The sequence below is a fragment of the Papaver somniferum genome, chromosome 9, assembly GCF_003573695.1.
Source record: "Papaver somniferum cultivar HN1 chromosome 9, ASM357369v1, whole genome shotgun sequence".
Classification (NCBI taxonomy): domain Eukaryota; kingdom Viridiplantae; phylum Streptophyta; class Magnoliopsida; order Ranunculales; family Papaveraceae; genus Papaver; species Papaver somniferum.
The window spans coordinates 71,004,022-71,148,200 of record NC_039366.1 but is presented as its reverse complement, the minus strand read 5'-3'; the positions used below and the strand labels follow the sequence as shown (position 1 = coordinate 71,148,200).

Here is a 144,179-nt window from a genome sequence, read left to right as displayed (position 1 = left end):
TGTGTTTGTTTCTGTTAAGTATGCTTGATTTTGTGAGTCATGAGTATTTTGATACCTGACTCTAGAGCGTCCTAGTTAAAGGTGCAAATGGAATGATATCTGACTTGGACCAACAAACAATGTCTTAGCATTTTTTTATTGTTTTTACTCAATGATTCAACATTAAAATTTGGGACATAAATGTGATACATTCATGAGGTCATTCATGACAGGAAACATATCACACAATAATTAAGGAATTACCAAACTTCACAATTCAATCAGGATTCTCTCTTACAAGTATTGCCATCGGAGATAAATAAAGCTCCTATAACCTAAAAAATTCACCAACAGAAAGTGATAGAAGAGAAAATGGTTTTGGGAGGATCCTTTTTCTCAGCATTGCTTCAATTTGTATTGATAATTGCATTAACAACATTCTTCGTTTATTTCGGTAAGATTAATTTACTTTCAATTTTTCATTTTTCTATGTTTCTGTTGTTTGTTCTATTTTTATTTTTTTTTTCCTTTGAAGGTTGTTTTATTCTTTCTATGTAAGATTTCCCTTGAAAAAAAAACGCATACAATTTTCTAGATTGTTAGCTTAAGCATCAAACATCATCTGATTTGCTTTTATAGTTAAAAATAAGCAATATAATGGTTTCAGGACCAAGAAACTTGAAATGCACAATTTTTTAATGTGCCAAAGAAGACCATATTATAGAGTAGTTGGATTTATATTTGCACGGATAAATAAACTCTCTAGCAGAAGAAGTATGTGTAGTGTATGTTGTTGATGACAATTTCGATTAAGATTAAATCGTTATAGATGAATTTATTATGATTTTCGAAAAATTTCATTATGGTTATGGTTTAATTTCTATCTTCAAAACATACAATGGTTGTTTGTTGAACCGAATTTATTTGCCAAGGAGATGTTTTGGTATGATAACTGAAAAAAATCCACTAAATTGCAGATAATTTATTGACAAAATTCTCTGAAGCAATGGCTGGTCTACCGGATTGAAAAAGTTGATCCAGGCAGGTCAAACATCGATGAAAGAGAATTTACTTGACAACCCTTAGCAGCACTTGAGTAAATCTTAATAGAGGAAACATTACTCGATAATTTACGCAGCTATATGCACAGTATTACAAACCGGAAGAAGCCATAGTACAACTTTTTTTTTTTTTTTGTAACTTCTGTTGTATCAAGATATTTTCATCTAGTGCAATTCATTTTGGTTCTCTTTATTTTTGTTCTCTTTCTGAACATTACTACAAATTCAAATCATGTTTGGGGTTTGAAGTAGTTGTGAGGACCATGGGTACCCATGTACTTACTGGCAATGCAAACGCTACCGCGCCTTTTATAACAGCACCAAACTCTATGCCTTGCCATCACAATGGTGCTGTGTTACTATTGCGATCGACATCGTCTCTAACATCCAGGAATAGATTCTCCCATTTGATCAACATCGTCGCTGTTGCTAGAGACAGTTCACCGTATTCAGTGTTCCCTCAAGTAAAGAGGACGTACTATCCAAAGTGTGTGTGTTTAGCAAATAGCAAGTCCTAGCTATCTGGGCCACAGGTTTGGGCTCTTATGAAGTATGTCACGTCGTTCTCTAGTTGTTTCACCTGAAGTAGCAGTTATCCAATCGCCTTGTATGGAACGAACAAACATGGCATATTTCTGATTTATTATCTTGGATGGCAGATCTCTTTACTATTTAAGCTTACAATATGTAAGGAAAGAAATAAAATCCTTAATAGTGATTAAGAGACCGCATTTATTTCTTTACTTATATAAGCACAAGAGAGGCTTATAACTCTATCTGCCGGGAAGAGGTTGAAAAACCTTGAGAAAAACATGGGTTGCTCTCCTTCTAAAGTGTCAAAGGTTCGAGGTATGTTGAACTATATTTTCAGTCGTTCTTTAAGTTCCTTCTCTATATGACAGTTACTTTGATCCATTCGTCGGTATATTTGTTTGTTTGTTTACAATCAGATCCTGCACCGGCGATTAAAAGCAAAAGTAGAACATCCACGAATACCTTGAGCGTTATTGATGAAGAGAGTGAGAACGAAGAGCTAGAGCAAGAATTATCAGCTCTAATAGAAACTAGTTCTGCATCAAGCATATCTGATTCACACGTTCTTACAGATGACGATGATGATATTTCCTTCTCTGAGTTTGTTGATGATGATACCACTTCAACAAAAGAAGACACTGGTACAGGCATCAATGGGGAAAACGAACAAAGGAAAGAATCTCCCAAACATGTGAAGTATACTGAGGGAAAAAAGAAGAGCAAAGCTGATGAAAAGATATCCAAAACAGCTACAAAACAGGTGCGATTTACTCTTCCGAACGAAGGTTTGAGCAGTTCTGATGGAGATTGGAAAATAAAGTCGGGAACAGTTCTACAACCCAAAAGGCAAACATATATTACCTTGGATGATCCCAGTGAGTTTATTGCAAATTACCCTGAAGTATTACATGAAAGGCAGATAAACTGGTACAACAATGGTTGTTATTTCGACTTGGATAGAGACATTCAAGGTTATAACTTGAACAAAGTTCTGTATATGTTCAGGGATGAAAATACAGAATCACCATGTTCCATAATGTAACACCGACAGAAATCCAGTCGAAAGGAAGAGTAATACTATTCAATTGTAATTTCAATCCATTATGCTGTATACCATCTTAAAGCTTTCAGATTTCTGAATACAGAATGTACCAGTTCAAGAATACCATGACATATCCAAAACATTCCAAAAGGCATACAAAGACACCCAGAAATATTTTCTTATGATAACTACAGAAGTTAAGCCAGGAATAAATGTTGTATTAAAGCATGTTTACAAGGCAGGCGCAGAACTTCCATAATAATCATCCAATAACCTCTACCTTTAGTAGCGTCCATATAAATGTCACCTGATCTACTTTTAGAGAGATGTGGAACATTAGTTGCAAATGCTTTAATTATCTGCTACTAATGCGTTATGGGTTTGAAGAATCACAATTCCATCAAAAGAGTTTTCGGGCAAGGAAATAACAGCTATGATGATATAAAAATTCCAAACAGCATATAAAGACACCCCAAAAAGATTTTCTGACGAGAATCATTAAACCATGTTTAACTGTGCACTTTTACCAGGCTTGAAACTTCATAATAATTAGATAACTCTATCATCCATTACAAAAATCTAATAACCTGAATAAAGCAACTATTGTAGATAGTGAAAATCGCTCCTACTATGTTCTAATATTTTATTGAATTATATATAACTATTTACGAGAGATACCAAGATCCCGACCAGGAGTTTAGGATGTTGGGTGCCAACTCCTAATCCAGTCACACAATGTGGTGACGTTCTTACTTATGTCATCGACACAATTGCTCGCCAATGGTACAACAATGTCCTCTGGGTAACTGGATCTTGCCTCTTCCAGTAACACTTGAAAGATTTCACATTCAATGTTGTTTGTAAGCTTTGATCCATCGTAACCTCTGCAGTATAAATCCATTTATAAACAACGATAGAGTAAGGCAAGCAGTAGAATATGTGCGTCCATGCCTTATCAGCACGAAAAAATCTCAAAACAAACAAACAAGGTTAAGCTAAGCTAAAGAACACTTAAAAACGATTGGTGAGCAGAAAGGTTCTTTACAGATATCTGTAAGGAGATACTCTGAGAGAGGTTCTTTAGAGGTATCTAATAATTACTGTGGCTTTAAAATTTTTAAGCAGAAACACAACACTACGATTTTGAGAAGAAAAGCCCCATGTCTTGCCTCCTTCCAGCTGAGAAGAAGTGAAGAACGATAACAATGGCAGGGAATCACCAAGACATACTTGGTTGATGATTCTCAGTCTTTCGCAAATATGACGCACAGGAGGATGCTTAAATGTTTTATTGAATACTGAAATCATCTGATCCACAAAATACTTTATTATACAATGTCATGTATCAAACACACAATGACATTGATATGTTACTTATTAGCAACATGTCTTTAATAGACGGATGTGATTTTGTGTTTGATACACGGGGGTTCTAAAGGTTTTGAAATGTCATTTTCTAAACTTTAGAATACTTTTTTCTTTTTCAAATTAATCTTGTGATTGCCTCAAGGCACCACACCACCTTGTCAAACTAAAGTTACTAAACCACGTCTCACCGCATAACAGCACAATTCAAAACCTTTAGTAAAATCTTGAACAGTGTCAATTAATCTACTTTAAGCAAAATGTGGCAAATTATTTTTTACAGAAGATCTAATCTACCTTCTCCTCAAGTTGGCATACAACACAAACGTTAAACCCAAAGCAAAAGGGGCCTTGACTAAGCAGTTGTACTACTTCCATTCACTTGTCAGCTATAAGATTCATAGAGACATTCAATTTTTTGATATTCTAAAAGGATATTATTACCCAAGTTACATTAAGGTGTAGATTCACACAAGAAACGTGTAAAAAACGCAGATTAACTGCCATGCACAGTGTCACCAACGAGCGGGTAAAAAAAAAACATCCAGAGAACATTTCCACCAGCAAGAGCTACCAAATAAGAAGTACTAGTTATTAGGAACGGCAAATATACCGTAATTGCATAGCCAGTTTGATCAAAACTTCTCACAACTTATAAAGACTTGTGCGAGGCTGCAAAAGTTTATCTAAAGCATGTTTGCTGGATCAAAGTGTGTGACTGATAAATTTATTTTCAGCTATAACTAACATAACAGGTAGCTAGTTTTTACCTTTTCTTATTTACTTGGTGGCAGTCTTTCTTTCGCTCGTTGATGGTAACTGTTTGTGGCCATTTATCTACATTTCGTGCACGCATATTGCGTGAATCTATGCCTAAATGTAACATGAGCAACAAAATCCTTTTAAAATCATCCTAATTAAACCTTCAAAGTCCAAGAACCTACATTGGTATTCACATATAGAACCTGAGTTGATATTTACATATTTACTCTTATTCCAAAATAGGTTTTTACATATATTTGCTGCTTCATGTTACCTAGGTAAGCTTGAAATTGCCAAACCTTTGTTAGTACTAATACGGTAGTTTACTAATTCGCCTCGACATTACTACAACAGGACATGCAAACACTTGTCTATGCTTTCCTGAAGCTATCGTTAACCTTGACAAAATAAAAATGAAAAAACTAATTTTTGTAGTTCAGCAAACCAGGAAAACCCTGGATTTTGTAGTTCAGTAAGCTGAACAGCTACTCTACCTTCTGCTTTCCTTCAGGAAAACGAATTTACTTTACAAAGGAAAATCAAAACATGCCAATCGAGAGATAAGACACATGGAAATTGGAACACATGGAAAGTTGGCGTCAATTTGTGAAAAATACCACTGAGAATGACTTCCAGCTAGAGACTGCAAGCATATCTCCCTAACTAAACATCAGCCTCGGAATACATCCATGAATTCTAGAACTAACATCAGAAATTAAGGCAGGTATGGTAATTTATTACTGACTAAAATTGGTGTAAATACCTGCTGCTCAAGCGGTCATACAAGACAGAATTATCAGTTTGAAGAACCACAACTCGATCAAACCAACGCTCAGGGAAAAAATCACAACCATGATAATCAACAATGTTTCCACCTTGTTCCATTATATCCTCAAGTTCATCACACACCTACAACATATTAATAAGCTTAAAATCAAAATCAATCAATTTAAAAAGAGAACTAATCCATAGAGAGATAAAAGGTTTTTATACCAAGTCTTCATTGATGATGTGACATTCTAATTCATCATCCCAACCATCATGTAAATTCTTCTCCTTAACAAGATCTCCAATGTTAATATGACGAAATTCAGTAGCTTCACTTAGTTGAGATGATGTTGTTGTTTTCCCAGTTCCTGGTGTTCCTGTTACTAAAATATTAGGTTTCCTTCTGCTGCTTTTAGCCATCTTTTTTTTCTTTTGCAGCAACTCTTCTATTCCTTTCTTGTGAATTTTTTTTCTTAATATATCCATCCTTTTTCAAAAACCAAAAAAAAAAACTCTTATCTTCCTTCTCTGTGATTGTAAGTTGAACCCTAAAAAGAAAAAACAACTCTTATATTCCTTCTCTGTGATTGTAAGCTAAACCCTAAAAATTGGGGGTTTTCAAAAGAAGAATCTGGGTCTTTTCCTCTTAAGCACATCCGTTAAGAATAACTACTTGAAGCACCCAGTTTTTCTATTAGAGCAACCACTGATTTTCTTACTGACATTACACTGAGGGAAAAATCCTCTAATAGTGCCAATGACCTTACTGGAGGAGTGCAAAGCACCTAAAGAACAGATTCCTTTAGATGATGTTTTTGGTGGTATAAAAAAGAAGGGTAGAATCCCCTTGAATTTTTAGATAGAATAATATTGCAACTAACTGTCCACGCCAAGAATTCAAAGACTTTTGGAAAGACGGACCAAGAGATGCATAAACAGCTTTCTGGTGCAAGAGACTATCAAAGAAAAGTACAATGGTGCTGAGTTTACATAGCCTAACAACAATTTTAGTTGCCATCTTTGTTGTCACTGCTGTTTATATGATAAGCGGAAGGAGACAGCATTTCTTTGAAGGTGTCAGTACAATGTCCAGAACCACAGTGAAGAGTACTAACAATGAAACGATCATGAAGGGTTACAATGAAACGACATTGAACGGCAATAGCGAATTGACACCGTTGCCAAGTTGTGATCTGTTTTCAGGTAAGTGGGTTTATGATAATTCGACGATTCCTTTGTATTCTTCGAAGCAGTGCTCATTCTTGATTGGTGAGTTTGCCTGTGAGAAGTTTGGAAGAAAGGATTTAAGCTATCAGAAATGGAGATGGCAACCCAACCAGTGCGACTTACCAAGGTTATTATCACAATTCTTTCTTTCTTACAATTTGAGTTTTGATTCCAGCAAATTTGGTTTGCAGAATTCATTTTTGAACAGATGTGCAAACCAAAACATGTTTAAATTAGATAATCTTATGTTGGTTTAACGTAAAATAAGCTAGGTTCAATGCCAAAGCATTACTAGAGAGATTGAGAGGGAAAAGGATGGTCTTTGTTGGAGATTCAATAAACACAAATCAGTGGGTTTCCATGATTTGTATGGTGGAATCTGTAATCCCATCAGCACTCAAATCAGTGCACGTCAATGGCTCTCTCACCACCTTTAAAGCCATTGTAAGTTCTATTGCTCTAACCTCTTAACGCACAAATGCATGGTTTTTTAAGTCCAGCCTAGATTGTACCCAAGGGAACATATATGTACTATGGCTTCAATTGATCTATGGTTGACAACAAATATGTGCAGGAATTCAATGCAACCATTGAGTTTTACTGGGCACCATTGATGGTTGAATCAAATTCGGATAATCCGGTTTACCATCGAGTACCGCATCGAATAGTCAGAGCTGGAGCTATTGAAAAACATACAATCCATTGGTCTGATGCTGACATACTTATCTTTGATTCCTACCTTTGGTGGAGAGTAGCAGAACTGCAAGTCCTGTAAGTTTCACAAACCAATTATCAGCTAAATGAAACATGAATTGGATTTCTTAAGCAATCTGCAACAATGTATTATCAGCTAAATGAACCATGAATCGGATTTCTTAAGCAATCTGCAGCAATGTATTAATGAAGATCATGTTTGTGAACAGATATGGATCCTTTGAAAAACCTAATGAAGGAATCTACAAAGATTTAGGAATGGTGGGTAACTTTGAAGTGGCACTGAAAACATGGTCAGATTGGCTCGAAAATCATATAAACCGTACAAAGACACAATTGTTTTTCAATAGCATATCTCCAACACATCACTGGTATCATCTCTATCTTTCTGCAGTGCCCTCTATTCATCTCTTAAATTGAAACACAATTTACAGTTTCTCAATCATCAAAAATGTTACAGGGCAGGTGAATGGGGAAAGAAAAAAGAAGGAAATTGCTACAGCGAAACAGAACCGATATTACAAGAACATTACTGGGGTCAACAAACAAATCCAGACATTATGAAGGCAGTGGAGAGTACAGTCAATAAATTGAAAGTTAGAGGTGTTGATGTGAAAATACTGAATATCACACAACTGTCAGAATACAGAAAAGAAGGCCATCCTTCTATATATAGAAAACAATGGGATACTTTAACTCCAAAACAACTATCAAACCCTGCTAGTTATTCAGATTGCACGCATTGGTGCCTACCTGGAGTCCCTGATACTTGGAATCAACTCCTTTATGCTTACCTACTGCCCTGATAGGTAATTTTCGAGACATACATTGCAAATTTGAGATGTTTTTATCAAATAAGAAGAAAAGAACACATTGACAAGTTAGGAAACCTGTACATAAAATCTAGACCTTGGCTATGTTTTTTTTCCAGGATCCCTACTGGGTCTCAGAGATATATGCACTGTTCATAAAGATTGAAAAAGACGTTCATTTCCATACATCAGGATCCCTGGGCAAGCACCAGCGATTACAATAAAGTATTATCACAGCTATCTGAACTACTTACCCCTCCAATCACAGCAATTTCCTAGTGTTTCTGCCACTAAAACTTCTAGTAGATGCATGTTGTAAAAAAAAAAACAACGCACTAGTAAGCTTACAAATTTTAGTTATCTGGAATACTTAAAGAGCGCCACAATTCCACAGGCATCCCAGGTCGCCAACCTGATGGAATAGTAAGGTGTGGGGGGAGTAAACCTTGAACCGCTGCTAAATCACCAAGCTTATTATTCTCTGTGGCTAATCCAGGAGCCTTCACCAATGTCTCAATTGTCTTCTCATTATTTTCAATCTTAGGCAATCCAATATCAAGATCAACGAAATTATACAACTGCTATGCACGCATTTGTTCTTCTTGTGGGGCAGGAGGAAGAGCTCCACGAAGTGGAGGTTGCCCCGCCCCAAATTCAGGTGGTGCAAATGTTGTGTAACTAATTCTATGAGCATAAGACAATATATCATTCATTTTCAATAAAGTTGCAATACTAGTAGTAGTAGTTAAAGTCATTTCAGTATCATCAGAATTACCTTCCAATTTCGTTCGTTTAGGTCGACGGTACTCAGAGTAATCATCAACTAAAAGACCAAGACATGCTCAGCTTCTTCAAGTTTACGCAAACGCAAGAATCACCGCATCTTTTGCTTTAATCTCTCGAGCAACTTTCTGTTTAGCATCTTGAAGATCAGCAACTGATTCAAAGAGTTGAGTTTGAAGAGAAATGAATAGCCAGATGAACAGTATAAGCCAGTACTCTGTTGGACTACGAAACAACGAATAGTAAACTTGAACTAGTGAGTGAGATACAAGGGGGTCGCCACATCTTTGGAGTGCAGCAGAAGCTCTAAAGCATCAGCTTTTGAAGCTCACATGAAGAAAAATCATGAAAAAGACTGAGAAACGGTTAACTTTTATTCCTTTGTGAATAATTTCTCTGTTTATCAGATAGTGTATAATAATATTGGTGGGAATTGTTTCTTAATGCATCCACAACAAATTCTGTGTTGGTACTTTTCATAATTACAGAGGACCTTCGTTCTCGATCATTTCACGAACTTCGTTAACCACTAAGTAAGCTTTGTGGCCTCCTATCACTTCTGCTTGCTTCTTGCCGTCCTTCCATAACTGTGTCATAAAGGTTGTCATCATAAGAAAATATCACAAGGAAAACTTGGATTTGATAAAAAAAAATCAAAGTGAAAGTAGAAATTTCTTACCTGTATTGTTGGCATCTTCTGCACAGGTTTTCAAGGTTGACAAACATGAACAAAGAAAAATAATTTGGTCAGTTTAATTCTGCAAAGTCATAGCTGCATATTTCGCAGCAAAACCCAAATTTTAAATACAAACTTGTTGAGATATTAGTAAGAAATCTGAAACCTAACGAATAAATTTCAGAATAATCAGAACCAAAGCACTTTTTAATCATATTTTACAGAATTGTACGGAGCTTATCGTCTCTTTAAAAAGCCGCCCTCATAGACACAGAAACGGGAATCAAAAAACCAAATAAGATTTTCAGTGAACTGCATGTGAGGTAAAGACAGGTTTGGGGTAAATATACTCATCCAAAATAAATCCTTAAGACATATTCCTCATAGCAAACTATCCTTTCTTAAAAATCATATCCTCATAACAGCTCAACTAATCGAGATTGAGTGTCAGCACAAGCACAACTGGTTATTCATAAGTTTACTTCGACTTCAAATCTTACTTCTACGAGGATGGTGATCTGGGGCTGGAGTGCTAATGCTCACATGTTCCACATTAGACCCATACTCATATGCTCCAGAAACAAGCATCACATAGTATCGAGCAAATCTCACTTCTCTTAATCTTGACATTTCTATCCGTAATCATATTTTCTTACTAAGTGCTTTATGCGGCCAAGTTAATGTAGGAAATACAGTTTGAGATCCAGACCTAGGTTATTTATCTGGACCCTGAGAGACAATCGACATATGAACTAAAGCTACTTTAAGATTCAACATTGGACAATGAAATAAAAGGCATCATTCTCATAATATAGAATCCCAGTTCTGGTGAGTGTGGGGGTTGTACGGCATAATGGATATCTCAAGGTTATCTTAAAACAATACTTCCACACAGTTATATAAAAAAGTTAACATACACGATACATGGGGAAATAAAATGCCAAGGAGAAGCTAAAACAGATGCCTAGGAGAAGGGCTCAAATAGAATACTGACACTGCAGTTTAAACAAGTATAAGCTAAGCAAATCTCATGCAATTATAATATGTTCCTTGAAACATAAGTTGCACTTACTGTATATAGTAAAGCAAACACATTCTAGTGTTCTCTTCTATGACTCTTTTTGCTGGAACCAACAGTTTTTAACGCCAAATTGAGGGGAAAGACATAACGATGAGATATATTTAACGAAAAATGGTGGCAACAAGTTATCTATCCCTATTACTTATTACTAGCTACAAAAGCTGATAGTGTGATCCAGATATGATAATATCAATAAGAAGACGCTTAGCAACTACAAGAAACTTACAGTAACTCCTGCACGATTAACTAGCTTGTAAGGAACAGTGTTGACATCAATGCAGAAGAATCCAACTCTGCATCAGTAAACAGAACAGAATATGATAAATCATTTGTTCACCAATCCATGTAAGACTGATACCTGTTACCCATTATATAATCTTAAAAACATTAACATTATTACAGCACTTTGTCACCATTTGCAGTCGCAGGGGAAAATGAGAGATAGTAGATCATCCATTTACAAAGTTCTCAAGAAACTCATTGCAGTAATCAAATAATTTTAGTAAACGCTATAAGCTAAGCAGATTCATCAAAGTGCCAACTGGAACAAGTCAAATGGCCTATAAGAACATTCACAGTTCAAGTACCTAAATGATTTTCCCATTGTTATATCAACCTAGATGTAGCGCTCAACCCCTATAACAAAGACTATTCTATTGACTGCTTAGGGCGACAAATTACAATTACTAAAAAAAAAAAATCAATTCAAATAACCAAACTGTTTAAGTTCACACACTAACCTTGGATAATAATCAGCTGCCATTTTTTCGATTTTGGGTTTCAAGTAAATACATTTTCTGCACCAAGTTGCCATCCTACACATCCAACATAAAAATCACAACTTTAAGAATCCAATAAAATGTAATTAGCTTCAATAAAAAATTCATTTACATCCTAATATTCAATCAGTTAAGAACTAATTTTCTGATTAAGCAAATGGATGAATTAATTAATTGGTAATAATAATCAAATTAAGTAAGTAAAAAAAAAAATCCCCTGACCAGACAATAATCAATGCTTGATCAAGTTGTTGAGCATCACCCATAATCCTATCAAACTGTTCTTCACTACCAATTGATTTAAGCTCTACAGAAACTGGTTTCGAATCAATATTCGATGATGATGAAGAAGAAGAATCTATGCTAAAAGTATCATTTGAAGCAGTAATCCTCGATCGTATTCCATCAAAATTAATGGAGGAAATTCTAACCAAAGAAGTCGATAGCGAGAAAATCTGATGAATTGGAAGGAACCCATATCCGGTTGAATTACAAGAACGTGGTTTTGCTTCGAGGTGCAGAGATTTGATGCTTGGACTGATGATTTTAATGGAGTCTGTCATTGTGGAAGAAGAAAGAGTAGAAGAGAAGACTGAAGAAACTGGGGGAAAAATATGCACCTACGGCGTAAATTAGAAATAGCACCTCAATTTGTGGGATCCATAGTCCATTTACACCATAGTTAATTTAGTGGGACCCACATTAGCGGATATCTTTCGAAAATAAAATGAAGTAAATACAGGGGCATGATTGTCATTCCAGAAACATATATTTTCAATTGTTTTTCTTACACCATGTTTATACCTGAGTCTACCATTACCTTCTGTACCAAAGTCCAGAGAGGTTACACAAAATGGCAAGAGTCAGGTATATGACATAAAACCATCAAAAGCAAAATGTAAGACCAGCGTATATTATAGACATGAATGTATTGGTTTCTGCGAGACTTCGACACCAACTCCATCTCTTCGTCTCATTATCTCAATGAATTTCTTCATAACGAACTTCTTGATTCCGACAGTTAAGTTCCCAAATTGAAATCAGAATAACTTTCGACTTGTTTTATAGGAATGGTCTTACCAGCATCATGTAAGGTACATTGTTTTGCAGTCTGGTTGTTGGCAGAAATGTCAACTGCTTCTTGAAGTAGTAGAAAAATTGGTTCCATCTTTGAGATGTCCAACTGATGTCGGCCATAGCCATTTGAACACGTTTGAACCTAATGTCTATAAAAAAAATACAATAGTGATTCATCCATCAGTTTCACAAACGTTGGGAAAAAAATTACAAGAGGCGGTATATAGTATGTTCTGTAAATGAAAAGTTAAAGAGATAAAACTGACCGATGTAATGTTTTTGTACACTCCAAGGTTATAAGGATGGCGATAGTTCTGTCCAGATTTCTTTGCTAACCAGCTTGCTCTTATTCCTTCATGATACTGATGAAAATACCATCAGAAACACGAATGGCAACATAAAAATGAGAAGAAAGAATCTACTTTGTACAGTCAGGTGTTGATATAAAATAAACTCACCTCTATTGTTGTCATGTTTTGAGCAAGGAGGTAGACGTGCCAACCTGAGAGAGTGGTCAAGGTCACACTCAAGGCAATTAAAACTGTCCCGCAAATAATCTGATAAGCAGGAAAGCTGTTAACAGTGATTCAAAAAATTCGAATCAGACTATTTAGAGTAAACTACATACATAAAAGGAGATGAAATGCATGTAGTAATTTGGGCCACTGATGAAGATTGTTTAGTTGGTTAGGGGATTATGGGAAAGACTCTCCCATGGTTTAAAAAGCGGACGAAGTGTAAGCCTTGAGGTGAGGGGGTTCAGTTTCGCCTTGCCTCATAGTAATTGGGGTCACCAAATATGGTGAAATGAAGATAGTTTTGTCAGCTAGGGGAAAGGCACCACCCCCAACCCCAAGACTGCGACAACTGACAAGTGCATTCAACTAAGATCATATTTAGGAATTCTGCACTCCAGGTCTGAGACTCTGAACGGAGAACATGGCTTTCATAGGAAATTGTCTAGGAAAAAATAAACTTAAAACAAAGGTGCATTTCAAAGTTGAGAGAAAGTAAATTTAGCCGTTTACAAGACAAGAAAAACGCATCACCCATAAAAAAAGATTATTATTGTTATGAGATTTAAGAAACAAAAAGAAGACAGCACTGAAACAAATCTAACCGTTAAGTCACTTACATAAAATAGCTTGAGATGTTGCCCTCTGATAGAATCCCAATCCTTTTGAAATATATCCAGAACAAGCATAACCTAAATGAAAATAAAGTTTTCTTAAGTTTATTACTTTTGGTTGTTCTTGTATCCAGTAAAGCAAGTATAACCAGAAGCAGACTGGAAATTACCGTAGAGTATAAACTTGCTGTGGTTGCATATAAGATGAGGATAAAGAACGGCTTATAGTTCACAAAACCAACACAGTTGTTTATCCACACACAATGGTGATCCTGCATGCAACATTTGAACTGAAATTCAATAACCTCACAAATCAAAGAATACCATTTTAACACTAGCGCTTTAAGGACCTACCATCTTCAACACACACCTTCTGCATACCCGGCAATGATGAGTTCGTGGTGGCTTATGTGTTGAACATTTATCACAGAATCTTGGATTTCCACCCTATTAGGAAATCATTCAAATGATTGAGTCATCAACAACTTTGTAATTGATCATAACTAAAACGCAAGATACACAAGCAAACATGAAACCCAAAATCTAAGCTATTTTTCTTTTCGCTTTTGTTTTGGTTTTGGCCCCATCTGGTGATCAGACATAACAATATGGTGACATCGACTGCACATATCCTCCACATCCTGAAAGTTGATGAAGTGAACACATCTATGTTGTTCACTTCTTTACTGTACACTATTCACCTTAATCACTGAATTCTACTGAATTAATCACAGAATCTTACGAGACAAGGTTTGTCTAAATTAAATGATGGAAACCAGACTATGCAAGAGACAAGGTTCGATGAAACCACCCGAATACATAGTTTTTACCATTTGTGACTAAACAACACTATAATTTCTTAACTGACTATTGCAAGTCGAGGGGAACACATACACCACTGCTATCACATGTTCTCTTTAGTGATATAAGACAATCCAACAGTACCTAAGGCGTACATGACACCCCGAACTCAACTACAGGACGAGCTAGCTGAGTCAAGAAAATAATATGCATTTATCTATACATCAACCACACTCGACATTTTGTTAGCAAGTTCATCACAGCGACTAATGCAACAAGGAGGACCAGACAATAAACAAATTTTACACTAGGTTTTGAATCCTATAAGTATGTTACTTAGGTGTAGAAGTGAAAGTTCATTCCTATCTGTCACTTAAGACCAACTACACTTTACAATAATCAGTTAACTGGAGGACTTAATGTTCTTGATAAGCTTATAGGTAATTCAAATAGTAAAAATCAAAAAAAAAAAAAAAAACTAGCATATACAAGGTACAAAAATAGAGTCAATGATGGAGGTTTGCCAATATATCCATCGCCACAACTATAGCAAGGCTCCATTGAACCATATGGACTAACATGCCTACCTCCGTTGAATTAATTCTGCAGTTGTTCTCTTTTTACAGACAGATCAAACATACCTACGTTTTACGATCACTAAAAACAAATTCAATTCCACTTTCAACCACAAGATGACCCATATCCAAGCAACAAAGTAAACCAACTCCTGGGCCAATGTGCTACATTTAGATCCTAAACCCCAAAATTGGTATTCATGACCATTTAACTTGTAAGACGACCAATCCAGCAGGAAAAAAAACCCTAAAATTTGTTAAAGATTACACATATTGTCCATGAATTAAGGGCAAATTCATCTAGCATGACTAAATATACAGAACAAAATCACAGATTTATGAAAGCAAGGAGAAAAGGCTTACATTTTTATTGCTTCCTTGATCCAAAACTTCGCCACCATTTTCAATCTCAAGAACAAAATTAGAAGGAACATGACCTGGTTCCATGACAATACAAGTGATGAAGGAGATGAATGACATTAATCCGAAAAAGGAGAAGATCAAAGTATTCAATAATCCATTTGAGCTGTTCAAACTCATACTATCTTCAATAAAGATGAATACTGTTGTGTAATAAATGAAACCCATTGCTAAGAAAACAGCAAAAATTGGTAAAGATAGAAATCTTTGTTTCTTCATTGCTGAAATAAACCCTAACTCAGTGGGAGAGAATTTGACGGTTTAGAACTGTTTCTGGATATTGAATTTGGTGGATTGAAGAGTTTTCAAACCAAATTTTCATCTCGTGGAAACGGAGATAAAACTGTTTATCAAGAGCACCCCCTAAAAGAAAGATCTGGGTTGGTACATAAAAAACTGTTGCGGTGTTTCATATGAAATTCCACACCCGGTTCCGATTGACCATTGGACCATGGCAAAAGAAAGGAGTAAAAAAAGCCAACTGCCACCCCAGGTGGCATGACAAATCAACCGCATCATTATGGAAAAAATGTTAAGCGATGGAGATAGTATGGAGCGATATTATATCACCAGGAATGGAATTTTTGTTGGTTTGGCAGATCGCTCATGGAAATTCTAGCACCAATAGTAGTTAGTTTTTTGTCGCCTATAAATTTATAATTTTCCAAATAAAATTTACACCAAAGTTTTTATTCAAAAGTTTTCTATATAGGGCTGTCAATATATTTACGAAGTCCAAGATCCGTTTTCGAAAATTCTACATCCTGTAGTATTTAATCTGATTTATCGGAATTCGGATTTCATAATCGGACACTATCGAACTTTACCTACTTAGCCTATTAATGCATATCTATTTGGTTTAAATCCGACATCTGATAGTGTAGGGACATACTGGTAATTTCTAATCCCCAGGTGTTAAATGTTGTCGACTTTAGCCTAGGGATATCTAATGTTTTCTCTGTAACATTTATTTAGAGAGAAAAAAAGAGACCGAGATAGAAAGACAAAGGGATCGAGAGAGAAAAAGATAGAGATCGATATTGGAGAGGGTTAGAGACCTAGAGATAAGAGAGTAAAGATCAGTTTTGATTAGTTGTTCATTCAGAAAACAAGTGAGATGGTGATGTTTTGATTGTGGTCAGAGAAGATTAGTCTTTTCATTCAGAAAACAAGAAAGTAATTTAAACTCTTTTTTTATTTTTGTTAAAATCAACTCATGCATGATGTTTTGTTGATTATAAGTGAAGTTGAGATGATTGATGTTTTGGAAATTAGGGCATATGGTTGAGATTTGGAATTTCGAAATTAGGTTGATTGTGTTGGTTTGATTGATTGTGTTGAACTGTACTCAAAACTGAATTAAACTCTCATTACAGAACTGTGTTGAACTGTATTCTGTTTTTTTTTTTTTTTTAGTTTTTTTCCCTTCCCAGAAATCGGATTTTATCGGAATAAAATTTGATATCTGATAGCTTATTCTAACGGAATCAGATTGGGATTTTTGGATTCCGTCGGATGTTATCAGATATCAGATTTCCGATAAAACTTAACCTTATCGGTTTGGTCAAAACCGGACGGATTTTTGTCCGCTGACACCCATATTTATATATTTCTCTCTTTCTAAGTTTGTACACTTTTCTCAAAAAAATTTCAAATGGCAGATTTCAAACCCAATTGATCCAGGAATCCAGCTTGATTTTTCTGGAGTAGTACTTGAAGTTGTTGTTAAGAAGATATGTGATAGTTATAAAGAAATGGGTAAAAAAAAAAGAGGTCTGCAAGTTCTGGATATTAACCAACTCAAACCTGCATGGGCATTTGAAAAGCGGGGTCTAACAACCACACCCAATATTTCGCTTAGCAATCTGTATGGACAAACTCTAATATACTTTCTAAAGAATCAACTAGACAGTCAGACTCAATCTAGATAAAAATATATCAAAGAGTTTATATCTCAATCTCTCGATTTGATCTTTACTCAAGCAAATAGAAATCTGCGAGTCTTTATCAAAGAGAGATAACTTGGATGGTACCAAAGACCAATATCCAAGTGTCAATCAATTTAAATCAACAACCTAAAGGTCGGATATTCTAATTGATTGAACAACGCACAACCTGTATTATTTCAATTATATAAACAAATATAATGCGGAATAGAAATAACACAGACACCAGAATTTTGTCAACGAGGAAACCGCAAATGCAGAAAAACCCCGGGACCTAATCCAGATTGAACACACACTGTATTAAGCCGCTACAGACACTAGCCTACTCCAAACTAACTTCGGTCTGGACTGTAGTTGAACCCCAATCAATCTCACACTGATCTAAGGTACAGTTATGCTCCTACGTCTCTGATCCCAGCAGGATACTGCGCACTTGATTCCCTTAGCTGATCTCACCCACAACTAAGAGTTGCTACGACCCAAAGTCGAAGACTTTAATAAATAAATCTGTATCACACATAAAAGTCTAGGATAATAGATAAATCCGTCTCCCACGAATATACCTACGAGTTTTGTTCTGTCTTTTGATAAATCAAGGTGAACATGAACCAATCAATAATACCAGACTTATTTGCCCCGAAGAACGGCTCAGTATTATCAATCACCTCACAATAATCTTAATTTACGCAGCGAAAAAAGATATTGTGGAATCACAAACGATGAGACGAAGTTTGTTTGTGATGACTTTTCTATCTTGCCTATCGGAGATATCACTCTCAAGCCAATTATTACAATTGTACTCGTATGATAGAAACAACAAGATCAGATCACATAACTACGATAAAAGTAGTATCGGCCTGGCTTCACAATCCCAATGAAGTCTTTAAGTCGTTAACCTAGTTTAGAAGAAGAAACCAAAGGTTAAAGGAGAATCGACTCTAGCTTAGCACAACTAGTATCACACAGAATGTGTGGGGATTAGGTTTCCCAGTTGCTAGAGTTCTCCCTTATATACACTTTCAAATCAGGGTTTGCAATCAATGGTAGCTTAGTAACAAAGCATTCAATATTCACCGTTAGATGAAAACCTGATTAGATTCAAGCTAATATTTCTCAACCGTTAGATCGAAAACTTAGCTTGTCACAAACAAATGAAATGTCCAATTTTGGGTTTATGAACCGTAGCCCACTAGTACAAATCTTCACATTGGCCACACTTAATCACCGTGTCCATAAACTTTTGGTGATGGATTTTTTTCACTCCAAAAATGTGGCATCAGGTGCCGTGACAAAGAGGTATCTTTATGGCTACATAAACTTTGAGTGGCTATAAAATATGATTTAGCATGGCCATAACTCTAAAACCATGTCTATATAGTACTCGTTATTTTTTATTGTAGTTAAGCATTTTCACTATCACCATGGCCATAGGATCCTTATAGACACACGATTTGATTATATGTGACTAAAGTTTACCTTAAAGTTACGTAAACTTTATCTTAGCCGTGGCCTTTGTTACCATTAGACACGTAAAATACGTTTTATCGTGGTCAATCCAATGCTTACAACTACGTTAGACTTATAGCACCATGGAAATAAACTTTTTAAGGCCACAAAGAACTTTTTTAACGTGGCTAATGTATTACCTTTGGGACACAGAGATTCAGTAAAACCAAACCATGGCGATAAATTTTTTATGGACACACGATAATGTGTACTTTAAGGACACATGGATTCATTTCAACGGACAAGGGTAGCGGAATATACGCTAACGTGGCCTATTGACAACCAATAGTTACGGGTGATATTTGAACTGCCATGGCTTAAACCTTAAGATGACGCAACAGACATGTAAATCTAAGGAACAGCCGAACAGCTATTTCTGTCCCCACAAAATGAACGATTATAAGAGAAAATATTGAAAACATCAAAACGTTATTTATTTATTTACTTTATAAGAAAGGATAGTTACATCACTGACCACGACCTTTTAACATAAGGAAATGCCATAACGAGGAACATTCATCCAGGACCTAGAGACTTAGCATAAAATTGCAAGTATATCGACCATAAAGTTTCAAGACCTGTTAACAAGCTTATAAGCATAGAAAATATCAAGACTTGGATAAAATTATCAATCTAATATTACAAGAGTGGTCCACTTAGAACTATACTGAGAACCATTGATAGAGTTGATAATAGCTTCAGTCTCTTCAAAGTAAACTTGGATCAGCTCCTGGTCTGCAAGCCCATACGACTGTTGCAAGAATAAGTTTTGGCATCCTATAAGTACCCTGCATTATAATCAGAAAACCATCAAAGTAAGATTAATCTGTAATAAAAATGAGGTGAACAGATACAACTCATTCAGAACTAAAACATTTGAAATAGAACACTGCAAGAAGATGAATGAGACTAAACTTATAAAACATATTTATCATGAGTTCCCGAAGAGCAGAATTGTGAACACGTACAAGCCACAACAATGGCAACCGGTCTAAGTGAAGTATTTGGCTATTGAAATATCTTGAATTAACAAGCATAGCTACTTGGATATATTCAAAAATGTAGATGAATACACAATGAGCACAAACCAAAGTTAAATCCACTCACGCATTTGTATTATTGATGGATCTGCTTAGTTCTGTTCGCAACTACTAAATGGTAACAAATCAAGCAAAATTATAAAGCAAATTGTGATACCATTGAAGCCCGACAAAAATGTAGCATCAGATTAGGAGAATTAGAATCCTACCCGTTTGAACCAATTTCGAACTGCTCTGCAAGCCGACACCGAGTTCAAAACCAGAATTCATAGGTGAACAAGAGACGGTACTGACATTTTTGTCATCCACATGGATTATTGGAGATACCTTTGATAAAGTTCAGGAGTAATTTGGTCATAATCAATGGATCCTTCCATTACATGGGCTCTGCATCCTTTAACACCATCAAAACCCAAATTAGGCAAAACCAGAAAAACAAAATTTCTGTAAACATGCATTGAAAAGAAAATATAAGAAATCATGGTACCAAAATCTCCAAATTTGTCTAAGAAGTGACAATAAAAATAGAAATCGGAGTATTTATCAGGAACTTTTTTCCCCATCTATACTAAAACAAAATATCAATTAAGTGGGAATTCAATAAAAAAATTCTCTTTCTCAGACAATGAGAAGAATAAGGCTCTGAAAGAATTTATGTGAAATTAGACTAGGGCTTGTCAAAAAAAAGGTTTAAAAAAAAACTAACCTTATATTCAAGTATCAACAGAATCCAAAGAGGACCAGTTTAGGGCTTCTTCTTATTTAGTTGATGAGACTTTCAAACAGCCTTATAAATCTACACAGAGAAAACAGCAATTAATGAAATATAAATCTATTGGAATTTGTAAGTTAATGTGAAGAACAATAAGCGAGATGGACTAACTAACCCTAATATCATTTTCTTGTTTGAGTTGCAGTAGATGAAGAACACCATCTTCTCTACTTCAATAGGCCCTTCTTTGTCGATGAACTTTCCTCTCGGACTCAGTAATTAACATTGTTTTCAGATTTGAAGGGAAAAGAGAATTTTTCAGTTGAGAGAGAAAACACAGGGGAAAAGTTAGAGATGGATCTTGCGCCGCTGCATACAGTTTTCTTTTTCTAGGGTTTGCGGAGGAGGAGAAAACGAAGTAACGAGAACATAATAAAAATGAGAACTTAAAAGTACGAAAATGCTGGGGTATTTTTCATCACAATTGAGTTAGTTGGCACAAATACAAAAGGGTATTAAAGTATAATGTAAATACATTTTGTATACGAACAGTTGAAGATTAACGGTTCAAATTAAAATTTATGGAGATTGAAATTTTGTATTTTGGAATACTTTTATCTTTTGTAGAAATGTAGAGATTTATAAGAAAAACATGTCACCAGTTGGTTGAGTTTGGTAGAAAAATGGTGAGAAAAATGTCAGGTATGTGATTATAACCATGTCACTAGATCCTTCCTCTTTTTTAGAAGTTGGATCTTTTTAGTTTCAATTTAACCTGGGCCATTATCTAGGTGAAGTTTGAGGGACCGATGTTATATCTTATCAAAAAAATTAAAAAAAACAATATGAAAGATCAAGGACAAGGGCGATGACAAAAAATAACCAAAAGGCCGGTATATCTCAGGTGTAGTCAGAAATTAAAAACCATATACGACGAATCACATCAAACACTAAACCAAACGACTACCGAAAGGAACCAAACGACATATAGATTATGAAACCAAACCAGCCAGGGTCATTCTTGACTATAATATGAAACCACGTTGTCCCATTTTTCTTGAACCAAATTGTATTATATAGCAGACTCCTTAGGCGCAACGTGCTCGCGTATGATTTCTTTCCTAGTCTAATAAAGTTATTCTATGCTTCAATAAAAGTCAAAGATTATTCATATGATTTCGGACTTCATTCAATCCCTTAGGATCGCAATGGACGCTAGATATCTTAGTATAAATTAACCTGGATTACAAACTTCGAGTTAACCTTCATCGTGTAATGGGTGCACTTTTGTTGATTTTTTCAACATGAGTCATTATTCAGTTGTTCATAATTTTACGAATAATTTTTGTTGAGAATGGCAATTTTTCTCGCTGCATATATTCATGTTCAAGTTTCGCAATAATTTTTACGATTAGCATTCAGATTTTTCTTTAAGTTTTATGGTTAGCCTTCAAATTTTGCTTTAGTGGTTTATTGTTGTATCCTACCCAATTATACTCAACTTTTTCAACAATCAATTGATAACACTTACTTTTATTGATTAGCTACATATTTTATCTAATCTTAGTTACCTTTCTTCCATAATCACCAGATAACGTTTACTTTTTGATTATTCACTATCTAATCCAATGTTACTCAACTTTAGTCCATTCCATCAAATTATACTCGAAATTACTAGGTCGTACTCAGTATAACCGGTTATCCAACTATTTTCATCTAATTAAATCTAATTATACTCAACTTTCTTCGACAATCACCGGATAACGCTTAGTTTGACTGGCTATCCACAAATTTAATTCAGTTATACTTAAATTTTCCGAATTCCACCAAATCATACTTAAAATTGCTTGATCATATTCAATATGACAGATTATCCTATTCCATTTAATTAAATCCAATTATACTCAACCTTCTTTCACAATCACCGAATGATGCTTACTTTGACTGATTATCCACAAATTTAATACTTTATTCTATCAAATCATAATCAAAGTCGCTAGATGATATTCAATATGACCAATTATCCATCGAATCCAGTTAAATTGTACTCACTTTCATCTCATAATCACTAGATAACGCTTATTAGTTTCGGAATATTGCTTAATTTAAATATATTTTTCTTTTGGCATAAAAAAAATAAAAAACCAAGAAATCCAAGTTATGTTGGAATTAGATTGCATCCAAATGAATCTAATTGTACTCAATTTTTCCGGATCGTATCCACTTCAACCTCATTCAATTGCACACGTTATCATCAACTTTGGACTTTCAATTTTGTTCGAACACGTCCAATCTCATTTGATGCTTAAATATTTACATTTTCATTCAAGTACAGACTTCGTTACGAGTTTCATTCGATCTGATCCAATCTTATTGGCTGCTAAACGATTTAATAGAATTCATTGACAAACTTCGTTTGATCTCACAGGTATCATGTCATACATCGACCTGTAAAAAATCACAACCTTAGATTACACAATTATTAATTTGGTCTCCTATGGGGAAAAAAAGTCAATCAGCCATAGAAAAATTTACTCCCTCCGTTTCACATATATAAGCGGAGGGACCAATTCTCTTAGATTAAAAAACTTTATTGATTTTATACATTTATATGTTTTTTCATGTTTTACCCTTACTTATATTCCCAATGTTAGAGACATATACTCAATTGTGATGATTCCAAGCAAATAAATAGGGGTAATACAAGTAAAAAACCGTCTTGAAATTTGGACTCCGCTTATATAGTGGTACAAGGAAAAACGGAAATTCCGCCCATATAATAGGTACGAAGGGAGCACAAAATTTAAAGCTATAAATGGATGAATAAATTTTAATGTGGGTAACTGGGTATATGGTACCAATTACAATTTGACACGTGGTACAAAGTATAATCTGTATGGTGTTTATTCAACCAATAGAAAATTAGAATCTTTAATCGAACGAAGATAAATGCAAACACAAAAACTCACATGGATTACCATCTTAATACAAAGGAGGGAAAATTGCGATCTCAGTGGGCGGGAACAACGAAGTTTTGACGCACTATTTCCCCCTAGAATTTCAGAATTTTTCTTTTCCCTCAAAACCCTAACTAACCTTACCATACTGCTTCCTCTTTGTTTACTCTTCTTCTCTTTCCAAGCTCGAACCGTCCGAGAAAATCCATGAACACAACTTCACCACTTCCATCGTTCACCACTGAAAATTCAATAAACAATAAACTTGTCTGGTGATTTGGGATTTTCTCTTATTGATTTTTCAGAGATTTTGAAGATGGAGAAAAAGATGATATATCGATTTATCTTTTTTCCTATATTCGTAGACTGATTTCCGGGGTATGGAGATCTGTGTTTCTTTATTAATTCTGTGAATTATTTTTTGATTGGATTCATGTGAATCGGTTCAAAATCAATAAAATCTACGCCTCTTTATTATTCTTATATTGTTCATGATTTGATGATTGGAATTTTCAGATTTTGGGAATGATTTGATTTAAAATTTGATGTGTTGTTCAAAAATTTCATTATAATTGGATATGTTGTGCAATTAGGGAGAAAGCAGGATAGGTTCAATAACATGAGGAGAGGGAAACAAGAAGCAGACAGCTGTCCCCAGTCGAGTTCGCCAGGGTTTATGAAATTCCTAAACAGATTATCCCAGAATGAAGGTACATCAAACTTTCAGTGGTTCATAATTAAGATTAGATGGATTATGAAGTTGTGATTGTTATTCGTATATTTGTGGCTTTGAGTTAAGATATTATTTCTTGCAGGAAACAGGAAAGGGACCACCTTCTTCGGAAGAAGAGGACCTGAAGTCGTTAGTGCTCCGTGACAAGGATGATAAATTGACTTCCGAGTTCGGTGATGATGATGAAGTTGTTTCTTTTATCAAAGCGTTGTTTGATGCTGGTAATGCAATATGCAATGGATTTACAGAAGTTATAAATAATAAATTTACCTTGAGTTTCTTAGTTTAGTTTTCGCATAATCCTTTGGATGAGCTTGAAATTTCGTTTTATTGTCTGCAAGATACTCGTGGTCCAATTATCTGGATACCCGTGAGCTGGATGTTTCAGTTTGGAGTTTTGTTTTTGTCTTCATGAGTTTTAAGCGGTTTTGATTGAATAGTTATCTAATTTGATTTAGTTAGTGCCTTGCTTCAGGAGTTCACCGTGATGGATGCAACTGCACAAGTTGCTCTAATAATGTTGAGAACCATCCGTATTTTGAAACCCATGGACTTCAATAATTGATGTTTGTGTATTTGTTTGAATAGGGTATGTTTTAACATCTTTCTACTCTTTCACTTTCGAGGCAAAAACTCTCAATATTTCTTTCATTGTTCACTTTTTTGTTTTTTCGTCGGTACATCTAAACTGAGTTTTGCCGGATGTTGTTGAAAATTTTATAGGTTACTTTCTTGTTGAATAATTCAGTTTCTCAATTTAGATCGAAGAAAAAAGTGAAAGTGTGATTGGTTGTTACTCTCCAATTGAAAATTCAACAAAATCATCATTCATTTGAGATTTAATTAGTTGACAATGACTACTGATCCATTGAATAAACTCATCTGAAATATAATTGCTTTACTTTTGATTGTAAATCCTTAAGCAATGTCCTTACTATAAATTCAATCAGTTTGCTCTGTGGTTTTTGAAAGCCTTTCTAGACAATCTTCATTTTTGCATGAGAATATTGTCGGCGGTGGTTAAGAACTGTCTATCATGGCTCTGTGTTATTTTGTTTGAAAGACGGCACGACACCACTCTGTTATGTATCCATTTTCCCCACAGTTTATGTTGAGTTGGCGTGATCCAAGAACTACAACTCTGTTTGTCACCTTTTCCTGATTGTTGTCATTGTGCTTGTTCTTTCTTCCTTGTTTTGGATGAACTTTGTTTTCCTATTGTAGGTTTTTTATGGCTATTCAATATTTTATGGTGGTGTAACAGTATTCTTTGGCTAGGGATTTGTATGTTTTAACTTGAATATCGAGAGGAAGGAGAGATCATGGAATTGTTCAGTTCGTGTGAGTGCATTGAAAACCACTGTTAGAAACTTCATGGTATGTACATTTTATCTTAGACATGGAAACCTTGTAAAGATTAGTTATTGGCTCAATTTATGAATCTTAATTGGAACACCAAATTCAAATGAAAAATCATAAAATGTTAGTTGCATTTAGCATTTCTGGCATCATTGATTTGTAAATTAATGTTGTTGTTAATCGAGGAGTTCTTTGCAGGACATTTTTATGAGAACGCCGGAAGTGGTAGTTACAGATCCAATTGTTAGAAAGAAGGTTCAGAAGGAAACATAAGGAGACCGAGTAAGTAAGCAGTTAATGGAGTTGGAACGACAATAGGTAATGTATTGCATTCTTTATTTGCATTGCTCTATTGTCCATTACTGGTCTTCTTTAAATTCTTGTAATTCTCTTGCCATGGATATAACTGCCTTCGTTTCCAAAACCCTGACTTTCTACTACATAAAGCATTTTGCTATATATTTGTATGCTTTACTCTTATTCTTATGTTTTGATTACTCAAATAGTTAGTAATAAAATAACTTAATTTTTACGCAAGATTATGTTCATCTCTTCATCATTTTAGCCCTTTGTTTGTGGTCTTTTTGCTTCTAAGTTTGTCGATACAACAACAGCAACCCCTTAGGATCAACAACAACAAGAACCAGAATAACCCCCCATCAATGATCAATCTTTTGTCAGGTAAGTAACTTTGTCAATCTATTCGTACGACTTACCTATTTTGGATGTGCATTTCTTTTATGTTTCATATAATTTTTGAATTAAGGGGTATTGAGAACTTAGGATGTTAGGTGCATCTCAATGTTTGATTGATCTAAACATGATTCGGAATCCGATTCTTATGAAATCGTTAATTATGAAGTGTGAAACTATTAATTTTCAGTTTGAGTATCATAAATGAGGAATGTGAGTCAGTTAATCTGTATCTAGGTTGAGCATTATGATAGTGAGGATTGGTATTTAATGGTATACAAAATGATGAATTTGGGGTTTTACATCGATGTCTTATATGGATCACATTTTTTTTTTCGTAAATTGGTACTTAGTGTGTATTACATGTATCATTTCAGGTTTGAGAGTCTGTCACTTTTAGAAGAACAAAGGAAGCTACTGAAAAGCAAACCCCAATGCAACAAAATACTGGATTGGTATAAGCTGTCTTATTTGAGGTCAAAGATAGGGATAGCAGTGGTTCTTTTGCCGGTTCTGATGCATTGTGGTGTACTCCTAAACTCGCTAAACACGGAAATTGTAAGGTTGGAGAAGTTATTATTCACGGTCAAGAGAATGGTGAATGGACGTATCCATACATTCTTCGAAGGACAAGAGGAAGAAGCTAAGATGAAACATCTATCTGTTGAAGTGGGTAGCACTGGAATGTGTTATCTAAGGATTTTGGATACGGAAGTACTTTGTCCAATTGTTGGATGGACTTGCTGCCCCCACTTTAATTAGTGATTTAAAGGTATGGATATGTCTATGCTGACGAACACAAGGATCTGACATCTTACATTCTGGGAAGTAGCTTACCCAGTTTTGATTTACGTAATAGGGCTGGTACATACGCATGTTCTGGTACACCGACACCCGCTTGTGTCTTAGTAAGTATAGGTTTTGTACTTTGTTTTGGATAGTACTTGCGCCTTTTTTGGTTTTTATGTTGAAGTAGGATACTTTGCAATTTGTGCATTGTAAGGGACCTCATTTTATTTATAAAATCCGAATTTATTTGAATCTATAAATTAGTATCATCGACTTTGGTTACGAGGTAAACACTTATCTCTTGTGTGAGTACTATGCTTATTTACTGTATGATAGGTCTAGCATAGTATGCCTTGACTCGTTTCCCATCTATCTATACTTTAACACACTAAAGCTTTTGCGTGCATATGATGTTTTCTAAAATGTGGCAGTTTATCCCCTTTTTGCCTTGTTGGAAAACCGTGTCTAATGAACTTGTATTTTGGACACACAAAACGATCATGGTGACTATAAGAATTAGATTTATGCCACGGAAAATTGGCGAGTCTAATACTACCCTACACTTGGACACGCAAAACAGTTACCTCGTGTGGCAATATATTAGCCCATCGCCATGGACAGTCACCACTTCTAAATAACCATGGCAAATGCTGCTCTTTGGCTACATCCTTTGACACGTGGCTTTTGATGGACACTAATAGACATGGTTATTGAGTTAAAATGTGGCCATAACAACACTCTGGTCATATAGCCACGCCAATAATCCAAAACGTGGCTACGCTATAAAACCAAAAATGTGGCCTATGTGACAGTTTGTACTAGTGGCCAAACATTAACATTTGTTGGTTCAACAAGTCAACCAAAAGGTTAGACATATGATTACTCTCATACCAACCTTATTCTTCTTCACCATAACTAGTTCAAATGAACTAGTTAGAGAGTTGTTCAATTGCAAGGAAATCTTATGTAACTAACAAGACACAATTGAAGCAAAATCGGTTTGATTTACTTGAATCGGTTCATGAACTTTATAGCCACGGTTTGCAAAAGCATTCCTTAGTTTATTTAAACATTAGTTCAAGAACAACCGACTTTAGATATAACCTGCTCAAGTTTGCGGACTGGGTTCACGGACTTAACCTCATGGAAGGAGTACATAAACTCCAGCAGAAAATCTCGGGCTGAGAAGTTCCGCAAGTTCGCGGACTTGGATCACGCCACTTCCAACTTCACTTGATCAACAAAGTTAGCAAACTTTGGTTCAAGGAATATGACTTATGCATATATGTGTTTCCACAACAATGCTTATATCCACCAATGGTTATGTAATCTAAACTCTAATTTCAGTCATTGAAACATTCTCAGAGAACGTTATATAGCCGTTATTCACAGACCATTTTTCGTCAGAGCAATTCTCAAAGTGATTGAAACATAACACGACTTTCGGCACTTGGTAAAGATGAATTCTGCTAAAGCGAAAGCTTACCAACACACATTTAGAGAAATAGATAGGCGAGATAAACTCGGCTCGAAATAGCAAATGTGTATAATGAAAGTCTATATATCAAAACGACTTTTGTCTCAAGAGTAGGAGATAGAGTAAATAGACTTTTGAGTGACATATAAGTTCAAGTCTCCACATACCTTTTAGTCGATGAAGATCCACCAGTTTCTTGAGTAGTCCTTCGTCTTGTATGATGATTTCCATGGAGTCTTGAGCTCAACTGCACTTTCTATCCTAATCCAAGACCTTAACTCTAATAGGCTAGTAATCAAGACTTATAGTTTTGATCACTAATATTGACAAACATTCTTGAGATAGCAACGCATGCGAGTTCGACCGAACAATGCTCTAACAACATTAACCAACTCAAACCTGCGGGGATTTTAACCAACTCAAACATGCAGCTAAGAAAAGGCAAAGAAGAGTTCAAGGTAAGGCAAAGAAGAGTACTGGTCAAAAAAACAAAGGAAACTTCGTCCATGAACGCATTGATTGGAAGTTATGTGAAATGAAGAAGGAAAACAAGATGAAGAGGATTGTTCGGGATTTTTATTATTAAAGTCTTTATTTAAAATTATTATTTTGTAAAATGACTATTAATGATTAATTGGAAGTTCATATCAAAAAAGCGAACTGACTTGTATGTTTGAATATTAAGCTTGTTAATGAATTAAAGGTAAGATTTATTCTTTGGGGTACTTTACATGACTCACTTCCAACCAGGGATATGTTGCAACATAGGGGAGTGACTATTGTTAGTGAGCAATGTGTTTTGTACAACGAAGTAAGAGAGTATGTGAATCATATGTTCCTTCACTGTAAGTACTCTTTCGACCTTTGGAGATATTTCATTAATGCTTTTAAGATAGCTTGGCCCATGCCAAGAACTTTACTTCTTTTGTTCGAAGCTTGGTCTATCAATGTCCTGCAAGGTAGATGGAAGGATGTTCGGCAAATCTTACATTATGCGATACGTTGGATTTTGTGGAAGGAGAGGAATGGAAGGGTTTCTGGAGGTCGTCATAAGAGTGTGCAAGAGAATATTGATTTGGTTAAACAACTGGTAGTCTTGTGACAACGATACTTTTAAGTGCTTTGACCTAAATTAATTTGGAGTAATTGGGACACTCTAATGTGTATGTAACTCTCTCTGTAGTGACCTTGGTTTGATCCTTGGTTTTTCTTTTTCTTTTTAATATAACCTTCTCTTCGAAAAAAATAAAATAAGTATTGTTAAAAATCAAGCTTGTATTCTTAATTTAGACTTATATTACAATTTAATTTTAACCAATAAAATAGAACAATGATAAAACTTACATTTAGGCTTAAGTTGGTAACTAAGAAATTAAAACATAAAAATGAGATTATATTTTGGAAACACTCTTAAGATCTCACAACAACTTCCATATTGAAAGTATTTTCTGTTGATGTGGAGCCACTCCGTCTGACGCCTTTGTTCAAGACGACTCCATCACGGTTTCACCATTCATTATGTTTCGACCCGTTTTGCATTACCAAATCGACATACTAGTTTCCTTATTGATTACATTGAAGCGAGCACTCAACCATCCACATTACGATTGTTGAAGTTCGTTGTTTCTAATTGAAATTTAATAAATATGTTTTCCCAAAATGCCCTGGCTTGGAGTGCACCACCAACGATAAGACGTTGAGTAAAATAAACAAAATTCCTGAAAATACCTTCATCTCTCGTAGTAGTAAATATCCGCCATCTTATTTGATTTTGCACATTTTTATTTTCGACGACATATTAGTTTCTTATGAACTTAGTCACATTCATATTTGAAAAACTGTAAGAATTTTTATTTACTTTCTTTTTTTTGAAAAATTAGAAGAGCCATGAAAAGTATGGATAAAGGTGTTGATTGAAATGAGTTTGAAATTGAGTATTTATAGGGATTGGATTCCTTCCCGCTAGATGATGGACTATAAAGTGATGATCATAGTGTCAAGTGATATAAAGACTACTGATGGCGCTTTAATGACAATTAAGAGATTTTGATACTCATGTAGCGATGGAGTCTCTATCGTGTATGCCTAGGTTGTATATTTTCCACTTAGCAATTTATGTTTGTCACTTTTCCATACCCATAGAAAAATGGCAAACTATGCGTTATACAACTTGTATGAGAACATGCCTTAGGGAAGCTATTGTGCTAGAAAAAATGAATCCCAGAGTAGGAAAGGTACTATGTAAATAGGGATCGAGTCCCTTGTGTTGACCGACTTGCTACCTATTATAGGAAAACTAGATTCCGTGGAGGTCTTTCTACTTCTACTAGTATGTATTTATCTGATATGATCTAAAACTCCTTCAGGAGAGGAGCTATATTATTTTCAGGTTAGTTTTAATGTATCTTCCACTTATTAAAATATTAAAATTGTTAAGGTAATCTTTTTTGTCTTTACGTACGAATGTGTGCATCGGTCAAACACATTGTAATTGAAATACATAAAAAAATATTATGTATTCCAAATTATAATTGTTAGAGCACTGCTCGGTCGAACTCGCATGTGTTTCTATCTCAAGCATGTTTGTCAATGTTGGTGATCAAAACTATGAGTCTTGATTTCTAACCTATTTATAGATGTCTCGGACTAGGACATAGAATGTGTAGTTGATCTTAGACTTCACGACGTTCATCATTTGAAGACGAAGAACTACTAAGGGGAGCTTGTGGAACTTAATCGACAAAAGGTATGTGGAGACTTAAACTCATCTATCACTTGGAAAGTCTATTTCTACTCTATCTCATATATTGAGACATAAGTCGTATTACGATATAGTTTTCTATATACACATTTGAGATTTCGAGCCGAGTTTATCTCGCTTACATATTTCTCGAAATATGTGTTGGCAAGCTTTCTCTTCGACCAAGTTCATCTTATATCATGTGAAAATTGCCGAGTAACATCTTACATGGTTTGGGTGATACAATCATTTGGTGTTGTCTTGGAATGTTTCATTATGATTATTTCAATAACTTGAAATTGCTTTGATGCTGATAGTGTGTGAAAACGACTATTATCATCCTCTAAGAAAGTTTCAATTATTGAAATAAGAGTTTAGAACACTTAACCATTATTGGATATGTCATGTTGTGCACTCTTGCACATATGTAATCCATGTCCGGGAACCATAGTATTCGCACCCGTTTGTGTACCTGTTGGTTTGAGAAATGCGGGAACCTAAATATGCGTGCCCGTTTGCGTACTGGAGTACAAGTTCATGTCCGAGAATTTATGCTGGGATTAAAAGTTCGCATACCCGTTTGCGTACTGGCGAAACCCAATCTTAGTTTGGGTATTTCAAGTATGCGTACCCCTTTGCATACTTGAAGGTTAAAGTTCTAAAATTGGTTATGAGCATGAACATAAACATTTATATAATAAGGAATCCAATCTTTGTAAACCGTGGCTATAATGTTCATGATTGATTCGAGTGAATCAAACCGATTTTGCTTCAATTGTGTTCTTGTATAATCCTATGAGAATATAGTAATTGAACAACTCTTTAACTAGTCTCATTTGAGTCATTTCAACTAGTTATGGTTAAGATGAATAAGGTTGATATGAGAGTAATCATATGGCTAACCTCGGTTAACTATTTGTGAACCAACATGGTGTACACGTTTGGGTACGATTACATAAACCTAAATGAGGGTAGATTTAATTTGTGTGTAACAAGCTAAGTTAGATCTAACGGTTGAAAGATATTAGCTTGGTTGAATCAGGTTTTTCATCTAACGGTGAATATTGAATGCTTTGTTACCAAGGTAACTTGGATTGCAAACCCTGATTTGAAAAATATATAAAGGAGAACTCTAGCAATTGGGAAAACTAATCCCCACACCTTCTGTGTGTTACTAGTTGCATAAACTAGAGTCGATTCTCCTTTAACCTTAGGTTTCTATCGAGACCCTGTAGGTTAACGACTTGAAAGACTTCATTGGGATTGTGAAGCCAGACCCAACTATTTTCTTTGTAGTTGCGAGTTCTGATCTTCCCCGTTTCTATCGTATTGAGTTCAATTAAAATAATTGACTGGAGATTAATTTCTTCGATATGCAAGATAAAAGAAATTACAAACATCTCTGTCTCATCGTTTGTGATTCTACAATATCTTGTTTCCCTAGTCGATTAAGATTATTGTGAGGTGATTGATAATACTAGGATGTTCTTCGAGAATATAAGTCCGGTTTATCAATTGGTTCATGTTCACCTTGATTTATCAAAATAAAGAACAAAAACTCTTGGGTATTTCTGTGGGAGACAGATTTATTCAATCCTATAGAATTTTCTGTGTGAGATAGATTTTTTAATCAAGTCTTCGACTTTGGGTCGTAGCAACTCTTGGTTGTGGGTGAGATCAACTAAGGGAATCAAGTGCATGGTATCCTGCTGGGATCAGAGACGTAAGGAATGCAACTGTACCTTGAATCAGTGTGAGATTGATTATGGTTCAACTACAGTCCAGTCTGAAGTTAATTGGTAGTAGGCTAGAGTCTGTAGCGGCTTAATACAGTGTGGTGCTCAATCTGGACTAGGTCTCGGGGGTTTTCTGCATTCGCGGTTTCCTCGTTAACAAAACTTCTGGTGTCTGTGTTATTTTTTTTCCGCATTATATTTTGTTATATAATTGAAATATTACAGGTTATGCATTAAGTTCAATTAATTAGAATATCCGACCTTAGGTTGTTGATTTGAATTGATTGACACTTAAACATTGGTCTTTGGTGCCGTTCAAGTTACTCCTCTTATATTCAATCGGGCTCGTAGATTTCTATTTGCTGATTGCGGATTGAATTAAGAGTTAGAGATATTAAACTCTTTGATATACTTTACTCTAGATTGAGTCTGACTGTCTAGTTGATTCTCTAGAAAGTATATTGGAGTAAGTCCTCTCAGATTGCCAAACTAATTGTTGGATGTGGTTGTTAGACCCCCGCATTTTCAATTGGTATCAGAGCAGGCAAACACATTAAAAACCTTATAAGTCCGTATTTGTAGCAATCTATGTTCTGAGGACCTAAGAAGTATCTCACGAGGTAACGCATATTGATATATCTTCCAAATGTTCAGATTACACCAAAAATGTTGGGTTTGCTTCAAAGGATAACTCCTTAGCAGATTCTTCTGAATCCCGAGGGAAAAACAAGATTTGTGAGGACGTGTCAGAATCCGAAATGGAACTCACCAGATCGTTAAAAAAGTATGATGAAATCACTGATTTTCAAGTTTCTAAAATCATGACGCTTGAAGAAAAAAATGATCTGCTTATTGATGAATTTGAAATCCCTTGAAAGGGAACGTAAACTCTACAGTTTTATTGAATCTCTCTCTAACAATATCGAAAAACTGGTTCAAGAAACTACTCTACAGCGTGAAAAGATTAGTATGTTTGAAGACACTATTAAAGAAGACTCAATTAGAAAAGAACGTTTAGTCAAGGCTCATTCATCAGAAATAAACAATTATCGTGTGGAAAAAGAGAAACTTGTTGCTTCTCTTCGATATGCCCGAGAACAGTGTAACACCTTGAAAAAAGGAAAACTCTGTTTTGATGAATAAGTCATCATCTTCACCTTCTTCTGATATTCACAAAACTTTACCTAGCGTGAAGAAAAGTTCCTCAAAGGAATTACCTACTATGAAACACTTGCAAAATGTGCATGTACCAGAAGAAGTTATGGGTCAAAGCAATCATGTCTCAAATCCACGATGTTGTTACTTCTGTGGAAAAAAGAATCACTATGCTCTCCATTGTTTTTCCAGAAGGAAACAAATTTCTAATCTCCATAATTTGCTTCTTTCTACTGTCAATGGAGTAAATCGTCTGACGACATCTACAATGAATCTCTTGCCTACAGAAAAACAGAAATCTTATAAAAATGACCCCTCTTCAAGAAATCATCACAGTTGACATGTTCCCCATTATAGTATAAACTCTTGTGCCACTAATGAGCACTTTCTATGTGTTTATAAGGACAAGTCTGGTAAGTCTAGATCAAGAAGATGGAAATCCTCCAACTCCACTCTTCTAAAACCGATTTCTAGAGGTCCTAGACTTAAACCTCAGAAAAATCCCTCAGACGGACTATTGAAAGGGTTTATGACAAATTCCTCTGGAATACATTATAATCGATGTAAAGGAGGTAGTATACAGGTTAAATGCTCAAAAAACTTGTACAACTCTTCTCCCATGTTTCGTAGTGAGATCACTTATCACTCCTTTACCTGACTCTAGGTAACCTCATCCTTGAATCTATCTTGAGAGGTACAAGGATGATGATTATGGGAGCCTCAATATTTGTTGTATTTTTTTTTGTGTGTTGTTTTTCTGTTGTTAATCAATCTGAGTTGTGCAATCCTTCTATCATGACTCATGCTCTAATTTTAAGGATTATTGAGAAATATTGACAAACATTGTGTTTTTCTCTTATTGGATTTTGCTTAAATCCATCCTTATCTTGTGAACAGTCCGTAAACGTCCGTGTCCTTCTCCTGTGAGTTCATAGGGTTTCCTTAATGAGAAGTGTCTTCCCTTTGTACATATATATATCTTATATGTATTATAATCCATACCTAACAAAAAATTATATGGAGAACTCTGCAAAATCTCAAGAGATTGTGCATATTGATATGGAGGAAGACACTCAAGGACGTGATTCGATTCAGGAGATGGTTCTAAAGAAGATGCTTGCAAGGAAGGAAGATAACTCCTGGATGGGTTAATATGTCAAGGATTTAATTCGTTTTCAGGACGATTCAAAGGTCGAGTTTGCAAATCTTCAACTACAAATAAACCAACTCTTAGATGGTCAGGCCAGAATCCTTGCAAACCAAAATATTCTGATAAGGAATCAGAAAAAGATCATCATGGATTGTGTCAAAGCTAGACAACTTGCTCGGGTTTTTTACCTGAAAGTATGTGTTCTAACTCACGAACATGGTGTGTCTACGGTCAAGAGAATAAAGGAAATCAGTGATACCTTCTATGATGGATTCATTGAAAGGTATGAGGTTCTCAAAGAACTTTGATTTATATATGTCTAGTAAGTCTTCTTATGAGAATTTATTTCTTGTGTTTTTAGAAGAATAACTAGGGTTTGGAATAGCCATTATTGTGAGTACACATAGCTATCTCCAACGTTTTAATCTTCAATGTTTTTAGATTTATTTATTTAAATTCTAAGTTATTTGGAATATGATTTTTGAAATTTTAATACTTATGATTTTATATATTGCAAATTGTTATGGGATATGTTGTTTACGTCCGTGAACCTGTGGCTGTCCCATACTTGTTCAAAAGTTATCTCTATTATGTCGGTATGAAAGTATTGATAAAAGATAGAATAAACTTTTGACAACTAAAAGTTAAAAGCCTTTTATGTCATTATGCAAATTTTGATGAAAGAAAGGATGAACTTTTGTTTACAAGGATTATGTCTATTATATATCATTGTGCAAATAGTGACGAAAAATAGAATGAATCCTTGTTTATTCCGCAGTATTGGTCTTCTCCGATCCACATTCTTGTGCATATACTGTGTTGCTCCGTAAGTTCTCTCATGTTGAGCATGGCCAATTGAATTGATCACTTTCTTGTGGTTAATTTAGTTGTGTATTCCAATTGAACTAACCATGGGTTCTCTTCTGATTATTTCAACTTAATTTTTTTATGGATACAAATTTATGTTTTCATGTGATTTGGCTATATCCAAAGAAATCCTTATTTTCTTGTAAAAGAAAGGTCGCCATTATTGTTCTTTCGGGAATGAAACTTTATGGGGGAGAGTGCTTAATTGCAAAATCTTTATGGGGAGTGCGGCTATGGAATATTATAGGGGTTATCTTGTATCTTTATAAACTCCTTGATGAATGCATTTAGCTTCGGCTTTATGATTGCATCAAAATAAGTTGGTATGTTATTCTCTTTTGGTCATGAAGTATCTCTATGAAAATTTTATGAGGATCCCACTAGTTTTCGTACCTTTGCCAATTTATATTGACAAAAAGGGGGAGAATTAATATGTAGTTTCATACTACAAATATATATGGTTTATGGATCATTATGTAAGGGGGAGTGGTTTTCATGTTGAGATGAAGTATTGACTAAGGGGGGAGTGATACATATCACCATAGTATTGTTGTCAAAGTTGTGATACAATTGAGCTTTGATGTTGTGTAATAATACTATGACACTGTATAACAATGATTGATTTGTTTTCTCATTGTTATCACTACAGATCTTCAACAACTACGATGCTAAGTTGAACACGTATAAAATCATGGAATACTTGGAAGTGACGAAGATTTCGAGTCGTGTTGAAGACACCAAGGAGATCAAGCATTTGGATGAGAAGCTACAAAGTCTTATTTGTTTTGTAATCCATATGTATTGATAGTTTTGTCACTAAAATTGACAAAGGGGGAAATTGTTAGAGCACTGCTCGGTCGAACTCGCATGCGTTGCTATCTTAAGCATGTTTCTCAATGTTAGTGATCAAAACTATAAGTCTTGATTTCTAGCCGATTTACAGATATCTCGGACTAGGACATAGATTGTGTAGTTGATCTTAGACTTCACAGCGTTCATCATTTGAAGACGAAAAACTACTAAGGGGAGCTTGTGGAACTTCATCTACAAAAGGTATGTGGATACTTAAACTCATCTATCACTTGGAAGGTCTATTTCTACTTTATCTCCTATATTGAGACATAAGTCGTATTACGATATAGTTTTCTATATACACATTTGAGAATTCGAGCTAAGTTTATCTCGCTTACATATTTTTTGGAATATGAGTTGGCAAGCTTTCGCTTCGACCAAGTTCATCTTATATCATGTGAAAATTGACGAGTAACATCTTACATGATTTGTGTAATACAATCATTTGGTGTTGTTTCAGTAACTTGAAAATTGCTTTGATGCTAATAGTGTGTGAAAACGACTATTGTCATCCTCTAAGTAAGTTTCAATGACTGAAATAAGAGTTTAGAACACTTAACCATAATTGGATATGTCATGTTGTGCACTCTTGCACATATGTAATCCATGTCCGGGAACCATAGTATGCGCACCCGTTTGCGTACCTGTTGGTTTGAAAAATCCGGGAACCTAAGTATGCGTACCCGTTTGCATACTGGCGTACATGTTCATGTCCGAGAATTTCTGCTGGGATTGAAAGTTCGCATACCCGTTTGCGTACTGGCGAAACCCAATATTAGTCCAGGTATTTCAAGTATGCGTACCCGTTTGCATACTTGAAGGTTAAAGTTCTAAAATCGGTTATGAACATGAACATAAACATTTATATAATAAGGAATGCAATCTTTGCAAACCTTGGCTATAATGTTCATGATTGATTCAAGTGAATCAAACTGATTTTTCTTCAATTATGTTCTTGTATAATCCTATGAGAATATAACAATTGAACAACTCTTTAACTAGTTTCATTTGAACTAGTTATGGTTAAGACGAATAAGGTTGATATGAGAGTAATCATATGGCTAACCTCGGTTAACTATTTGTGAACCAACATGGTGTACACGTTTGGGTACGGTTACATAAACCTAAATGAGGGTACATTTCATTTGTGTGTAACAAGCTAAGTTCGATCTAAAGGTTGAAAGATATTAGCTTGGTTAAATCAGGTTTTTCATCTAACGGCGAATGTTGAATGCTTTGTTACCAAGGTAACTTGGATTGCAAACCCTGATTTGAAAACTATATAAAGTAGAACTCTAGCAATTGGGAAAACTAATCCCCACACCTTTTGTGTGTTACTAGTTGCATAAACTAGAGTCGATTCTCCTTTAACCTTAGGTTTCTATCGAGACCCTGTAGGTTAACGACTTGAAAGACTTCATTGGGATTGTAAAGACAGACCCAACTATTTTCTTTGTAGTTGCGTGTTCTGATCTTGCCCGATTCTATCGTATTGAGTTCAATTGAAATAATTGGCTCGAGATTAATTTCTCTGATAGGCAAGATAAAAGAAATCACAAACATCTTCATCTCATCGTTTGTGATTCCACAATATCCTTTTTCGCTAGTCGATTAAGATTATTGTGAGGTGATTGATAATACTAGGCTGTTCTTCGAGAATATAAGTCCGGTTTATCAATTGGTTCATGTTCACCTTGATTTATCAAAATACGGAACAAAAACTCTTGGGTATTTCTGTGGGAGACATATTTATTCAATCCTATAGACTTTTCTGTGTGAGATAGATTTGTTTATCAAGTCTTCGACTTTGGGTCGTAGCAACTCTTGGTTGTGGGTGGGATCAACTAAGGGAATCAAGTGCGTAGTATCCAGCTGGAATCAGAGACGTAAGGAACACAACTGTACCTTGAATCAGTGTGATATTGATTAGGGTTCAACTACAGTCTAGTCCGAAGTTAATTGGTAGTAGGCTAGAGTCTGTAGCGACTTAATACAGTGTGGTGTTCAATCTGGACTAGGTCCCGGGTTTTTTCTGCATTTGCGGTTTCCTCGTTAACAAAACTTTGGTGTCTGTGTTATTTCTTTTCCGCATTATATTTTGTTATATAATTGAAATATCATAGGTTGTGCGTTAAGTTCAATTAATTAGAATATACGACCTTGGGTTGTTGATTTAAATTGATTGACACTTGAACATTGGTCTTTGGTACCGTTCAAGTTACTCCTCTTACATTCAGTCGGGCTCTCAGATTTCTATTTGATGATTGCGGATTGAATTAAGAGTTAGAGATATTAAACTCTTTGATATACTTTACTCTAGATTGAGCCCGACTGTCTAGTTGATTCTCTAGAAAGTATATTGGAGTAAGTCCTCTCAGATTGCCAAACGAATTGTTGGGTGTGGTTGTTAGACCCCCCGCATTTTCAATAATTAAAATAATAAATGCATGTAATCCACTAAGGAAGTTGTCGATGCTTGAAGGATAGTGTGAAACTTTGATTCCACCATTCATCTCTAAGGAAAAAAAATTCTTCTTCATGATGGGAAAATTCTACAAAAATTTCTAGTTTTTGCACGTATAGAATATTGTCCTTTGGTATGGATGATTTAAAGAACGGACTATAAGATGTACCCTTATAAAATAAGATAATTAACTTCATGTGGCGCATTCACATTGTGCGATGATGTTTATTTGTCTCTTTGTAAAATGATTTTTTTTATGTGTGCTCGTATTACTACTAGTTATGAGTATCCAACGTTTGTTGACTGAAATTTCTGATGAATTATTAAGAAAAAAAAAAAAGTTATATACAAGTGAAATTTTTGATGTCTCTTCTCATACACATTATTCTGCTAAAAGGATTACTTGAAAAAAAAAGTTGTTTCTCATCTTTCACATGTTCCATAAGATACATGAGCCCGTAATTAAGCAACTTATTTTCTTATTTGAATTCAATATGCCCGTCATAATTTCTTTGGAATTTTTTCGCATGCTCGCTGCTTGTACACATTATTCTCAGACATGTTTCGAATATCTAGCATCAGAGATGAAAACTCTTTAACGTATTTCCGTGGTGTACCAGTATGCCGCAGCTTACGCAAGTTCTCTCTGGTTATCCAAGAAGCATTGCTTGGTAAGAATTGACCCTTCAATTTTTATTTCATGACATCCCATGTCACAATGCATGGACGGCCAGCAGTAAGGTCATCATCAATTCTAGTCCTCCACCACAACTTCACATCACCTTCCAAGTACATGCTAACGAGAGTGAATTTTGCATTTCCGGGGTTCTGGTGGCCTTGAAGTACTGATCCATGTCCTATATGAAATTCTCTAATGTCTTCGTACATCTAGTGCCAGAAAATGCCTTAGGTTCAGGAACTTTAATCTTCGTAAAGTCTTCATTACTACTACCACCACCAGTAGCATGATCCGAACTCATCGTACCCACCATTCTCCTTAAGACGCGTAATTCATAAGTTAGCTCTTTCATGGAGTCTGTGAACATGGCCTTAACATCAGCGATTTGGCCTTCCAAATCAGCATGCTTCTTAGTTGAAACCTTGTTTGCAACAAGCATATCAGCAACATAAGTGTCCAATGCTTGAATGCGATCCAGTACTGTAGCATCATAATTAACATCGTTACGATGGCATATCTCATCGCCAGTACTATCTTCTAAGTCTTCTACCCTATCAGTTAAGGTATCCATCACACTCTTCTTTCCAGCCATTATGATCTAACAATCTCAACAACTAAATTCGAGCAAAACAGAGAAAATCTTCCAAAACAAAGTCAAAACAGAGCAACCTGTGCTCTGATACTTGAATTGTCACACCTGCAATGCTCCAAGAAAATTTTTGCGCAACCATGACCCGACAATTCAATGGTTCAGTGATCTATCATCACCCACTTGTATTTCAGCCTTATAAGTTTGCACCTAATACAAACAACCAATTTCACTGAGTTATGCAATGGAAGACTTATTTATATTTTCTCTTTTCCTTCACTTGTAGCCCATACTACAAACATGGGTTTATGCCATGCTTATGCTTCACAGAATTTGGGGAGTGCTTCCGAATCAGTAGAATACGAAGGCAAACATCTAAGCCTACAAACTCATTTTAATTAGCTTAAGGGGAATATTACAAAACTCTGTCCAACCAATGGATTTACAAGTTATTACTTTAAGCCTACAACAAGACACTCTCTATTGCAATGCGGTTTCTTCACACGTGAAGACTTACACTTGCAAAGGTTCTCTGGCCTATTTATAATGCAAAAAACCAGGCCAATCCGTGTACAACTTATTTGCACGGCCTACGTACAACCATCCGTCCATAGGCAGTTTCCCTGACTGCCTTAATGCCTTTTTAACTGCTACCTTTCTTGATGGCTTGCAGAATGACGCCAAACTTGTCTTAAACGGCTAGGATATGCCAAACCCTCTTCTAAAGCCACTTTATAACCGTCTCTAATTCACTCTCTTACTCCGACATGCGTGTGATGCACACACACTCGTAACTGATAGCTTGAACTCATATCCGGTAAACATTGCGTTGTGCTCAACTTGTCCCGTTCCAGTATTCGTCAATGATTTTGCTACACTCAACTTGGCCTCTTCCAAGTACGACAATAGTTGTGCTTCACTCAACTTGGCTTCTGCTAAGTACGACAATAATTGCACTACATTTATCCCGGCCATGTACTTAACTTATTTGGATGCCAACATACAAATAAATCATACCAATCGAGTCTTGCCTTGCTGCTTAGTTCATCTTCATGCTTTAGGTGCATTACTTGCATTATTTTTGTCGAGCAATAATCATCAATGGCGCATTTGGTAACACCACTGTTGCATATGCATTATCCAATCCTTGGCCAAAGCTTGGACCAATGCCTAATAAGTCATTCCATGAATTACATTTCATCCTTCCTTCCTTCCTTGAACTAGGCTAACTCTGAATAAGGATATGCAACACTATTGCATAATATTGCATGTGCTATGTAGCCTTTTTTGTCTCAGACATATTGACGCTACATCATCGGACTGTGCAGCTCCGTCAGCCAGGACACTGATTGATGTATTGCATAATCTTTGCGCTTCACTGTTGGGACAGGTCACACTAGGCCTTATGACGATTTTTGTTAAAGGGAAAGCTAAAATAATCTTGGGGAAAGCTGACCATGGTCAAACATTATTGATTTTGGTTAAATATGGGTGGAACTAAAATTTCTTTAAAACCCTCATATCACGTTATCTTTCCACCAAATCTCGCGTGTTATTTTTTCGAGAGTTTTGATCTGATTAAAAGGATCTAAGTTTTTTATCCAATCTTCAAATCAGATATACACTAATGATTCTAGGCAATTTCATATGCAAACAATAAAAAAATATTATTGAAAACAAATAAAAACGAGTGATGACTTTCATGAATAGTTACCAGGATATTTGATGATAATCTAATCAGTTAGGAAAACAATTAAACAATCTTCATACTAATCCATGAAAATAATTATCTCCCTGTTTGAGGGTGAAAACGGTTTCTGGTGATTTTGGTAATTTCGGGTGTGTGGGTGAGAAACGAATTTAAACCCTAAACAATGTACTGCGAGGGAGTACTTTAGATTCGAGAGATCAATCTGTAAAAATCCGGCCTAAACCAAGAAATGGCCGTTCCAGACTTGCTTCAGTCACAAAGTGAAGGAGAAGGGTTGGTTTTGGGGAGGAAAGCGAAGAAAGTGTTGAGACCAGAATAGTTGATTCTGGAAGAGTAGTTGTTTTCTACGACTTGTATCAGAAAGTGGGAATCTAACAGATGGAAAGCTAGCAAATGTTTTCTGAGTGTTGTATGCTCCTGACCTGAACTTGTTGTTCGGTGGAAATAGGTAATGCCTATTTATACAAGTCGAAGTGAAACGTACTCTGGTATCATTAAGAAATGGAAAACGGGTGAATAAATGGGAGGAGGTCGTAACCGGTAATGCCTGGAATTGATTTTCCATAATTTCACCATTACTCCCTGTATTTACTAACCGCCTCATCCTTATGATACTTTCTTATAATGGGCGTAGTGTACGCCGCATGCTGTAAACCGCCAAACCAATACCCAATGAGCATCCCCCAGTTTGTGACATGCGTTGATGTCTCGAGTGTTTTCATAGAAAACATGTAGCATGTTGTTGTCGTCTGGCAAGTCGAGTTTGGGAAACTTGTCGGCTCGATGACCTTCGACGGTCGAGATTTTGCATCTTAAGAGGAAAGGTAGTCGTTTATTATTGCAACCCTTCGTTTGGTATCCAGATGGCTTTTATATGGCCTGATTTAGGCGCGGCCAAAAGTTAGGGTTTTGGCTTTGTTTAGGCGCGACCAAACTAGGTCCAAAAGTTTCCATGCGTTAGCTGGTAACCTTGGACGGCTAAAATCTTCATCTTAGATGAAAAGGTGGCCGTTGATCGTTGTAGGCCTTCATTTTGGCATCCACATAGGGAAGGCCGGTATGGCGTGGCGCGACAAGGTGGTTGGCATGCCACTGGCACATGTGGCATGGCATGCCTTGGCACGATTTGGCGTGGCCAAAACTAGGGTTTTGGGCCAAAGGTTACCATGCGTTGTCTGGCGACCTTGGACGGCTAGGATTTGCATCTAGGATTGAAGGGTGGTCGTTGATCGTCGCACGCCTTCTTTTTGGTAGCCGCATAGGGAAGGCCGACATGGTATGGCGCGACAAGGTGGTTGGCATGCCATTAGCACATGTGGCATGGCATGCCTTAGTGCGGTTTGGCGTGCCCAAAACTAGGATTTTGGGCCAAAGGTTACCATGCGTTTTCTGGCGACCTTGGACGGCTAGGATTTGCATCTAGGATTGAACGACATCCATTGATCGTCGCACGCCTTCGTTTTGGAAGCCGCATAGGGAAGGCCAACATGGTATGGCGTGACAAGGTGGTTAGAATGCCATTGGCACATGTGGCATGGCATGCCTTGGTGCGGTTTGGCGTGGCCAAAAATAGGGTTTTGGGCCAAAGGTTACCATGCATTGTCTGGCGACCTTGGACGGCTAGGATTTGCATCTAGGATTGAAGGGTGGTCGTTGATCGTCGCACGCCTTCGTTTTGGAAGCCGCATAGGGAAGGGCGGCATGGTATAGTAAGGAAGAATGGTGCGGACGACTTGGCATAGTGGGGCCAAGGCAGAATGGTGTGGACGGCTTGGCATAGTGGGGCCAAGGCAGAATGGTGTGGACGGCTTGGCATAGTGGGGCCAAGGCAGAATGGTGCGGACGACTTGGCATAGTGGGGCCAAGGCAGAATGGTGCGGACGACTTGGCATAGTGGGGCCAAGGCAGAATGGTGCGGATGGCATGGCATAGTGGGGCCAAGGGTTTAAACGGCTTGGCATGGTAGGGCCTAGGCAAGGTGCGGTTGGCTTGGAATGATGGGGCCAAGGGTTTGGCATGCCATTGGCGCATGATGCGGCCAGCATGGCTAGGGCCAAGACAAGGTGCGGTTGGCTTATCATGGTGGGGCCAAGGGTTTGGACGGCTTGGCATGGTAAGGCCAAGGCAAGGTACGATTGGCTTGGCATGGTGGGGCCAAGGGTCTGGCATGCCCATTGGCACATGGTGCGGCCATCATGGCTAGGGCCAAGGTTTTGGAATGCCATTGCGTATGGTGCGACCAGCATGGCTAGGGACAAAGGTTTGGCATGCCATTGGTGCATGGTGCGGCCATCATGGATGGCATGCCTTGGTGCGGTAAACGTGGATGGCATGGTTTGCCACTGGCACAGTGGTGCGGCTGGCATGGTTTTCCATTGGCACGGCGGTGCGGATGGCATGGTTGCCATGCCTTGGCGCGGAGACGTGGATGGCATGGTTTTTCATTGGCATGGTGGTGCCGCTGGCATGGTTGGCATGCCTTGGCGTGGAGACGTGGCTGGCATGGTTTGCCATTGGCACGGTGGTGCGGATGGCATGGTCGGCATGCCTTGGCGCGGAGACGTGGATGGCATGGTTTGCCATTGGCACGGTGGTTCGGCTGGCATGGTTGGCATGCCTTGTCGCTGAGACATGGATGGCATGATTTTCCATTGGCACAGTGGCGTGAGAATTAGGGTTTGGTATGTACGAAGATGATGTCGGTCAATACTACGGGTTCTGCCGTGGAACATGACACATGTATAAAAAGGTACCCTGGTAATTATTATGTAAGCATGCTGATTGATTCAATAAATGCGCTAATGGTCATAGTGACGTCATGTCGGATGTATAGTTTTATGATTTTAACCCTAAGCTAAAAACCACTATCAACATTAAGTCCCCTGTTTAGCTCGGAACAGGAGCATTGTTGCGAGGTAATCATAAGATGGTGACTGGCAAGGACAAAATCGAAACGATAAGTCGTGCAAAGATGGTCAGGAAGGTCCGACTAACCCTTTTCGAGAGGTAAGGAGAGTCCATGATCCTCGTGTTTGGCGGCCTTGCGTAGATTCTATTCGTGGTGTAGACCGTGAAGTGGTGAGATGAAGATCGCCGGCTTAGTCTGGCTATGCATCACCTTGGATAGGTTAGGGAACATCATGACGCTGGCTTGGTGAGTTGCTGGTATTGGCGCGGCAAGTCATGGCGTGACACAGTGGTGTAAGGCATGACGCGGTTTGGTGAGGCAAAGCATGCGCGGACGGCTTGGCGTGGTGGGGCTAAGGAAATGGTGCGGTCCTGGCGAGTCAAGCATGGCGGACGGCTTGGCATGTGGTGGGGACAAGGAAATGGCGCGGACGGTCTTGACATGGTGATTTGTCTTCGCGGGCCCGGTTGCCTCTTTTCCTTACTTGACTCAAAATAAGAAGTCATTTTCTTATTAAAACTCCCAAGTATCACGCCTATAAAAGGAGGGCCGGCCTCTCCTTTTATTTCACACCTATATTTGTTTTTATTCTGGCCGTGTGGTTACAGTAAAGCGGATGAGCGAATCCCAGGTATGTCTTCCAACACTTCCTCTTTAACTTGATTTTCTTGTTTTTCTTTTTTCTTTTTGTGTTAGTGCAAACCCTAGCTGTAGGCGCACCTTTTCATGAACTTGTATAAATATTGTCCTTCTGCATTGGTATGAATACTAGCCGTAGGTATGCTTTGCACGAACTTGTAGTAACATTTAGGTACCATAGTGATGTTGGCCGCCTCGATTACCATGCAAAGTAGGCATGTATGAGCTGGTAATTGTCATTCCCTTCCCGTGAAAACCTAGCCTCTAGGGTTTACTTCTTTTTTCCTGGTGTGGCCATGTGCATTGTCTCCACGGTGGGTCACGCCTTCTTAGCCGGGTGCGTACTTTCTGCTACAAGGTACGACTTTGGTAAGAGGCGAGTTTTTCGTGGCGATGTAGGGTTTGCTGGCCTCCATTTCTTCGGTAGTTCATGTTATGACTTGCGATTTTTAGAACAATGTTGGCTCGCGCCTGAAATGGATTCTTCCTTGCCGACAAAATAGCTTTCGTGCCCCTTGTAGTAAATTCTCTTCGTTTTGTTTTCAGTGTTGTCACTTCAATAGCGAAAGAAGCGTAGGAAATTTCGTTAGTATGTCACCTGAAGAAAGCCCTGCCGTACCAAAGGATGTTGGCAATTCCAAGCCAAACATAGATGATGAGTTCTTTACAACATCCGCCACGATTAGGAGAAATCACCCCAAGTATGTGTCGATTCTTCTGACTGGTCCGGAAAGTGAAGGAGAGGCCCGGTCGGTTCGGCCAGGAGGTGTAATAAGGTTTCGTCTTCAGAGGAAAGAGTATCTTGCTTCTCCTATTGACTTTAAAATCTCTCTGAGTCCGTTGCGTCCCTTTGATAAATGGATGTGATTCATGATGAGCCAGGAATGTGTAAAAGCCAGTTTGACCAAGGCGCAGATCATTGATGCTGTCGTGGCTTCCGCAGTGCTTCAAATTAGGAAAGACATTCCAGGATTGGTTGCTTTTATTTCCAGATGGTGCACAGACACTCACACGTCCATATGCAGGTGGGGTGAAATGACTATCTCCTTAGAGAGCGTAGCCGTGTTGCTGAACCTTCCCGTAATAGGAAACCTCGATGTCAAATTGTCTGCAGATGAAGAAGAAATGCACGCCGCTCTGGTTGCGAAATCAAAAGGATTCGTTCGGAAAGAAAACGAGACGATGTGCTTCTATGGCTGGTGGGTGTCTCAGTGGTTTCCCGATGAGTTGGAGCCGAATCAGAAGAATAGTACGCTTCATGTCGCGGCGTTCTTGGCTCTTTGGTTATCCAGAGATGTTTTCGATGATGGCTCGGGTAAGAAGGAGATAAGACAGGAACTTATCAAGTTTTCCATAAAATTGGCAAAAGGTGTTGTTCTCCCCATCGGCGGCTTGTTTCTTGGTTCTCTGTACACACACTTGGATCAGCTGGTCGCGGATATGTGCGCTTCAAATGGTTACATGAAAGTGGATTCGTATATTCATACCGCCTTTCTCCAAGCGTGGCTGTGGGAGCACTTCGAAAGGTATGCTCCAAAACCGTTGACCGCACTTCCCGAGTATTAGGGTGGCTCTAGAATACTGCGCTGGTCGAATAGGCGCCCAAAGATTGGTTCGAACCTGGTTGGATTCCTTGACAACTTGCACACGGTCAATTTTCGTCCATGGGCTCCGGTGCATGCGTCCATAACTCAGATCAGTACCTTTGCTCCTGCTCCGAGCATGTCTTTGTCTTCTGATAAAGAGGATATGAGTTTTGGAGAGATGGTGATCATGCGAAGCTGCACGCCCGGTCATGTGTCGTCTTTCTTTCGAGGATCTTGCAAAGCAGTCTCTTACAATATCGATAGGGCGGCTCGGCATATGGGTTTTGACCAAGGGGTCCCACTTTTTCGTCAGCCGGTTGTTCTAGAAGTCTCGTTGCCAACTGTTCTTGATGCTACTGTCCTTGTGTCGGGTAAAAGTCTTCATTTCCTTCTTGCGGGACGAAATCCATCAACAACCTCCAAATACAACATATTTTGGCAGGATGAGTTTCTTGTTTTCCATGGATTCGTGAATGATGTGGTAGAAAACCGTCGCGGTAAGCCTTCTCCTGCGGTTTTAGTGGAGCATCCACTGCTGAGGGATCCTTCTTCGCCCAAGCGAAAATCCGTTAGCCGGAATGCAGATAGTCCCCAAGTGAAGGAGCGAAGATCTAAAAGTCGTGCAGATGGTTCTCAGTCGGTTTCGACAGCCCTACCGACTTTCAGTTCGTCCAATATGCGGGTACGCATGATTTTCCTATTGACTTTAGTTGGATCGTGTGTATCCTTATTTCTTTTCTAAGTATCCGTCTTTGTATCTTTCCTAGGGTCTCAGCAGCGTGAATGCCTTTACCAAACTTGCAAGTAGTCAGAAAACATCGCTTCTCGAGACGGATGGTGGCGGTGCTGAGCCTATCCATGGTGATGGGGAACCCGAGAAGGATGAAAGTTTAGAGTCCAGTGATGGCGAGAGTAACTCTTACGACAGCAGTGCTGAATCTCCCTCTAGTCGGTCTGAAAGCGAATCAGTGAGTCTCTCGCATGTTTTTTATTTTTTCCTCCCTACCTTTCTCTTTGGAAAATATCTAATCCGTGATATCATAGGGGGAAGCCGTTTCTGAAGATGGCCCTGAGATGGAGACTGGCGGAGATACATCTTTGTCTCCAACTGTGGCAGCCGCACCGGGTGACCTTGAAATGGATGTTGATCGGGATGAAAACGTCGTTGTGACTCAGAAAATTGAGAGTACTCCAGTGGTCGCAGGTGCAATTGTCGTTAGGAATCTCTTGCCTATCGCTGATGCAGTCGCGGGCGCCACTTTCAATCCTCCATACCTGGTTCCTCATCCAGATCATGTGTTGATCGGGGGATTTAGCGTGCCAACCAAACATGCAGCGCTATACACTAAGATATGGGAAAGCTGCGGACATATCGCCACGACCAAGAAAATCACTAGTCGATTTGCGTTGGTTAAGCGTGTGGAGGAAGCTTTGTCTTCGATTAACGACATATGCAACATGACAGGTCATACTGTTTCTGAGGATGTAGTCTCGAGCTGGAGGTTCCATCGTGACGTGTGTGTAAACTTCGAGTTCAATGTTCCTTGGTTCATTGAAGGTCTCTCTGAGGTTGAGAAGTTGCTGGCTGAAACAGTCGAAAGTCCTTCAGCGGACATGGTGAAGAAGTAGGAAGCGGAAGTCGAGAAGTTTTCCAGGAAGCTGAAGTTGAAGAGGGCGGCTCTCCAAAGAACGAAGGAGGATTTCGCCAAGAAGAGCAAGCCATTATTGAAAAACTTTCCTTGAACGTATTTCTGTCTTCTGAACTTCTTATTTTAGTTTTTTTTTAAAAGGCAAATGAAACGCCTAGTTTATGGTTTTGATTTCCAGAATTTTTGGGTTGGTAGACAAATGTTACCCTGAGGGTTTTGAATTATTATTTAGAATGAATCGTTTTAGAATAATGATGTTTTGGTTATGAACATAAGTGTCATGAGTACCCCAGGAGAGTCATGGAATTCTGAATGTTGTGCGATAGAAGAAAGCATGAAGCATGTGAAAATATGGCTATTGGTTTTTATTTCCCCTGTGAAGACTTGAGGTAGTAGACCATGTATTTTGTCTAGCAAGACTTACTCGGTTTTTCGGATCTTCTGGTGAAAAAGGAATCCGCCGGATGTAAGACTGAGTTTTGTGGGAAACATCACCGTGACTATGGAAAGTCCCCAGTCATTCCTTGTCGTGCCGCCGATCCCTGGTCTGATCGTTTGGTTCTAACCCCTCGGAAGTCCCCAATCGTCCCTTGCCGTGTTACGACTGGTAATCGAGCCGCCTGGTAGCTGAGTCGTCGATTCCTGAGCGGATCATTTGATTCTACTGTCCTGACGTCTGGGTCGAGGTATGAGATCGAGCATTGAAAACTGATGTCGTGACCGAAAGATCAATCTCCCACTGTGGTCACCAATTGTTTGAGGGTGAAAACAGTTTCTGCTGATTTTGGTAATTTCGGGTGTGTGGGTGAGAAACGAATTTAAACCCTAATCGATGTACTGCGAGGGAGTACTTTAGATTCGAGAGATCAATATGTACAAATCCGGCCTAAACCAAGAAATGGCCGTTCCAGACTTGCTTCGGTCACAGAGTGAAGGAGAAGGGTTGCTTTTGGGGAGGGAAGCGAAGAAAGTGTTGAGACAAGAATAGTTGATTCTGAAAGAGTAGTTGGTTTTTACGACTTGTATCAGAAAGTGGAAAGCTAACAGATGGAAAGCTAGAAAATGTTTTCTGAGTGTTGTATGCTCCTGACCTGAATTTGTTGTTCGATGGAAATAGGTAATGCCTATTTATACAAGTCGAAGTGAAATGTACTCTGGTCTCATTAAGAAATGGAAAACGGGTGAGTAAATGGGAGGAGGTGGTAACCGGTAACGCCTGGAATTGATGTTCCATAAAAGAAAGCATTTCACCATTACTCCCTGTATTTACTAACCGCCTCATCCTTATGATACTTTCTTATAACGGGCGTAGTGTACGCCGCACGCTGTAAACCGCCAAAGCAATACCCAATGAGCATCCCCCAGTTTGTGACATGCGTTGATGTATTTAGTGTTTTCATGAAAACATGTAGCATGTTGTTGTCGTCTGGCAAGTCGAGCATGGGAGACTTGCCGGCTCGGTGACCTTCGACGGTCGAGATTTTGCATCTTAAGAGGAAAGGTAGCCGTTGATTATTGCAACCCTTCGTTTGGTAGCCAGTGGCATGAAAGCATGCTCAGTATGGATTTTATATGGCCTGGTTTAGGCGCAGCCAAAAGTTAGGGTTTTGGCTTTGTTTAGGCGCGACCAAACTAGGGCCAAAAGTTGCCATGCGTTAGTTGGTAACCTTGGACGGCTAAGATCTGAATCTTAGATGAAAAGGTGGCGTTGATCGTTGCAGGCCTTCGTTTTGGCATCCGCATAGGGAAGGCCGGTATGGCGTGGCGTGGCGCGTCAAGGTGGTTCGCATGCCACTGGCACATGTGGCATGGCATGCCTTGGCACGGTTTGGCGTGGCCAAAACTAGGGTTTTGGGCCAAAGGTTACCATGCGTTGTCTGGCGACCTTGGACGGCTAGGATTTACATCTAGGATTGAAGGGTGGTCGTTGATCGTCGCGCGCCTTCGTTTTGGTAGCCGCATAGGGAAGGCCGGCATGGTACGACGCGACAAGGTGGTCGGCATGCCATTGGCACATGTGGCATGGCATGCCTTGGTGCGCTTTGGCGTGACCAAAACTAGGGTTTTGGGCCAAAAGTTACCATGCGTTGTCTGGCGACCTTGGACGGCTAGGATTTTCATCTAGGATTGAAGGGTGGCCGTTGATCGTCGCACGCCTTCGTTTTGGAAGCCGCATAGGGAAGGCCGGCATGGTATAGTAAGGCAGAATGGTGCGGATGGCTTGGCATAGTGGGGCCAAGGAAGAATGGTGCGGACGGCTTGGCATAGTGGGGCTAAGGCAGAATGGTGCAGACGACTTGACATAGTGGGGTAAGGCAGAATGGTGCGGATGGCTTGGCGTAATGGGGCCAAGGTTTTGGACGGCTTGGCATGGTAGGGCCAAGGCAAGGTGCGGTTGCCTTGGCATGGTGGGGCCAAGGGTTTGGCATGCCATTGGCGCATGATGCGACTAGCATGGCTAGGGCCAAGGCAAGGTGCGGTTGGCTTGGCATGGTGGGGTCAAGGGTTTGGACGACTTGGCATGGTAGGGCCAAGGCAAGGTGCGGTTGGCTTGGCATGGTGGGGCCAAGGGTCTGGCATGCCATTGGCGCATGGTGCGGCCAGCATGGCTAGGGCCAAGGGTTTGGCATGCCATTGGCGTATGGTGCGACCAGCATGGATAGGGCCAAGGGTTTGGCATGCCATTGGCGCATGGTGCGGCCAGCATGGATGGCATGCCTTGGCGCGGTAAACGTGGCTGGCATGGTTTTCCATTGACACGATGGTGCGGCTGGCATGGTTTGCCATTGGCACGGTGGTGCGGCTGGCATGGTTTGCCATTGGCACGGTGGTGCGGCTGGCATGGTTGGCATGCCTTGGCGCGGAGACGTGGCTGACATGGTTTGCCATTGGCACGGTGGTGCGGCTGGCATGGTCGGGATGCCTTGGCGCGGAGACGTGGCTGGCATGGTTTGCCATTGGCACGGTGGTGCGGCTGGCATGGTCGCCATGCCTTGGCGCGGAGACGTGGCTGGAATGGTTTGCCATTGGCACGGTGGTGCGGCTGGCATGGTCGGCATGCCTTGGCGCGGAGACGTGGCTGGCATAGTTTGTCATTGGCACGAAGGTGCGGCTGGCATGGTCGACATGCCTTGGCGCGGAGACGTGGCTGACATGGTTTTCCATTGGCACGGTGGTGCGGCTGGCATGGTTGGCATGCCTTGGCGCAGAGACGTGGCTGGCATGGTTTGCTATTTGCACGTCGGCGTGAGAATTAGGGTTTGGTATGTACGAAGATAATGTCGGTCAATACTAAGGGTTCTGCCATGGAACATGACACATGTATAAAAAGGTACTCTGGTAATTCTTACATAGGCATGCTGATTGATTCTAAAAACCACCATAGTCATGTCGGATGTATAGTTTTACGATTTTAACCCTAAACTAAAAACCACCATCAACACTCCCATATAACATATAAAAAGGTCAGTCCTTTAAAAAGTGATATCACAGACGTGGGAATACATGATTCTTTCATGGTCGAATCTCACACCAATTATCCGAAAGATTCCAACGAGAACACAACTGAGTTTAATACCCATCCCATCATCACAGTTTCTCAAGCCATTACCAGACTCACCACTTAAAACAGATACAAATACAAATTAATACAAAAGAGAGATGCTATGATAGAGATTAATATATTTTTTTGATCATTTCATTGTGCCGGGAGTATTTAATCATGGTTTACACTTTCACATTAGCTGATAACAAAATATGAAAAGATTAGCTAATTGCATAAAAAATCAATTTATTTATGGTGAGAACCATGGTAGTCATGTTAAACACCGACGGTGGCCTTTGAGGATAACGGTGGTCCTTGATGGAAAGAGGAAAAACAACAAAAATTTAAAACCATCAAACTGTTGATATTTCATCCCACGTTGACTATAAGTCCGATCTCTTGGACCACGATTTAGCTTTCCTCCTAAACATTTCAGCTTTCCCAATAACAAAAATCCTTATGCCATGCTATGCTCAAATTTTGTACGTGCCAGCACGCCATCCTTTACACCCTAATTACTCTTTATTATCATGTAGCACGGCCCTTTATGGGCCTTGCCACTCTTTATTATCATGCAGCACGACCCTTTCTGTGTCCGTAACTTAGGTTCCTTGCCATTCTTGTAAATTATAGGCCTCGGCCTGGGTAGTAGTATGCTTGTGATATTTTCCAAGATAAGAAATCCAAATGGAAAGAGAGGACCTTTGTTGATTCTTCATCTTCTTCAATTCATCATCGAAGTTATTTATATCCACACAATTTGAAAAATGGAGCTCACATTGCCTTCTCTCTCGTTTTCAACACCAGGTAAGTCAGAATTTCAGTTTCTAGAGTCTGATTTTCGTACAACATGTTTAATTCTCAAAAAATGAATGGGAGTTGTTAAAATACCCAATTTAGTTTGGAGTTAGGGTTCATTTGACTATTATCAAGGTTTTACTATCAATGTCGTGACCAGTTGCTAAATAATAGGGAATTGCGTTCAAATTGCTATGTGAAAACCTTGGATATGGTGGAAGAGGATTATCAATTTTTCCTTCCTGTATTGCCTTGAAAGTTTCATCTTGACAGATGATTTTGACTAGTGATCCTCTAGGTTGTCACTTTGAATGCCAATCTCTTCAAGAAATTTCAATGAAGTTCACCTAATTTGCACTTGTCACTCATTGTCTGCGATTAGCTTCAGTTGGTGTGATGCATTACACATGCCAGGTTAACATTGCCTTTTAAGTTTCTGAAATTGTTTATTGTACTTTTCTCTTATTTATATTTGTTATCTCTTTATAGAATTGCCGAAAGTACTTGTTCGTTCAAGTAATCAATGTTCTATCTCTACATTACATTTGAGGTCCGTAGAGCGGAGACGAAGGAAGTTTATTGTGTATTCCTCTCTACCAGAAACTGCTGCTTCTATTGTAATTGCGGCTGCTGTCGTAGGTACAGCAACAAACTATCTTCTTAAAACGATGAAAGCGTCTGAATCTACCAATGTATGTAACTTGTTCCACTTTTTTATTGACAGCATAATAACTTATTTCACGCCAGAGCTTAATTTATTTTCTATTTACACTCGCACTTACTCTTGTACTCAATGAACAACGACCCATTCGGCTTTCATGTGGGCTCATCACAAAAACAAATATCTTTTGGTAAACCAACTCCACAAACTTATAATTGGTGGATATCGATTTTTACGAAGTGGCTTTTGGTGAACATGGACATACAATGTGAGGGAATTACATCCCCGAAAAGTGTTCTCCTTTTTGAGGCTCCTTAGGTGCAATCTAAGCAGAGTATCTAACTGAACTATTTCCTTGATAGGCAGAGAACCTATTGAAACCCTGCGAGGATTGTAGCGGTACTGGTATTTGTGGAGAATGTAAGGGTGAGGGTTTTGTGGTTAAGAGAATGTCAGATGAAAGAGCTGAGAAGGCAAGGTTATCTGCTAAGAATATGGCTACGCGATATACTGCAGGGTATTCCTTTTTCACTTCACTGTAAATGTGTATGTATATGTACTTTGCTATCACGAGTTACTGACATATTGATGCGGATTTTGTTAGGCTCCCCAAAAAATGGAGTTACTGCACAAAATGCTCTTCTTCGAGATCTTGTACTACTTGCGGTGGCCGTGGAACATTATGAAGCTGATAATGCCTGTATGACTGAAAACCACATACAACTTGGGATTTTATTAGCTGTTGTATTTAGACTTGGAAATTCATTCCTTTACTTGTCTACTGTAAGCTGTAACTCTTTCTGAAATACACAGTATAATAGAAAATTTTGCTGTAACTAAGACTGTAAATATGCAGCACACTTGAATTTAACCAGCCGTTTTCGAAAACCGACAAAACAAAATTTAACGAAGTCGATACATGATGTTACTGTACAGGCGGCTTCTTATTGAGTCTTCGAGAGGGATATGTAAAGTCGATCTTCTCCGCGAGTGTGAGTCGTGACCACCGAAAGTAATGGAAACAAAAACAGCCCATCTTATTTTGATCATGCAACGACATTCAAGATCTCTCCCCCTCCAAAAATTTCACGTGTCCTAGGGTCCATGTCGTACCGTACCGATTTGTCTTCTCATAATCACTGTCAATTTTTCTCTGCGAAAAATCAACAGCAATATGATTACTGGAATAACTAGAAGATGTGAGAAAATAGATCCCGCGTTCATACTAATATATTGCCAACTTCGACAATTTCTTCCTCTCAACAATTTCGACAAACTCATCTTGCCAACTTGCCTACTGGATTTAACTCTCTTTAGCTCTTTGTCTTGTTAGATAGGCGGAACTGACAGAGCTCAGTAGGAAAGATAGACGGTAAGTTTCTTTGGGTGGAAACATTTGAAAGCCATAAATTTGAACGCTGATTTTGGGCATACCAAATCTTTCAAGGCATACTCAATAAAGACAAAAAGGGTTGTGAAATAGCAAAATCAGATATCCCTTTAACCCAAATTTTTTAAATGGCAAATATACCCTTTACGTATTAGTGTTAGTAATCTGGATTAGTGATTAAATATTTTGATTAGTGATTAAGATATTTTCAGAATTATAAAGGTTGTTTAGATGAAAAAATTTGTGGGGAAAAAAAATCAAAGTTTTAGTTAAGAAGGAGAGAAAGAGAAGGAGAAAGTGAGAAAATTTCATTCTTGATTCAATGGAGGATGATGAGGAGGGTCATAATTCATATAAAAAACCTAGAAAAATACATATCAACTACAACAATGATTCCCAAATGGCTGATTTCTTAGATTATGAGAATGATTTTACACAAACTCAAGCTCAAACTCAAACACAAACTCAAGATGATGATTTTTATGAGCCAAATCCAGATGATGAGCACATATATGAGGAACCCAATGCTTCTAATACATAGGTACACTTCTATGTTATGCTCAATCTCACTTCTATAGCTACAAATTATCAAAAGTTTGGATTTTTGCTTCATGGTTCGGCGAACCAGGTTTAGGTTCGGCTGACATCTATGAGCCGAATCAACCAAATGATGAACAGTTCGGCTCACTGAATCTGTTTACAACATGGGTCGAACCTATAATTTTCAATTCTCACCCTTTTGCTACACACTAGTTCGGCTTATATGAAAGTTTCATAGTAATCCGAACAACATCCTGCATAGCCCGGAATAAAAAAAGTAATGGTTCGGCTTATATTGATAATAGTGTATAAGCCGAAACCTCTAAATGTTTAAGGTTCGGCACATAATTTCATTATCGTATGAGCCGAACATAAATTTGTTAATTTTTGGGTTAAAATATTGAGTGTGGTTCGGCACATATTTAGAATATCGTATAAGCCGAAACCTGTAAATGTTCATGATTCAGCACATAATATGATTGTCGAATGAGCCGAACCTTGCTATTATATTCTTTTCTAGTATTTAACCTTGTGATATTCTTTGTAGATCGTGGTTGGACCCATGGAAAATCAACCTGATCCAGTAGACATGATTCACGAGGATACCAAGGATCACTTCCAAAATGATTTGGTATGTAAGAACTTTTTGATCACCTTAATGTTGTCGGAATATTCCAAAGTTTTTCTTACAAATTATTTGTTTTCGAATGAACGTAGACATGGAAAACTAAACCCGAAGTTCTTGATTGGCTTGAGGAACATGCGATGAAGGTAAATTGTGTACTAGTTAAAGGACAACAAAGCCGATGGGATCGGTTTGAAATGATTTGTGAGCGTAGTGGAACCGGCGCTAGCAAGGTTAAAAAGGGTACCGTATATGTTGGGAAGACCGGGAGAAAGAATAGGATGAAGACGAAGAAAAGAAATTTCCCTTTCAAGATCGTTTTCAACCTCAAGAATAAGACCATGAAGAAAGAAGATCAATATTGGATAATGAATAAAGATATGGATTGTTTGTCATAACCACCCACGTCCCAAAGACCTTCATGGACATGCGAAAGTAAAGCGACTCAAACCCGACGAGATGCTAGAAGTGGATAAAATGACACGAGCACGTTTGCCACTTTCTAGGATTCTTAGCAAATTGAAGGCGGACAACAAGAATAACAAGTCGACTATGCAAACTATCTACAATGCAAGACAAAAGATTAGAAGACTCAATTTCCAAGGTAGGATTGTGATGCAACAAGTAATGTGGTTAGGGGTGAAGAATAACTACGCTTGCCAAAAGAAGTTGGATGACTTCGGTCAAGTCACACACCTTTTCCTTGCCCACCCGGAATGCGCCCAATTGGCTCTATGCTTCCCACAAGTTATTATATTGGATTGCACGTATAAGACTAATAAATATGAGATGTCGTTGATGAACATTGTGGGGCATACTTCGACAAAGGCACCGTTCACCGTGGCTTTTTGTTTCATGAAAAACGAGAAGAAAGAGAGTTATGTTTGGGGGTTAGAACAATTGAAGTTAATCTTCCGGGAGGGTGATCTTCCTAAAGTGTTCGTTTCCGATCACGATTCATCGTTGATGTATGCTATTAAGAAGGTATTTCCGGATGCATTCAATTTTCTTTGTACGTTTCACATATGGTGCAATGTGAGGAAAAAATTCCAACCGATAATTCAACCACTTAAGTTGAAAGAATTAGAGAATATTGCTAAGCTACCGTTGGAGACACGAGTAAAGAAAAAGAAGGAATTCTTGAAAGCATATGAACATAATGAGATATTGTGGGCTTCTTTCCAAGGCGAATGGGAAGCTTTGATACGGTCAATCACCGAGGATGTCTATGAAGAAAATTTTAAAATGATTATTAAGCATTGGAAGACCGCCTACCCCGATATCATTACTTACTTGGTCAAAGATGTGTTGGAACCTAATAAAGAAAGGTTCGTGAGTTGTTTCACAAATCGGCACAAATACTTCGACAACCAAGCCACAAGTATGGTAGAGTCGGCTCATTATCGTTGAAGAAGAACCTTTTTGGTTGTGTTGACACTTTTGTCACGGTTTTTGATGCAATTGAATATTTCAAAAGTGATGTTGTGAGAATTAAAGTCGTGTTCGATCATGACCTTATGTTTAGACACAAGAATTATGATACTAATTGGATACGAGAATTAACTTATAGAGTCTCCCGTCTATGCATCGATTTGTTGATGAAACAAGTGGATTTGATTAAGATATTAGGCGCCACCTTGGAGGAAGAGTGTGTTTGTACAATGAAGACATCTATGGGACTTCCATGCCGCCACGAACTACTTCGGTACAAGGATGGTATCATACCATTTTAGGATATTGATCATTTTTGGAAACAATTAAGCTTCGATCCTCTCCCAACCGAAGAAGATGAGGATGATCTAGAGATATGGGACACGACAAATGGGAAAAAAATTGGCGGAGATGTACAGGAATATGTCCCGACCTCAAAAGAAATTCCTATGGGACAACATGATGCCGGTCATGTATCCTTTCACCCAAGAAAATATTTTGGAACCGGAGAAGAGTGACCCGAAAGGTAGGAAGAGTAAGAAAATGAATAATTTTCAAACTAGACAAGCCAACAAGGAACTATTGGCTAATAAAAGGGATCCATCCGGCGTTGACTACCATGATGCAAGGTTTGAAAAGGAAAAGAAAGAAATTGAGAAGTTGATGAAGGAGGAAGAAGTCAAAGTTCCAAAAAAAACGAGGTCGTCAGAGTATTCAAAAAGCGGAAACAAGTAACAAAGAGGTGAATGATAATTATTATCCTCACAAGCAAAGGATAGTAAAGAGGATGTCAAGGGGAAGGCTAAGATGTATCCTTCACAAACTAAGATAAAGGAGAAAAGGACCGTACATGAAATTGGTAGGATGAGAGGACCCAAAAGAGATAAGTCCGGTAAGTATATGAGGCATATCAATTTTATATACGATAACTACTTGGAAGATCTATCGCCAATAATTCATGAGCATATTATAGCAATTGACGACGTGCAAGGTGATGGAAATTGTGGTTATTACGTCACGACGGAACAACTTGGTCCTTTTACGGAAGGGAATAATCCGGTGCCCCCTGAAAATGAAGTGAACTATATTCGGCAACGATTGTTACAAACCCTACGTAAAAACAAAGAATTCTATAAGACAATGATGAGAACAGGTCCAAGAAAAGATGCAGGGGTGGCAGCGGAGTACGTTGCATTTGAACGTCGTTTGCATGGGGATTTTATCATTACCGAAGAACATTTGATGGCAATGCCCATTTGTGGGTTTTTAATAGCGGAGACATTCAATTGCGTCGTACATTGTTTCGCATGGACGGGTAGTAGCTTTACTTACGCGCCTCCAACAAAACCTTGCAATGATGGTGTAAAGGATAGAAGACTTGTTCTTGGATTTGTTCAAAATTATCATTTTATCGGCCTCAAACTTAGACCCGGTTGCCCATTACCACCCTTGATGAGTGCAGCCTTTTGTCCTAGATTTGAAAATAATTTTGCGATGGATTGGTGTGCAAATTATGCGACAAAAATGGATCTTTGGAAATTTTTGCATGTGCAGCCTCCAAGTGGACAAGTAATTACGTTTTCAAGTGATGAGGATGAAGATGATAAGCAAGAGGTCAGTGAAGATGATGAGAATGAGGTCAGTGAAGAGGATGAGAAAGAGGTCAGTGAAGAGGATGATATTCATTTAGGATCTCCATAAAAAATGTTTCATGGATTTATCCGTTTATTTTGTGTCTTTTGATTTTCGTGTATGATGAGGATGATATTTTGACTAGAATTGCAGTTACATGTACCCATCAAAACTAAATACTTGAATGATTTACTTTTTAGTTATGGAACGTGTCGTTTTCTGCAAACTGGAACCATGAACACAGGAGAAGGTTCGGCTTATCACATAACGAGTATTATAAGCCGAACCTGACAAAAAAAAACCAGAGGTTTTTTGTCAGGTTCGGCTTATAATAATATTTCACTGCAAGCCGAACCTGACAACAAAAAAATACAAGAGTTTTTTTGTCAGGTTCGGCTAATAATATTATTTCACTGCAAGCCGAACCTAAAAACTTTAAAAAACCAGAATTACTTTGCTAGGTTCGGCTTGTAGTATATTTTTAAAGAAAGCCGAACCTTTCATGATTCATGAATACAAGAATTATTATATCATTCCAAATAGACTTTTCAAATTCATAGAAATTGTGGATTACATCCCTGCTACATAGTAGGCTTGCAATTAATTTCTAATATCCTAAACGGGTAATGAGAAACCTTCTAAGAATGTGGTAGTGATCTTTGTATTTGAAATTCTTTCCCTTCCATCGTCGCCATTCCTCTAGAGCTCGAACTTCAATCTCAGAGTTTGTTTCACCTTTGAGTCGATATCGACTCGCAATCCGAACTAAAGCTATGAAGTCTGTGACTTTTTTCTTAATACTGTCAATTCGGCAAAACAAGGACGCACTATCCCGGTTGTGAGGATTACCTGTTTCCGTGCTGAAGGCTTCATGAATTCTAACCAAGTAGTACATACTCATCAGACCATTTACTCGTCGTTCTCCACCCTTATTTGGATAATATGATGCATAATTAGTGCAAAGAGATAAATCTTCTTCTAGAGTAAACTTAGGAGTTGGGGGTGCCATTTTTGAGCATATGTGGTTAAGAATATGAAAAAAACAACATGTAGGTATATATAGAATATAGTTTTGCAACGACTATATCTTTCAAAAAAAAGAGTCGTTCCTAGATTTTCGTGAAAAAAGGTAAAAGTTCGGCTTATAGGAATTTTAGAACATAAGCCGAACCTATATAAGTAACGACTATTTTTTTTAAAATTTTTTGAAAATTTTTACAGGTTCGGCTCACCATATTGGCGAGATTTAAGCCAAACTATATACTGGATTACACCGATAATGATTTTTTAGGCTCCGCTTATAACTCAAATTATAGAGAAAGCCGAACCTGAAGGACAAATGATTCGGCGCGTAACTAACATTACAGGATAAGCCGAACTTTATAAATTCGGCGCATAACTCAAATTTCTGGATAAGCGGAACTTTATAAATTGCAGGTAGTAAGTAGCTAATTAACTGTTAAGCTATTCATTAAAACATGAAATGAAGGTGTCCAAAACCCAATCCCAGCACCATTAAAAACAAAGTTCATCACCTAAAACCAAAGGTGTTTGCAACACCATAAAAGTGTACTTAAAACTTAAGAAAAACATTAAAAGGAACTTGGAAACATAAAAGGGCATTTAACCACGACCCCTCTTCTTAGTTGCACGACCACCTCTTCTTCCATCTTGGTCTTCATCTTCCGACGCATCATTACCGGGTTGGCCGGTAGCACCACCTTGGCTTGTACCTTCACCAACTTGTCGATACCTCTTAGTGGTGGGCCTTTGTTCGGGTTCCTAGGGTCCTTGTCCTTTGTTGATGATTGCATCCCACTTGTTGATGATGTATTTTTGTTCTTCCACAGTCATTGGTGTTTTGCAACCAAGTTTGACCTTCATTTTTCCAACATCTCCCTACCCGCGGCAACCTATTTTGTCATTTGTCAACAACTTATAACCGTGAGGTTGAAGACATTTTTACCATAACTAATATATGAAAATAGTATAAAGTGAAGTCATTCTTACCATAATCTTGAAAACCTTGACTACATCTTCAGAAGTAGACTTGTTGGTGATCTTGATTGGCTTCGCCTTCCCCTTATCATCTATCTTTTGCCTTTTCTTATTGATAATGAAGGGATGAGAAGTTTGGTTATATCAATCCATATAGCCCGGATCCTCTTTACATGGATCATCAAGTAAAGGTGTTAACTTGGACGCATCTAGTGTGTGATTGTATAAATTATTCCAAAACTCAACGGTGGGATCAGAATCATACTTTGGTTCCCAAGATGAACTGGTGCTTTTAGTTCCCTTACCACTCTTTGGTAACAACCTGAATTTCTCGTCAAACAAAGGAACCTTTTGGACGCATCCTAATTGACGGAGTACTCTCCTAGGATCGTATATAACATAACCACCGGGGTACCACAATGGCCCATGATACATACCTACCAGCATATCCTCATATTCAACAACTTCATCTTCTTCATCTTCCTTCTCATATGGTTGAAAAGTGACATCATCAACACCAAGGCGGTCTAACGTCTCTCTCAAACTTGCCACTAACTTCTTTTTGTTCCTTTTCTTAGAGTTCTCGTACGCGTACCGTGCTGCAGTTGGCTCTGTATCAACATAATCGACATCTTTCTCAAATATTTTGGCCAAGTTCAAAATTGGGAAATTGTCATTTATCCAAACCTACATCCAAAGAACCACATTAAAAAAATCAAAGGAATTGAATTGATAGAAACAAGTTTTACTTGGAAACATCAAAGTAAGAATAAAGTTTGCAAACTCAGAGAACTGTTTGGCTTATATGGATCAAGTATTATAAGCCGAACCAAGTAAGTAAAAAGTTCGGCTTAAAAGATTTTATGGTTATAAGCGGAACATCTGAACTCCCAAAAGTTACATGGAGCAAAGTGAAGTTCCCTCCGATGTTTGTACTTGTCAACCTAGACACGGTGGCAAGTTTGTCCAGCAGGTAAGCAAGCGTAGCCGTTCCCCAAGCAAACTTGTTACAAGTTTGAAGATTCTTTACCAATTGGAGATAATTAGCATTTACCTTGTTTCCGGTAGTGTCGGGAAAGATGTCTCTACCAAGAGTATAAAGCAAGTAGGCAGTTCCGGTTTTCTTCACTTTGACGGGATCCATTATCAACAAACCTTGTGTTACTCTTTCCTTTGTGTTCTCAAACTCCTTTTTCAAGTTAGTCAACTTGATCTTCTTATTCTTCTTATTTCTGCCACCTGGTATGCAAATGGTATCGACATATTTAACTGATCGACAAAACTCCAACTCAGTTTTGTGTGAACCCAAACCAAGACTTTCCTGGTACAAACTGTATAGCTCATCCCAACTCATGTCATAAAAAACAACATCCACACTTACACCCCTTGCTTTAAGGCCTGTAATCTTACTAGCCTCATCAGGAGTGATTGTCATCTCTCCAAAAGGTAATTGAAATGTGTAAGTTTCTGGAAAAAAGCGCTCGGTAAAGGCAGAGGCCGACACACTATCATATTCCTTATGTCCATAATTGATGATAGGCCATAAAGTACTACGTTGTACGTAAGCAATCACCTCAGGAACCTCTTCATCAAGACTCCATTCCGTTTCCCTCTGGTGTCTCAATACTCGGACTGCACGGTTGTGATCAGGAGTCTCATAAATTTTCTTCTCCCAAGAATCGGCATAACCAATCAACACATTTCCTCCATCTTCCGGAAGACCATGAGGCAAACCATCTGATCGAGGTGTAATTACGTCATCTTCATCAGGAATGTGTAAACCAGTGATCCGTCGATCATCATCGTCCTTCTCTTTCTCGGGTTCTGCCACCTTCTTACCTTTCTTGTCTTTCTTGGATTTTCCTTGGGGTTGTGTTTCTTGATGAACTTCTTCATGTTCTTCTTGATTATCATAAACTTCTTCTTATCTTCCAACTCTTCCTTGTTCAGCTTCTTCTTCTAAAATGTCTCCTCTACCTCCCGCTCCCAATCTTTTCTTATCTCCTCCTCGAGGATCGGGAGTTTTAGAAGTAGAAGGTGTTACCTCCATCTTCTTCCTCTTATTAGCTGCATTAGGCCTGACACAAGTATGAAAGTTAGAAGTATGTTTTGAACAACAAAGGGATACAAACTATATGAAATATGGATTTGAAAAGCCAAAAACTTGTCAACAAATAAGAAGGTTCGGCTTACCCGAAATAACACATATGAGCCGAATCATGTCTTGAAATTTTTATTAGCTTACACAGAGAGTGGATCGGCTCATACCACAAAATAATTATAAGCCGATCCTATATATTCGACTCACAACCGATATTGTCGAATAAGCCGAACCTATGATTATGAACTCAAACATGTATTCGGCGCAACATGATATCATATAAATAAGTCGATCCTATACACTTGTAAAATTTATGGAATTTTAACAATGATATTCGGCGCAACCCTAATATTATCGAATAACCCGAATCTAGACTTATGAACTGAAACATTTATTCGGCGCAAAATTGTGTCATACAAATAAGCCGATCCTACACATGAAGAATTCATGAATTTCAAATAACATTAATCGGCGCAAAACTAATACAACCATACAAGACGATCCTAAGCACATGCAAAATTTTTGAAATTCAAACAACATTTATTCGGCACAAAACTAATACTACCATACAAGCCGATCCAACGCACATGCAAAATTTCTGAAATTCACAAAACATAATCGGCACAAAACTAACACCATCGAATAAGCCGATCCTAAATATAAGTCTCTGTGTCATTAAGTTCGGCTCAAAACGGATTTCATATTTACCCTGAGCCGTTCATATGCACTTTCAGGTTCAGTTTCAAGAACAGCTCGGCGCACATCTAAGATTTGTTTTGCGCCAAACTATACACTGTCACCGCCGCAGAAACATGATTTTGACGAATTAAATCGACCAAACCAATCAAAAACATCAAATACGAGATGGGTTTGTAGAACTAACCTTCTTATTCTCATTTCTGGAGTTGGTTCTTCATCAATCTCTTCTTCCGGTTGATTTTTTGGTTGATTTTCAGTTTGTTCTTCACTCTCTAAATCTTCTTCTTCGTCAATAGGTTGTTCAATCGATCGATTTGAACGAGATACTGGCTTACGACGACCCATTATGTAGATGAGTTTAATCGTCGGCTAAATTTTCACGAATCGACGATTAAATTTCCGCGATGATACGATGAAAAAAAAGGAAGAAGAAGAAGGGTTTGGCTTGACGTGGAGGAGGAAGAAGAAGGGGTTATGAAACTGATTTTAGATTTATTGATTTTAGGTTTTTGTATTAGACTTAGAGATAGATTAGTAATTTAAAGGATTTAAGGGCATACAGACAACTGAACTACCCCATAGAGTACTCCTTATAAGGTCACCCAAGTTAGGACTATTACTTTGTATGCCCCGGAAGATTTAGGTTTTCCCAAAATCAGGGTTCATAAATTTTCGCGCATCAAATGATGGCTTTCCAACAAAAGTGGGGTATCGAATGGACAGAAATCTCTAATCAGACCGGTACGTGGGTCCCGAAATCTTTTGGTTTTTAAAATGATGTAATTTCCTGACGTGGCGGAACAACATTGATCAGTGAGTTTGATGGGAAATTGATGCCAGAAAATCCGTGCTCTGACGAGCAAGCAAAAGGAAATATTTTATTAATTTAAAAATGAAAAAGTTTTGAAATCCACGTAAGAACTGTACGGAAGTGGGACCTACTTCAGGTGGATATGTTGATTGCAAAAGAGAAATAGAATCTAGTATCCCTCCTTCGAGATATACTAATTAAACAGTTTGCAGGTTCTCTGTCGAGCTCTTTTGGAAATTTTGCACTTACCTTTTACAAAAGCTGCTTCCTCATGTTCTAGAGTTCTTCTTTCCTTTGAAGTTTGAAGGTTTGAATTATTGCACATGAATGAATAGTGCATTTGGTTTAAAACTTAAAGGGGAAAAGTGCATTTACTTGTTGGTTCGGAGCACAAGGTTTTTGGGGTAAAAAGAGAAAAACTAGATGAATTTGCACAAGGGTAGAGCTAGCAGTACCGCAGTTATGGGTAGGCAAACAAAAGATCTTTATTAAGAAATATGTTTGGGAGCCACCTGCGCTGAGTGGGAAAATCTATCCATGTCACAAGACACAAGCTAGCTCCGCGTCTTGAATTTGTATATTTTTGTTCATCATTACTAGTTTGCCAAGTGCATTCTATCAACACAAATATCTTTTGAGGTTTTCCTTTAAATACTCTTTTAAATAAATCAGAGGCTGTAGTTGTTGATAACTAAGTTGTTCTTTCTTTATCTCGGATGTCGCTACAACGTAAAATTTGTCCCTCACTCGTTAGAAATAGGAATAAATTTGTAAATTTATGTAACTTGGCCTACTAATGGGGCAGCTAAAGGGCCATCACTTCCAACTAAGCAAGAAAGATCAAAGTTGAAGCGTACACCGATAGAACAAATTCAATAAAACAACAACTTGTACCATACATAAGCGGTCATGAATGGAAGAGTATTCTTTTTTTTTTTTTTTTGAAATACTTTCGACCAAATGATTTAATCTAGTTGAACGAATAATACATTTGCATCTTGGTTATAAATATTTGCACCTTTTAATTTTAACTATAAATGTAGATTCGTTTAAAATTATAAAATATTTAATTCTGTATACATTCAAAACAAAATCTTAAAAGAAAGATGAAAATATAATTTTTGGTATATAAAACTGTCCAGGATAGCTAAAGTAAAATATTAGGGTTTCAAAGTAAAAAAAAGATTAGGGTTCCAAACAAGGTTTAAATTTAACTAATGGTGGGTTTGGTTGCAGAATTCATAATTTGCAGGAATTTGTAATCCCACGGGATTGCAAATTCTGGGATTCATGTAAATCCCTCGAATGTTTGGTAACTCAGTTGAGATTCCTAGGATTCATAAAATTTTCTTGTGTTAAAGTCCATGTATTGTTTGACATTGCCCTACGAATCTTAAAATGGTATATATATGGGATTTGGAGTAAAAAAAAAATGGATCCATAAATCCCCTCATAAGTTTCCCAACTAATCTTAGGGGGGAGGGGTCGGACTCCATATGGAGGATTTGCTGGAAAAATGAATCCCGTCGGAAACGTAATTATTTGGGCAACCAAATGTAGCGAGGGAAACATAATTCCACCAAATCCTCTAAAACCATAAATCCCATCTTTAAAATTTTACATCCAAACCCACCATAAAGTAATTAAGAAGGAAAAGTCTACTCAATAAAGTAAAAATAAATGGAGTATCACATATCGATGTTTCAGTGTATAAATCTGAACACGTGGTAGCTTATAATGATATCACATGCTAAGTAGGTATTCGTAATCAACAACATATATATATGTACATACATGTATAGCTGTAAAAAATTAATGTGTATCTTTACAAAGCTTTTATGATTTTGTTTCAATCCAATCCAAGACTCTTCTTCATTCAGTCATTTACTAAGTTTTTGTTTTCCTCCTTTTTTTTTTTTTGAGTTCTTATACCCTAGCTATTATGTACAAGAACACAAGGCGATTGGGTGAACACGTATGTCTGATCTTACCTTTGATGTCTTATTGGTTTTCTGTATAGATGTGTATATATATATAGATCTCTATCTTTCTGTTGTGCTTACTCTCTGTCTCTCTCAGTTATCTCTAACTTGTGTTCTCAATATTCTCCAGAAGTGTTCTACTAAGTGGTTTGATATTGATCTCAAAGTTTCAACAGTTAAAATCTATGTTGATAGCTTTTCTTGTCCTAATCTGATTTGAATACCATGATTCACAAACCCTAATTTGAGAAAAATGCAGTCTCAATATTCTTCAGGGGTGTCTTAGTTCTATTGATTAAGCAAAAGTCATGAGCTACTTTTGTAGATTTATTTCCTTCATTCTATGGGTTCTTTTACAAACCATTATTTATGAATTTTTTTTTCTTTTTTTTTTAGACTTCATGATTTATACTCCTGTATGAGACTTTTATTGGTATGCTATAAGTAAATTCTTAGATTTCTTTGTTGGATTTGTTTTCCCTTTTTTTTTTTTGAAGAATAATTGTGTTTATTTGAAGTATAGTAATAGACTCACATCTTATGTCATTGTTTCTAGATGCTTTTTGATATGAAGATCTACATTAATCATCATAAATTTTATGTGATTTTCCTATGGAATGAGGTCATACAGATACCAAATTCTTGGATTTAATCATCACAGAATTTATGTGATATTTCATGATGTTTTTAGTTTACCCTTAATGGCTGGGATGTATGTGTGCATGACTATTGGGATGGAATGATTGAAACAGTCACTCTTTGCAGATGTAGCACCATCAAGATTCACGTATCAGTGATGGCTGTGATCACTCAATGTCAACACTAAAGCATTTTGAGATGAGAATCTTGATGATGCTGCATTAGCCATAAGTGACTACAAAATGATTACCTTGGATACCCTTCGCCTTAACAGTACTTCCTTCGCATCATTACATCAAGGTAGATTTCGTTATCTAACATGCTATAACTAGTTTTGACAATTTCCAAATGTTGATATATGCAGTCCAGTCCAGTTATTTCTGACCATGTTTTTGATTGAGATGGCTCAAGATTAAAGAAGAAGAAGAAGACCCGAGAAATGTCAAGGTGAGAGTCGTGAGACAGACTGACCATAATGTCTTTGAATTTACTCAAGATTCATTATTAGTTAACTATTAAATTAAGTATGCTGATTTTCATGTTTAGACCTTCTCGTTTAAAGATTTTATTTGCAGATTTTGGAACTTGAACAAGAATAAATTAACTTTTATAATCTTAGATACTAATGCATAAGTAAGGTTAAGTATGAGAGACTAAATTTTATCACATCTCCTTACATCATTGATATTGTACATGAGTGGACCATTTAGAGACATGATGATCTTGCAAGTTGGTCCTTGCACATCTTTCTCTGTCTAAAGACATATATTGTGTGATTTATTGTTGGTACTACATCTCCAGTAATAACTCCAAAAAGGAGAAAAAATATCTTCCAAAAACGAATAATTACTTGATCAAACTATAAATGGTTGTTGCAGTAGGGTTCAAGGGTATAAATTGGAGAATATTTTCTTGCAATAAAAGGAATGACGTAATAATGATACATCGCAGTCTATCTTGCTCACTAAAATGCAAACCAGTCTTTTTTCTTTTCATTTTCTTTTGGTTTTGATACAAAAATGAAAACTAGTCGGATGATATAATGTTTAATTAAGTTCTGTGGTGATAAATGTGTTAGATCATAAATGTTTTTAATAAACGCAAATTTACAAACATGTTAATGTTAATTTTAAGGTTGAAATCTATCTATTTATCCTTATAGGCAGCTTATCTGGAAATATAGTCTCGGTTTATGGCATGTGCAGGAGACAAGTTAGTTAATTTAGCTAGTAAACTGTGTCATGTTTATGGTGATATAGACAAGTTGTCTCCTTCTAATGGGAAATTGCATTCTGCGCATTTTATGTCTTTACACATCTAGATTCTAGATAGCCACATATATTGATCACTATATGCATCCACTCATATATCGCATCCGATTCATTTTGTTGTGATTGGAAAACTTGTTATTCTATGATAGGTTAATTTCCCTACACCAAAGGTGAGCTTTGAAAGTTCAGAATTATAAACACACACACATATTTTCTTACCTCTTCAAAATAAGTTTTGTCACTTGTATCAGTATGTTTGATCACTTATTTCAACCATTGGTCATCATAAAATACGCTGCAGCTATAATATATTTTCAAGTAACTGCAGGCATATGCAGCGTGAAATTGGCACAAGCGCGCAGGTGCTAATCAGTAAGGTATCACTTTATAGCTCTCTCAACATGGATATATCGGTAGATTTAAATGGACGGTTTTCATCTATTTTAGATACAATTGAACAGTTTTAATTAATCTTTATCATATTTTTCACTTATCATTGTCATTAGTTTTTTCAACGAGTCTTGAGTAAGTCACCTATAAGTTATCAGAGTACAGATAAATATTTCTACAAGGATCCTCTTTGCTGCCATAATAGAATCCCTAATCCTAATGTAAATATTTTTTGCTGCCATCATATGATTCCTACCCAAGCAATATGTGCAGTGCTCGTGCATGCAGATTTACTAGTTGATCTTAGCAGCACAGTTAATTTGAACTATCATATGTAAGGATGCTACTCATTTTCATGTGGGTCATTGACCAGGAACATATTCAAAAGAGACAGTACTGTAAACAGGCCTTGCTGCATTTTTTTAATCACAGAATATTGCAATTTTACTGTATCGTAACAAAATTTAGCTGCATAGTTTTCTTTACTCACCCTGTCATAGTTTTGTACCTTTAGTGTTTTTACTAGAAATGCCTACTTTGATAAATCTTCTATAATTATTGTTTCCTTTTTCTTTTCTATATATACAAGCGCTTTAAAACTGTACCCTGTGGTCCATTTATGTACATATGATGCCGATAATTCATGAATTACGTACCTGCACTACGTAAGTTGCTTTAGGACCATATGTATGTATTCGAATTTTATTCGTGTAGAAGAGAACCCGAGATGGTACATGTCTGGAAGAGATGGTGGTTCATGTATGTGGTCAATTTCACAACTATGAGGGTTACGGCACACAGCAAGTGTCACCGCCAATAATTTTCTTTGTTCTCTCCTCTATCATGAGCTGTTATTACTTGGTTTTGGACGAGTAATGACATTTAGTCCTTTTGTCCACAGCATATAAAAAGATTAGTTTAGGAAAATCTAAGCATTATATACAGCTTACCATGTACAGAACCGACAAATCTGAAATCTGAATCAACGATATCTTGCGTGCAGCTTTGGGATTCGAGGGAATGAAGTTTTACTCTATATCCCAATTGGCCATTGTGGATAGGCAAATTGGCTGTTGCTGGGTTGTGAATGCAGGGTGTAAGGCTTAATCCTATGGACTAGATATCTAGCTGTTGGATTGGTCATTCACGTCAGCATGGGAAACCTCCTAAGTCCTATGGATGGCTAATCTAGTAGCTAGATTAGCAGCGGGACCACCATATAACGCCGAACCGTTCGGCGCTCAGTGCTAAACGGTTCAACGCTTTAAATCTCAACCGTTAGATCAGAAAATTTTCTCCTAGCGCTGAATGGTTCAGCGTTTAGATCACTTTTTGAGCGCTGAACGGTTCAACATTTCAATCTCGCTGATAGTTGAACTGCGAGCAGTTGCTGAGAGACAGAACTATCAACTAGCAGTGTAAAAAATTTTCCCACACTTTTTTCATGATTTGCAACACTTTTTGGCCAATCTATCAGTTCAATCTAGCCCATAGGGATTAGCCTAACATCTTTTAACATGGGGTGGACGTTTTTCGGGTTTTCTAGCCAAACATCAAGATGACGGTTAGATGGACCTGAATATGACTTAAATTGGGCCTGAGTATCCAGTAACCCGAAAACACATCATAAGATTCATTGGCTCGTTAGAGTTTCTTATGCGGCACGCAAGATTTAAAAGAAAAAAATAAATATGGAAGTGTCTTTGTTTGAACGGGTTTAGGAAAAGAAAATCAACACTATATATATTAACTTAATCAGTTGGATCAAATTCCAGTGAGAATTTTAATGAACAATGTCGAAAATTTCATGTTTAATCAACAAGCAGTTGATAAAAACCGTTCTCTCATCTTCTTCTGTCGGTACAACAAAACCAACGTTAAAAAACCCTACTTTTCTAACCCCAATTCTTAATTTTTCCATATACCCAACTCCCAGGCAGGGCTTCAATCAAAACTCTCGTAGTTTTTTCTCAACTTCATCGCCTCACAAAGTTGGGTATCATGATGTTGGTGGAGTGAGACAGCAGATGGCTCAGATCAGAGAGTTGGTGGATCTCCCACTTAGGCATCCACAGCTCTTCAAGGAAATTGGTGTTAAGCCACCAAACCGGGGGATTTTACTCTACGGACCTCCTGGAACCGGTAAAACATTGATTGCCAGAGCTGTTGCGGACGAAGCCGGTGCCTTCTTTTCTTGTATTAACGGGGCAGAAATTATGTCCAGTTGGCCTGGGGAGAGTGCAAAAAACCTTACGAAGGCATTTGAGAAGGCCGAGAAAAAGGCACCATCGATCATCTTCATTGATGAGATAGATTCAATTGCTCCAAATCGAGAGAAGATTTACAGCGAAGTGGGAAGCAAGTTGTTTCTCAGCTGCTGACACTTATGGATGGAATAAAATCTCATGCACATATTATTGTTATCGGGGCAACAAATAGGCCAAATAGCATTGATCCAGCTTTGAGGAGGTCTGGAAGGTTTGATAGGGAAATAGATATTGGTGTTCCAGATGAAGTTGGGCGTCTTGAGATTCTTCGGATCCATACAAAGAACATGAAGCTTGCTGAAGATGTAAGCTATACACTTAAGCCTCCAATTTTCTTATGAGGTTTTAATACATATTCGTCTCTTTATGTTTTATCATATTGAGGCTAATATCGTGTTTTATTTTTCACTTTACAGGTCGAATTAGAAAGGATCCCAAAGGATACTCACGGGTATGTTGGTGCTGATCTTGCAGCTCTGTGTAATGAAGCTGCACTTCAATGCATTAGAGAAAAGTTGGACGTGATTGACTTGAAAAATGAAACAATTGATGCTAAAACACTGAACTCCATGTTCATCACGAATGAGCACTTCCATACTTCTTTAAGAACACGCAATCCTTCTGCTCTGCGTGAAACAAATGTTAAAGTCCCAAAGTCAGTTGGGAGGACATTGGTGGGCTTGGCACTGTTAATAGGGAGCTTCAAGAGACTGTTCAATACCCAGTGGAGCATCCTGAAATGTTCGAGAAGTTTGGCATGTCACCTTCGAAGGGGGTTCTGCTCTATGGTCCTCCTGGTTGTGGGAAGACACTTCTGGCAAAGGCCATTGCAAACGAGTGCCAGGCTAATTTCATCAGCATCAAGGGCCCTGAGTTGCTGACAATGTGGTTTGGAGAGAGTGAAGCCAATGTTAGAGGAATTTTTGACAAGGCCCGACAATCTGCACCATGTGTCCTCTTCTTCGATGAACTCGACTCTATAGCAACTCGGAGGGGGAATAGCATTGGGGATGCGGGCGGTTCTGGTGATAGAGTTTTGAACCAGCTTCTAACTGAAATGGATGGAATGAATGCAAAGAAGACTGTGTTTATAATTGGTGCCACGAACAGGCCAGACGTAATTGACCCTGCATTGCTGAGACCAGGTCGTCTTGATCAGTTAGTCTACATTCCATTGCCAGATGAAGCTTCTCGGCTTCAGATCTTCAAGGCCTGCCTTAGGAAGTCACCTGTTTCCAAAAATGTTGACATTCAAGTCCTTGCTAAGCACACTGAAGGCTTTAGTGGAGCTGATATTACAGAAATATGCCAGTGCGCGTGCAAGTATGCCATCAGAGAGAACATTGAGAAGGTATCATCCCTCATTCTATTTTTTTTGCTGCCTTGATCAACTTCTTAACTTACAAGTTGGATGTTAACCTTGATATTTAGACCGCCCCTGGAGCCAGCCCAAAAAGCCTGTTATCGACATGGGCGTCCAGGTGGCGCAAGATTTTGACTTTTGGACCGGTAACAAAAAAGAATCTTTGTGAAGAAACCATAATACATTTTACTTTCAATTTTTTTTTCCTTTTTCTTAGAGCTCAACGCATCAATCTTATGGCCATGTATTGTTTCAGAATATTGAGAGAGAAAAGAAGAGAAAGGACAATCCACAAACCATGGAAGAGGGCGGGGTTGAGGATGAAGTACCTGAAATAAGAGCAGCTCATTTTGAGGAGTCGATGAAATACGCCAGGAGAAGTGTCAGTGATGGAGACGTACACAAGTACCAGGGTTTTGCACAGACCTTGCAGCAGTCGAGGGGGTTCGAAAGTGAGTTTAGGTTTTAATACATCATCTGGAGTAGCAGTGGAAGCAGACACCATTGATGCTGACCCATTTGCAGCTTATGCTGGTTAGGTAGAAGATGACCTTTATACCTACAGTCAGTTTTCCCGGCCACTTATTACTACAATACGAGTTCAAAATTTTATGGGCATGAGGGTGCAAGTTTAGCAAATGAGGATGAGTTACTTCTGTTTATATATTTGTAGATTCCCAATCTCCCAAAGCTGAATACCAAAACCCTTTCATATTATTGATCTGCGTTTTCTACTCTTTTTATTTCACTTTTCTAGAAGTCACAACTTTAAGAACTGGGTTTACCAAACATAGTTCAAATTATGTGTTTTTCTTTTTTGGTTACTTTTTATATCTAGGCAGGCGAGTCGGCATAAAAACTTTTACCATATTTTTATGGGATAATTCTTTACCTGATAGTCCCTAGCCTATCTTGGACTTGCTCCAGGACAAAAGGTTTTGGTTCTGGTTTGGGGTTAATTCTTCATTTGATATTAACAGTACAAACGATGAAGAAAAAAAATACCTTTAAGCTGAATCTTGTGCAAAAGCTACCTTTATATCTTGTCTCTTGGCCAGAAATCACTAGGACCTACGACGAATGTGCATGACATGCCGAATTCAACTTGCAATTCGCCTTTGGGGTCCTCATAAAAAAGCATTTTGGTGGTCTTGAGATTCTTGACTGAATGTTCAAAGAGTGTCTGGAGTTCAGTAAAATATTAACCCTCCCTCTCAAAAATAAATAAATAAAACAAACTGAAGATTCAACCTATGTTGGTGTGGAGATTAATAAAACAAACTGAAGATTCAACCTTTGTTGGTGTGGAGATTTATCTTCATGGCTCCAATCCCCCAGGCCATTGTGAAATTTTCGAATTTTTTGTAATTCGTTTGTGCAATAATGTAGTGTGCTCAAGTTTTTCGGTTTTTCCAGCCATTAGATGATGACTTGGGGCTAGGTATATCTAGTAACCCGAAAACACAGCATCCCTAGTAAATATGTGCTGTGGGATCAAATGGTTTTTTTTTTCTTTGGGACAAAACAAAGGGCAAGATCAATTAAAAATAACTCTCATCGAAAAGATGAGAAGTTATAAGAGTTATAAAGCCGCCAGAAAAGACTAATCGCCGCTCACCAGTCCATCCCAGTTACATATTAGAGTGCTCAAAGAATAACCACTAAACAAATTGGTATGTACAGACCAGTTGAACAAAGTGCATTTGACAGAAATAATCAGTTGGTCGTGAATTCCTTCTGAGATTCCTATAAAGTCTATTGTTTCTCTCTGTCCATATAGTTCACCAAATCACAAAAGGGAGTAAACCCCAAATTTTCTTGATAATGTTTGTGCTCTTTTTGTTTGACCACTCCCATAGATTAGCTTTAACATCCTCTGCAAATACCCAGTGAGCTCCAAAGCTGTCCAAGAAATAATGCCAAACTTTCCATGTTTCTGAACAATGCAAGAAAAGATGGTTGTTTGTCTCCTGTTCAGACTGACACAATAAACATTATCTATTAGTTACTTTCCCAGCCTTCAGTATAGTCCAGAGTAGGTGCTCCTTTGTAACAAAGTGCCCAAGCAAGAAAAGAAACTTTCAGTGGAATTTTTCTGTTCCACAGTTGTTTATATGGGAACCTTAAAAAACCATGTATATCCAATGAAGAATAACAGTTTGCAACTGTAAATTCAGACCCAAAGTTCCATTTTAACTCATCTTCTTCTTCTGCACTAAGAATGCCAGCTGATAGGTCACCTATTAAAATTAAACAATTTGCAACTTCATCCACTTCAGTTTCATTTAGGGACTTCTTTAAATTGAAATTCCAACCTCCACCCTCAGTGAGCATATCCTTAACTATTGCCTTTTTTGACCCTGAGAGTTTATATATTGCAGGATATTTGTCTTTTAACGATATATCACCAACCCAAATATCTGACCAGAAAAGTATACATGCGCCATTCTGCAATATTAACTTAGAATTTTGAACAACATAGCTTCTAGATTTCAGGATACCTTCCCATAAGCTGTGTTTTAGAGATTTATAATAAGCAGAAGGATAAATAGAGTTTTCATTTCCGCCAAATTTCTCATGTATGATAGATCTCTAGAGAGCCTTCTTTTCTCTACCATATCTCCACACCCACTTACAGTGCAAGGCCTTATTAACCAATTTTAGTTTCTTAACTCCAATGCCTCCTATGGATTTTGAAATAGTAGCTTTGAACCAAGCTACCCAACTTATTTTCTTGTTTGCTTGAGAAGAACCCCAAATGAAATTTCTCATTATCTTCTCTATTTCCTTAACAACCGATATTGGCATCTGAAACATAGAAAGATAATAAATAGGCAAGCTTGCCAGAACACTATTTACCAGAATCAATATTTGTCCTTCTGATAAGTGTCTTCTCTTCCAAGTACTTAGCTTTTGGTGACATTTCTAGATTATCACCTCCGAAATATCTTTTGTCTTTGATCTGCTACCAAGTGGGATGCCCAAATAATTTATTGGCAAGTTGGTTATCTGACAACCAAAACTAGCAGCATACAATTCTTCATTGTGATTATCTCCAATTCCCACTATAGCACTTTTTCTAAAATTCACCTTGAGACCGGCAACTATCTCAAAAGCAAATAAAATGTTTCGAAGATTGTTACCTGTTCCTCAGTATCATCCAAGAAAACAATCAAATCATTAGCAAATTGCAGATGATTGATTGTTATACCATTTGGTATTACTTGGAAACCGGAAATAAGGTTCATCGCAGCAGCCTTCTGAATCATTGCAGATAGAATTTCAGCAACCATAATGAAGAGAAAGGGAGATAGTGGATCTCCCTGTCTTATGCCTTTTTGACTCTTAAAACACTCAATAGCTTCACCATTTATGAGAATAGAAAATATAGCATAGGTTAAACACCATTTAATCCAGCTCCTCCACAAGTTTCCAAAACCAAATTTTTCCAAAACCAAATCAACACAAATCCAATTAATGTTATCAAAGGCTTTTTCGAAATCCACTTTGCACACTAAACCTGTCTTATTTTGCTTCATTCTGGAGTCTATTAACTCTGCAGCAATAAGTATACCATAATTTATCTTCCTTTCTTGGATAAAAGCACCTTGGAAGTTGGAAATATTAGTAGGCACTACTTTCTTCATTCTTTCATTAAGGAGCTTAGAGGTAATCTTGTAAACTCCACCAATGAGACTAATTGGTGTAAAATTTTGAAGAGAAACAACACCACCGATTTTTGGAATCAACTTCAAGTTAGTGCAATTCAACCTCAAATCAAGAGTAGCAGTGGATTCAAATTCTTTAATAACCAGCTGTTTGAGGGTGAAAACGGTTTCTACTGATTTTGGTAATTTCGTGTGTGTGGGTGACAAAACGAGTCTAAACCCTAAACAATGTACTGCACGGGAGTACTTTAGATTCGAGAGATCAATATGTACAAATCCGGCCTAAACCAAGAAATGTCCGTTCCAGAGTTGCTTCGGTCACAAAGTGAAGGAGAAGGGTTGGTTTTGGGGAGGGAAGCGAAGAGAGTGTTGAGACCAGAATAGTTGATTCTGGAAGAGTAGCCACTAGTGGAAAACGGAAGTTCCGCGACCGTCAGGACAAGTCATATATACGAGTTATACGACCATTATTAACCATCTCTATTGGGGTCTCTGATAAAGCGTAGCTGTTTTGTACGACCCTTAGCCGTGTATCTCAAAATAACGACTGATTTTAAGGATATGAGGTACAGACCCTAAACCGTGAGTCTCAGATTTAAATTATAATATAAAAAAAAAATTGATTCAAATTTGCTGAAATGCCTGAATGGCTAAATCTGAAATAATCTGACTGCGTCAAGGTCAAGGTCAAGTAAAGTCAAATGGAAGTCAAGCCAAAGTCAAGTCAAATGGAAGTCAAGCCAAAGTCAAGTCAAATGAAACTCAAATGAAACCCAATCTGAAATTCAAATATAAATTCAAACTTGAGAATTCCATATTCATTCATTCAAAAGAAATTTAAATTAAAGTCAAATGACACCCAAACTCAAATTGAAATGAAACTCCAAATAAACTCAATCTGAGAATTCAACATTCATTCCTTTATCTACTGGGTTTAAATTTACACAAAAATGGATGAAATTCTGAGTTCATAACAAGAAACTTGAAGGTAAGTTCAATATGTTCAACCTATATCCGGCTCGCTGACAAATCTATGCAGGAACAAAAGTTTCTTCGGCCCTCGAGCAATAGATCGATTCATGACATCAATGGTTCATACTCAAGTTTGTATCCTTATAGGTTCTTTCTTTCACTTGGGTTAGTAGAATTCCCTGAAAAAGGAAAATAGACATTCATAAAATTAAAGGTTCATTGTTGTTCTCAATCTGAAGGTAAATAACTCAGCCATCTTCTAATGACTCACCTAAAATATCCATTTTATCAATGAGTTCCTGGGATCCAAAGTAGAAAAACCCCTGCAGCTTGTAACAAGTTCTTGGCAGAAACCGGCTTCTTCTCTGTGAACCCTGCAAAAGAAAAATCCCTTGCATTCAACTGATAATCAAAAATCATAAACAGTTCATTGATAACCAAGGGACTAGGTTTAAACCTTAAATTATGGTTGATACTCTACTGGAGCACCAACCTTAACTCCTTCAAACTCTCCTGGTGCTCTACCTCTTGGACCACCAAATCTTGCGAGTCTGTCACCACCTTCTTAATTAGTCCTGAATACACAACAACAAAATCAACATCAAAATTCAAGAACACATAACAACATCAGAAATCGAATTCACATAACCATTGGTGGTTAATTAGCAGCTTAACCTTCACAATCATAGATATCAACAAAGGAAGACATGTTTAAAAGCTATTTAAATGTTAATACGGTATTTTCCAGTGTGGAAGCAGTAAAAACAAATAAAATTAATCAAGTGAGGAGCATATTAACTTTGAAACCTAACAGCATCTGAATCCAGTGCATCCCTCAAAGCTCCATAACCATTTTCCAGACTGAATGCAGCAACTCCAGGCTTGTTGTATCGAATCAAAGATGAAAGACATCCATAGAAATTACATAAGAGGTTATAAGTATTTCAAGTGACGTCATTGAACATCAACCATCCTCAGTATAGATAATAAAGCTGCATATCTAAACCGATGACATGCATACAGAACAGACGGCATATATTACTTGCATTATATTACCCAAGTGCGGTTCGAGCAGTAACATCTGGATCTGAGATTAGATTAGCCAGCAGGGGTTCGATCTTCCATTACAAGTAGCTGAATTTTATGATTGCTTTGAACTATGGTAGTTATAACCTCGACATGCTTTTCCTGGATGCGTGCACTCAATTACCAATTGTACGTAAATCTATCAAGCACATACCAAAACATTAATTTACATACAACATGAAATCAAATATCACTAATTCATACAAAGGAATCAACTTACCGTTCGCCATGTCAATGGATTCAACATGGTCTTGCAATTCGTCCAACAGATCTGCAAAATCAACAACCGATAAGTAGGTTACTTAAACTGACAAAACCCAAAGCGATAACATTTCATGTTGAATCTAGTATACCTTAGATCTATTTGGAAGTAACACCTTGATCTTCCAATATATTCTCAGGAGTCTTCTTAACAAGAGTAATCTCTTTCATCCCTTTGATCACATCAACCGTCTGAGCTGCATAGCTTCCATAAACTATCTCTTATCCTCCTCACTGCAGATATAACAACAAACAAATTTCATCCAATGTAAATGACATAGTTATCGAGTCGCACTATAAATTCATGATCTTATGAAATTACTAGTTTCACTAAATTACACCTAACGATTCTCAATTCTGCATTACATTCTTGTAGACCTGTCCAATTTCAGTATTACTCTAAACAAGACTGATACCACATAAAGATTCATATTACCTAAAGTATTGCTACAGTTGAAGAACATTACCACATCCTACATATACACATGGCATCTTTCACACGACAAACATTAAGACTTGTATTCTTCTATATAATATAGAATGTGCATAAACACAGAGTTATAAGAAAGTCTTGACAAATAATAGAGAATGTGTAGAGAATTATGTGCATGGATAATGTGCATACACAGCTTCAATCGTACTGAAATAAGCACATTATCATTGCCCAAAACTTAAAAGGTGGAGACACACACACACTTAACTATATACACTTCTATATTTTTAGTGAAGTGAAATTCTTAATTTTAACCTCATATTACCAATATGCAGATGGAACTAAGAATCTCAACAATCTAAGATTCTCACCAATCTAAATATTATATTATGCAACAGACTAGCCGCAAAAAGGAAATAAAAACTTATAATAGCTAAAGAGAGAAGAACAAAGAAATATCTCAAAAAAGGAAGTTTTTATCATAGTGATAGCACCTGGTCCATTTAGTATAAAATATAAACCTAGAGTGCACTTACAGAATTTATAGAGCATTATGGGACTCTATATCAGGGCATCATCAGACCTATTTAATACAGAACTGGCTCATTAATAAAACCTATTACAACTTTCAGTACATGGTTTTAAAATCGTGTATGACATTCGCATGGTCAAGTGTGAGCCAAGATATCCTTACATAATTTTTTTAGTACATCCAATGGAATTTTGGATGACTCATTTTCATGTTACATTATTCAAATGGCTCAAATTTCTGAAATTTGGAAACCTTAAAAATAACTATTTGAACATCAAACTTACAAGCGCCCAAACTTATTTTGAATAATTATATTTGATGTATCAAAAGAAATGGAACAAGACCTAGGAATCACTAACTTATGTTTTGTTACCTGCAACTGCCATCCCAGAAGCGGAAACAAGAGCCTCTAAAATAGCAACACCAAAAAATGGAGCCGTTCTCAAAAATATTGTTCCATCTTGAAGCTTCCCGGTTAACTTCAATGAAAAAAATATAAACACATGAGCTTAGATTAATTCTCTCATTCAGCATCATATGAGATCATATTGAGCCATTTCATACATCACACTATTTGGTTTACCTTTGGAAACAGTTCCATCATTAGGTTTCTCATATCCCTCTCCTTCTTTAAGAATCTTCTTTATGACTTTCTTGTCAGGAGTTACTTCTGTCACGATCTTCCAGGAGATAAACTCTAAAGAAATCAGAAGAGTTGCATTTGGTGGAACAGCTGCCTCCTGACCAGAGTTTTTCTAAAACCCATGAAATCAGAATTTTTCTAAAACCCAAATTAAAGACACAAAAAAAAACTAATTATCTCACCTCACAGAACAGAGCAGTGTAACCAACAATCTCTTAGCAAACTGAGCCATCTTTTACTTCATCACTACCACCACACCATCGTTATCAGGAATGACAACACGAACCAGTTGAAGTAAACAACAACTCTAATGAAGAAAAATAACACTTTAATCGAAACTACAAACAGGAAAATCAAGAGCTTCGAAATTCACCCTAACCCTAATATTAAAAATCAATTTCTATAGTTGAAAATGATGAATAAAATTGAGACATAGATAATTACCCTAATGAATCGTAAGACGGATTTTATGACTCCCCAAATCTCAATTAGGTCTCTCTATATTCCACACAGAGACTGATCTCAAAATCACACTCTCCCAATTCATAAAACCCCAATCTCAAGCTCAATCCGATCAATCAATCAGTCATGATTTCAGAATTCTTTTATAGAGAATTAACCACAACTCAAAAACTCAACAGCTCCGGAGACAAATTCCCAATCTGGAAAAACAAAATCGAATTCATCCTCTCCGACATCGAAGTCTCATACGTCCTCCAACAACCAAAATCAGATGCACCACCAGACTCTAAAGAACACAAGAAATGGATAATGGACGATTTCACTTTCCGGCACGCAATTCTGGGCACACTGGCAGACGACCTCACAACACACAGATTACCATTGAAATCGATTATTTGTTTGAGGGTATTGACCTCTATTTTACCTTCCGGATCTGGATCCATTGTAGAAGAAGAAGATGGTGGAGGTCGATCGAGAGAAAATTAATGTTTAAACTTTCGGAGAGAGAAAAAAGGGCGATGCGTTCTGCTATAAGTTAGTGAAAGAGGTATGGGAGAATAAAGATAATGGATACAGAGATAAAGACGAGTACATATACATCGATAATAACGAAGTCACGATCAAGCCTTACATTCATCTAGATCAATGGCTCAAATTTCAAACATTTTTCAGCCGTTCATCTGACACTAATCATGGGTAGCGGAATCAGTCTCTGAATGAGGGTAAAATAGTAAATATTTAGAGACTGTTTTTAGGAGATTGGATTTTTTTTATATTTTATTATATCATAGACCGCTTTCTTTTGTCAACAGTCTGACTACCATCAATGAGGGTCTCTTATGTGGGTGGTAAAACACTCATTTTCCACTAGTGAGATGTGCGACGACTTGTATCAGAAAGTGAAAGCTAACAGATGGGAAAGCTAGGGCTAGGGCGGAACAGTTCGGTTCTCATTTTAAACGACGAAAGACTGAGTTTGTGAAACTTTTAGGGGAAAGCCAACGTAACTTCCCTGTCCAAGACGGCGTCATAATCCTTGATTCTGATGCGAATGAATTTGGAAATCCTCCTCGAAAGGTCGCTGAGAAGACTTTCGAGGAAGATGACGCTGCGTTTGATGAAACTAAAACAACTTTCGGTTGTCGGTGACATTGGGGGAGTCATGGTGGCATATGCTGGGTCGGCTGTTGAAGCGGACTTCGGGAAAGAGACGGATGTTGTTGCTGTTGAGACGGCTTTCGGGTGGGATGTTGAGGTTTCTACTACTGATGCGGCTTTCGGATGGAACTTTTGCTGCCTGAGAGATTATTGGGGAAAGTGCTTGAAAGAGATCTGACCGAGGCATTGGCAACTCGCGCATCAGATTTCGATGAATAGCTTCTCCTTTTTATTGTTTCTATTTGTTGCGTAGTCGTCTTGATGCTTTGCAGACTCATTTTTACCTTCTTTGTATTCGAGGCGAAGTTAGGGTTTCGCCAATTAGCATCCCGCTTGCGGTTTCTCATCTTTGAATTAAACTTCTTATTTGAAAGACTCAAATCTTCCATTAGAGTAGGTTTTTCGACTTTCCATGTCCCTACGTTATTCCCTTTAGAGCTTTGGATAATTGAATAAGGTATTTCTGGCACGGTTTCGGCTTTTATGGTTGTGATCTGATGGTTAATGGTTTCTCGATGATTTGGGATTTATTTGGTATGTGTTTTTTTTTTTTTTTTTTTGAGATTCGAAAGATAAAAAACGAAAGGTATGCTTTAGATAAAAAACGAAACCCTAATGAAGAATGCAAGTGGTGCATTCATCTCGGTGGGATACAAATATTGAGTGGAAAGAGAAATTGCTGAAGAAAATACTAAAGGAAGAGTGCTGGAAGAGAAAGTAGAACATCGCTTTAGGTATTGAAAGGCTTGAGCCATCGCGAGTGAACTATCACGCCCTCCAGCTTGTCGATGTTGATGAGCTTGCAATAACCACCCAGAAGGACGTCTTCCACCAGATACGACTCGTCTTCTTTTTCACTGGGTAAATCGGTTCGAACAGCTATCTTTACCGTTATCTTTCCGACTTGAAACGAGGTCGCTTTGACCACCATATCTCCGATTTGAAACGAGTTCGGGTGTTGTGTAACCGCTTGAATCTTGGTCTCGTCAGTTTTGACTGCAACTTCCAAATTCTTGGCGAAGCGCTTGAATGGCCCGGCGCCCCACTCACATCTCTTCACAGCGTCCGTGCTGGTAATCGTACTGAGTCCCCATGACGGGGTAAGAGAAGAAATAACTGGTTGTAGAAAAGATCGTTCGACCAGACTTACTTGCGTTTGGAATCTATGAGTCAGCACCAACGGGCTTTCTCCGGGTAATCGAGTTCCGTTGGTAAGTCGCTGATACGACAACAGGTTGGACGGCTTGTTGGAGATTCTTTCGGGTGTCGACATCGGCAGAGGGGATGTTCCCAGTTTGCTTTGTTGTCGTGTACCCACGAGCGCCCCAAGATCATGTCGTAACTTAGTTCTTTGACAATGTGGAACTTGCTATGCCTTATAGCGTCTCCTATATTGATCTCGAGGTTAACGTAGCCGTACGCGTTCAAGGCTTCCACTTCCGGTTTCTTGATGACGGGGAATGGGTAGCCTCTTGCTTCAAAATCCCGTAGATTTCAGAGTCTTGAAGGTAACGATGTTGAAGTCAGAGGCCGCGTCGATTAGTGTGTTACCGAATTCAATGCCTCTTAAATAGTCCGTGGTTAGCAGTCACCAGTTGTGCTTTTCAGTACCGCTTCCTGAGAGAGCTTGGGCTCTTGGCGCGACTTCCATAGTAGGAAAAAGCCTTTTGCCCGACACGACGCGATTGAGGGCCGTGAAGATATATTGACGCTGCTGCGCCTTGGAAAAGTAGAGAATTTCGCACACATGCTGCATCATGGTTTGTACAGTTTCGTGTACGGATTCCCCATAGATCTCGCAATTCCTGACTGGAAAGGGATTTCTATGCACTCCCTCATTTCCCAGCTGAAGTTCCCCTGCCTCTACTTTCTCCTTGAAGATATGCTTTACTCTGTTGCAGTCGCTGTTTGGGTGGTGAACGAACCGGTAATATTGGCAAAATTTGGGGTGCTCCATCGCTGCTTCGGTCGGTGGGCGTCTGGGAGGTGGTAGTCTGATGACATCGTCCTGGATCCATGTCTCTAATAGTTCGATCACTTCCTCGATCGGGAATGGGAAATCCAAGACACCTTCTCTAGATTCGTGATGACGCATGGGAGACTTAGCGGCGGCCATCCGTGGCGGAGCTGATCGTTGTGCTGGTGCTGCACGCTTAGGATGTTGATCTGCCGCTAGGGCCTTCCTTTTTCCTCCTTCTTCTACTACGCTCACGGAGGAGGGACCAAAGTTGTATTGCTTATTGACGAGACGTCTACTTCCTCGGGTTTCGCATGCGTTTTCGTTTTTGACTGGCCTGGTTTTTTCTAGCAATGTTGGTGCCGTCGTGGACGATTGTTTGGCAGCCTCATGGAGTTCAGAGAACGTCCAGAATCGCAGGTTCTCTAGTAAGGCACGATAGATGGAAGCCATACCATTGATGCAGGAATTCACCAGTTGTTGTTTGGTCACTCGGGTCATGACAATCTAGCGCTTGAATCCTGAATCTTTTGACAAAATCATTCGGATGTTCGTTATCTCGTTGGAACATCCTTCCTAGATCCGAGAAGGTAACTTTTTCAGACACGAAGAAATATTTCTTGTAGAAAGCGCTAACCATGTCACACCAGTTGGGGATGCTGTTTGGCGCGATGCTGTTGTACCACGTGTATGCTCTTCCGGTGGGCGATTTAGAAAACTCCCTCAGACGAAGAATGTGATTGTATTCGTATTCGCCTAGGGACTCCAGGAATCGAGAGATATACTCACGTGCATTTCCGGTGTCGTCGTACAAAGTGAATTGAGGAGATGAGTATCCTCTTGGAAGAGGAATTCTCTGTATTTCAGGTGAGTAAGGGGGTTGATGATGATGCATGTCTATTTCATCACTTTTGACTCGATTCCGAAGAAGTTGCTCCAAATCCTCTCGTGTGAAAAAATTGGACAACTGACTTCTCTCCAATGGGGTTCTGGCACGAATCTCTTCGTCCGCGGGGATGCGCTATGCTGAGGTGCCGACGCCAGGGGTGTTGGAGGCGTTTCACATCGGCTCTGGATGGCGTGATTCCTGCGGTATCCGTTCTGTCAAGGTCTTGATAAAGACGAGTACTTCTTTCTGAGTCGAGACCATGTCCGTCTGGGCTCTATCAAGAACCTCCTGTCGTTCCATCAAATCGGCGATGGTGATATAGGGTTTGCTCCCTTTGGCTCCTCCAGTTTCTCGTCCCGTTGGTGGGGTAACTGGAGTCCTAGTGGCGGTTGGAGGCGCCATGTTTGACGAAGCATTAGGAGTGGTATAGGAAGCTCTGGCCCTGGTGACTGGCGGTGTAACGCCCGAAGGAGAGCTTTCGGTGCTTCCAGGATTAGCAAGTTGCGCAAAAGCATTAGAGGAGGCAGCGGCTCTGGCCCTGGTGATTGGCGGTGTAACACCTGAAGGAGTGCTTTCAGTGCTGCTGGGATCAATAGGTGGTGTAGTGATGCCACTGGAAGGAGCGTTAACACCATGGATAGATTCCGTGTTGGCGTTCTCGGAGCTTGCTGCTGATCCGGATCTGAGTTTCACCATGTTGAAGTTGGAATTAAAAGGTGATACTGGAAATTGGAAATCGATATTGCAACCGAGAGATTGATCCCCACTGTGGTCTCCAATTGTTTGAGGGTGAAAACGGTTTCTGCTGATTTCGGTAATTTCGTGTGTGTGGGTGAGAAACGAGTCCAAACTCTAAACAATGTACTGCACGAGAGTACTTTAGATTCGAGAGATCAATCTGTACAAATCCTTCCTAAACCAAGAAATGGCCGTTCCAGACTTGCTTCGGTCACAAAGTGATGGAGAAGGGTTGGTTTTGGGGAAAGAAGCGAAGAGAGAGTTGAGACCAGAACAGTTGATTCTGAAAGAGTAGTTGTGCGACGACTTGTATCAGAAAGTGAAAACTAACAGATGGGAAAGCTAACAGATGATTTCTGAGTGTTGTATGTTCCTAACCCAAAACTTGTTGTTTGGTGGAAATATGTGAGACCTATTTATACAAGTCGCAACGAAACATACCCTGATCTCGTAAGAATTGGAAACGGTTTGAGTAAATTGAAGGAAACGGTAATGGGTAACGCCTGGAATTGATGTTCCATAATGAAGGAAACGTTTCATCATTACTCCTTGTATTTACTAACCGCCTCATTCTTATGATACTTTCTTGTTACGGGCGTAATGTACGACGCACGCTGTAAACCGCCAAATCAATACCCTAATGAGCATCCCCCAGTTTGTGACATGTGTTGATGTCTCGAGTGTTTTCGTAGAAAACATGTAGCATGTTTCTGCTATTTGGCAAGTTGAGCTTGGGAGACTTTCCGGCTCGGTGGTGACCCTCGACGGTCGAGATTTTGCGTCTTGAGAGGAAGGGTAGCCGTTGATTATTGCAACCCTTCGTTTGGTAGCCAACGTCATGAAAGCATGGCCGGCATGGCTTTGACATGGTTAAGCGTGGCCAAGATAGGATTTTGGCATAGTTTAGGCGCGTCCAAAAACTAGGGTTTTGGCATAGTTTGGGCACGGCCAAAATTATAGCTTGGCGTTGGGCCAAAGGTTGCCACACGTTAGCCGGTGACCTTGGAAGGCTAGGATCTGCATCTTAGATGAAAGGGTGGCTGTTGGTTGTTGCAACCCTTCGTTTTGGCAGCCAACGACGTGAAGGAAAGGCTGGCATGGTGTTGGAACAGCGGTGCGGATGGCATGGTTGGCATGCCTTGTGAAAAAGCGGGGGTCTAACAACACCACCCAATATTTCGCTTAGCAATCTGTATGGACTAACTCCGAAATACTTTGCTAGAGAATCAACTAGACAGTCAGACTCAATCTAGATAAAAGTATCTCAAGGAGTTAATATCTCTCTCTTGTTTTGATTTACTCAAGCTAAAATAATAGTGAGTCTTTATCAAACACAAGGAATAACTTCGATGGTACCAAAGACCAATATCCAAGTGTTAATCAATGAAATCAACAACATCAAGGTTGGATCTCTAATCGATTAAACTTCAATGCACAACCTGTATTATTTCAAATTATAAAGATAAACAATATAATGAGGAAATTGAAATAACACAGACACCAGAAATTTTGTTAACGAGGAAACCGCAAATGCAGAAAAACCCTAGACCTAGTACAAATTGAATACACACTGTACTAAGCCGCTACAGACACTATCCTACTACAAGCTAACTTCGAAATGGACTGTAGTTGAACCCCAATCAATCTCCCACTGATCCAAGTTAGAGTTGTACTCCCTACGCCTCTGATCCCAGCAGGATACTGCGCACTTAATTCCCTTAGATGATCTCACCCACAACTAAGAGTTGCTGCAACCCAAAATCGCAGACTTGATAATAAACAAATCTGTCTCACACAGAAAAGTCTATCAAAGGATAAACTTATCTCTCACAGAAAAACCCTAGGTTTTGTTCCGTCTTATGATATGAAATCAAGGTGAACAGGAACCAATCGATAATCCGGTCTTATATTCCTGAAGAACATCCTAGATTAAACAATCACCTCTCAAAAATCTTACTTGACTACACAAGAAGATGTCGAGGAATCACAAACAGTGAGACGAAGATGTTTGTGACTTCTTTATCTTTCCTATCGGAGAACTCTCACGATCTCAAGCCAATCAATAGATTGTACTCGTACGATAAAAGATGCAAGATCAGATCACACAACTACGATAAAAGTAGCATCGGTCTGGCTTCACAATCCCAATGAAGTCTTTAAGTCGTTAACATGGTTTTAGAGAAGAAAACCAAAGGTTAGAGGAGAATCGACTCTAGTGAGCGCACTAGTATTACACAGATGTGTGGGTATTAGTTTTGCCCAATGCTAGATGTCTCCTTTATATAGCCTTCAAATCAGGGTTTTGCCTTAGTTACAAAGCAATCCATATTAACCGTTAGATGAAAACATGATTTAGATTCAAGATAATATTTCTCAACCATTAGATCGAAAACTTATCTTGTCACACACACTGGAGATATACGTTTTAATGGGTTAGTGAAAACCGTGCCAAACGTGTACGTGTGTGTATGTTGGTTCAACATAGTAACCCAAAAGGTTAACCATATGAGCATTTCATATTAACCTTGTTCTTCTTCACCATAACTAGTTCAATTGACTCAAATGAACTAGTTAGGGAGTTGTTAAATTGCTATGAGATCTTATGTAACTACACAAGACACAATTGAAACAAAGATGATTCGATTCGATGAATCGGCTCATGAACTTTATAGCCACGGTTTGCATAAAGCATTCCTTAGTAATTTAAGTTTCATGTTCAGAGCACATCTTTAGATCATAACCACTTAAGTTGACAAACAAGTTCGCAGACTTAAGATAACCGGCAGAGTTTTCCAAACTCATCAGAAAATCTCGGCAAAGAGACTTTCGCCAGTTCGCGGACTAAACACGCAAACGATTTTTTGGAAATCCCAGCAGAAATTATCGGTAAGAGAACTTCCGTCAGTTCGCGGACTGGGTTCGCGGGCTTGGCACTGGTTTCACTCAATCAACAAAGTTCGAAAACTTCTGATTAAGGAATAAGACTTATGCACATTTGTGTTACCACACAATGCTTATATCCATCATTGGTTATATAGACCTAAACTCTTATTCCAACCATTGAAACATTCTTAGAGTACGTTATTCAGTCGTTATTCACGGACCTTTCTCGTAAGAGAAATTTCCAAAGTGATTGAAACTTTTCATGACTTTCGTCACTAGGTGAAGATAAACCCGATCAAAGCAAAACGCTTTACCAACACACGATTTCGATAAAAAGATAAGTAGAGTATACTCAGCTCGAAATGTCAAATGTGTATGATCCAGTCTATATAGCATACGACTTTTGTCTCATAAGAAGTAGGAGATAGAATAAATAGACTTTTGAGTGATAGATAAGTTCAAGTATTCACATACCTTTTTGTTGATGAAGTTCCATGGTTCCTTGAGTAGATCTTTGTCGTTGTATGATGAATCTCCATGAAGTACTTGAGCTCAACTACACTTTTCTATCCTAGTCCGAGACTTAGCTATAATAGACTAGAAATCAAGACTCATAGTTTTGATCACTAACTTTGACAAACATGCTTGATATAGCAATGCATGCGAGTTCGACCGAGCTATGCTATAACAATATCCCCCTTTGTCAATTTTACTGACAAAACTATTAATACATATGGAATACAAAAAAGATAAACTTTAGTGGCTCCTATTCCATAGTCTAATCGTCAACGTTCCTTGAAATCTTCGTCATTCCAAGTACTCCAATGATCCCAAAGGTTGGAAGTTTACCACCACCGTTGCTGAAGATCCGTAGCTATAACAATGAGAGAAATCGAGATTCTCGATCATCATTATACAGTGACATAGTATTATTATGTAACATCAAAGTCCAATTGCATCACGACTTTAACAACAATACTATGGTGATATGTATCACTCCCCCTTAATCAATACTCCATCTCAATTATGGAAACCACTCCCCCTTACACAATGATCCGAAAACCATATGTATTTGTAGTGTGAACTACATTATTTCTCCCCCTTTTTGTCAATGAAATTGGCAAAGGTAAAATAACGGGATCATAATGAAATTCCACAAGAGACATTTCACAGACTAAAAGAAAAATACATACCAACTTAATTTAGATGCAATCATAAAGCCGAAGCTAAATACATTCATCAAGGATTTTTAAGATACAAGATAACCCCTATAAAATTCCACAGCCGCACACCCCACAAAATATTACCATTAAGCACAAGTTCAAAAGAACTCTCCCCCATTTGATGTCATTCCCGAAAGAACAACAAGAGCGACCTTAATTTCGAAAGAAAAGAAGAATTTTAATTGGACACCAAAAACCATAGGAATGATTTTCTATATCCAAAAAACTCAATCAAATTAATCACAAGTAAACCCATGATTAATTTAATTGATTGTGCTCAACATAAGTAAACTTACGGAGCAATGATTAAGAAAATCATACGGAGATGACTAGCTTAACCGTTCATACACTCAACATAAGGAAAACCTTACGGAATATACGACTATATTAACCAATAGAACATGATTAGCATAGACGTTCATATACTTGACATAAGAAAGTAATCTTACGGAGTCTCGCAGTAAACACAAGATGTGGATCATGGTAGTGATCAAACTGCGGAAACATACAAGGATATATTCTATTTTCCATCACTATTTGCATAACGACATAATAGACTTTATCCTTGTTCCACAAAAGTTTTTATCCTATCATCCATCAAATAAATTGACAATATATGCTTAAGTTTTGTATATGTCAAAAGTACATTCATCCTTAAATCAATATATGAATACTGATCATAAACGACTTTACGTTTGACAAAGATATGGGACCTTCAAGTTCACGGACGTAAACACACATATCCCATAACAAATTGTAATATATAAAATCATAAAGATTAATACTGCAAAAATTATCTTCCAAACAAATTTAGAATTTAAATCTAAAAACATGAAGATGAAAACGTTGGACATAGCTATGTGGAATCACATGCTATTCCAAAATCTAGTAATCCTTCTCAAAAATAAGAATAAATTCTCATAAGAAGTTTCCTAGGCATCAAGACAAACTCGTAATGCACATACAAGATGATTTGTCCTTAGAGGGTAGAATCAATCTTTTTCGCCCGGATTTATACCAAGAATAGCCATCAAAGGCGTATAAAAATATTTTCTTAATAAAGAAGAACATACAAAGTCAATAACGACCATGCACCATAGTTCACATATGATGACTGTGAATATTCAAGAATTCCATAACACTGCGTACTACTTTCCATTCTTGAACTTCCTTCTTTGTTATTCACCAAATTTTTTTTTGTAAAAGCTATAAATTAGCTTAGAAGAGTAGTACTCCAATAATCCAAGTTCCCAAGTTCAAGAGAAGTGGAACAAGTGCAACGAAACGGAGCAAAATACTCAAAAACAAGAGTCAGGACAAATACCAATCTCAACTCATCCAAATTCAAAGTTTCTCATCTCCATTTTGAATATAATTCAAATAGGAAGAGAGTGCAAAACGAATGAGTTCATTCCGAGTTCGTACGAAGAAGTTACGGCCAGAACAAGTTGACCGAATATCGACGTCTACAGGAAAATATGCATGCGGGTTTGCAAACGAATTTTTCAAGTCCGCGAACTTAAACCTCTGAATTTTGATTTTAAATCATGTTATGCATACCTGGTATGTGTACCATGTAGTCCAAACGTCCCGAACTATTATTTTTAAACCTAGACATTTAAGAACCTTAAACACATATCAAGTTAGGTATAAAAGAACGATAATAAAGCTACGTGAATCACTATAAGTTCTCTAAGCAAATAAAAGTACAAATCTTGTTCAAGTTTATAGACATACCTTTTTAGACGAATCCAATCGAATTCTACCGCCTTACCGAACATAATCTGTGTGCCCCAATTCTTGTGCTTCCCTCACCGTATACAAAGCAGGGCATTCCTTAGTGAGGATGCACTTCCAACACAATCAAGTTGCGTTGGGGTGAATAAAGTCTTGCTCACCACAAGTGACCTTTGGATTATCATGAAAGAGATCACATTTAGAACCTTTCACATCCAATTCCATTTTTCCATAAAACTTGTTAAGTTCCAACATCATGGATACTGCCTTTTCCATAGTCATGGATTTTTCTGGAAGATCATTCATTTTCATAATCAAAACATCCTTGGCTTTCTTTGGTACCCACTTCTGAGTGCGTTTAGGAACAAGAGGAACCTTCTTCCCATTACTCTCTTCAAGATTTCTCGAAAGATAATTGGATTGACTATTCTTTTGCAAGTTAGTCTTTCTCCATTTGGGAGCATCGGATCTTGTCTTCGTCTTTACAAAGTTATCCTTTTGATAACCATTACGATTGTGAAAAGGCTTCGTATAACGTTTATAGGCAAATCTAGATCTATCACAACACTGATTCCTTTTCCTAAAGGTTGGACGTTTACAACCCGTAATGTCAAGAGTGTTAGCCTTAACATATGATCCCGGTTTAATCACTCCTTTTGACACCCAAACAAGAATATCATGAAGTTTTTCATTCCTTATACGAAAACGACATCTCCTTTCCAGGTGACCTTTGTTTCCACAATAATGACAAATATAAGGAACGTTCTTACCCGGATTCATGTGCGCTGGTTTAGGAGGTTGATATACCTTGCTCTTTTGAACCTTAACTGCCGGTGAAGGTATTTCACTTTTTCCATCAATGGAACCTTTTGTTGAGAAGAATCACTAGCCTTGACAAGTTTTACCTCTTTGCTAGTACTTGGAGCATCTATTCCCTTATAGCCCAATCCTCGTGTATCACGATGATTTTTACTTGCTCCTAGCATAGTGGTTAATTTGCTTGAAATAGTATTGAACTTTTTCAAGTCATCTTCCAAGATCTTGATTTTATCAAGAGCAGCAGCTAAATCATCCTCATGGCGTTTTTCTCGAGTGAGATAAGCGCTTTCTCTATCGTCAAAACTTGTTTGCTGGGAGTTAAACCTTGATTCAGATTCTACAAGTTTCTCTTCCAACAAAAAGTACTTTTGATAAAGATTATCACATTCAAGTGACTTCATACGTAGGTTTACCTCAGAATCCTTGAGGATCGATTCGGTAGAACGATTCGAAAAATAAACACCTGCATAACATCTTCTCAATTTCTTGTTTTCTCGACAGATAGGAGTCAGAAGAGGTGTGACATGAGAAGTTGTAATCTTCTTCATATTCCACGAATCCAAAAACTTAACATAATCTGAGACTTCCCCATCAACATCTCTATAAATATATGAATCACCTTCATCAGAAAGTTCATCCAACTGTTCTTCTAGGAGAGTTTCCCAATCAACAGTTTTTACATCAAGAGAATGTTTAGATATTGACTTAGATGTGACAGTTCTCTCAGGTGAATCCAAGCTTTTAGAATCATCTGGTAATTTCTGAACTGGTACGTTATCAGAGATAGACTCGTCCATAATCAGATCGCCACAAACACAGACTTTTGAGGTCTTTAAACGTGTTTTCTTGCTCTGATACCAATTGAAAAAGCGGGGGTCTAAAAACACCACCCAATATTTCGCTCAGCAATCTGTATGGACTAATTCCGAGTTGCTAGAGAATCAACTAGACATTCAGACTCAATCCAGATAAAATTATCTCAAGGAGTTAATATCTCTCTCTTGTTTTGATTTACTCAAGCTAAAACAATAGTGAGTCTTTATCAAACACAAGGAATAACTTGGATGGTACCAAAGACCAATATTCAAGTGTTAATCAATGAAATCAACAACAACAAGGTTGGATCTCTAATCGATTAAACTTCAATGCACAACCTGTATTATTTCAAATTATAAAGATAAGCAATATAATGCAGAAATTGAAATAACACAGACACCAGAAATTTTGTTAACGAGAATACCGCAAATGCAAAAAAAACCCGGGACCTAGTCCAGATTGAATACACACTGTATTAAGCCGCTACATACACTAGACTACTACAAGCTAACTTCGGACTGGACTGTAGTTGAACCCCAATCAATCTCCCACTGATCCAAGGTACAGTTGTACTCCCTACGCCTCTGATCCCAGAAGGATACTGCGCACTTGATTCCCTTAGCTGATCTCACCCACAATTAGGAGTTGCTGCAACCCAAAATCGCAGACTTGATAATAAACAAATCTGTCTCACACAGAAAAGTCTATCAAAGGATAAATTTGTCTCCCACAGAAAAACCCTAGGTTTTTTTCCGTCTTATGATATGAAATCAACGTGAACATGAACCAATTGATAATCTGGTCTTATATTCCTTAAGAACAACCTAGATTAATCAATCACCTATCAACAATCTTACTTGACTACACAAGAAGATGTCGAGGAATCACAAACAGTGAGATGAAGATGTTTGTGACTTCTTTATCTTCCCTATCGGAGAAATCTCACGATCTCAAGCCAATCAATAGATTGTACTTGTACGATAGAAGATGCAAGATCAGATCACACAACTACGATAAAAGTGGTACCGGTTTGGCTTCACAATCCCAATGAAGTCTTTAAGTCGTTCACCTGGTTTTAGAGAAGAAAACCAAAGGTTAGAGGAGAATCAACTCTAGCGAGCGCACTAGTATCACACAGACGTGTGGGATTAGTTTTGCCCAATGCTAGATGTCTCCTTTATATAGCCTTCAAATCAGGGTTTTTCCTTAGTTACAAAGCAATCCATATTCACCGTTAGATGAAAACCTGATTTAGATTCAAGCTAATATTTCTCAACCATTAGATCGAAAACTTAGCTTGTCACACACACTTGAGATATACGTTTTACTGGGTTTGTGAAAACTGTGCCAAACATGTACGTGTATGTTGGTTCAACATAGTAACCCAAAAGGTTAACCATATGAGCATTTCATATTAACCTTGTTCTTCTTCGCCATAACTAGTTCAATTGACTCAAATGAACTAGTTAGATGGTAGGCTTCTAAAAGGTCCTACAAATTATAACCGCAAGTGCACGGTGTCGAAAGTGGCAAATGTGCAAGTACGGGTCGATCCACAGAGATCGGGTGTGTTTTGGAAGTGTTTTAGCTATTTTGGGTTCTAAATTTGCTAATGGGCTTTGAATACCAAAGGGGTCTTGAATATCAATGGTCTTTGAATACCCTTTGGAACTGTTGGGCTGAACTGAGCTTGGGCTCAGAAATATGGACTATGGGCTTTAGGTCTTAAACCTTGTTTTGGGCTTTTGGGTTGAACAACTGGGCTTTGGTTAAGCCCACAGATGACTGAATTGGGCTATCAGTTTGAGTTGAGCTTTGGACTTGATAGTGGACCAGATTGGGCTCAGCTGGCTTTGGCAGTGAACTGAGCTTTGGGCTCAGCAGCAGCAGGCAGGAAAAAGAAGGCAGCAGCTTGGCAGCAGCAACAGAAGTGCTGCAGGGCAAGTGCAAGAGAAACAGCAACTGCAGCAGAACAAGCAGAAAAGCAGCAGCAGCAGCTGCAAGGGAAGAAAGGTAGCAGCACTGCAGTGCAGTAACAGCAGGAGCAATGCAAAGAAAACAGTGCAGCAAAGGCAATGCAAGTGCAGCAAAGCAGTGCAGCAAAGCAGTGCAAATGCATGAGAGGCCAAGGAAACAACAGCAGTAGGGGAAGCAACAAGAAAACAAGTAGTGGGTAACTAACAGGGCAGCAACAGGGAAGACACAACAGCAACAGAAAACAACACAAGATGAACCAAGGCCTAAGCCAAGGGCAGGGGTGATAAAGAAACTGACAAGAAGCAATACTAAGGCAAGAATACAGGCATTCTAAAAGAATGGGAGGAAAATTAGCTTGCTCATTGTCACTAGTGAGCACTAATTTCCCCCAATGCACAATCAACACTACAACCTAAGCATACAAGGAGAATGGCAAGAACATCAGCTTGCTATGAGCACTGATTTCTTGCCATTGCACAATCAGCACATTGCTTCACAGATACCTAGCCTAGCATTCCTTCAGATGACAGTGACAAAGCATCAACAAACATGATAGTGAATTGATACTAACAGTGAGCAACATCTAAACAGGATACAACTAACTGAACTAACAATAACAGAACATTTAACATATTATAACAGAACATTTAACAGACATACTAACTGAGCAAGAAATTAACAGAACATTTAACATATAACAGAACAAAGCAAGAAATTAACAAAACACAGCAAGAGAATTAACTACTAGCACATTTACTGAAACATGAAATTCAACAGGACAAGAGATTAACAGAACTTAGCAGTCCTGGATGTGGGCTAATCCCAACATAGTTTTTACACACATCCCTCACCACATATTTATACCCAATTACATCATTAGGGCTTTCCCCCAATTTTCCCCCAAAATCAGTGAAATTAGGTTTTGCCCAAAATCCAAAATTCACTCACCTAACACACTGATAACACCCCTAATACGTGACCCATGCTTCTAATTAGAAGTACCATCAATTTCCCCCAAAAATCCCCAATTTATGGAATTAGGGTTCATATAAAAATTTCTATTAAAGTTTACCTAATCACTGATGACACTGGTAGATGTCGACCCATGCCTCCAATTCCTCTCCTGATGCTCTAGCTACGTCCAATTGTCCATCTAAATCAACCTAATTTACCAATTTTCACACGTTAGGGTTTTGGAAGAAAAACGTGTATCAAAATGGGAAATTAGGTGGCTAGATAGGTGGTAATGATGGTAGTGGAGATGGGTTATAGTGGTTGAGTGATTTGAGAGTTGGTAGAGGTGGTTGTGGTGGTGGTTGAGCGGGAACAGGGAGATGGTGGTGGTTCTGCACAGGGTGGGTGGTGATGGTGGAGATGGGTCGATAGAATGAGATTAGGTGATGTTTGGTTTGGGGTATAGTGTTCGGTCACTAAGGTGTGTAGTGGGATCATCGAGTTTGATGTTTGGCAATCTCGACCGTGGGATGTGATGATGATTGGTAGATCGGACGGTGATGCGGAGGCAAGCGATGAGCGACCGTTGGATTATTGATACAACAAACGGCTCTAGATGGGTTAGGTGTTGTAGTGTTAGGCGGAGATATCAACTTGATGACAGCAAGGGAGCGACCGTTGGATTCAACTACCATCTAATCTGAAGGCTTGGAATTTCAGCGCTGTGGTGCTCGGCAGAGACATCAGATTTTGATGCTCTATGAAGGAGCGACCGTCGGATGCTTCTGAGAAATGATCTGATGGCTGAGAACGGAGGCGCTTTTGTGTGTAGAAAATGAGGTTGTGCGCACCATTCTTCGCGGCTTCCTTGCGTAATTTCTCCCGGCTTTTCACTACTTTTCTGCTCTTTTCGCTCCGCGACTCATCCGAACTTTATTTATTACCTAAAAATGCAAAATTAATTAATAAAAATATTTATTCTTGAAAACAATGAAAATACAGAATATGGGATAAAATGTAGAATTAATGCAAAAGATGAGTTAAAATGCCAACAAAAGGGATAAATATATACAATATTTGGCACTCATCAAATACCCCCAAACCTGAATTTTACTTGTCCTCAAGTAAAACAAAACTAAGGAAATCCTAACTATACCACTGTCGCTGGTCTCTCGAATGCATTTAGCGTATGCACTAAGCCTTTTAAACCACTAAGTGTCCCTAGTGGACGAGTTGAAGTCTCGTGAAGGTTTACCAGAGGTGTGCCTACAAAACCTAAGGACAAAATATAAGCTCAGATTCCATCAAACGTGACATGTGCAAAACAGTTAAGCTCACAGCAAAATGGAGATGTCAATCTAGCTATCGAAGGCACAATCCTAGCACTGATAACAAAAAAAGACATGTGATAAGAGTGTAAAGTGTATCTACACATGTGTAAAGAAAGATCTGAAGTCATGACTACTAATCACCAAGAGATAGTTTCTCAGGCTAAGAACTGAGGTCGAAATCTAGCTAGCTGTCCGGACTTTACGAGAATTGTGAATGAGTTGGAGGTATTTCACAATTTCTCGCGTTGTACATCAATGGCATACACCCTCCTTGCTTATTACAAAGAAACAACAAAAGATGACAAATTACATGACTCTTATTTACATTTACTATTCTCTTTTATTTTTGGAACAAGAGATGATGGAATTGATAAATACTTGATTTTTTTTTTTTTTTTTTTTTTTTTTTTTTTTTTGTATTTTTTTTTCTCTTTTTTTCTGAATATATACATCGTTTTTTTTTTTTTTTTTTTTTTTTTTTTTTTTTTTTTTTTTTTTGAGGAAACACTTTTGATACATATACAAAAGGAAACAAAAGATTACATGACACTTTGCAAGAGGTAGCCCTTTTTGATGCACCCAGTTAAATTCGATGGTTGTCTTTCTTAATGTAACCTCCACCTTCTATCCCAACCAACCAAAGAACAAGCTAGTCAAGTTTCGTTCAGTATTCTAAAGTGATTGGCAATCGTAACTTCCTATCCAACACCTTGAAGATCGAGGCCATACATGTATTGGTAGATCGTGCGCGTGCAAATTTCTTATCACTATGTGAATTGTGCTAGAATCAGGGTGCCTAAATATCTAGACTAAGACTCCTAATAAAAATACATATTTGCACAAGAGTCAACATTTCAAGGTAAATGAGCTCCATTTTTATGATTTTTTCAATTTTTTAATTTTTTTTTTTTAATTTGATTTTTCAATTTTTTTTTGGAATTTTTCAATTTTTTCAAAAAGAAGGAGTTCGTTTTCAATTATGGCAATTATCGTGGTATCTACTCTATACCCCCAAACCTAAACTAAACATTGTCCTCAATGTTTCAAAATATGGAAAGAATTAAAATGCAACATATGGAAAGGGACATGCTGAGTAGAGTAAAAGGAGAGAGAATACCCGATTTCGGCGAAAGCAGAATTAAAACTCCGTTATTCAAGGCAAAAATCCAACATATTTCAGCCGAGATCATTGGATTAGCAAAATATACAAAAGGAAAAAAGTTTTTTTTTTTTTTTTTTTTTTTTTTTTTTTTTTTAAAACGGGAAAAAAGTAAAGTAATTTTTTTTTTTTTTTTTTTTTTTTTTTTTAAATAAAATAAAATTTGGTTTTTTATGGGAGCAAGCCCACTGTGCAAGCCTCTAATGGATGGAAGGCTGCGGCCCACGAAACCTAAGTTTTAATTTTGAAAGTTTAATTTGGCCCAGTTGGTTAAGGCCCGACGTTTGTTTTAAAACTTTGGTTTCGAGGTCCACTTTCGAGTGGAATACAAGTCCAAATCTTACAAGCTCAGCTGGGTTTAAACCCAGAGTTCAAAATACAAGTCCAATGAAAGAATTTAAACAAGCCCACAAAAAATAAATACAAGCCCACAAATAAATTATTACAAACCCAAAATAGAAAAAAAAAAGCCCAAAAAATTGGGTTAATTATTACAAGCCCACAATTAAAAATTGGAAGCCCACAGGTTGGGTTCTCTCAATGAATGGGTTTAGGCTTACCTTTTTAGCACAGCCCAGCTGCTCTGATATTGTTGCAAAAACCCAGTTGGGTTTTGGTTCTTTTCCTTGGTGGCGTCCCAGCAGAGGAAAAACAGGTTCAGAATCAGCAGGTCCAACAGCAAATGAAATGAAGCAGATGCAGAAGCAAATGCTATGAAATGAAATGCAAAATAGCTAAAGAAAAACACAGATAAAACACAGCACCAATCCCCGGCAACGGCGCCAAAAACTTGGTAGGCTTCTAAAAGGTCCTACAAATTATAACCGCAAGTGCACGGTGTCGAAAGTGGCAAATGTGCAAGTACGGGTCGATCCACAGAGATCGGGTGTGTTTTGGAAGTGTTTTAGCTATTTTGGGTTCTAAATTTGCTAATGGGCTTTGAATACCAAAGGGGTCTTGAATATCAATGGTCTTTGAATACCCTTTGGAACTGTTGGGCTGAACTGAGCTTGGGCTCAGAAATATGGACTATGGGCTTTAGGTCTTAAACCTTGTTTTGGGCTTTTGGGTTGAACAACTGGGCTTTGGTTAAGCCCACAGATGACTGAATTGGGCTATCAGTTTGAGTTGAGCTTTGGACTTGATAGTGGACCAGATTGGGCTCAGCTGGCTTTGGCAGTGAACTGAGCTTTGGGCTCAGCAGCAGCAGGCAGGAAAAGAAGGCAGCAGCTTGGCAGCAGCAACAGAAGTGCTGCAGGGCAAGTGCAAGAGAAACAGCAACTGCAGCAGAACAAGCAGAAAAGCAGCAGCAGCAGCTGCAAGGGAAGAAAGGTAGCAGCACTGCAGTGCAGTAAACAGCAGGAGCAATGCAAAGAAAACAGTGCAGCAAAAGGCAATGCATGCAGCAAGCAGTGTGCAAAAGAAGTGCATGAGACAAAGCAAGGCAAATGCATGAGAGGCCAAGGAAACAACAGCAGTAGGGGAAGCAACAAGAAAACAAGTAGTGGGTAACTAACAGGGCAGCAACAGGGAAGACACAACAGCAACAGAAAACAACACAAGATGAACCAAGGCCTAAGCCAAGGGCAGGGGTGATAAAGAAACTGACAAGAAGCAATACTAAGGCAAGAATACAGGCATTCTAAAAGAATGGGAGGAAAATTAGCTTGCTCATTGTCACTAGTGAGCACTAATTTCCCCCAATGCACAATCAACACTACAACCTAAGCATACAAGGAGAATGGCAAGAACATCAGCTTGCTATGAGCACTGATTTCTTGCCATTGCACAATCAGCACATTGCTTCACAGATACCTAGCCTAGCATTCCTTCAAATTGACAGTGACAAAGCATCAACAAACATGATAGTGAATTGATACTAACAGTGAGCAACATCTAAACAGGATACAACTAACTGAACTAACAATAACAGAACATTTAACATATTTATAACAGAACATTTAACAGAACATACTAACTGAGCAAGAAATTAACAGAACATTTAACATATAACAGAACAAAGCAAGAAATTAACAAAACACAGCAAGAGAATTAACTACTAGCACATTTAACTGAAACATGAAAATTCAACAGGACAAGAGAATTAACAGAACTTAGCAGTCCTGGATGTGGGCTAATCCCAACATAGTTTTTACACACATCCTCACCACATATTTATACCCAATTACATCATTAGGGCTTTCCCCCAATTTTCCCCCAAAATCAGTGAAATTAGGTTTTGCCCAGAAATCCAAATTCACTCACCTAACACACTGATAACACCCCTAATACGTGACCCATGCTTCTAATTAGAAGTACCATCAATTTCCCCCAAAAATCCCCCAATTTGGAATTAGGGTTCATATAAAAATTTCTATTAAAGTTTACCTAATCACTGATGACACTGGTAGATGTCGACCCATGCCTCCAATTCCTCTCCTGATGCTCTAGCTACGTCCAATTGTCCATCTAAATCAACCTAATTTACCAATTTTCACACGTTAGGGTTTTGGAAGAAAAACGTGTATCAAAATGGGAAATTAGGTGGCTAGATAGGTGGTAATGATGGTAGTGGAGATGGGTTATAGTGGTTGAGTGATTTGAGAGTTGGTAGAGGTGGTTGTGGTGGTGGTTGAGCGGGAACAGGGAGATGGTGGTGGTTCTGCACAGGGTGGGTGGTGATGGTGGAGATGGGTCGATAGAATGAGATTAGGTGATGTTTGGTTTGGGGTATAGTGTTCGGTCACTAAGGTGTGTAGTGGGATCATCGAGTTTGATGTTTGGCAAATATCGACCGTGGGATGTGATGATGATTGGTAGATCGGACGGTGATGCGGAGGCAAGCGATGAGCGACCGCTGGATTTTTTTATACAACGAAGTTAACGGCTCTAGATGGGGTTAGGTGTTGTAGTGTAAGGCGGAGATATCAGACGTTGATGAACAGCAAGGGAGCGACCGTTGGATTCAACTACCATCTAATCTGAAGGCTTGGAATTTCAGCGCTGTGGTGCTCGGCAGAGACTTCAGATTTTGATGCTCTATGAAGGAGCGACCATCGGATGCTTCTGGTAACTGATCTGACGGCTGAGAACGGAGGCGCTTTTGTGTGTAGAAAATGAGGTTGTGCGCACCATTCTTCGCGGCTTCCTTGCGTAATTTCTCCCGGCTTTTCACTACTTTTCTGCTCTTTTCGCTCCGCGACTCATCCGAACTTTATTTATTACCTAAAAATGCAAAATTAATTAATAAAAATATTTATTCTTGAAAACAATGAAAATACAGAATATGGGGTAAAATGTAGAATTAATGCACAAAAGATGAGTTAAATGCCAAAGAAAAAGGGATAAATATATACAATATTTGGCACTCATCATTAGAGGGTTGTTCAATTGCTATGAGATCTTATGTAACTACACAAGACACAATTGAAACAAAGATGATTCGATTTGATGAATCGACTCATGAACTTTATAGCCACGGTTTGCATAAAGCATTTCTTAGTAATTTAAGTTTCATGTTCAGAGCACATCTTTAGATCATAACCACTTAAGTTCACAAACAAGTTCGCAGACTTAAGATAACCGGAAGAGTTTTCCAAACTCAGCAGAAAATCTCGGCAAAAAGACTTCCGCCAGTTCGCGGACTAAACATGCAAACGAGTTTTTGAAAATCCCAGCATAAATTCTCGGTAAGAGAAATTCCGTCAGTTCGCGGACTGGGTTCGCGGACTTGGAAAAGCCAATTCCTCCGGTTTCACTCAATCAAAAAATTTCGGAAACTTCGGATTAAGGAATAAGACTTATGCACATATGTGTTACCATACAATGCTTATATCCATCATTGGTTATATAGACCTAAGCTCTTATTCCAACCATTGAAACATTCTCAGAGGACGTTATTCAGTCGTTATTCACAGACCTTTCTCGTAAGAGCAATTTCCAAAGTAATTGAAACTTTTCATGACATTCGTCACTAGGTGAAGATAAACCCGATCAAAGAAAAACGCTTTACCAACACACGATTTCGAGAAAAAGATAAATAGAGTATACTCAGCTCGAAATGTCAAATGTGTATGATCCAGTCTATATAGCATACAACTTTTGTCTCATAAGAAGTGGGAGATAGAATAGATAGACTTTTGAGTGATAGATAATTTTAAGTCTCCACATACCTTTTTGTTGATGAAGTTCCACGGTTCCTTGAGTAGATCTTCGTCGTTGTATGATGAATCGCCATGAAGTCCTTGAGCTCAACTGAACTTTTCTATCCTAGTCCGAGACTTAGCTATAATAGACTAGAAATCAAGACTCATAGTTTTGATCACTAACATTGACAAACATGCTTGATATAGCAACGCATGTGAGGTCGACCGATCTATGCTCTAACACCTTGGCGCGGAGATGTGGCTGGAACGGCATGCCATTGGCACACGTGGCATGGTTGGCATGCCTTGGCGCGGAGATGTGGCTGGCACGGCATGTCATTGGCACGTGTGTCATAGTTAGCATGCCTTGGCGCGGAGATGTGGCACGACATGCCATCGGCACATGCAGCATGGTTGGAATGCCTAAGCGCGGAGATGTGGCTGGCACGGCATGCCACTGACACATGCGGCATGGTTGGCATGCCTTGGCGCGGAGATGTGGCACGGCATGCCATTGGCACATGTGGTGCGGCTGGCATGGTTGGCATGCCTTGGGTGGCGAACTTGGACGGTTGAGATCTGTATCTCAGATGGAAGGGTAGCCGTTGATTGTTGCAACCCTCCGTTTTGGCAGCTAGCGGCGTGTGGTAGGGTCGGCATGGTTTTGGCATAGTTTAGGCGCGGCCAAAATTAGGGCTTAGTACAAACCGTGATGTTTGTCCTTGGGCCGAAAGTTTCCATGCGTTAGGTAGCGAACTTGTGTGGCTGAGAATTGCATATCAGAAGGAAGGGTAGCCGTTGATTATTGCAACCCTTCGTTTTGGCAGCCAGCGTCGTGCATGGCTTTGGCATGTGTTAGGAGCGACCAAAATTAGGGTTTACATAAACCGTGGTGTTTGTCTTTGTTCCGCAAGTTTCGATGCGCTAGGTGACGAACTTGTGTGGATGAGATTTGCATCTCAGAAGGAAGGGCAGCCGTTGATTAGTGCAACCCTTCGTTTTGGCAGCCAGCGTCGTGCATGGCTTTGGCATGTGTTAGGAGCGGCCAAAATTAGGGTTTACATAAACTGTGGTGTTTGTCTTTGTTCCGCAAGTTTCCATGCGTTAGGTGGCGAACTTGTGTGGATGAGATTTGCATCATGAAGGAAGGGCAGTCGTTGATTAGTGCAACCCTTCGTTTTGGCAGCCAGCGTCGTGCATGGCTTTGGCATGTGTTAGGCGCGACCAAAATTAGTGTTTACATAAACCGTGATGTTTGGATTTGGGCCGCAAGTTTCCATGCGTTAGGTGGCGAACTTGTGTGGTTGAGATTTGCATCTCAGAAGGAAGGGCATCCGTTGATTATTGCACCCTTTGTTTTGGAAGCCAGCGTCGTGCATGACATGTTGGGACAGCTGGCATGGTCGGCATGCCTCGACGCGGTGACGCGGAATTCCATTGGCACATGTGGCATGGTTGGCATGTCTTGGCGTGGAAAGGTTGCACGGCGTGCCATTGGCACATGTGGTGCGGCTGGCATGCCTTTGCACAGAGACGTGGCTGGCATGCTTTGCCATTGGCACGGTGGTGCAGCTGGCATGGTTGGGATAACTTGGCGCGGAGACGTGGATGACATGGTTTGCTATTGGCACGGTGGTGCGGCTAGCATGGTTGGCATGCCTTGGCGCGGAGACGTGGCTGGCATGGTTTGCCATTGGCACGGTGGTGTGAGAATTAGGGTTTGGTATGTACGAAGATGATGTCGGTAAATATTAAAGGTTCTGTCGTGGAACATGACACATGTATATAAAAAAAAGGTACCCAGGTAATTCTTACGTAGGCATGCTGATTGATTCAGTAAATGCGCTAGTGGTCGTAGTGACATCATGTCATATGTACGGTTTTACGATTTTAACCCTAAGCTAAAAACCACCATCAACACCAGCATCAAATCATCTTTGAGAATATCCTATGAAACTTTAAAGAACTCCATAGTTAGACCATTGGGTCCCGGAGACTTATTTGTACCAAGTTCATAATGACTTGTCTCACCTCTTCTTCAGAAAAAGGAGTCTCTAGAGCAACTTTACCAGTGACAGAGATGGAAGGAAGCTCTAAATTATCAAACCTTGGCCTCGTAGGATGGTCTTCAGAAAAAAGAGTAGAATAAAATTCAGTTGCCTCTGAAGCTAGTTTTTCCTTCAATACATATTTTCCTTCAGTACATATTAATATGTACTACAAGATCATACATATCAATACTCTAGCGACTAACAAATATCTTCTTCTTCATTGGATCTTAGAGACTTTTTGTTTCTGTGTTCTAATATAATTTCAAATTTTTAGTTTTAGGTGATTACTGATAACTGTTTTTTGTTTCCAGTTGTGGTTTTCGTTAATCTGATTTGATTTCAGTTTTTTATTTTCAGTGCTCAAGTTTTTTATTTGGATCTGGAAGTAGTTTTTGTTTTCTGATTTTGTAAAACGACCTAATTTTTGTGAAATGAACAACGTAGTTTTTTGAAGCACATGTTTCTGTGATGGGCAATAAAGTAAATTTTTATATCCAAAACTTTTTTGGACATGGACCAACCAGCAAAGTCTCAACCCGAAAACGCAGCATCCCTAATATTTATTGGCCCGTTAGAGTTTCTTATGTGGCAAGCAAGGGTTTAAGAAAGAAAATCAATATGAAGCGTCTTTGAAAAGGTTTAAGAAAAGAAAATCAATATGAACTTAATCACAGTGAATTTTAATGAACAATGTCGAAGATTATTTTTTTAATCAACAAGCAGTTGATAAACACCATTCTCTCATCTTCTTCTCTTGTCAGTATAGGAAAACCAAAATTTCTAACCCCAATTCACTATTTCTCCAGAAACTTAACTCCCAATCAGAATTTTTTGTTTTCTCATCCCAGTTATCTCAAGTTCTCGTAGTTTTTGCTCTATTCCATGGCCTGGGTATGATGACGTTGGCGGAATGCGAAATCAGATGGATCAGATTAGAAAGTTGGTGGATCTCCCACTTAGACGTCCACATGTTTTCGCATTAATGGGTGTTAAGCCACCAAAGGGGGTTTTACTGTATGGACCTCCTGGAACCGGTAAAACATTGATTGCCAGAGCTGTTGCAAAAGAAACCGGTGCCTTCTTTTATTGTATTAATGGTCCAGAACTTACGGGTGGATATTACGGGCAGACTGAATATAACCTCAGGATGGCATTTGATGAGGCCGAGGTAAAAGCACCATCCATCATTTTCATTGATGAGATAGATTCAATTGCTCCAAATCGAGATAAAACTCACGGCGAAGTTGAGAAGAGAGTTGTCTCTCAGCTTCTGACACTTATGGATGGATTAAGATCTCGTGCCCATGTTATCGTTATGGGGGCAACAAATAGGCTTAATAGCATTGATCCAGCTTTGAGGAGGTTTGGAAGGTTTGATAGGGAAATTTATATTGGTGTACCTGATCAAGTTGGACGTCTTGAGGTTCTTCGGATCCATACAAAGAACATGAGACTTGCTGCAGATGTAACCCACCAGATACTTAAAGCTTTCAGTTTTTGTATATATTCGTCTCTTTATCATAATGAGGCTAATGTTATATTATATTTTCCACTTTACAGGTCGAATTAGAAAGGATCTCAAAGGATACTTATGGGTATGTTGGTGCTGATCTTGCAGCTCTGTGTACTGAGGCTGCACTTCAATGCATTAGATAAAAGATGCATTTGATTGACTTCATGGAAAATCCTAGAATATTCAACTCCATGTACATTACGAACGAGCATTTCCATACTTCTTTAAGAAAAATCAATCCTTCTACTTTGCGTGAAACAAGTGTTGAAGTACCCAAAGTCAGTTGGGAGGACATTGATGGGCTTGACACTGTTAAGAGGGAGCTTCCAAGAGACTGTCCAATACCCTGTGGAGTATCCCGAAATGTTCAAGAAGTTCGGCATGCCTCCTTCAAAGGGAGTTCTGTTCTATGGTCCTCCTGGTTGTGGGAAAACACTTTTAGCGAAAGCCATTGCAAACGAGTGCCAAGCTAATTTCATTAGTATTAAGGGCCCTGAGTTGCTGACAATGTGGTTTGGAGAGAGTGACGCTAACGTCAGAGTAATTTTTGACAAGGCCCGAAAATCTACACCGTGTATCCTCTTCTTCGACGAACTTGACTCTATAGCAACTCAGAGGGGAAATAGCATTGGAGATGCCGGAGGTGCTGGTGATAGAGTTTTAAACCAGCTTCTGACTGAAATGGATGGAGTGAATGCAAAGAAGACAGTGTTTAGAATTGGTGCCACAAACAGTCCAGACATAATTGATCCTGCATTGCTGAGACCAGGGCGTCTCGATCAATTAATCTACATTCCATTGCCAGATGAAGCTTCTCGGCTTCAGATCTTCAAGGCCTGCCTCAGGAAATCACCTGTTTCCAAAAATGTTGACATTCAAATCCTTGCTAAGCACACTGAAGGCTTTAGTGGAGCTGATATTACAGAAATATGCCAACGTGCCTGCAAGTATGCCATCAGAGAGAACATTGAGAAGGTATAATCCCTCATTCAACTTCCTTTTTTTCCTGTTCTTTCCTCCATACCTTGATCAACTCTTTACCTACAAGTTGGATGTTTTGGTCATGTATTGCTTCAGGATATTGAGAGAAAAAAGAAGATAAAGGACAATCCAGTAGTCATGGAAGAGGAGGGGGTTGAGGATGAAGTCCCTGAAATAACGGCAGCTCACTTTGAGGAGTCGATGAAGTACGCCAGGAGAAGTGTCAGTGATGGAGACCTACACAAGTACCAGGCTTTTGCACATACCTTGCAGCAGTCGAGAGGGTTCGGAAGTGAGTTTAGGTTTTAATACATTATGTGAAAACTACAGGAAGACCCATTCTTACACATTTTCCTACTGTGAAACCCACCCTCACAAAATCTCACGGGCGCACCCAAAAGCAGCTAAAAATTATTTGCAGGCCCAGAGTTTTCAAAATTCGTTTATTTTCTTTTTTATTTCCCAGTTTAGCCTCACTTTCAGTTTCAGTATATCCTGTTTATTTTCGAGAGATTGATTATCGAGAGATTGATTCAATTTACTCAGCAAGCTTTAGCCTCACTTGTCCTTGATTACCGAGAGAGATTCAATTTACTCAGCAAAGCTTCAGGTTCGTTCGTTTTTATTCCAATCTTGATTCTGATTTTTGTTTAATCTTGATTCGATTCTATGTTTTAGTTTCTGTAAGATTAGGATCTATTATTTTAGGTTTCCGAAGCTTAATTTAGTTTTTCGAATCGTTTTTTAGATCTTTTAAGCTTGTTTTTGAATTTTTGTTTATTTTCTAGGTTTTGAATTTGTTAACATCAATGTAGATCTTTTCGATTAAATTTTTTTGTTTCGATTTCATGTTCCGATGTTGACATACCAATTTACTAGGTTTTGCTTCTGTTCTGTTGGATTTTTTATTTGATTTGTTTTTCCATTCTTATTTTTGATCTGTTATCTGTTATTGATTTTGATATCCTGTTGATTTCTCATCTGATTATGGTTAATGTAGATTGTTTGCTGTTGTTGATTTGATCTTTTAATTTTGAGTAAGAATTTTTGTGAAGCAATATGCAGGATAGATATGTTTGGTTTTTTCTCTTTTGTGTTTTGCAGGGTGAAAATGCCTGCTGGTAGTGCACTAGCTATAATTCACTACTTCAGTGAATTCTTAGCACATCCTGTTGATGTCAAATCAACTTTGGAGTCTTTGAAGACAGCCGTTTGCCAGAACTGGACTCGTTTATTACCGCATCATGTCAGATTTTCCTTTAATGATGGAAGCAAGTTTGTGCGAGTTGATTCTGATATTCTGCTTCAATGTTTTGTATCTCGTTGCCACTGTAAAGGTCAGAAGAGCTTTGATTTACTTGTCGAAGTTGGCTGTAATTCTTCCAGAAATCGTAGTAGAGCTTCAAGTAGTCGTGTAATAGAACCTGAACCCGAACAAGCTATGGTGAATTTCCTTGAAGATGATTTTGTGCCTGTCAACAAGGTTCTTAGGACTGAAGGTTGGGATAAATTACTTGGTGAAGTTGGTAAAGTGTTTTTTGGAGGTGTAGTAGAGGTACATATCGTAGTGAAGAAATACGAGTTAAAAGCTGGGCGTGTTCTTGTATATAAGAAGAATGAACCTAGCATGTTCTATGCAAAATGCTCAAAAGAAAATTTCCCTTGGGAGTATAAGGTTTGTGCTGTTGATGTTGAAAACAGGATGCTTAAGGTTAAGAAATATGAGAGCAGTCATACCTGTGGTGTTGGAACTGAAAGGCTTTTCCACAGGCTCAGCAGTAAATTTGTTTCTAGTCTGATCAAGGATGAAATCCGAAGTGATCCGAGTTTCAAAGCATCTGATTTGGCAAAGTTTTTCAAAACTAGCTACGGGATCAATGTGAAATACTACCAAGCTTACAACGGAAGAGAAAGTGTATGAGGATATATTTGGTGATGAAGCCATGTCGTATTCGCATCTTTCATGGTATGTAGATTCCATTCGCAGCACAAATCCTGGGAGTTGGATTGATTTTCAAGTTCAAACGGATGAACCTGAAGCGAACGAGGATAGTTCAGCTGAATTAGAAGATGAGGCACCTTCAAATAAGTTTGTGCGTCTTTTTTTGCTTTCGAGGCATGCATCCATGGTTACCGTTACCTTCGCCCCATGGTTTATGTCGATGCTACCTTTCTTACAGGGACATATAGAGGATGCCTCATGGCTGCAACCGCTATCAATGCTGAAAATGGTAATTTTTCTGATAATGCATCCTTTTTATATGTGCATAATGTCTCATGCATTATTTATTTTTGCTTCATAATGTCTTATGCATTATTGTTTTCACTTTTCTGGTTATGCATCATTTCTGTTTTAGATGCATAAGACATTATACATTTTTTGTTTTAGGTGCATAATGTCTTATGCATTATGGTTTTCACTTATTGATTTTATGCATCCTTTTTTGCACATGCATAATGTCTTATGCATCATTTAGTTTAGATGCATAAGACATTATGCATTATTTGTTTTCACTTTTCTGGTTATGCATCATTTCTGTTTTAGATGCATAAGACATTATACATTTTTGTTTTAGGTGCATAATGTCTTATGCATTATGGTTTTCACTTATTGATTTTATGCATCCTTTTTATGCACATGCATAATGTCTTATGCATCATTTAGTTTAGATGCATAAGACATTATGCATTATTTGTTTTCACTTTTCTGGTTATGCATCATTTTCTGTTTTAGATGCATAATGTCTTATGCATTATTTAGTTTAGATGCATGAGCCATTATGCATTTTTTTAGCTGCACATACTTCATGTAGACGCTGGCTTGATTTTATATTTTTTTCTGTGCAGGCTTCTTCCCACTAGCCATGGCCCTGGTACCTGGTGAAGATAATGATAACTGGGAATGGTTCATGAGGAATTTGAGTAATTGTTCTTGATCATGATCAAAGGCCAATCACATTTTTATCTGATCGTGCAGAAGGATTAAAGAGAGCGATTCCATTTTACTTTCCTGGAGCCTTCCATAGTTTCTGCTATTATCATCTTAAGATGAACTTACCTATTAATGCATCTGACGAAAGGTATGGTGCAGTTATTGATTCATTTCAAGCTGTGCTTATGCTCTTAGTCGCGAAGGTTTCCAAACTGCCATCGCTACTATTAGGGGTCTTGGTTGTGGTTGGGTTGCCGACTATATTGAAGATATCCCTCCAGAGAAGTGGTCAAATGCCTTTTTCCAGGGTTGTAGGTATGGTAGGACATCTTCTACTCTTGCTGAATCCTTCAATAGTTGGATGAAGGTACACAAGAAGCTCCCTGCAAATGCTCTTCTGGATCAGATAAGGAAGGATGTGATGAGTATGATGTCAGAAAGGCGGAATACGGGTAATAGTTTCATAACAATTCTCACACCGAAGAATGAAAATAAGATGAAGGCTCTTATTGATGGGGGTTTAACCTGGCTGGTTATACAGTCCGATACTCATGTTTATGAAGTGGAAGGAGGGGACAGTTCTCATAGTGTTAACCTTGAGGCAAGGACATGTACCTGTCAGAGGTGGCGCGTCTATGGGTTTCCATGTGTGCATGCTTTCGCATCGATAACAATGTCTGGTTCTAATCCATATGATTTTGTTGAACCTTATTTCACTACTTCATACTTCAATAATGCCTACAGTCATGCAATTCATCCTATTCCGAACTATAACAGGCCTGAAGTTTATGAAGGTAATGATATTATCGATGTACCTGATGTTAGGAGGCCGCCAGGGAGACCACAAGCTAATAGGCATTTGAGCAGATATGAGAAGCCGCCCAGGAGAGCTATTCGCTGTGGTAATTGTTTTGAGCTTGGTCATCATAACAAGCAAACATGTACGAATCCTACCTGTTACAAGAAGCCTCCGAAGCCGCCGAAGCAGCCTAAGGGAAGTTAAAGAAGAGCAATTATCTTGTTTGTTTCTTCAGACTATTACTTTTATGTTTGAACCTTATTCATTTTTCTTTCATTAGTTTCTGTATTAGTTTTTATGAACAAGTACTTTTTCTTTACTTAGTTTCTTTTTTGTATTGGTTTTATGAAAAATACTTTTTTTTTCACTGTGTGTTTTTCTGCTTCTATCAGATAATGTTTTCATTTTTATTCTTAAATGCATAATGGATTATGCTTTAGTTTTTGATGATGCATAACTTGTTATGCATTAGTTTTTATGATGCATAACGTATTATGCGTTATTGTTTTGAAGATGCATAATCTCTTATGCATTGTTTTTCGACGATGCACGATCTGTTATGCATTTATTCTTTTAAAGATGGCGTCATAACGACTCATGCAAATGTGGTTCCTTCATGCATCTGCATCTGCATAACAAGTCATGCGTCTGCATAACAAGTCATGCACATTTATTTTATTAGGAATAACATGTTATTCAGGTTTATTTTGTTGCATAACTTGTTATTTAGATGTTTATATGTAACCTGTTGTTCCTTCATTTTCCTTGTAAGATTTATCATAGTACAGTTAAATGAAATAAGATTGCAGCAAATAGAAGCACTGAAACCAGCATTGATATAAATATATATATATAAACATCGACAAGATAACATAAGTTGTTCTGACAAGAACTGACTAAAGTTAAGTTTTCATACCAACACATTACACATAACTACTGACTGAAGTTAAGCTTCACACTAACTACTTTCCCATTAGTTTTCACTCCCAAGTTAAATTTCTCAACCTACCAACAACACACAGGTTGTTAAAACAAAGTTATGTTTGAGCCTTTCTATTATGCGCAGCTTCACATTTGACGCTCAGCTTCATCACATTGACGCGCAACATCATCCCAGATGTCTTCATTGGCATCTATCACCCAACTGTTTCTAAGATCTGTCAGCATTTTCAATACCAGACTTACTCTTTTCTTGTTGGCTTTTTCTACTGCATCTTCCTTTCCCAACTTTAGCCATTTGTCCCTGACTTGAGACTTCATGCTCATCTTCATATAATAGCATACAAATATGAGGCAGTCGGGGTGATGACCTTGTTCAGGAACAATCTTGGTAAAAATATCCTTGTATACAAGCGGTTCCCAATTTATATCCACGATTTGTGGTGATAGATTCAGTTCATCATATCTTTGGATCAAATACGGCATACAAGCCTTTACCATTATGAGAGCTTGTTTCTTGCAGTTAGATTTATAGCCTTCAACACTGTTATAGTAGTTCCACTCACCCTCTGAAAAGTCATACTCTAACAATGTCCAATGTGTACCAGCAGGGTTTTCCTTTGTCATATAGTTCATTGGAATGAACATTCTCTCAACTTCAATAGGGAGATTCAAGATGAATTCTCCAACAAATTTGGCAATCCCATCTTTCTCCTTTGTTTTAACAAAGAACTGCAAAAGAAATAATTTTTAGGAAAAAAAGTTAGTGGATGCAATTGAAAGGGTGCACAACAGGTGTAGAAAACAATGCTGAATAACTTGTTATGCAGTTCAATCTAGTTGCATAACATTTTATGCTGAAGTAATTATATGGGCATAAGATAATATGCATGAATGACTTGTTATGTAGCAAAATGATTTTATTTTCTTGACTTACCCAAGCATCTAGCGTCATGAATGCAGACTCCGCATACCTATGTTCAACACTATCAGTCATCTTTTCATTTTCCCGCTTCCTGAACAACCTATAACTGTAGTAGCGTAATACTTGGTCTTCTAAGTATTCGTTGTTCATTAGCTGCCTTATTATATCTCCGTGAATCCGAATATCCCACAAGTACGAGTCTTCTCCTTCTCTGATACTCCAAGCCGAATTTCTGCAGATGTCATAAGACATAATTGGTGAGATGTTTTATTCAAGTGACATGCGGCATAAACATAAACTAGAGGGTTGTGTTATGCATAGGTTTTTTTAAGCATAACTTGTTATGCATTTATTTCATAAGAAGCATAACCTGTAATGCATTGATTTCTTAAACAAGCATAATAAATATAACAACATTTTTTGCATAACTTAACATGCATTAAACATTGGAGCTGCATAACATGTGATGTAGATATTTTAAACAATGCATAACTAACCATGCATTAAACATTGGGAGCTGCATGACATATTATGCAAACAAGCATAAAGGTAATTTTGATGTACTTACAGGCTGTTGGCATTCTCAAAGTATGTCTCCAGTACTTCCATCATGGCTGGTTCTATTGTATCCTTGTAATCTTGAAAGCATTCCATTGTTTCCAGCGGAGGTAATTTTCTGAACGGCAAGCCAGCAGACGTACGGGGATTTTCTTCTTCAACTTTATTCTCATCAGGCTTGTCTCTTTGCTTCTTCTACTTCCCTAGCTCACAATCTTTGAGTAGTACACTGGTTGTCCTTTGATTCCATGTTGTCCTTTCCTTGATTCTTCTTACCTTGCTTTCTGGTTGCTTCCCATCCTCTTATGCCTTGTTTGCTTTTCGCTTCAATACTGACTTTTTCTTCAATGGTGACCTCTTCAAAAATTTTGTTCTTGGTACAAACTCCCCTCCTACGTCTTCTTCCTAGAGATTCATGTAACCAAAATGTGTTAGATATAAACAGTTTATTATGAAATTAAGTAAATAGTTGATTAAACAACAAAACAACAATATAGTAAACACTTTATAGTTCATTAAAAATAATAAGTAGTACATAGTTGATTTGACATTAATAAAAATACCATAATAAAAGATGTTATATTTTAGGTATCAGGTTTTTTGAAATGGTCTCTGATGAGTGCCAAATATTGTATAATTTTATCCCTTTTTGTTGGCATTTAACTCATCTTTTGCGCAGTGATTCTACATTTTATCCCATATTCTGTATTTTCATTGTTTTCAAGAATAAATATTTTTCTTACTTAATTTTGCATTTTTAGGTAATAAATAAAGTTTGGATGAATTGCGGAGCGAAAAGAGAAGAAAAGTAGTGAAAATACGGGAGGAATTACGCAAGGAAGCCGCGAAGAATGTCGTGCACAAGACCAAAAGGTTAGAAGTGGGCTTGAAGAGGAAGAATTGTTCTTAAAGAAGATATGGGCTTGGCATACCCAAGGCCCAAAACCCTTACCCAAACCCATTTTCTATATCCAAGCCCGTCTCGGATTTCAGCCGTCAGATCGAAGCATTTCAGCATCCTACGGTCGCTCCATCATCGCACATCAAACTCCGAAGCCCCCGCTTTACATCACAACGCCCATCTCCATCTTGGGTCGTCCGTTTTGCTACATCCCTTCATCCGACGGTCGCTACACGCTTACCTCCGTATCGCCGTTGGATCCACCTACCATCTTCCCATCCATCGCTCCTTGTCGCAGATCATCAAACCTCGCTGAACCCGCTCAACACCCTAATACCCCATTCTATACCCATTAGCCAAACATGCCTTAACCCTAAAACCATCGACTCCATCTTCTCTTCCCCCCCCCTCTCTGCAACAGTACCACCATCTTCTCCCCAAATCACTCCACCATCTTCTCCCCAAATCACTCATCCAACACCATTCGAGCCATCATTCCCCTACTCCTCTAGCTTTCTATAACATCAATTCCTCAATCTTTTCCTCTCACAGGAACCCTAGGTTAGGGGTTGATGAAATAGATGAGCTAGAAAAGCAATTAGGGCATGGGAAGAACAAGAGAAGCATCAGGAGAAGGATTGGAGGCATGGGTCGACACTTTGGAGCAGTTGTCAGAGATTAGGTGAGTCAATTTTGGATATTTGGTAAACCCTAATTTTTCTGATTTGGGAACTTTTTGGGGAAATTGATTGTACGTCTAATTGAAGCATGGGTTAGTCTATTAGGGTTGTTATCATAGTTAGGTAGGATCTTTTTTTGATTTATTTTGTATTTTTACCAACCCCTAATTGGACTGATGTGGTCCTGTTTTGGGGATTTTTCTTATATGTATAAATAGGGGATGTATGTGAAGAGGGGATGCTCTCTGGACTAGCCAGTAGAGAATTAAACCAAAATATTATGCAATTCCAATTTCAGTCTTCTTATGCAGTTAACAGTTGATTGTTGTGTGTATGTTATGTTTGAATTATTTTGCATGATGAATGTTGATGCTGTTAACATGTTTTTCATGAGCTAAATTACTGCAGCTAAGGCTCAGATGAAGCCTTAGTGCATTGTTGGATGATGAATTGCTAGGTTAGAGTCTTAATGCCCTGTTTTGCTTGAGCATTGGGAAGAAAGCAGTGCTATGATTGCCTGTGATTGATTGTGCTGTCAAAAGACAGTCAATACTAGGGGTATTTCTGTTAGCAAGCTGTTTTTCTTTCCTTTCTATTGTATGCATAGGACTCACTTCAACCTAGGAATATGTTATTTGATTAGGACACAAGGTGGAATCTAAGCCTTAGCTTAGCCACAATTCCTTTCTTCAGTCATTTACAATTCCTGCTCTGCTTTTATTCACTGCTTAGTTACATTCCTTTACTGTTTTGCTTAGTTCTTGCATTTTGAAGCCTATTGTGCACTGAAGTCAGTGCACAAACTCACCTCTGCCCTTGGCTTCCAAGCCTTGGTTCTTAGCTGTTTTCCTTGCTGCTTTGGTTCTTTACTTCTGCCACTTTGTATGCCATATTGCTTTGTCTTGCTCACTGTCTCCATTGTTAGCTTAGGTTTCTCTTATAGTGCTCCCACTCCCTGTGGACTTTCCCCTGCTTTCCTTCTATTCTATAAACTTGGCCTTGTATACTTGCAAGTTTCTGTGTGTCTTTGCCTGTCACACCAAGTTTTTGGCGCCGCTGCCGGGGAGTGGTGTTGCCACTGCTGAGTTCCATTAGCATCTCTGCCTTGCAATCATTGCAGGCCTGCTTCACTATCATTGCAACCCTCTGCTTGCAATCATTGCAGCAGATCATTGCACACTTGCCTGACTATCTTTGCAGGGTTGGCCTGACTATCTTGGCTGACTATCTTTGCACTCTGTGATCATTGCAGGTACCACCTTGGCTGTGCTGCTGCTGCTGGTGCCTTCTTGCCAAGCTGTGCTGCTGTTGCTGCTGCTGCTGCTGCCAAGCTGTGCTGCTGGCTGCCAACCAAAGCCTGCTGCTGCCAACTGAAGCTGTCAACTGGGCTCGCCTATTCTGTTGCTGCGGGCTTGTGCACCTTGCTGCTGGGCTCTGTTCCAACCTTTGTTGCTGGGCTTGAACCAACTGAGCTGGGCTTCGCTGCAGACTCTGCTGGGCCTGTGTTGCTGAGTCACTTCAATTGCTGCTGGGCTTGAGCGTGAGCTGCTTAGGACGATCCTAAAGCCCAACTGGGCTGTGCAACTAAAAGGGGACTAAAAGCCTATTTTTGGGCTTCCCTCCAAAAACCAAGTAAGCCTAACCCATGAGTTAACCCACTTGGGCCTCATTTAAATTCAAATTCGGGCTTGTAATAATTAATTTAATTATTTATTTGGGATTGTAATAATTTTTATTTATTTTTTTTTTTTTTTTTATATTTGGGACTGTAATTATTTTTTTGTTTTTTTTATTTTTCTTTTATTTTTCTTTTTCTTTTATGGGCTTGTCTTAATTATTATTATTGTTTTTTTTTTCTTTTATGAGTTGTGCTAATTTATGCTAGGTTTAGTTCAAAAAATTTTCCAAAGCCCAATTTAAACCAAAAACCAAAATCCCTTGTTAGTCCAACACCCATTCAAAACCAAATCTTCATAACCCTTGTGGGCCAAATTGTTTCCGATTGCTCTGACTGAAAATGTTAGTTAAGGTACCTACTAGGACATGATTGTGACCTACAGAGACCAAAAACAGACTTGTTAGAATTAACCCAGACGAACCTATCGAAATTCTAAGTTCTGAGGGAGACAGTCCAGATCAACCAGAAACAATGGGAGAACCCCGTACCCTCAAGGATTATATGTACCCAACTAGAGCCAGTCAACCTTCTTGTATTGTGCTACCCGAGGCTAATGGCCATTATGAGCTGAAATCAAGCACAATACAGATGCTTCCTATTTTTAGAGGTGTTGAGAATGAAAACCCGTACCACCACGTGAGAGAATTCGAGGAAATTTGTGGAACTCTGCGTTTCACTCAAATGTCCGACGAAACCCTAAAGTTAAGGCTTTTTCCTTTCTCCCTGAAAGATAAGGCAAAGGCCTGGCTCTATGCTTTACAGCCTCAATCCATCATGACATGGGATGACCTCATAAAGGAGTTTTTCAAAAAGTTTTTCCCGAACCACAAGACTGCGACAATTCGTCAAAGTCTGAATAGCTTTGTGCAATTAGAAGGTGAGACCTTAGCTAGATACTGGAGAGATTCAATGAATTATTGCTCCAATGTCCCCATCATGGTTTTGAAAAATGGAGACTTGTGCAAATTTTGTATGAAGGTCTAGATGTGTCCACCCGAACAACGGTTGAGTCGATGTGTAATGGTCTATTCGTAGACAAAACTGCTGATGCGTCTTGGGACTTCTTGATTGAAGTAGCTGAAAAGACGCAACAGTGGGAATCCATCCGTGAAACCAGAAAGACTACATCCGAAGCAAAGGCTTTTAGGATTGAAGCGGATTTCGAGGGAAGAGCAAACATGGCATCAATAGTTAGGAGATTAGAAGAGTTAGAACTACATAAAAATTCAAAACCTTCCACCACTACTCTCCGAGAACATGTCGCTTCGTCTGTTTGTGCTGCTTGTAACGACCCCAACCATCAATTCCAAAATTGTCCCGATTTGCTTGCAGTCCAGGAATCTAGGCTTGAACAGGCACATGCCATGTTTCAAAAACCAGAGCATAACCCTTATTCACAGACCTACAATCCAGGATGGAGAAACCACCCTAACTTTTCATGGTCAAAGGACCCACTCAGGGAGGACCATCTCAACCCAATCAGAGCTATCAAAACAATCAGGGATATCAGAACAATCAAGGTTATCAACACCCGAGAAACCCTCAACAACAATCAAACTCTCAACAACAATCATATCCTCAACACAATACCGACAAGAGATTATCCACCCTAGAGGAAATGTTCCAGAGTTTGATGCAAAGTCAGAAAAATCTAGATCAAAAGATGGATCAAATGTGTGAGAGAGAAAAGGGTAAACTTCCGAGCCAACCCCAACAAAATCCAAAGAGGATATTTCAAACAGGCACAACATCCTGCACTGAAACCTCACCCGATCAAATCCATGCCATTACCACCCTCCGAAGTGGTAAAGTCATCGAGAACAACGTGGGCGAACCTAATGAATCTGATACAAATTCCACGCTGTCTCCACAACCCCAGAAAACCAAAGAACCTGAGCAAGTTGGAAAATCTGACAATTCTACTGCTGTGAATGTCCCTTTGCCAACTCATTCTCCTGTTGCCCCATTTCCTCAAAGATTGATCTATCAACAGAAAAGTACCCATTACAATGAGATGTTAGATCTGTTCAAGAGAGTCAACATCAACATTCCTTTTCTTGAAGCAATCAAGCAAATCCCTGCTTATGCCAAATTCCTCAAAGACTTGTGTACTCAAAAGCGCAAGCTCAATGTGCAAAAACGTGCTTTCTTAGCTGAGCAGGTGAGTTCCATCATTCTGAACAAAACTCCACCCAAGTTTAGGGATCCAGGATGTCCAACAATTTCTTGCACTATAGGAGAACACACGGTCAATAAAGCGTTATTAGACCTAGGTGCAAGTGTTAACCTACTGCCATATTCTGTTTATGAGCAGTTAGGTCTTGGGGAGTTGAAACCAACATCTATCACTCTACAACTGGCAGACCGATCTGTCAAGATTCCTCGTGGAGTGGTCGAAGACGTTTTGATCAAGGTTGACAAATTCTATTTTCCCGTAGACTTCATTGTCTTAGACACTCAACCTGTACAAAACCCAGACTGTCACATTCCTGTCATCTTAGGACGTCCTTTCTTGGCTACGTCCAACGCGATCATTAATTGTCGTAATGGAGTGTTGAAACTGTCTTTTGGTAACATGACGGTAGAATTGAATGTGTTCGATATTAGTCAACAACCTGTGAATCTTGATGATGATGATGTGCATGAAGTTAATATGATTGAAGGATTAATGCAAGATTCGTTGACTAACATTCTATCCGTCGACCCCTTTCAAGCATGTATGGAGAACTTTAACCCAGATTCCTATGATGATGCATACTGTAGTGACGTCCTATCTCTGCTCGAATCTGTACCTCAAATGGACATCACTGAAAGGAAATATGAAGTGGAACCACCCTTACTCTCTGATTCCAAGCTTATTCCATCCATTGTTGAGCCACCCAAGCTTGAATTGAAAACATTGCCTAGTACGTTGAAGTACGCATTCCTAGGTTCTTCTGATACTTTACCCGTCATTATTTCATCATGTTTAGACACGGAACAGGAAAGTAAGCTTTTAGAAGTACTTAAGGAACACAAAGAGGCCTTAGGATGGACCATCTCAGATCTCAAAGGAATTAGTCCCACCATTTGCATGCACCACATTAACCTTGAAGAGAATGCCAAACCATCTAGGGAAATGCAAAGGAGACTTAATCCTAACATGAGAGATGTAGTCAAAGGAGAGATCCTGAAACTACTTGATGCGGGTATCATATACCCAATTCCCGATAGCAAATGGGTTAGTCCCATTCAAGTTGTGCCTAAGAAGTCAGGCATTACTGTAGTTCAGAACGACAAGAATGAATTAGTCCCTACTCGTACAACCACAGGATGGCGAGTATGCATCGACTACAGGAAGTTGAACACAGTAACAAGGAAGGATCACTTCCCGCTCCCTTTCATTGACCAAATGCTAGAACGTGTGTCTGGACACAGTCACTACTGTTTTCTAGATGGCTTTTCCGGTTATAACCAAATTCACATTGCCCAGAAGATCAGGAAAAAACTACATTCACGTGTCCATTTGGGACGTTTGCTTATAGACGTATGCCCTTCGGGTTGTGTAATGCACCTGCTACTTTTCAGCGTTGCATGATGAGCATTTTTTCTGACATGATAGATAGTTTTCTCGAGATCTTTATGGATGATTTCTCTGTTTTTGGTTCCTCGTTTGACGAATGTTTGAAGCATCTTGCCCTCGTGATATCCAGATGTAAAGAAAAGAACCTTGTTCTAAATTGGGAAAAATGCCATTTTATGGTGAATTCAGGAATAGTTCTAGGACACATCATCTCAGAAAAAGGAATTGAAGTGGATAAAGCTAAAGTTGACCTCATTCAACATCTACCACAACCACTTGCTCTGTGAAGGAGATCAGATCATTTCTAGGTCATGCTGGTTTTTACCGGCGATTCATCAAAGATTTCAGCAAAATCTCCAGACCTCTGTGCAGTCTTCTCTCCAAAGATGTTGCCTTCAATTTCGATGCTGCTTGTGTGAAGGCATGGGAGGAATTAAAAACCCTTCTCACCACCGCTCCTATAGTCCGACCACCCGATTGGAAGCTTCCGTTCGAACTTATGTGTGATGCCTCTGATTATGCTGTTGGTGCTGTTTTAGGACAGCGAGTTGATAGACTACCATATGTGATATACTATGCTAGCAAAACCCTTAATGATGCCCAACTCAATTATTCAACTACCGAGAAGGAATTGCTTGCCGTCGTTTTCGCATTAGACAAGTTTAGATCTTATCTGATAGGGTCTAAGATCATCATATACACAGACCATGCGGCTTTGAAGTATCTTCTTTCCAAGAAGGATGCTAAAGCTCGCCTTATTCGATGGATACTCTTATTACAGGAATTCGATCTCGAAATCCGTGATAAGAAAGGTTGTGAGAATGTGGTTGCTGATCATTTGTCTAGATTAACTTTAGAGTCTATTGATGAATGTGAGCTGATTAGAGAATCATTCCCAGATGAACAGCTGATGTCTATCTCAGACCTTCCTTGGTTTGCTGATATTGTTAACTACCCTCGCTACAGGTAGGATGCCCTCACGTTGGTCGAGACAAGACCGCTCTAAATTCCTGGCTGAAGTCAAACATTTCCTTTGGGATGACCCATATTTGTTTAAGTACTGCCCAGACCAAATCATTAGGAGATGTGTCCCCAACACTGAACAGAAAGATGTGATATCTTTCTGTCATGACCAAGCATGTGGAGGCCATTTCAGTGCCAAGAAAACCGCTGCAAAGATCTTGCAGTGTGGATTCTATTGGCCATCATTGTTCAAGGATTGCCATGATTATTGTGTTGCTTGTGAACGCTGTCAAAAGCTAGGAAGCATTTCGAGGAGAAACATGATGCCATTGAACCCCATTTTGATTGTGGAGATTTTTGATGTTTGGGGGATAGACTTCATGGGTCCATTCCCATGTCTGACAGCAAGTTGTACATCCTAGTCGCAGTTGATTACGTTTCTAAGTGGGTAGAAGCCATAGCAACCAGAACAAATGACCACAAGGTGGTACTTTCATTTCTAAAGGAAAACATATTTTCACGTTTTGGTACCCCTAGAGCTATCATCAGTGACGGCGGTTCACATTTTCGTAACAAGTACTTTGAGTCTTTAGTACGCAAGTATGGCATAACTCACAAGGTTGCTACTCCGTACCACCCTCAGACAGTGGACAAGTGGAAGTTCTAATAGGGAAATTAAGCACATTCTGGAGAAGACGGTCAACCCGTCTAGGAAAGATTGGTCATTGAGATTGAATGATGCTTTGTGGGCCTATAGAACAGCTTATAAGACACCAATTGGCATGTCCCCCTATCGTCTAGTGTATGGAAAGCCGTGCCATCTACCTGTGGAATTAGAACATCGTGCCTACTGGGCAATCAAAGAGCTGAACTTTTCTCTGGACGAAGCTGGAATTCAAAGGAAACTTCAACTCAACGAGTTGGAAGAATTGAGAAATGAGGCTTATGACAGTGCCAAGTTATAAGCAGAAGATGAAGATGTTTCATGATAAGCGTATTCTCGCAAATCCTTCACTCCTGGTCAGAAAGTCTTGCTGTATGACTCCCGATTACATCTTTTTCCAGGAAAACTGCGTTCCAGATGGAAGGGTCCGTACCTAGTACGCACAGTTTTTCCTCATGGAGCTGTAGAGCTGGAGGATGTCTCCAACAAGAACGTTTTCAAAGTCAACGGGCAGAGATTAAAGCCATTCCTTGAGCCATTTCCACCCGACATTGAAACAACCAACCTGGAGGACCCAGTCTATGTGGACTAAACTGGTCCACTCTTTCCCTAAATAACCAAAAAGTTTTCCAAATCTTTCCCTAAAAACCAAAATTTTCGTTTTCCCAACAAAACCAAATTTTTCCCAAAAAGTCCAATCCCATTAAAAACCAAATTTTCTTGTAGATAATGTGTTAGTTAAATTTCCTTTTGTATAATTTTGTGCTCATCCATTGTGACTCCTAATATGATGGATTTTTGCCTTGAATAACGGAGCTTTCGCCGTACAATCGGGTATTCTCTCTCCTTTTACTCTACTCAGCATGTTCCTCTTCATATATTGTTTTATAATTCTTTCCATATTTTGAAACATTGAGGACAATGTTTAGTTTAGGTTTGGGGGTATAGAGTAGATACCATGATAATATGCTATAATTGAAAACGAACTCCTTCTTCTTTTGAAAAAATTGAAAAATTCAAAAAAAAAATTAAAAAATTAAAAAATCATAAAAATGGAGCTCATTTACCTTGAAATGTTGACTCTTGTGCAAATATGTAATTATTAGGAGTCTTAGTCTAGATATTTAGGCACCCTGATTCTAGCACAATTCACATAGTGATAAGAAATTTGCACGCGCACGATCTACCAATACATGTATGGCCTCGATCTTCAAGGTGTTTGATAGGAAGTTACGATTGCCAATCACTTTAGAATACTGAACGAAACTTGACTAGCTTGTTCTTTGGTTGGTTGGGATAGAAGGTGGAGGTTACATTAAGAAAGACAACCATCGAATTTAACTGGGTGCATCAAAAAGGGCTACCTCTTGCAAAGTGTCATGTAATTTTTGTTTCCTTTTGTATATGTATCAAAAGTGTTTCCTTGTCAAAAAAAAAAAAAAAAAAAAAAAAAAAAAAAAAAAAAAAAACGATGTATATTCAGAAAAAAAAAAAATATCAGAAAAATACAAAAAATCAAGTATTTATCAATTCCATCTCTCTTGTTCCAAAAATAAAAAGAGATAGTCAATGTAAATAAGAGTCATGTAATAGTCATTTTGTTGTTTCATTGTAATAAGCAAGGAGGGTGTATGCCATTGATGTACAACGCGAGTAATTGTGAAATACCTCCAACTCATTCACAATTCTCGTAAAGTCCGGACAGCTAGCTAGATTTCGACCTTGGTTCTTAGCCTGAGAAACTATCTCTTGGTGATTAGTAGTCATAACTTCAGATCTTTCTTTACACATGTGTAGATACACTTTACACTCTTACACATCACATGTCTTTTTTGTTATCAGTGCTAGGATTGTGCCTTATAGCTAGATTGACATCTCCATTTTGCTGTGAGCTTAAACTGTTTTGCACATGTCACATTTGATGGAATCTGAGCTTATATTTTGACCTAGAACTTTGTAGGTACGTTCTAAGCAAACCTTCACGAGACTTCAACTCGTCCACTAGGGACACTTAGTGGTTTAAAAGGCTTAGTGCATACGCTAAATGCATTCGAGAGACCAGCGACAGTGGTATAGGTAGGATTTCCTTAGTTTTGTTTTACTTGAGGACAAGTAAAATTCAGGTTTGGGGGTGATGAGTGCCAAATATGTATATATTTATCCCTTTTTGTTGGCATTTAACTCATCTTTTGCGCATTAATTCTACATTTTATCCCATATTCTGTATTTTCATTGTTTTCAAGAATAAATATTTTTCTTACTTAATTTTGCATTTTTAGGTAATAAATAAAGTTTGGATGAATTGCGGAGCGAAAGAGAGAAAAGTAGTGAAAAGACGGGAGAATTACGCAAGGAAGCCGCAAGAATGTCGTGCACAAGACCAAAAGGTAGAATGGGCTTGAAGAGGAAGAATTGTTCTTAAAGAAGATATGGGCTTGGCATACCCAAGGCCCAAAACCCTTACCCAAACCATTTCTATATCCAAGCCCGTCTCGGATTTCAGCCGTCAGATCGAAGCATTTCATCATCCTACGGTCGCTCCATCATCGCACATCAAACTCCGAAGCCCCGCTTTACATCGCAACGCCCATCTCCATCTTGGGTCGTCCGTTTTGCTACATCCCTTCATCCGACGGTCGCTACGCTTACCTCCGTATCGCCGTTGGATCCACCTACCATCTTCCCATCCATCGCTCTTGTCGCAGATCATCAAACCTCGCTGAACCCGCTCAACACCCTAATACCCCATTCTATACCCATTAGCCAAACACACCCTTCTCCAAAACCACCATCGATCCATCTTCTCTCCCCCCCCTCTCTGCAACAGTACACCATCTTCTCCCCAAATCACTCCACCATCTTCTCCCCAAATCATCAACCAACACCATTCGAGCCATCATTCCCCTACTCCTCTAGCTTTCTATAACATCAATTCCTCGATCTTTTCCTCTCACAGGAACCCTAGGTTAGGGGTTGATGAAATAGATGAGCTAGAAAAGCAATTAGGGCATGGGAAGAACAAGAGAAGCATCAGGAGAAGGATTGGAGGCATGGGTCGACATCTACCAGTGTCAAGATTAGGTAAATTTTAATAATTTTTAAACCCTAATTTTTCTGATTTGGGAACTTTTTGGGGAAATTGATTGTACGTCTAATTGAAGCATGGGTTAGTCTATTAGGGTTGTTATCATAGTTAGGTAGGATCTTTTTTTGATTTATTTTGTATTTTTACCAACCCCTAATTGGACTGATGTGGTCCTGTTTTGGGGATTTTTCTTATATGTATAAATAGGGGATGTATGTGAAGAGGGGATGCTCTCTGGACTAGCCAGTAGAGAATTAAACCAAAATATTATGCAATTCCAATTTCAGTCTTCTTATGCAGTTAACAGTTGATTGTTGTGTGTATGTTATGTTTGAATTATTTTGCATGATGAATGTTGATGCTGTTAACATGTTTTTCATGAGCTAAATTACTGCAGCTAAGGCTCAGATGAAGCCTTAGTGCATTGTTGGATGATGAATTGCTAGGTTAGAGTCTTAATGCCCTGTTTTGCTTGAGCATTGGGAAGAAAGCAGTGCTATGATTGCCTGTGATTGATTGTGCTGTCAAAAGACAGTCAATACTAGGGGTATTTCTGTTAGCAAGCTGTTTTTCTTTCCTTTCTATTGTATGCATATGACTCACTTCAACCTAGGAATATGTTATTTGATTAGGACACAAGGTGGAATCTAAGCCTTAGCTTAGCCACAATTCCTTTCTTCAGTCATTTACAATTCCTGCTCTGCTTTTATTCACTGCTTAGTTACATTCCTTTACTGTTTTGCTTAGTTCTTGCATTTTGAAGCCTATTGTGCACTGAAGTCAGTGCACAAACTCACCTATGCCCTTGGCTTCCAAGCCTTGGTTCTTAGCTGTTTTCCTTGCTGCTTTGGTTCTTTACTTCTGCCACTTTGTATGCCATATTGCTTTGTCTTGCTCACTGTCTCCATTGTTAGCTTAGGTTTCTCTTATAGTGCTCCCACTCCCTGTGGACTTTCCCCTGCTTTCCTTCTATTCTATAAACTTGGCCTTGTATACTTGCAAGTTTCTGTGTGTCTTTGCCTGTCACACCAGTCTCCATCTCAGCATCTTCATTATAGCCTTTTTATTTTTCAGCATCTTTTGTGGCACCAGGAGTTAAAGGATTCTCAACCACCATCTCCTTCTCTGCATCAACAACCATCTCAACAGCTACTTGTTGTGGCTTTTCAGCCACTGGCTCTTCTGGTTGTTGTGGCCTTTTAGCCACTGGCTCTTCTGGTTGTTGTGGTTCTTCAGTTTGATGTTGTGGTATCTCAACAACGGGTTGTTGCAGATTTTCAGCTTGCTCTTGTGGTCCACCCGCATCATCTTTAATTGCAGCAGCAGCTTGTGATAAATGCAGATTAAATGTGGGGACCCCATATTCTTCTGCTTTCTTCTGAGTTTCTGGAAGAATGTCATCATCACCACCGGCCAAAAAGTCTCTTTCATGTGCTTCAAGTCTTTCTTGTGTTGTTGCTATATTTGGTGTTGTCTCCAATTCCACTTGAGTTTCTGTTTCCTTGTCGTCGCTGGAAAGATTAACAGCTTTTTCCATGTCCATGAACTTGAAAGGTGAAGGCTAGATACCTTGACTAGCCGTTTGGTCTTGTCTATCGAGTCTGATAACTTCTGGAACTGATTCTTGTGTAGGTGGTTCAGTTGAAGATACCAGTTCAACAAGAGTCTCATTCCTTGGAAAGTTTTGGCTCAGTGGGTCGCTTGGCTCAGCTGATGATACATTGATACTAGGTCCACCTGACGACTCCTCCTGCACTTCTCTGTTTCCACAATCAACGAGCAATTCCTTCACGTAATTATACAACTTTTCATTGAAGTCTACTCCACTTTGTCTATTCCTCTCCTGAGTCTGCTTCATGTCTTTCAGCTTTGCTTCAATGATCTGCAACCTTGCTTCAGCACAATCGGGGGGACACGTTTCTTGTTCAATGATCTTAATCGCATCCAGAAATGCTTCTTCATACTTGTCCCTGTTCTCTTCAAGATTCATTGCGACGAGATCATATATCTCTTTCCTTTTTCTTGGTTTTCTTGGTTCACAGAATTCCATCTCCATTGCACTGTACTCATCTCTAAATTTCTCATTATACTGCAACATGATTAATGACACTCATCAAAGGAATGCATAAAAAATATAACAACATTTTTATATGCATAACCTGTGATGCAGCTAATCTAAACAATGCATAACTAGTCATGCATTTAATATTGGAACTGAATAATATGTCATGCATTGATTTGTTAAGGTGCATAACTTATTATGCATTTAAAAACACAACCCTGCTTAACTCCTTTTCCATATTGAAAAATGCATAACCGGTCATGCCTTCATATATTCGGCTGCATAACATGTTATGCATTGATTTATTAAGGTGCATAACTAGTCATGCATTGAATATTGGAACTGAATAATATGTCATGCATCTATTTGTTAAGGTGCATAACTTATTATGCATTTAAAAACACAACCCTGCTTAACTCCTTTTCAATATTGAAATATATATATATAAACAATATTGAAAAATATATATATAAACATTGATTTATTAAGGTGCATAACTTATTATGCAATTATCATTTTTTGCCAACTTAACTTATTATGCATTCATTTTTAAGGAATTTAGAGATACAATCATAGATGCATGAAGGTCAATTATAAATCATGAAAGGTTCACAAACAGGTACCTTTAAGAACGTAATATTCTTCTTGAGCATTGCTTCCAAGTCCCACTTCGCAGCTCTCGTTGTAGCATTGGAAATGACCTTGACGATGTCTGATGATATCTCATCTATGTTAGAATGCTCAGCCAACCAAAGCTGCAAAAAATAATAACTAATAAGATATTCTGTATCCAAGAAAGTAATATTTATTGACAGATATTATGAAAGTAAAAAAAAACTAACTCACAAGAGAATATATAGTGCAACCACTGCAATTCCTGATATGAAGATTGTTTCTTTTGACAGTCTTGATGCTCTCCATCAGGTGTTCATGAATAAGATCAGGAAAAATGCATCTATTTTTGGGCTGAATAATATGTCATGCATTGATTTGTTAAGGTGCATAACTTATTATGCATTTAAAAACACAACCCTGCTTAACTCTTTTTCAATATTGAAAAATGCATAACCGGTCATGCATTCATATATTGGGCTGCATAACATGTTATGCATTGATTTATTAAGGTGCATAACTAGTCATGCATTGAATATTGGAACTAAATAATATGTCATGCATCTATTTGTTAAGGTGCATAACTTATTATGCATTTAAAAACACAACCCTGCTTAACTCCTTTTCAACATTGAAAAATGCATAACCGGTCATGCATTCATATATTGGGCTGCATAACATGTTATGCATTGATTTATTAAGGTGCATAACTAGTCATGCATTGAATATTGGAACTGAATAATATGTCATGCATCTATTTGTTAAGGTGCATAACTGATGCATAACAGGAACAGGAAGGAATTCAACGCACCATGTTTATAGACAACACATTGCTTATTAGATTCAAAGCAAATCTTACCATCTTCGGCATCATTTGTATTATCATCCTCATTATCTGCATCACCCAATACTTCCTTTGGTGCAGCTTTCTTTGCTTTCTTTGCCTTGATTTGCATCTCCTTCAGTATTTCGACACTATCAATTTCTTCCTATTCATCTTCAACATCAGAAGGTAAAATCACATTGAGGAGAAAATTATGTTAAAATCGAAGAAGAATAAAGTAATAACTCAAAAAAAATTATGAGTATTCAGGATTAAAAAAAATAAAATAAAAAAAAACAAAATCAAACACTAACAGATGAAGCTAATGATAAATCTCACCGGGTTTTTTCTGTTTCTTCGACTTCATTTTTCCTTTTTCATCTGAAGCATCAAGAACAAAAATTAAAATCGAAAATCAAATAAAATCAAATTAGTACCTAATTTCTTCTCTTTTGATTTCTGAAGACGTGTTTTTGTCGGTGTTGCATCCATTTTGGTTCTACTGAATTCTAGGGTTAAGGTTTTTTAGAGTTTGAAATTGATTTTTAGGGTTTGATCAACTTCAATAATCAATCATCCGTTACAGTGTTTATGGAGGAATAGGAATAGAAAACGGATGAAGAAAAAATGAGAAGAGCGGATGAAGAAAAAATGAGAAGAAGAGAAAAGAAATGGTTCTGACCGTTTTTGGGAGTTAATAAAACTGGTGAAGGGTAATTGAGGAACTCTGCACGTTTTTAATGATTTTAAATAATGTTGGGTGCGACTGTAGAGAAAAGTAATTCTGGGCCCGGCGGTAAGAAAAAAAAAGAATTTTGGGCCTGCGCCTAAGTTCCCCATACATTATTTGGAGCAACAGCTGAAGCAGACACCACTGGTGCTGACCCATTTGCAGCTTAGATAGAAAATGACTTTATACGTAGAGTTAGTTTTCGTGGTCACTTATCCTCAGCTGCTGAATGAGGATCATGAGTTTTTTTCTTGTTCTTTGAGAAAATACAGAAGATCAAGGCCATAGGCCCAAACAATTACAGACTCAAAGACGACACAAAAGAGGAAAAAGCGCAAATTACTGGAATCAAGGTTACTAGGTCTGGTAGTATACTCCATCTTCTGGCCTTTCTGCAGATGCACTCCTTTTTCCGCAAAGAAATCCGTTGTAAAGCTAATTTCTGGATGCACATGTAGATTTCCGATCTCCCAAAGCTGAATACCAAAACCCCTTTTGAGAATTCAATGTCTGCTTCTGTTCATATTATTGATCTGGCTTTTCTACTCTTCTTATTTTACTTTTCTTGAAGTCACAAATTTTATGAAGAATATATAAGAACTGAATTCACCCGACCATGGCGCAACATTATGTGTTCGGGCGTGTGCATCAGTGCATGTTTACCAATTGTCCAATTCAGAACTGAATTATAGTCTTAGTATGTACAAGACTTGCATTGGACCTAGGTATATTTAGTAGTTTGAAAACTTTTCTTGGCCCGTTAAAGTTCTCTCATGCTGAGAGGGTTTAAGAATGAAAATCAGTTAAAAGTAATGAAAGGGTTTAAGAAGATGTTTCATCCAAACTCCTAGTATTAATTCTAAGATTTAGCTTTAGAGCTCAACAAACAAGACATCTAGACACTAACTATACATTTTGACTTAAATCTTAAAGACTTACAAACTTAAACAATCCAACCTATACTTATATGACAAAGACTCTCATTCCACTTTCACCACTAGCTTCTTCGTATAAAATGTCAAGAAAGTCTGGGTATTCGGTCAAATCACAGGGTTTCAACTCTGTCCCCTTGTGACTGACATGCCTCGCTAACCACTCTGCCGGGATGTTCTTCTGTGATCCAATCGGGTTGATTTCACAAAACGCATCATCTTCCAAACTCCTTATTACATACATCTTCTCTAGAATTTCAACCATAACAGCAGCGTTAACCTTCACACGGTCCCTTCCTTGCCCATCAAAAAAGTCCTTCTGCTTGAAACATATTTGGCATGGAGGATACGCAGTTTGGGGACTTCCATCGACACAAAAACAAACACAGCTTTCAGCCTGAGAAGACCGAATAAAAACCACAATATCTTCAGAAACACAATGGAGATCAACATACTTAATTCCATATTTAATAGCTAATTCTAAACCTTTGTTGACAGATTTCAAATACTGAATCTGGACGATCTACCTCAGCAGAAACACACTAAGAGTAGGAGAAACAAACTATGGGTCTACCTCGTGATTCACGAATAATGACTGAAATTCTAATACTTGTTCCAAAATATACAGCAGCAGTATTTATCTTTATACTTTTACCTTTTTCAGTAGTACTTTCGATCCAATTTCGAACATTGACATCTTTAACACACCAGGAATCAATCCATTGTTGCTTCTTGTAACTTCTATAAAGGGTGGCTAAGAATATCAGATTTTTGTGAGTACTTGTTTTAATCCTCTCATCAGGATCATCATCACTATCACTATCCGAATCAGAAAAAACATAAGGTTGATCTGAATTTTCTTTCACCAAGTAAGGTAAAACGATTCCAAAAAGTTTCAGAAGAAACTTCATGGCATTCGGTGCTGTGAAAGTGTTGTTTACCAGCTTAACCAATTTTTGGGATTTTTGAGACTTGGGATAGGGGTCTTCAGAGTTGTCGTAAAGAATATCAAACAAGATCTCTGGAGGTGAACTCAAAATAGAAAACTCCATTGCTTCAGAAAAAACGATCGACGATGAATTAAAGGTTTCAAAATTTAAAGAACGATGAAAATTCCTAAAACGGTGGTCTTCGGGTGTACAGAAGAAAAGCTCTAGACGTGTTCTTTGGGTTTACTGTTGGATATTTTCAAGGTTTGCCGCTACGCAGAGTTATACGGTGATTGACACTACCAACATGCATGAATATCACTATAAGTAGCGAAGATGTTCTCACATTCCTAATCATCAAAAACAATCTGTTTTCTTCTTCACTAAAAAGCATCATCAGAACCTTATACAGTGTGATTCTTGGTCGGGTCAAGGAAGTACAATCCTTGAATTCGATGGTGTTAGGGCTTCATTGAATCCTGAAGGCATAATTCGAGAGACCGTTTGTACTCGTCAAGTTTATTGGGAAAGGTCGAATTATTGTCTAAAAGAATCGAAAGAACCTTGAAGTCATGGATACACCATTTTTTGTTTCTGTTTTTCATCCTCTTGTTTAACCCAATTTTTTTCCAACATTTACAACTCCTAATGATGATATTTATATGGAATCTGGTGCCAAATCAAGCAACCTTGTTTGGACGAGCTGACTTCTATTTTTTTTGGCGGGTTCAATAATGCTATAGCCCGTTTAAGCGGGACCTACTGGAACGGGCTGGGTTGGGCCGTACTTCTCTCAGCTGTAAAAATAAACATAACTGCCTCATCCGTATGTGAGTCGAAGACGGAGAGGGACGAAGATTTTCAAGTCGATAAAGCAGCTATGCAGTTGATAAAGTCATCCATAATCGAGTCTAAGCTAAATGTTTCAGCGATTTCTTTTTCAATGTACACAAGTAAAGAGTTATTCAGAAATTCGTCCTTCACTTTATTATGAAGCCGTGTTTTAACGATACGCATAGCAGAAAATGATCTTTCTGTTATTGTTGTAGAAACTAGGAGTGCAAGCACGAGCATGAGCAGTCGGTAAGTAAGCAGATAGGTTATCGACAGTCTAGTCTTTACCAACCAATGACATATATCTGAAATGCTTGATAAATGTTTAAACTCCGGATGTCTAAGAACGTTGTGTTCATAGTGTTGCAGTTCCAATCTCAAATTCAGCTTATTATAATCAAAGAAGTACTGTATTTGTTGGAAAATAATTGATAAAAATTTGATTTTTAAAATTTTGGCTTCTCTTAAATATAGTCCATGCTTTTATCAACCATAACCCACATAAAATAAGTCATTAATTTACCCAAACATTCTTATAATTATTAACATAACCCATAAAATTTTACACAATTTTTTATATATAGCCCAAAATAAATTATCATATCCCTAAATCAAAAAAATAAAACAAATTAAATAATATAATTTTCATAATTAAAGTTATGTAAGATCCATGACATGATTAATGATTTTTAAGAATACTCAATTTAATGTGATCATGATTGGGAGAAAAGAACATCATCTTAGATTTTTATTTTTTCTTGAACGCGCGATTGGGGGATATCAAAATTAATTGGAGGATATAGCTACATGACAAAATATGGATCCAAATATCAAATCTGGGTCACCCCTTATGTAATTATTTTTTAATTCCTAATCTAGCCCTCACTAATCAGATTTAGTGGTTAATAATTATTAGTAAAAATCTTAAGTATTTGGGGGATGTTACATGGCCCACGACCCATGGATGTACGGTCCATCCAGTTACCCATCCATGGGCCACGGCCCATGGATGTGCTGTAACATATGTAATAGAACTACTACTCTCTCTAATAAGATGGTTCTCCTTTTTGTCTCTACCTCTTCTTCCTTCAACCCTATTTCTCCTTAAACATGTTATCAAGCACGAGCTCTAACCTCGCTGCAATGTATTTTGATTTTTTTTTTTTGGGTTGCTATCAAATCCCTATAGGATTGTTTTGGATCCATATTCATTTTTTATTCTATTTTTTCAATCAAATATGGAAGATTGGAATCGTTGGAATCAACGTTGGAATCATTGAAACCGTTGGAATCATTGGAATCGTTGTAATCATTATCGTCAAAATCAGCTAAGTTCGATCTATTTTCATATATCTATTTTTTTTTTCTTTTCCATATTTTTGATATTGGTTAAATCCAAGATAAATCCAATGAATCTATATGCAAATCCCATGACCAATCGATTGATTACATTTTATAATATATTTAGTTGTTTAAGTCGTGATTGATTATATTTGATTTGATGATACATGTATATATGTTTCAGTTCCGTCGGTGGGGTTTATCTGTGAACGAAAACCTGTTAAAAGAGAAAACAGAAGAACGAAGTTCTTTGAGAAAACAATCTGTTTGTTTTCCACCTGGTTCTGTCCGGCCCGATTCAGTCCACCCGACCCGGTTTACCCCTGTCCACCCGGTCCGGTTCAACCCTGTCCACCCAGTCCGGTTCAACCCAGTCCGGTCCAACCCGGTCTAAGCTGGTCCAACCATGTTTCTGTTCAGTTCTGGTTTTGGGACGTGCGCGACCAAGGCCGTACCATTTCTGCCCATATACTGCGGGAACCAAAATTGTGAGGTATGTAACTAACGCGGGGTATTTACATTGAATATTCGTTGGGCATATTTATTTGTTGTTAGAACATGTTTAGTCTGTTTTTCCCCCCTTAAGATAAGTCCACAACATATAAACGGTCAATTTAAATTATTTTTATTGATCTCAATCATTAAGAATTTTAGCCATAATGCTATTTGTTCTCTTCAACATGATATTGGCTATAGTTGAATGGTGTCTTTTGTTTAATTGGTTGTACCAACTCAATTCCAATATATTTATTTGGGGTTTAGAAATACTTGAAGATCATTATTGTGTGCTTGATATTTTCTTCCAAAATTTTAAATGTTCCGTGGGATGCAATCCACTGGCTAGACTATTAAGAATCGGTATTTTCAAAAGATACATTGCAAATAAAATCACATGTATTCCAATTTTTTGTGGAAGCACTCACAATTTTTTTATTTGAGTCAGAAAATTTCCATTTCTCTACTTCATCCATGATACTAACGAAATAGTATATTTTGAAGTGTGACAACAAGAGAATTACCTTTAGTAATATATTCAACCTAAAGTAAGTGGTTGACATGTGTAGTGAGATTCTCTTGGCCTATTGAGATAAAGAAATTTCTCAAATAAAGCTAAATATAGCAAAATTGAAAATGGAAAGTACCCCGAAGTAATAAGGGTTAGACGTAATGACTCATATAAAGCATGTGAAAAGGGACTTATATATCATGAGACAAAAATGTATATTTTTTTCCCCAGCAGTAATGACACCAAAGTACAAGTATCAATTGAACATGGGATCAGCTAAAATGTAATTCTAGCTCCCGTCATAAATAAAAGAGTTGGAAATGTACCTGGTCATAGGTGTTGGTATATACAATGTAATGTGTACGTGTATCATAGTAACAACCAATTTTCACATCAACTTTAATGGCAACAATAACTTTGCCTGGCCAATTGAATATCTTATCGAGCGCATCACTGCTCTTTTTATTTTTCAAGATAGAACAAATACGTCGCAAAATCTCTACATGTACCAAGAGATAATCACACCTTGTTAAATTCCCAAGTACCCGTGCAAATGGATATCATGTGGAACATCAAAATGATGAAAATGTAATTTATTGCATCTTTTACAGTCTCTAATATATTTGGAAGGAAATATATTTTAGAGAAACTAATGAGTCAATCTAGTGCAATGTAATTCACTATAATATTTAGATTATTGAATCCATAGTGACTCCGACGATGAAATGTTGGAAACTGACTCATACAGGCTTTGGGCATAACCATAAAGAAACTTTGGTTGTCACATGATGATTGTTTTGAAATAACTCATACAAATATCAGTTTATTTGAGTGAACGAAAATGGGAAAAATATTGACGGAATGCAAAGTGACGGCATGTCTCTCAATAAGTCTTTTCTGAATTACTAGATGCACAACCCCCTTCCCATTATGCTTTTATGTAAGAAAGCATATCACTCATTTTTACAAAGTCTTCAGTAAAAAAGGATCGAGACCATCCTAAGATGCAAATGGTAAACAATCCACATACAAAGATAACAAGGTGAAATTTAGAAAAATATTCATGCAGAATGCGGACCATTAAAGTGACTTATGGATCTGGTGAATGTTTTGACATTTTGGACTATTTATAGTTCCCAAGAAATTTGCGTTTGAAAACTCCTAACACATATTACACAATGCAAAGTTCAAATTCTAACCACCCTTGTTAATGCTAGAGAATTCACATTAAAAGGACTTGATGAATATTGCATGTTTAATAGTATCAATATAGAGCATCTTATACCCAATGGTCTCGCAGAGGCTACCATCAAAGGTTACAGATGGTGTCTAAGGAATAGGTTATGCGTACAAACCTACCTTTAACTGCTTGGGGAATATGCAATATTACACGCATCTTCACTTATTCGTTTTAGACCCACAGTTGGTCAACGATTCTTTGCGTACCAGTTGGTAACTGGATATAAGCCTAACATTTTGTGTTCTTACGCTTTTTTGTTGCACTATATATGTGCCCTTACGACTCCACATCGTACTATGATGGGTCATCGAAATGATTAAGTGATTATGTTGGACAAGAATTTCCAACAATTATCCGCATTTTAAAACCTTTGGCAAGAGATCTCTTACCGCTAGATTTGCGGGTTATCACTTTAATGAGACAGTCTTCCCGTCGTTAGGCGGAGAAAAGAAAAAGTATTTTCAAGAGGAACGACAGGAATTGTCGTGGTGTGTTCCCACTGTGTATCATATTGATTCTTGTACTCCACAAATGTAAATGTGAAGTGAAAGAATAATCGATTTTCAGAATGTATATTGATGTCTCTAAAGTGATGAGATCACACATACCAGCTGCAAACCTACCTGCAAGGTTACAAATCCTCAATAAGGAATATGCACCATAAACTAAGGTGTTGCAACTACACTTAGTGGAAGTGTGGTTGAGGTCATGGCTCCAAAAAGGAAGTTGGAGAGACCACTTGGTTTGATCAATCCTCATTTAGAATGGAAGTAGGTGAGGAAGGCACAACTTACTTATATCATCATAAATCATCTCATAAGATTGTCTCTGAATATGTCCATCAATCAAACTGGAGGACGCTCCGAAGTTTAATGATTCCAGAGAGCAATGACATCCCAAGTGGGTTATGAGAATGCGCATGAGTCAATGGAAAGATCATGGGAGCATATTGATGATTAATATCATATACACTCGCTTAAGGAAATAGAGAAAGATGAGATCGAACCGTGCTCCTTGTTACTTAATGTTAACGAATAGCATATTTGACCTATACACCTAGAACTTGGTTCTTTGACAAATATATAGGTATTTGGTGTGGTAGTTCTAACCAACCAAGTGGAAAGCCTATTGGACATACATGATTAAGTTGTCATAAAGCATAATAAGAAGAAAGAAGTCTTAAAGTATAAAGACTCGCCTTGTGGCGTGAGGTTTCTCACAAAGTCCTGGAATTTTTCTTGTAATGAACTTCATAGTGTTCGGCTACTCAGTTAGCTTGGTAATTTCAAAAGGACTTGAAATGCAGCATATGTATGTGGTTGTTACGTATCTCTGAAAGAATCAAGAGATAAAAGATATTTACAAAAGTACTTGATAGACTTTTGTTACCCAAATCAAGTGACTCTAAACTACATAGTGTGTTTATGGTTAGATAGAGCGCTAACTTATAGATAGAAGCAATCAGGCGGATGTGGTATACCCGTCTAAGTGACTATTTGATTTGGAGGGGATAGACAAGTAAGTTATTTTCATTGCGTATTCACAAGAAAGTTACTGATTTGGAATTGTATCTATATATGTCGATGGTACAGACATGATGGGTACTCTTGATGTAATAAGAGACCTTAAAAGCTATTTAAAATCCGAATTTGAGATGAAAAATCTAGGGAAAGCTCGATCGAATACCGAGCTTGTGGTATATTATTCCACCAATTTTCATATGTCTAAAGTTGTCAGGCAATTTAACAAAGACATGCATCCTGATAGCACTCCCATGATTAGTCGAGGTTCAAATGTAAGTAAGTAACCATTTTGTCCAAAGGAATATGACGAAGATGTGTTGGGAGATAAAATTCTCATATCTAAGTACAATAAACGCATTTTTGTACTTAGTATAATAATGTACTCGATTAAATTTTACATCCTCAGGGAACTTGTTAGCTATATATAGCTCTGTGCCAATGCAACTTCAATGGAATGGTATAGTGAATGTAATCATGTACTTAAAAGTAACCATTGACATAAATTTGTTTTATCCCTACAAAGACATTAAAAGGAATGCTAATGAAAGTGCAATCCAAAAGTTGTTAATTATGAAGGAACAATAATCTGCAACGAAAGTAATCAGAGGGAGATATGGTAGATTATTTTCTAAGTCATTACCAATATTCAGTTTCGAAAAACACATGACTAAAGGAACTGTCTGGAACAACTCTGAAAGTAATCAGGGGGAGATGCTGACATCAGGGGGAGGATCCAAGGATATGATGTCGACATATTTTACTTCGAAATTGAAGATGTGTTGTACTCTTTTTTCCTTCGATCGAGAATAGTTTTCCCCAAAGGGTTTTGTTACTCGACAAGAATTTTAGCGACACAACACTAAAACATCAAGTATGTTGAAAGTTGAAGACATAAAGATCGCGTTGATATTACTGAAAATATCTGAATCAAAGAAATGAAACGCGATAGTATGTTAAACAACGTAACTTCCATAATCAACAACATGGTCTCATAAGCTTTCAAGTCACCAAGGTACAGTGTGATAAACTCCTTTCGAATGCATTAGACTAATGAAAAATGTCTGACATCAGGGGGGGGCATCTAATGGTGTGTTGAACTATTTTCCTTCACCGAGGTTACTTTTATCCCACAGGGTTTTTTTACTCGTCAAGGTTTTTAATGAAACAACAACAAACACCGGGAATATAATTTCCCAACTAAGACTATTGTCTTTCCTACAAGGATTTTCTTCCTTAGGAGTTGTGAAGCAGCTAATTAACTTCAACGAAGCAAAGTGATCAACTGCAACAAATCACCTTTACTTGTATCTATCACGTTGTACTCTTTTCCCTTCGTCAAGATTTTATCCTATTGGGTTTTTACTTGTCAAGGTTTTAATGAGGCAACATATTTGAGTCCAACTATGTTCTAAGTTTGTTTAATATTTTACTCTTTTTCTTTAGTTCAGGTTTTGTTCCTTTGGGTTTTTCCTGACGAAGTTTTAATGAGGAAATTAACTTAGACTAGTCGGTCCTTGAAGATCGTATTAAATGTGATGAACTACATGTAAAGTACGAGATAATATGTGAATTACTACATATGAAGAGTTGTACTTTTATCCCACTGGGTTTTTACTTGTCAAAGTTTTAATGAGGCGATTGATTTCGGCACAAGCCATCAAGAAGAGGACGTCGTTTGAAGAAATACATTCATAGCAATATATATGAAGCACTATGTATAAAATTTTATTATTGAACCGCACAAGGGGGAGTGTTACAGGGCCCACGGCCCATGGATGTGCGGTCCATCCAGTTACCCATTTATATGTATATGCTGTAACATATGTAATAGAACTACTACTCTCTCTAATAAGATGGTTCTCCTTCTTGTCTCTACCTCTTCTTCCTTCAAACCTATTTCTCCTTAAACAGGGGATAAATTAGTGTGTATTTTTATTTGAATTTGTGTGAGTGAGGTGAGAGTAAAAGGAGGGAAAAATATTTTTGGGTGGAAATATTTTTGTGAAAATGGAAGATGATTGTGAGGAGAGAATTGCAGCTGCTGAATCTTTAGCTCAACTACAACAACAATCGTATCTTCAACTTCGGTTAATGATAACAACTCACAGTTGGAATTATATGATGAACCAACACCCTTGGATCATGATTTTCATGAGCATCAAGTGTTTTTTGAAGAACCAACCCAAGAAAGCAAACATGTTCAACATACAAGCAACCCCAACACACAGGTAATGCTGCTAAGGGTCGAATTTTTTTTTTTTTTTTGAAACCGCCATTTTTTCTATGAAAAAGCTTGGTGCCGGCATACCCGTAGTATGAATACCACGCCGTCACCACCAGAACCGACACAATATTCATACTATTTCCATGCCGGTAATAGATTTCCCCCATTCTAAAACAATTTCCGGCGTGGTCTTCAACCAAAAAAAACATGCCGGCACGCAATAACTTTTTACCTACCACCGAATATTCCATGGAATATCCAAACCGGCATGGTTCCCTCCTAACTTTCCATGCCGGTACCACCAATAAAACATGCAGGAGTTAGAGAGTTTTGAACTTAAATACCGGCATCTTATACAAATTATCGAGCATGCCGAAACCTATTACCGGCGTGGTAAAAAAATTACGTACCAAGCCGGCACGAGATGCCGTCTTGGAATATTTCATATCTAGCATTCTGGTACCACTAGAAAAACATCCAAAAGTTAGTCATTTTGGTACAGGTGTTGTTTTAGAAGTATCTGGCATGCCGGCTCCGGTTTCCGGCGTCGGCCCTTGTGTAAAGAGAATGCCGTTATTACCAATTCCAGCATCGATATTCATGAAATACAATGGCGGTACTGTTTAAAATTAGGTGCTCTTTTTCAAGTGCATTTCTGGAAAGCCGGAACATTTTTCGAGAATGTCGGCACTTATTTTCGGCTTAGGTAGTTTTGGTCGAACTGCTGTCGAGCATGCCGGAAATAGTACCCGGCATAGTACTTTAAATTTTTTTTGAACTAATTCAATTTTCTTTTCATTCATTCCTTAGATTGTGACATACATTGATCCAACAAATGGCAAACCGCTTGGTCCGGATACGTCCGATAACTATAAAATGCCTCTGGTATGTTACCAAACAAGACTTTTCACCTAGTTTTTAGAACTTTATGTGGGGATTGCTTGTAATGAACCTTATAATATTCCATTGTTATCCTTATTTAGGGAATAAAATCTCCACAGGAAGCGATTGCTTGGGCAAAAGAGACGACTCTTAAGAACATGTGTGTGTTGGTGAGGAATACCCAACGTTCAAATAATCGTTTTGAGATGGTTTGCGAGAGAAGTGGGAAATACAAGGACAAGAATAGCAATAAGAGAAAGGGTTATGTATATCCAAAGAATACTAATAGGGTATACAAGACTCATACGATCCGAGGAAGGATAATTGCCCCTTCAAGCTTGTATTATATTTAAGAGACAAAGAAAAGGAATATGATTGTGCGGTGTGGTTTGGCCATCATAACCACCGCGATCCGAAATATTTTGTTGGTCACTACCTAGTTGTGAAGCTAAAACCTCATGAATTCGAGGATGTAAAGATAATGACCAAAGCATGTATCAAACCATAAGTGATTCTCATAGGCTTCAAGGAAAAGGATGATCAGAACGATTCTTCTCTAAGTACAATCTATAGCGCACAAGCAACCATTAGAAGGGTGGAATGGGAAGGGAGGACCGTTATGCAAGAATTTGAGAAGATAGTTTGGGATCACAACTACACGCGTATCATTAAAAGAGGACCGGGCAACAAACCCCTTCAAATATTCATTGTGCATCCTTTGCTTTCACAATTGGCTCATACATGTGGTGGTGTTCTTATGATGGATTGCACCTACAAGACAAACAAATACAACATGCCGTTGTTCAACATCGTGGGGCAAACATCGGACAAGGTGTCATTTACATTGGCTTGGTGTTTAATGGAAAACGAGAGGGATTACAATTATCATTGGGCATTACGAAAATTGAAATTATTGTTCCCGGAAAATCAATTTCCGAGGGTCATCATAACCGATCAAGATGACGCACTAATGACTGCTATATTCGATGTATTTCCGGATGCACAAAATTTCTTATGTATGTATCATATACGTCAAAATGTGACAAAACATTTTCATGATTTGTTTGAACCCTCTAAGGAGGATATTAAGAATAGAATGGTTGCTCAACTAGAGGAAGATCTTCACAAGAAGAAACTATCACTCGAAGAAGAAGAAGATGAAAGAGGAAAGATTAAAGAGCGAGTGGACAAAGAATACGATGAAAATCATAAAAAGTGGTTGGAATTTATAAAGGATTGGGAGGAAATTTATTGGTCTCTTACCGAGGATATATATGAAAATAGATTGAACATGTTTATTGCAAAATATAACAAAGTGTATCCAAGTGCCGTCTCATATTGCCGGGATAAATTGTTGGATAAGTTCAAGGAAAAATTTGTGCGTGCATGAACAAATCGGTATAGACACCACAGGAATGAAGCAACTAGTATAGCGGAGTCTGCTCATGGGAGATTTAAAGATCTCGTCCATTCCGGCCAAAGAAACGTGGTTACGGTCACCGAGGTATTTGAACAATACTTTAAGGCTGATATCGATAGGATCAAGAAGGCTTTTGAGAAAAGCTCAATGGAAAAGATGACATCACATTTTCGATATGGTAAATTGCTCCAAGGAATAGAATCCAACGTCTCGTAATGGGTAATAAAACATATGATTAAACAAATGGAAAAAGAGATAAACTACGGCAAACCGGGTGATGTGTGTATTTGTCCCGACATGTCTTCGTTGGGGATTCCTTTTCGTCATATGCTTGTGAAGTATGAATAAGTGATACCTACTGAGGTTATAGATCCGTTTTGCAAGCAACTATATTTCGACCCTCCCCCTACAGAAGCTCCCGGACAATCACCATGGGATACAAATGAAGCAAAGGAATTCTATGAAGCTTACTCACGTGGAAAATCGTCTAGCCGACAAGTATTGTTGAGCTAACTAAGGATAATTACACTCCCATGGATAGCACAAAGTGAAGAGCCAACAAAGGGATATCCGCCCGGTAGACCACAAACTAAAATTACAAGGATAAAACAAAGGAGAGAATTGAAAGAAATGAGTCAACGCGAATGTGAAGACGAGGAGAGTAAGAAATGAGACGCAACCGGATGTGAGCTTTTGGAAGCAAGGATCTCGGAAGCGCCGGTTCCAAAGAAAAGGGGTAGGCCGAGGAAGGAACCTCCATTAATTCAACAACAAACAGGGAATTCCGTATCCATACCACAAGTCGATGAAGTGACGGTTCCAAAGAAAAGGGGTAGGCTGAAGAAGTTACCGCTATCAAGTCAAGAACAAGTGACGAATTCCGTATCAACACCACAAGCCGATGAAGTTCCAGTTCCAAATAAAAAGGGTAGGATGACGAAGGTACCCGCATCGATGGAACAAGAACAACAAGCCGAGGAAGCGGATGCCACGTCTAGAGTCGATGTAGCGGAGGTTACAAAGAAAAGGGGTAGGCCAAGGAAGCTACCAACAGTGATTGAAAAAGGAGAGTATTCCGAAGTCACACCCATAGTTGAAGGGGCGGCTTTGCATATCAAAAACTAAAGGCCGAATAAGGAACCTACATCAAGTCAAGTACATCAAGCTGAAAATTCCGAAGTCACGCCAAAGATAAGTGACATCAAAGGTAAGCGACCAATGCCTAGTCATCAACAACACGATGGTGAAGTAGTCTCTTTTAAAAAGCGAAGGGGTAGGCAAATAAAGTACGGTCTCCCAACACATACCGAAGACATTGGAAATGTAGAGATTGCAGAGGATGGATTGGATACAATTAAGCTGAAAATTGGTAATATGAAGATGTTTAAGGATTCCAAAACAGGTAAGACTTATAGACATTACCATAACAAAATAGAGGGTTATGTAGACCAACTTCCTGAGTTTATTCGCGAGTATATTGTATATACGGATGATGTCGATGGAGATGGAAATTGTGGCTATCATGTCGTGACCGAATAATTAGGAATCTTTGAGACGACGGTTAGTAAAGGGATGACACCATGCCGATACGCTAGAAAGAGGATGGCCGAACAACTTATGAAAAAGAAGAGCTGCTATGAACAATTGGTAGATGATGACGAAGGGTTTAATAGTTTGCATGCTCGGGTGTTAGGGTCAGAGCACGAGATGAAGTTCCTTCCTACTGAATATTGGATGAGAATGCCGATTTGTGGGCATCTTGTGGCGGATACATTTAACTCTGTTGTTCATTATTTTTCACCCACCGAACAAACAACTTATACGCCAAAGTGGCAAAAGTGCGAAGGATCTCTTAAGAAGAGAAGAGTTGTCTTGGCGTTCGT

At 38.2% G+C, this 144,179-nt stretch overlaps 6 protein-coding genes and 2 pseudogenes across 9 annotated transcripts; 5 read left to right on the top strand and 3 right to left on the bottom strand.

The window, feature by feature from the left end:
• The first annotated feature begins 225 nt into the window (after nucleotides 1-225).
• On the top strand, nucleotides 226-2,974 carry LOC113308383. 2 transcript variants are annotated; one of them, XM_026556849.1, is made up of 3 exons: nucleotides 226-433; nucleotides 957-1,889; nucleotides 1,991-2,974. In XM_026556849.1, exons 2-3 carry the CDS (start codon nucleotides 1,853-1,855, stop codon nucleotides 2,614-2,616), a joined length of 663 nt encoding a protein of 220 aa, XP_026412634.1. In that variant the 5' UTR covers nucleotides 226-433; nucleotides 957-1,852; the 3' UTR covers nucleotides 2,617-2,974. The 2 variants fall into 2 exon arrangements, with proteins under 2 accessions (XP_026412634.1, XP_026412633.1); XM_026556848.1 differs by having other exon boundaries at nucleotides 957-2,974.
• A 99-nt stretch (nucleotides 2,975-3,073) lies between these two features.
• On the bottom strand, nucleotides 3,074-6,203 carry LOC113308384 (adenylate kinase isoenzyme 6 homolog). The gene is made up of 3 exons (XM_026556850.1): nucleotides 5,737-6,203; nucleotides 5,507-5,652; nucleotides 3,074-3,500 (listed from the first exon to the last, which is right to left on the bottom strand). The coding sequence occupies exons 1-3, from the start codon at nucleotides 5,995-5,997 to the stop codon at nucleotides 3,314-3,316; spliced, it is 594 nt and encodes a 197-aa protein (XP_026412635.1). The 5' UTR covers nucleotides 5,998-6,203; the 3' UTR covers nucleotides 3,074-3,313.
• A 234-nt stretch (nucleotides 6,204-6,437) lies between these two features.
• On the top strand, nucleotides 6,438-9,193 carry LOC113310189 (protein trichome birefringence-like 34). Of its 3 annotated transcripts, none has more exons than XM_026558779.1 (6): nucleotides 6,438-6,865; nucleotides 7,011-7,182; nucleotides 7,313-7,509; nucleotides 7,662-7,823; nucleotides 7,913-8,261; nucleotides 9,061-9,193. In XM_026558779.1, the coding sequence occupies exons 1-5, from the start codon at nucleotides 6,486-6,488 to the stop codon at nucleotides 8,256-8,258; spliced, it is 1,257 nt and encodes a 418-aa protein (XP_026414564.1). In that variant the 5' UTR covers nucleotides 6,438-6,485; the 3' UTR covers nucleotides 8,259-8,261; nucleotides 9,061-9,193. The 3 variants fall into 3 exon arrangements, with proteins under 3 accessions (XP_026414564.1, XP_026414565.1, XP_026414563.1); XM_026558780.1 differs by lacking the exon at nucleotides 9,061-9,193 and adding an exon at nucleotides 8,384-9,052; XM_026558778.1 differs by lacking the exon at nucleotides 9,061-9,193 and having other exon boundaries at nucleotides 7,913-9,052.
• A 200-nt stretch (nucleotides 9,194-9,393) lies between these two features.
• Nucleotides 9,394-12,216, bottom strand: LOC113310191 (thioredoxin-like 3-2, chloroplastic). Its single transcript, XM_026558783.1, has 5 exons — nucleotides 11,806-12,216; nucleotides 11,545-11,619; nucleotides 11,031-11,097; nucleotides 9,727-9,744; nucleotides 9,394-9,634 (listed from the first exon to the last, which is right to left on the bottom strand). The coding sequence occupies exons 1-5, from the start codon at nucleotides 12,144-12,146 to the stop codon at nucleotides 9,530-9,532; spliced, it is 606 nt and encodes a 201-aa protein (XP_026414568.1). The 5' UTR covers nucleotides 12,147-12,216; the 3' UTR covers nucleotides 9,394-9,529.
• Nucleotides 12,217-12,311: 95 nt separating this feature from the next.
• On the bottom strand, nucleotides 12,312-16,001 carry LOC113310190 (probable protein S-acyltransferase 15). Its single transcript, XM_026558782.1, has 7 exons — nucleotides 15,529-16,001; nucleotides 14,144-14,236; nucleotides 13,960-14,061; nucleotides 13,796-13,867; nucleotides 13,119-13,217; nucleotides 12,927-13,022; nucleotides 12,312-12,809 (listed from the first exon to the last, which is right to left on the bottom strand). Exons 1-7 carry the CDS (start codon nucleotides 15,802-15,804, stop codon nucleotides 12,714-12,716), a joined length of 834 nt encoding a protein of 277 aa, XP_026414567.1. The 5' UTR covers nucleotides 15,805-16,001; the 3' UTR covers nucleotides 12,312-12,713.
• Nucleotides 16,002-53,735: 37,734 nt separating this feature from the next.
• On the top strand, nucleotides 53,736-55,396 carry LOC113314156. Its single transcript, XM_026562921.1, has 4 exons — nucleotides 53,736-53,873; nucleotides 54,354-54,556; nucleotides 54,888-55,042; nucleotides 55,130-55,396. Exons 1-4 carry the CDS (start codon nucleotides 53,834-53,836, stop codon nucleotides 55,209-55,211), a joined length of 480 nt encoding a protein of 159 aa, XP_026418706.1. The 5' UTR covers nucleotides 53,736-53,833; the 3' UTR covers nucleotides 55,212-55,396.
• Nucleotides 55,397-71,992: 16,596 nt separating this feature from the next.
• LOC113308910 lies at nucleotides 71,993-74,328 on the top strand (annotated as a pseudogene).
• A 12,004-nt stretch (nucleotides 74,329-86,332) lies between these two features.
• On the top strand, nucleotides 86,333-108,361 carry LOC113312136 (annotated as a pseudogene).
• Nucleotides 108,362-144,179: the final 35,818 nt, after the last annotated feature.

What these genes read in the sequence shown, in the direction of transcription:
- LOC113308383 (XM_026556848.1), top strand. Translation starts at nt 1,936, where the DNA reads ATGACAGTTACTTTGATCCATTCGTCGGTATATTTGTTTGTTTGTTTA.
- LOC113308384 (XM_026556850.1), bottom strand. Translation starts at nt 5,997, where the DNA reads ATGGATATATTAAGAAAAAAAATTCACAAGAAAGGAATAGAAGAGTTG. An exon ending in ACATCATCAATGAAGACTTG is followed by an intron (nt 5,653 to 5,736) that starts GTATAAAAACCT and finishes AATATGTTGTAG; the next exon opens with GTGTGTGATGAACTTGAGGA. An exon ending in TATGACCGCTTGAGCAGCAG is followed by an intron (nt 3,501 to 5,506) that starts GTATTTACACCA and finishes TTTATACTGCAG; the next exon opens with AGGTTACGATGGATCAAAGC.
- LOC113310189 (XM_026558779.1), top strand. Translation starts at nt 6,486, where the DNA reads ATGGTGCTGAGTTTACATAGCCTAACAACAATTTTAGTTGCCATCTTT. An exon ending in AACCAGTGCGACTTACCAAG is followed by an intron (nt 6,866 to 7,010) that starts GTTATTATCACA and finishes AAAATAAGCTAG; the next exon opens with GTTCAATGCCAAAGCATTAC. An exon ending in GTAGCAGAACTGCAAGTCCT is followed by an intron (nt 7,510 to 7,661) that starts GTAAGTTTCACA and finishes GTTTGTGAACAG; the next exon opens with ATATGGATCCTTTGAAAAAC.
- LOC113310191 (XM_026558783.1), bottom strand. Translation starts at nt 12,146, where the DNA reads ATGACAGACTCCATTAAAATCATCAGTCCAAGCATCAAATCTCTGCAC. An exon ending in CAAGCATTGATTATTGTCTG is followed by an intron (nt 11,620 to 11,805) that starts GTCAGGGGATTT and finishes TTGGATGTGTAG; the next exon opens with GATGGCAACTTGGTGCAGAA. An exon ending in GCAGCTGATTATTATCCAAG is followed by an intron (nt 11,098 to 11,544) that starts GTTAGTGTGTGA and finishes TTACTGATGCAG; the next exon opens with AGTTGGATTCTTCTGCATTG.
- LOC113310190 (XM_026558782.1), bottom strand. Translation starts at nt 15,804, where the DNA reads ATGAAGAAACAAAGATTTCTATCTTTACCAATTTTTGCTGTTTTCTTA. An exon ending in ATCAAGGAAGCAATAAAAAT is followed by an intron (nt 14,237 to 15,528) that starts GTAAGCCTTTTC and finishes ATTTCCTAATAG; the next exon opens with GGTGGAAATCCAAGATTCTG. An exon ending in AAAACATGACAACAATAGAG is followed by an intron (nt 13,023 to 13,118) that starts GTGAGTTTATTT and finishes TATTTTCATCAG; the next exon opens with TATCATGAAGGAATAAGAGC.
- LOC113314156 (XM_026562921.1), top strand. Translation starts at nt 53,834, where the DNA reads ATGGAGCTCACATTGCCTTCTCTCTCGTTTTCAACACCAG. An exon ending in TCTCTCGTTTTCAACACCAG is followed by an intron (nt 53,874 to 54,353) that starts GTAAGTCAGAAT and finishes ATCTCTTTATAG; the next exon opens with AATTGCCGAAAGTACTTGTT. An exon ending in AAGCGTCTGAATCTACCAAT is followed by an intron (nt 54,557 to 54,887) that starts GTATGTAACTTG and finishes TTTCCTTGATAG; the next exon opens with GCAGAGAACCTATTGAAACC.